This window comes from Macaca thibetana, chromosome 1, assembly GCF_024542745.1.
Source record: "Macaca thibetana thibetana isolate TM-01 chromosome 1, ASM2454274v1, whole genome shotgun sequence".
Taxonomy (NCBI): domain Eukaryota; kingdom Metazoa; phylum Chordata; class Mammalia; order Primates; family Cercopithecidae; genus Macaca; species Macaca thibetana.
In genome coordinates this window covers 19,572,354-19,687,578 of record NC_065578.1, presented here as the reverse complement: position 1 = coordinate 19,687,578, position 115,225 = coordinate 19,572,354, and the positions used below count along the sequence as shown (strand labels likewise).

The 115,225-nt window shown below is 52.5% G+C and overlaps 4 protein-coding genes across 9 annotated transcripts; 3 read left to right on the top strand and 1 right to left on the bottom strand.

Moving 5' to 3' along the window:
- Positions 1-2,314: 2,314 nt before the first annotated feature.
- On the top strand, positions 2,315-15,130 carry SH2D5 (SH2 domain containing 5). Of its 4 annotated transcripts, none has more exons than XM_050791770.1 (11): positions 2,315-2,401; positions 3,006-3,136; positions 6,493-6,621; positions 6,975-7,055; positions 7,503-7,577; positions 8,496-8,642; positions 10,224-10,475; positions 10,624-10,789; positions 11,122-11,230; positions 11,949-12,108; positions 12,865-15,130. In XM_050791770.1, exons 3-11 carry the CDS (start codon positions 6,535-6,537, stop codon positions 13,066-13,068), a joined length of 1,281 nt encoding a protein of 426 aa, XP_050647727.1. In that variant the 5' UTR covers positions 2,315-2,401; positions 3,006-3,136; positions 6,493-6,534; the 3' UTR covers positions 13,069-15,130. The 4 variants fall into 4 exon arrangements, with proteins under 4 accessions (XP_050647727.1, XP_050647701.1, XP_050647709.1 ...); XM_050791744.1 differs by having other exon boundaries at positions 10,621-10,789; XM_050791752.1 differs by lacking the exon at positions 2,315-2,401 and adding an exon at positions 2,449-2,583 and having other exon boundaries at positions 10,621-10,789.
- Positions 15,131-16,788: 1,658 nt separating this feature from the next.
- On the top strand, positions 16,789-70,536 carry KIF17 (kinesin family member 17). Of its 3 annotated transcripts, none has more exons than XM_050790380.1 (15): positions 16,789-17,323; positions 19,421-19,567; positions 21,188-21,289; positions 24,393-24,582; positions 29,846-30,298; positions 36,083-36,192; positions 42,847-42,994; positions 45,516-46,072; positions 47,341-47,421; positions 48,444-48,655; positions 51,065-51,296; positions 62,297-62,555; positions 64,017-64,087; positions 68,189-68,306; positions 69,789-70,536. In XM_050790380.1, exons 1-15 carry the CDS (start codon positions 17,093-17,095, stop codon positions 69,965-69,967), a joined length of 3,090 nt encoding a protein of 1,029 aa, XP_050646337.1. In that variant the 5' UTR covers positions 16,789-17,092; the 3' UTR covers positions 69,968-70,536. The 3 variants fall into 3 exon arrangements, with proteins under 3 accessions (XP_050646337.1, XP_050646347.1, XP_050646353.1); XM_050790390.1 differs by having other exon boundaries at positions 16,793-17,323; positions 64,020-64,087; XM_050790396.1 differs by lacking the exons at positions 64,017-64,087; positions 69,789-70,536 and having other exon boundaries at positions 17,029-17,323.
- A 2,776-nt stretch (positions 70,537-73,312) lies between these two features.
- Positions 73,313-82,631, top strand: DDOST (dolichyl-diphosphooligosaccharide--protein glycosyltransferase non-catalytic subunit). Its single transcript, XM_050791720.1, has 11 exons — positions 73,313-73,654; positions 73,860-73,970; positions 78,639-78,725; positions 79,046-79,149; positions 79,291-79,385; positions 80,102-80,195; positions 80,438-80,586; positions 81,049-81,196; positions 81,863-81,983; positions 82,106-82,212; positions 82,300-82,631. The coding sequence occupies exons 1-11, from the start codon at positions 73,501-73,503 to the stop codon at positions 82,447-82,449; spliced, it is 1,320 nt and encodes a 439-aa protein (XP_050647677.1). The 5' UTR covers positions 73,313-73,500; the 3' UTR covers positions 82,450-82,631.
- Positions 82,632-83,151: 520 nt separating this feature from the next.
- On the bottom strand, positions 83,152-100,153 carry PINK1 (PTEN induced kinase 1). The gene is made up of 8 exons (XM_050791316.1): positions 99,678-100,153; positions 95,750-96,037; positions 93,913-94,013; positions 88,867-89,049; positions 87,807-87,970; positions 85,835-85,962; positions 85,234-85,470; positions 83,152-84,038 (listed from the first exon to the last, which is right to left on the bottom strand). The coding sequence occupies exons 1-8, from the start codon at positions 100,062-100,064 to the stop codon at positions 83,781-83,783; spliced, it is 1,746 nt and encodes a 581-aa protein (XP_050647273.1). The 5' UTR covers positions 100,065-100,153; the 3' UTR covers positions 83,152-83,780.
- Between the last annotated feature and the right edge of the window lie 15,072 nt (positions 100,154-115,225).

Here is a 115,225-nt window from a genome sequence, read left to right as displayed (position 1 = left end):
CCTTCTTGTTAGTAGAAGTCAGTAGTCAATGTCGCAGACTTTGAACATACTTATCTTTCTAGATTTTCTTTTTCTTTTCTTTTTTTTTTTTTTTTTCCTGAGACGGAGTCTTGCTCTTGTTGCCCAGGCTGGAGTGCAGTGACATGATCCCAGCTCACTGCAACCTCCACCTCCTGGGTTTAAGCAATTCTCCTGCCTCAGCCTCTCAAGTAGCTGGGATTACAGGCGCACACCACCATGCCCAGCTAATTTTTGTATTTTTAGTAGAGATGGGGTTTCACCTTGTTGGCCAGGCTAGTCTCCAACTCCTGACCTCAGGTGATCTACGTGCCTTGGCCTCCCAAATGCTGAGATTACAGGTGTGAGCCACCGCACCCGGCCTCTAGATCTGGTTTTTGTAGCACTTTGTATGTTTTATTGTAAATCTCTGTGTTCCTGGGATCTAGCACAGTGCCTGCCACTCAAATATTGACCCTCTGTTTCCTTCTGAGAAAGATTTAGAAAGCGGGATTCTCCCTCTGGTTTTGACTATTTCATCATCTGAATTTAAACTTTTGTCATTTTGACCTGAAACAAATTCCTGCCACTATTTTTTAAATTGCATGTATCAGAATGAATTGTATGCATCAGAAAACTTGTTAGAGTTAGTATTTAACGGAGCTGTGCCTCCTGTTGCTCTCTCTGAATATTCTCAAAACGGGGACTGGGGAGCTAGTAATTGTCCAGTCCTCTATTTAAAATTTATGCGTTTTTCTCCCTCCTGCCCCACTCAAGAAAGCTAGGAATTAACCCTTTATTCTTTGTGAACTCCGAGTTTAATAAGCTGGATTTGCAGAGAATAGGAGCGACTTGTAAACCATCTTGGTCCCTCTTGTCACTGGACTCAAGGCTGGCAGATGGCTGTGGTGAAGTGTTGCCCAGAGCACTTGACATTTAGAAGTCAGAGAACCCTTGCTTCAGCCCTGGGCAATATAGTGAGACCTCGTCTCTACTAAAAAACAAACAAAAACATTAGCTGGGCGTGGTGGCATGCACCCGTAGTCCCAGCTGCTCGCTGCTCGGTGGCTGAGGCAGGAGGATCGCTTGAACCTGAGAGATGGAGGAGTGAGCAGTGATCGTGATCGCGCCACTGCACTTCAGCCTGCGCGAGAGTCAGACCCTGCCTTAAACTTCACCTTGCTGTACTGTCACATACAAAAGAAAATCAAGAATAAAAGTAAAGTCTAATGTCAGCTAATATTTACTGGGTGCCTCACTTCCTGTGGATCAGGCACTGTGCTACGCACTTTGCTCGTTTGAATGCTCACGTGGCTGTGAGTCAGGCGTTAGTAACGCTCCTTTCCATCCGAGGCGCTCACAGATGAAAGTGATAAAGGCGTTTGCCCAAGGCCTCACGTTCGTAAGAGGAAGCGCCCAGATTTGGGGCCACGCCTCATTGCTGCCTCTGGGTTCCCAGATCCCCTGAGGAGGAATGGCCAGCATGGCCTCTTGGCGCAAACCCGCCTCCTCTGGAACTCCAGGGACCCTCAGGCCCTCTGCGCTGTTCCCGCCTGTCAGGGTGCCCCGCTCCCGGGCTGCAGTCTTTGCGCCCCCACTGGCCCTGAGCCCCTGTGTCCTGATTTCTCTGTGGTGTGGTGCATGGGCAGGTTCCGGGGGGGTTTCTGCAGATGTCACGTTTGATACACAGCAGCCTTGGCTCGTCGCCCGGTCTCCTGGGACGTTAGCGCTCCCGGTCCCAGTGCCGTGGCTGCAGCTGCTCGCCCCATTCCCCACCTGAAGGGCCCGAAGGACGGGGCCATGGCCCGTGTGCGGTGAGCAACGTTCCTTCCCAGACTTCTCGGTGCTGGGCCCCGGGCTAGGCAGGATCGGTCAGTTCCCTGCTGAGAACGTCCGGGCGGGAAGAAAGTGAGGAGGAGGAGGATGCGCAACGACCCTCCACTCACAAAGGCCGGGCCCGAACCACCCCTCCCTGAACGCCTCCACCGAGCCGGGCTCGGTCCTACACAATGGGGACGGAGACACTCCGGTCCAGTGTCACTTGTCCTCGAGTAAGAGGAGAGGGATGACAGGCGAGCAAGGGAGTCACAAGGGCTCTGCAGAGAGTGAAGCGTGAGTGGTGGTCATGGAAGGCTTCCCGGAGGAGGCGGTGCGGTAGCCGCAGCTCGGAAGACGCGGAGGAGCCAGCCAGGAGGGGAGGGGCAAAGGCTCTCCAGGAGGAGGGACCCGTGAGTGAAGCGTGGGGGATTCAGCGCCCCCAGCCCGGGAGGAGGTGCCTTCGGAGCTCGGGGCCAGCCTCTACCGCCCTTTCAGGCGCAGCGCCGGGCGTGGGCGGTGCCAGGGCCCCTCGCGGCCGCTGATTGGGCGGCGCGGCGGAGAGGAGCGGCTCCGCGGGCGCCGATTGGTGAGTGAGGCGGCTCGCCGCCGCCAGGTGATCTGGGGGTCGGTTCCCGCGGCCACGTGTGGGGGCGCGGGGACGGGGACGGGGGCGGGGGCGGCGGAGGGCGGGCACCCGAGCGCCGGGCGGCGGCGGCGGAAGACGCGGGGGTCGCGGGCCGGAGCGGCGGGGACCTGACTCGAGAGGTGGTGAGTGAGTGCCGGGAGCCGGGCCGGGGCGGGGGGCTTGGGACGCGGACGCGGGCGCGGGAGGGTCTCGGGAGTGAGGGGCGCCCGTCACTCGCTCGGTCGTCTTCTGCCCTCCCTGCCACCGTAAGCCTCCTCCGTGCCCTGGAGCAGAGCCCAGCCCGCTCCTGGGTCCGGGGACTCTGCCGGGGCCCCTGGCCGTCCCCCGCAGCGCCCCGAGCGAGGTAGCGCAGCGGGACCGGCGGCCCACTTTGGAGCGCTTCGCACCCCCGCGCCCGCCCCCCAGGGGCCTCGGCGCACCCACCCCTGGCACAGCACTTCCCGCTCCCGTGTCGCCTGTTTCGAGAGGCCGCGAAGCAGCACCCCCAGCACACGCACGCACCTCGCCTTCTCCTCACCCCGCTGTTCTCTTCTCATTACTTTAGCCCCATGCCGCCTCCACCACCCCCTGCTGGGTGCCCCTAGAGGGCGGGGACCTTCGTCCACTGGCGGCGGGGCCTGACACACAGCCTCGGAAACATTCCAAGAAGGACCAGAGCTACGAGCACCCCAACAGGTAGTGCTGGGGGATTCCCACCCTACAGCTGAGGACCTGGAGGCTGAGAGCTTAAGTGACTTGCCCAAGGTCACGCCAGCCAACCACGTTAGACCCCACAATCCAGGTTCTTGACCCCTGGCTGGGTGGCCTTGGGTTTCCCGACCCTGTGGCCCAGGACAGGTGGACGCTTGTTGGGGCAGTGGGAGTAGACCCTCCGGCCAGAAGGCAGCACCTAGTTCCCTAGCCGGCGGCTTCCTTGCCTCGCCTCCTCCTGGACTGGCGGGGACCCCCACCAAACTCCAGCAGTGGACACCCTGCTTATCTGTGGGAGGGGAGTCCGAGCAGAAAGGCACCGCCATGGCCTCAGGAAACAGCACGAGACATGGATTTGCTTCCCTGCTCTCCCACTTAAGCTGTGTGACCATGGCCAAGTGACTTCACTCCTCTGAGCCACCCTTTGCTGACCCAGGGTCTGCAGGCTGGTGGTCTCCCCAACTCAGCTATGGTGCAGTGCCCCAGAGGGCTTCTGCGCCTGGCCCACGAGGCAGGTCAGCCCATCCAGTCTCCTGCCTCTGAGCAGGGCCACCTGGAAAACCTGAGGACAGCCCCAGCCTCATTCCAAGTGTGTCCCCTTCGGAAGGTGCCGGCCCAGCCAGACTGCAGTGGAAAGCCTGGGAAAAGCAGATCTGCCCCCAGAGAGACAAGTGGGTGTTTTGTGCCTGGAATGGGTAAGGTCTGTTTCCAGGCTTAGAGTGAGTCCCGTGCCCTCCCTGGTCCCCCGGGAGCCCCCCGCCCCAACTCCACGCCTGGGCTGAACGCACTGTGCTCCTCAGGCTTAGGAAGGAGGGAGGAACTTCCAGTTTCCACGGAGGCTAAGGACCAGGGAGATGGGGAAAGGATCAGGTGATGGTGGGTGGGGTGGGGCCCCTAAGAGGGCCAGTGGTTGGCCTCCGCATCCCCACAGCCGGGACACTGGGGACGCCGAAAGCTGCAGCTTTGGGTGTGGAGGGAGGGGCTACAGCAGCCCTGGACACAGCTGTGTGCGCGTGTGAGTGTGAGATGCCCACGCGGCTCCTCCCCATCTCACGCTTGGTGCCTGAGGGGCTGGGTCCGCCAGGACAGGATGGGAAACGTACCCTTCCCTCTCCTCCCCACAGCTCTCCTTTCTCTCCTTTGCTTTGTCTTTCTCGCCCTTCTCTGTTCCTGCCTGTCCCCGGCCACCCCCTAATCCTCTGTACCTTCCCTCTCCTTTTCTGCGCGTTTTGCGTTTCGTTGTCTTTGCCTCCTCCCTCCCCACTGCCTGCCATCCTGGCCTATCCTGGCCCCAGGATGTGACTATGAAGTTGAAAGGTGGCTTCACTGGAAGCCCCCCCGCCCTGCCACCTCCTTACCTGGAAATGATGTCACATGGCTTTAGTGCGGGTTGCACATCTAACTTTGCTTTATTTAAACATGAAAGGTATGACATGAAAATGATCAGGGTACAATAGCCCAGAAAAGCAGGAGGGCAGCCAGGATAGGAGGGGGCGCCAGGAAGACTCAAGGGGACGGTACAGGTGCAGCGTTTTTTTTCTGGCTCCTGGCTGCTCACTGAAAGTGGATCGTGCAGGCACCTCCACCCTGGCCTGAGCCTGGGGTTAAAGGTCATGAGCGGGCAGAAACAGGGTCCCTTCCTGGGCTCTTGGTGCTAACAGAGTCAGTTCCAAAGCACCCCAGCCCTCCTCCTTGAGCTAGAGCACACCCCAGACCGGTCCTTGCTGCCCAGGGCTCTGTTGGATACCTGCTCTCTGTGGCGGGAATCCGAGCCCCCAGGCAGGACTCCCCAGCCTGGCCCTCCCACCCTGGGTGGGCGCCTGTCGGGGTGGCCAAGGACAAGGAGGGAAGCGGAAGTGGTCAGACCCCGCTGTCCTCCCAAGCTCCCTCCTGAGCAGCAGGCTTTGTTGAGCTTTGGATCCAAGCCTGGCTGATGTCGGGCTGGGCGCCTGCTCCTCCATTCTTGTCCCCATCTACTTCTCACATGATCCCAGGTTTGCAAATGAGGAAGGGGATGCTCAGAGGGTTGAGGCAGCTGGCCCAAAGTCACACAGGATTTGGACCCAGGACTCTGATCCCAAGTCAGTGATGACAAGCAGGCTGGTGAGAGAAGCCAGCCAGGATGGGACACAGAGGTGGCTTTCCCATTGGTCCCAGCAGAGACTGAGGGAGCTGAGTCCTGGGGGACCTCGCCAGAGGCATTCAGCCGTGCTTTCTTGGAACCATGGGGCTATGATGTGTTAATTCCACATTAATTGAGCACCAGCTGTGTCCTGGGCTCCCATGGGAAATAGTGTGCTCCCTGCCCTTGAGGACAATCGCCTAAGGGGCGTCCACTCCTCTTCCACGACTGGATGTGGGAGAGGGGTCCCAGGAAAGACCAGAGCCTGGCTGGGCTGAGCAGTTGGAGGGGGTGGTCCTCAGCCCCCAGGGCAGTTGTCCTCCTTCCCCACATCCCGTCTGCGTCAGTGCACTGTCTGGCTGAGTTCTGGTTTTCGTGATCTGCAAGGGACTGGGGGGTTCAGGAAGGGGCTGGGGTCCGTTTGGGTGCAGCAGGTCCCTGGCCTCATCAGCTCTGGCCATCCAGCTTATAGCCAGCCACCTTCATGAACTACAGAGCTCCTGCCCTAGAACCTGCTATAGCTCCCACTGCCCACAGGGTGGGGTCTGAATTCCTGAGCCTGGCATCTAAGGCTGATCCCAAACTGGATCCAACCTGCTGTTCTGGTCTTGCTGAGGTCGGCCTGCGGGCCCCCGCTGCCTGCCTGCCTTTGTGTCTTTGCAGTCTCTGTTTCTGCTGCTGTCACTGCCTTTCTCTTTGATGGCCCCCTCTCAGGTGGCCCTCCCTTCCCTCGGGCACTTTGTGAAAGCTGGTTACAGGTCTATCCCTTGACTTCCACCCCCTGGGGGAGGCCCCAGCCCAGAGCACCACAATCCTCAGAGCTTGCTGAGTGAATGAGTGAGTGACCCTGGGCATGTACCGCCACACCCTTCAGATCTTGACCCAAACCTCCCCTCCTCAGTGAGGGCTTCCCAGCAACAATCAGCCTAGCCTCTAAGCTGACGTTTCCCATTCTCCTCCTCGCTCCATCCGCATCTCACGTGTGATCTACCTTACTATTTAGTTCAATGTCTTTCCCCCCAGCAACAATGTAAGCTCCTTGAGGGCAGTCAGAGATGTCATCATTTTCTTCGGGGCTGGCTCCCCAGTGCCCAGGGCATTGCCCAGCATTGCTGCACACATAGCAGCTGCTTAGGAAGCCAGTGAATGAATGGCCTGTGGGGGGCACTCTGTGGCTTGCCTGCCTCGAAAGCAGCCCTTCCCCCTCTGCCCTTTGCAGCCTCCCCTCCTGTGGAGCTGGAAGCCAGGCACCCCGGGGGCCATGCAGAAGGCGGGGGCTGGGGGCCGCAGGGCCTCTGACTGTGGGCTGGCCCCTCACCGGCCCAGGTGCATCACCAAGTTTGCCCAGGTGGGTGGGGACGCCCTGTCCAGGTGTGCTCTGGTGGGTGGCCCTCAGGTAGCAGGTGCTGGTGGTTGGGAAGTGCTATGGGTCTAGGACCTACTTCTACCTCTCTCTTCCCTGACTTGGGCTGGGGAGTGTGTGTGTGTCCTGATGAGGGACTGGGACTTCGGAGAGCTTCAGTGACCTGACCGAGGTCACCTGCCAGGAAAGCAGCAGAGCCTGGGCTCCGAGAATCGAGCTCTGTCTGTCCACAGCCTGCCTGGCAGAGCAGATGTGTGTTTGGGGGGAATTTGGAGGATGGGGTTAGGAGCCACGGACCTGACTCCCTGACTTACTCCCTTCGCCCCACCACCGAGCAGTACGTGGGCTCCTTCCCTGTGGACGACCTGGACACCCAGGAGAGCGTGTGGCTGGTGCAGCAGCAGCTGTGGGCGCTGAAGGTGGGTGGCCTGGGAGGGCACTTCCCTAGTGAAAGTCACAGCCTTGAAGACCAGATAACCCCCGAGACCAGATCCACCCTCCCCACAGTTAGAGAGGGGCGGGACACAGGCAGTGTTTGTGGTGGGCTGGTCAGGACACACACCCAGGCCCCAGAGGCCCCATCCCTTATGCCCTGGGCTACTGCGACCTGGGCCCCACAGCTGGAAGCCACAGATGGAGATGTGGGTGACAGTCATAGCCTGGCCAGCGGTGGCCGTAGCTAGGGGTCGTCTGCCAGGAGCCATCCACACTTCCCCAGCGCCAGGGGGTTCCACCAGCCAGGGCCCCACCCCGTGCCAGGGGTGGTGGAGTGGGCTAACCAGCCTTTGGTGGATGGTACTGAGGCTGGGCAGGCCAAGGCAGGGTCTGGGAGGTGATGCCTGGCCCCACTACTATTTTCCACCCAGGACTGTCCCCGACGCCGAGCTGTCATCCTGAAATTCAACCTTCAGGGTCTCAAGATCTACAGCGGGGAGGGTGAGGTAGGAACCCCTGTGGGTGCAGGTGAGGACTGGATGGGTACAGGTGTCTCCAGCCTCAGGATGCGCTCTCCACCTAGGTCCTGGCCTCAGCTCGGCCCCCTTGCTTCCCCTGGGGTCCCCCTGGCGCACCAGCCTACCTGCTCTGGGCCTGTGGACTTGCACCAAGGGCCGCCTCCTCCCAGGGCTGGCTTGGGCAACAGCTTCCCACCCCTAGGCCTCCAGAATCCCTCTGGGGCCCCCTCCCCGCCTGAGCATCAGGAACATCCAGCCCACTGAGGCTTTCGCAGCTTCCCTGTCCCGCCCTGGCTGGTGGGCCATGGGCAGCTTCACCCAGGTGCGGTAGGGCTGCTCCTGGCCACTGCTCCTCCCTGCCCTGCTGCCGGCTCGTCCTCCTGCTGAGCCAGCGTGGGGCGGGCACTAACTGCGCGCCAGACTGCACCTCACAGCTGCGGGCATCAGTCACCTACCACTGAGGCACACCTGGTGTCTCCAGAGCTGGGCCCTGGGGTCAGGTCCTGTGCCACTCACATGAGGTCCCACTGACCCCCAGCAACAGCCCCGTTGAGAGGTGCTGGTATCTCCCTACCTGACGCGTCACCACAGGCGCTCAGAGGACTGCCCTCGCCTGCCCAAGTCACACAAATGAGTGGCAGAGCCAGGATTCCCACCCCAGTCACCTGCCTCCAGGGGCCAGGCGTGTCACCCCAGTGCCTGCCGTCACTCCCGTTCTCTGGGCCCCCGGCAGGCCGAGCATCACATGGGGGTGGCGATCTTGAGCCCCAGGGCCCATGTGAAGGATGAGGGCTTGAGACTGGGCGGGATGGAAGGAAAGAGGGTTTCTTCACCCCTGCAGGCTGGCGAGCAGGGGTGGGGCTGCCTGGTGGGTCTGATGGGGGCCTCATGCTGCTGCCTCGCCAGGTGCTTCTGATGGCGCATGCCCTGAGGCGCATCCTCTACTCCACCTGGTGCCCTGCCGACTGCCAGTTTGCCTTCGTGGCTCGGAACCCACGGAGCCCAGCCAGCAAACTCTTCTGCCACCTCTTTGTGGGCAGCCAGCCAGGAGAGGTATCTGGGGCTCGAGGCAGGGGACCACCATGGAGGCCGGAGGGACTGTGTGCCCGGCATCAGGGCGGGTTCCTTGAGGGCTTTGTCAGGGCAGCCTGATCCCCCTCCAGGCATGCACACCTCGCCTCTTTCCGTGGCTCTTCCCACTGAGGACACCACAGAGCAAGTCAGTGGCCTCAGCATTCCCTAGGGCCCAGGGGCGGGAACCTGGCCACGCGCTTGGAGAATGGAGAGTCACACCACTAGGGCTTCGCCCATGCCATTCTGTCTGGCACCCCCCTCCCCTTCTCATCCTGGCACATTCCACTCACTCTTCAGGGCTCAGCCCACATGTCTGAACCCCGCCTTGACTCCTCTGGAGGGCCCCTCTCTCTGGGGTCCTGCGACATGAACTGCACGCTACCATCGTCTGCCCTAATTACAGGCACTTGAGTTCTTTGAGAGCAGAGTCTGGGTCCAGGTCTTGAGCCAGTGCTTGGCCCAGAGTAGTCGGGGTGGGCAGGTGGATCAGAAAGTCAAAGCCAGCCTGACTGTCGTGAACAACAGAGCCTCAGCAGCGAGGCGTTTGGCAGACAGGCTCTGAGTTTGGTTCTGGCCAGCAACCATTTGCTGTCATCTTGTCTATCCAGGCCCTGTGCTGGATACTAGGGTGACAGGTGGCTGGGTCATGGTCCTTGATCTGATGCTCACGGGTCTGACACGTTGAGTCTGGATGGTGTGTGTGGCGGGTGGGATGCGCTGCTCCCAACAAGCACTGGGCCTGTGCTGGGAATTTCCTGTGCTCCATTTCACTGACTCAAAGGGGCACAGGGAGGTGGGGATGAGGAAACCGAGGCACAGAGAGGTGCCATGCTCTACCCAGGGTCCCACAGCCGCTCCTACGTGACAGAGCCAGGATTGGAACTCAAGTTCTGACTTCAGGGCCTGGGCTTTTGGCCCTTCCTGGAAGGGGGTGCTGATGTGGCGTGCAGGGTTGGGGTGGTAAGCCTGGGGGCAGGAGTGCGTGAGCTCATGCTTCCATTCTCTGCTCCATGCGTGATACCTGGACCACAGAAGGTCCTCACTGTTTGTTAAATAAATAAAGGAAGCTGAGGCCGGGTGCGGTGGCTCAAGCCTGTAATCCCAGCACTTTGGGAGGCCGAGACGGGCGGATCACGAGGTCAGGAGATCGAGACCATCCTGGTTAACATGGTGAAACCCCGTCTCTACTAAAAAATACAAAAAACTAGCCGGGCGAGGTGGCAGATGCCTGTAGTCCCAGCTACTCGGGAGGCTGAGGCAGGAGAATGGCGTGAACCCGGGAGGCGGAGCTTGCAGTGAGCTGAGATCCGGCCACTGCACTCCAGCCTGGGCTACAGAGCGAGACTCCGTCTCAAAAAAAAATAAAAAATAAAAAATAAAGGAAGCTGGTAGGGGAGCCTGCATGGTGGTGAGGTTTTGAAGGGTAAGTAGGAGCTTTCCCAGGAAGAATGGGAAGCGCCTCCGAAGCCAAGGGGCTGCATGCACCCATGGTGAGTGGGCTGAGGCCCAGGGAGACGGAGATCTCCTCCAACTGAGCCCACCTCTCTCCCTCCCTCCCAGGTCCAGATCCTGCACCTGCTCCTATGCCGCTCTTTCCAGCTGGCTTACCTCTTGCAGCACCCTGAGGAGCGGGCACTGCCAGAGCCCTGCCCAGGACCCACAGGGGTGGTGCCCCTAAAGTCACTGTCCAGCTCTGGGGGCCCCCCTGGGGGCCTGGTGCGGGAGCCCTTCGGCCGTGATCAACTCTCTCAGAACGTCCATGCATTGGTCTCCTTCCGGCGGCTGCCAGCAGAGGGGCTGGTGGGCAGTGGGGTACGCAGCACCCCAGCCAAGGAGTGGGCAGTGGACAAGGGAACTGGGTATGGGTTTGGGGGGCATGTCGGGGGCAGGGGCTTCACTTGGCCTGACATGGCTGGACCTGAATCTGCCTGCCTGTGGGCCCCTCTTGGTGCCCTAGAAGGAGCTGCCAGAGTCGGAAGGCCGCGCCCGCCATGCCCGCCTGGGGAATCCCTACTGCTCGCCCACGCTGGTGCGCAAGAAGGCCATTCGCAGCAAGGTGATCCGCTCGGGGGCCTACCGCGGCTGCACCTATGAGACCCAGCTGCAGCTGTCGGCTCGGGAGGCCTGTGAGTAGTGGGAACATGCCTGCCCTGTGTGTACCTGGGACACGTGCCTGTGCGCTCCTGGACCAGCCAGAGGTGGGCGTGAGTGCCCATTCCTGCAAGGCTGTGGCCACACCTCCAAGTGATGCCTGTGCATTGTGTGTGTTTGCCTGCATCCGGGTCTATGCACAGGGGACTGCGTACAGCTGCATATGGACCAAAACTGGCGGGTGGAAGACCTGTGTGCGGATGTGTCTGCTGAGCAGGGCAGAGAGGTGATGGGTGATGAGGCCTGCAGCCGTAGGGAATGGGAGGGCCTGGCCACTCTCCTTCTGACTCCTGGATGGTCTCCACAGTTCCTACCGCATGGGAGGCATGGCCCCGGGGTCCTGGTGGCCACTCGTGCCTGGTGGAGAGCGAGGGCAGCCTGACGGAGAACATCTGGGCCTTTGCTGGCATCTCCAGGTAGGAAAGGCCTGGCCTGGCCCGATGCCCAGTCCCTTGGAGTGGGCAGAGAAATACGGGCTTCCCAGGCCCCTGAGGCACACACTCCTGTGCACGGGCAGAGCGCTGCCAACCTCGGTGACCTCAGGCCTGGGACTTCACCACCCTGGGCCTCCATTTTCTCTAATGTAAAATGGGGTTAATGAAAGGAGCTTCATCTTAAGGCTGTGGAGAGGGTCAAATGAGGTAATTTGGGTAGAGCCCTCAGCACTTGGCCTGCACAGGGCGAGGCCCCTAAGCGTCAGCTCTTTAAGCCTCTTTCCTGAGAAAGTCTTGACGTTGCCAACAATTACAGACCTTGGAGAAACCTTCTAAGCTTCTAAAAACTTCTTTCTGTTGAGCCTGACTCTGAGTCAGGCCCCATGTTGGGTTTTTGCTGTTTTTTGTTTTGTTTTGTTTTTAAATTTCACTTTAGAGACAGGGTCTCATTCCGTCACCCAGGCTGAAGTGCAGTAGCGTGGTCATGGCTCACTGCAGCCTTGAACTCCTGGGCTCACGGGATCCTCCTGCCTGGGCCTCCCAAAGTGCTGGGATTACAGGCATAAGCCACCAAGCCCAGGCAATGCACTGGGTGTTTAAGGGCATTTAATCCACAGGCTGCCTTGATGCTGCTGGGGTTGTCATGACCATTGCCCAGGAGAGCAATCCAGCCTTTACCCTCTCCCCTCTGTGCCCCTAGGCCCTGTGCCCTGGCCCTGTTGCGGAGAGACGTGCTTGGGGCTTTCCTGCTGTGGCCTGAGCCGGGTGCCAGCGGCCAGTGGTGTCTGTCCGTGCACACGCAGTGCGGCGTGGTGCCCCACCAGGTCTTCCGGAATCACCTGGGCCGCTACTGCCTGGAGGTAAGAGTGCAGCTGCTAGAGGGGCCTGGGCCCCGCCGCATCATTGGCTCCATCCCTGGTCCTTGGTGCCCTCCCGTTTCTAACTGCTGAGGTCCTGAATGCGCCTCACCGCCATCCCTGTCTCCCATTGGCTCTCCCTGGTGTCGCTCCTCGTCCAATTCCATCCTGCCTCTATTGTCCTGCTCTTTCCTCATTGGCCCTGCTGGCCTCGCCCCACAGCTGGCCCACTTGGCCCCACCTCTGCTGGCTCCACTCTGTTCTGACCTGAAGGCTCTTGGAGGGGAAGGGAGGTGCCTGGTCACTGAGGGCCCTTCTGTCCGGAGGGGGCTTCGAAGGGTACCTCTAATAAGAGTCTTGAGCTGGAGTCACGTGTAACATTTCTACAGGAATCCTGGCTTTCCCACACCCTAGCCCAAATTAGCAGAGGAGGAAACTGACTCAGAGAGAGCAGGGGCTTGCCTGAGCTCAACAACCTCTGAGTCTCCAGTGTGATGTCTTGTCCTGCCCCCCAGTTTCTAGGGATGGGAGGGGTTTTTCACATGTGTGCCCTTACTTCCAAGCTAAACATCTCAGTCCTACCCAGGCTGGGAAGAGAGAGAGGGAATGGTGCTTGGCTTTGCCACGATAGCACATGTGAAGTCTCTGGGCTTCGTCCCCTGCTCTCTAAAATGGGCAGGTTCCTGTGGGAGGAGGTGGCTGGTGCCTGGCGTGAGCCCTGGGGAAGGGGACTGGAGCTGAAGGCCCTTCCTCCCCTAGCACCTGCCGGCAGAGTTCCCCAGCCTGGAGGCTCTGGTGGAGAACCACGCGGTTACTGAACGCAGCCTCTTCTGTCCCCTCGACATGGGCCGCCTGAACCCCACCTACGAGGAGCAGGACTGTGGGCCCCCGGGCAGGCCGCCCCGGACTCTCCGGCCCCTCAGCCATGCCAAGTCCGAGGCAGAGCTGCAGGGCCTGGGCTAAGAGGTAGGGCCCGGGTCCCACAGGCCCCGCCTCATCCCGGCTCCTGGGCCCCGGCAGTGTCTCTGCCCTTCCTGCACGCCTCTGGTCGCCAGTTCCATCCAGTCACCCTGCCCTTGGAGCAGTCTTCCATCACCTCACTGTCCGTGGGAGGGGAGCCCTGAGGTTGGGTATCGCCAGTGGCTTCTCGCAGAACATGTGGGCTGCTGAGATTCCAGGAGGGCAGGTGGAGTTGCAGGTTTTGGGTAACCCATTGGGTGGCTTTGGATGACCCGCTGGGTGGCTTCGGATGCTTTGGGACTTCTGGGCTTCCGCTTTCCTCCTGGGACAGGAGCTTCTTCACCGCGGAGTCGCGGCCCTCTCCTAAGGAGGCCAGGACTTGGGGCCCTGACTGGGAGTCTCCAGAAAGCTCATGAGAGGGGTTTGGGGAGGCAGGAGTGAGTTTTCACTCTGGGCAAAGACCTGGAGTGAGCCACTGTGTCTGTGGGAGCAGAGATGACTCTGTGGAGCTGGTGGGCAGGAGGCTGGGGATGAACCCATCTGGGCTGACAGAGCAGGGCTGTTTCTCACATGTATCTGAGAGCGAAGGAGGGGTGGGAAGGTGCAGAGAGGGCAGGAGGGACAGAGAGCTGTGCCCAGCGCTCACGCACGGGTGGACTCCTGTTGCAGAAAGGGATGCACACCAGCAGATAGGGCCAAGAATCTCCATGCTGTCTCCACTCAAAACCTCAGGGCTGTGACTCCCACTTTCTCCGAAGGGATGCACAGCTCACCCCTTCTCCCTAGGAATCACCAGGGCACCCCCACCCTCAGCCCATCTCCTTTAGCCATTTGATAGGGAGGGGCCAGCAGTGAGCTGCAGGCTTAGAGGGGTGACCAGGGCCCTCCCCAACTCGACCGCATGTGGTTTGGTGGCTGCCTTGGGAGGGAGGCCGTCCGATGCTGACATTCCCCTTAGCATGGCGCTGACCGTGGCTGTCAGGGGCCACCTTGCCTCACCAGGCCAGCCCCACTGGGAATGGGGTCAGTCACAGCAGAACCGTCGAAAGGTGGACCTGATGTGGGCCCTGCCAGGGGCGCTTGGCCTCAGCGGGCCGTGGGAGACCCAGGGAAGCGACTCTAGTGTGAGGCAGTGGTCCTGCCAGGGACCGACAAACCCAGCTAGCCCTCTTTGTAAGCAAACTTGACAAACATGAATCTACCGAACTCAGTTACAGAACAAGTTCATTTTGCATGAACTTCTCTTATTGAAGCAGAAGCCGCGTCATGAGCCTGGGGGCTGCCCTCTCTCCATCTGGGAGTGGGACAGAACTGTTCAGTGCCTTGAAAGTCACAGATTTCTGACTCCTGGAAGGAAGTGGACAGCCCCGCCAGAGCAGAAAGAAGGGAGGCAAACTTGGGGAGTGAGAAGCCAGCCTCCCAGAGGCCCAGGCCTCGTGTTCCCCACCTCCAACCCTCCAGCGAGGACAGGGGCTTGGCTTGGGACCTTGTAACTTCCTTGCAAGTTAAGTGAGCTATCCCGTCACAAAAGATAGAAGGAACTGCCCTTTGGGACTTCTTTATGTTGAGTGTGAGTGGGAAGCTGGGACTCTGCTTTACAGCCATCTGTGCCGGAGCCATCCCCTTCCGGGACCAACCGCTGGTCTCTATGGGAGGCCCCAGCCTCACATTTCCCTGGCAAGGAGAGAGAGGTTTAGCGATGTCCTGGGCCCAGGATTATAGCCCAGAGATGGGCAGTTAAGGAGACCTGGTCATTGGTCCAGACTTGGGCCAAGGCTCTCCTCTGTGAGGGATGGGTTTTACTGGTGAATTACCTGTGTGGAGAAGCTATCAGGGCCATGTTTAGCACACTGAAGGGACCAGTCTCCACCAAGCACTTTAACATCCCTCCAGCCAGCATTGATTGATCTCATGTTACAAAGAGGGCAAGGTTTTTGGCCCCTGTTTGCAGACTCCATGTCTTAATCAGAGACCACAGTTTTCTCTTTGTTCCAATCAGCGCCACCTCGGTAGCCCCGCTTTCCTTGCTGTATGGATTTGAAACAAAATAAAATGTGTTGCTTCAGATGATCTGCTACAGATTTTTCTTTCCTTCGAAAGGTGAGGTTTTTGTCCAGTTTCCCTATTTCGTTTTTGCCAAACATACCTTCAGCTGGTGCTGAATGGTGAACCAGAGGTCCTGTCCTCAAGGGCTCAGAAGGAATTGCTCAGGGAGACTCAATCAAATTACGTTCCTCTTCTGCTGTAACTTTCAGTGGATATGTCTATAGGAAAAAGACTCAAGTCCTTCTGCACTGGCAACCCGGGCTTGCTTTCTGCTTCTGCAATGTGCCACAGGACCTCCACACAGCCCAGACCGGCATCCTCCACCTCCTCCCTTCCCTTCACCTTGTTAACCACGCAGCCATCATATTTCAGCTCCAGTCAACCTCAAGATGCCTGCCCTATGCCCTGGGCTGAGTGAGGTTCCTTTTTTATATGTTCCATGGGCTGGGTGCAGTGGTTCGTGCCTGTAATCCCAGCACTTTGGGAGGCCGAGGTGAGAGGATTGTTTGAGCCCAGAAATTGGAGACCAACCTGGGTAACAAAACTTAGCCACTCGGGAGGCTGAGGTAGGAGGATCGCTTGGGACCGTGAGGTTGAGGCAGCAGCGAGCTATGATTGCACTCCAGCCTGGGTGATAGGGCAAGACCCTGTCTCAAAAAAAATACGTTGCATGGAACTGATTATTCAGTTTTTAATTACATTTTCATTTAAGGGATTTTGTTTGTGGGATTTTGTTGCCTGTGTCTGTCTCTCCAGCTAGATCATGGGCCAGGAGGGTTGTCTCCCCAGTATCTGTCACGGTGCCTGACACGGAGCTGACACTCAGTGTTGCAGTGCAAGGAAGAGCCCAGAGGTGTGACAGAGGTGCTCTTCTGGCTGGGGAACTTGCGCTGAGCCAGGAGGGATAGGCCAGGCAGCCTTCCATCCAAAAGATTTGGTTTTGTTTTTGTTTTGTTTTGTTTTTGAGATGGAACTTTGCTCTTTTTGCCCAGGCTGGAGTGCAATGGTGCAATCTCAACTCACTGCAACTGCAACCTCTGCCCCCCGTGTTCAAGTGATTCTCCCGCCTTAGCTTCCTGAGTAGCTGGGATTACAGGTGCCCACCACCAGAGATGGGGGTTTCACCATGTTAGCCAGGCTGGTCTCGAACTCCTGATGTCAGCGCTGGGATTACAGACGTGAGCCACCGCGCCCGGCCCAAAAGACTTGGCTTCTAAAGTGTTTGTTTTACAATCTCGGGTCTTAGAAATAACAAGGGTGGCATGAGAGGAAGCTGTCCAGGGGCTGTGGGTTGTGGGCAGCCTTCCCCTGAGCCAGTACGGGGACGTGGATAAGGGGCAACAGGTCCTTGCCGCTGTTCTCAGTTAGGTCCCTGGCCCGTGCCTAAGGCCTGGGATCTATCTAGGCCGGGAGTCCTAGTCTTAACCGCAGCCTCGGCAAGCTGCGCAACGTCTCTGAACTGGGGCTGTGCGGATTCGAGAAGACAGCAGATGCGAAAGGAGCCCAGCCAGGACTGGTGCTTCCCGCAAGTGGCCGCGCGTGGCTGCCCGGGGATTACTCGGGCGAAGCTGGCGGGCCAGGCCAGGCGTTCCCGGGGCCCCTCCTGTGACGCCACGGGCGTTGCCCAGCAACCGCGAACGCCGAGGCGGTGAGCGTGCCGGCGGGCGGCTGGGGAGGCTCCGGGCTGAGGTCCTGCGGCGGCGCCTGCAGCGCGGATCCCCCACGTCCCCGCTCGGGCCGGGCCTCAGAAACGGGCGAGCCCGGGCGCGGGAGGAGGCGGCGGCCCCGGCTCGGGTCTTGCGACTCCCCGCTCCCCTCGGGGCGCCCCCCAAGGGGTCCCCGCCCCCCGCCGCGGCCCCGCCCCTGCCGCAAGGCCCCGCCCCCCGTGGCTGGCGCTGGCCCCGCCCCTTGGCCCGGGCTGCTGGGGGTCCCCGGCGGGGCGGGGGTCGGCTCCGGTCCCGGTGGTCCCGGGCGCGGCGCTATGGCTTCCGAAGCGGTGAAGGTTGTCGTGCGCTGCCGCCCCATGAACCAGCGGGAGCGGGAGCTGCGCTGCCAGCCGGTGGTGACTGTGGACTGCGCGCGCGGCCAGTGCTGCATCCAGAACCCGGGCGCCGCGGACGAGCCGCCCAAGCAGTTCACCTTCGACGGCGCCTACCACGTGGACCACGTCACCGAGCAGATCTACAACGAGATCGCCTACCCGCTGGTGGAGGTGAGGGCGCGGGACAGGCCGCCCTCCAGGCCGCAGGGCATGGGGCCGCCCCGAGGGTACCCAGGGGGCGGCACTGCCCCCCAGCCAGGCGGAAAGGCCCTCGAGGGGCGCAGGCAGACGGGAACAGGTAGGTCCGGAGGCTTTTGTCCAGGCGGGACACAACCAGAGCCTGCCTCTAGTGTCGCCTCCAGGTCTGCACTGTCCCCAGCGCCTCCGCCTCCCGGGTTCAAGAGATTCTCATGCCTCAGCCTCCCAAGTAGCTGGGATTACAGGTGCTTGCCACCACGCCCGTCTAATTTTTGTGTTTTTAGTAGAGATGAGGTTTCACCATGTTGGCCAGGCTGTTCTCGAACTCCTGACCTCAAGTGATCCTCCCGCCAAGTGCTGGGATCACAGGCATGAGTCACTGGATCTGGCAAAATGGTTACTTTTCATCTTCCCTCACTGGCAAGTCGGGGCACACCCAGCCCTGTTTTGGTTACAGCATGGGTCTTTGCAGTGGAACCGGGCATAGATGCCATGTGGGCCCTTGGGGCCTCAGAGCAGTTCTCTGAGATGATCTGCCCACACAGGATCCACCCCAAGCCCACACTAAGGTCTAGAATTTGCAAACTCATGAGCTCTGCAAGGACAGGAACTGTGTCTACCTGGTTCACCACTTTGTCCCTAGGCTAAGCATAGTCCCTGTCGAATGAATAGAAACAGCGATGAAGGAAGAATGACTTTGGGAAGGGCACCGGGTTTGCCTCCTCTCTTCCTTCTAGGCCTCATCTTCCACCCTTCCCCCAGTACCTCCTGCTCTTCACACCTCACCTGTGTGGCTTTACTCAAGCTGTCCCCTCAGCCTGGAATGCCTTCCTCTTCCTGTCACCTGCCCAATTCTCCCTGTCTTTGCCGCCTGGAAAGCTGTGCTTTGTTCTTCCTGCACTATCCTGTTTTCACTTCTTTGTACTCCCCATCCCTGCTGGCTGCCTGGACTCTTGTCGCTGTGCTCCCGCCCCATAGCCCGCCACGAGAATCACCTGTACGTGTCCAGCTCCCTCCATTGCAAGCGGACATTGGGCAATCACTTGTGTATGGCGGTGCTTCCTGTGCCAATGCATGAAAGAATCCCCATATGCACGCTGCAGGAGCCTCGCAGGTGCTATTCTTACTCTTTAAGATGTTGATCCTTTTTTTTGTTTTTTTTGTTTTTTTTTTGTTTTTGAGATGGATTCTCACTCTGTCACCCAGGCTGGAGTGCAGTGGCGCGATCTCGGCTCACTGCAAGCTCCGCCTCCCGGGTTTACGCCATTCTCCTGCCTCAGCCTCCCGAGTAGCTGGGACTACAGGCACCCGCCACCACGCCCGGCTAATTTTTTGTATTTTTTTAGTAGAGATGGGGTTTCACCGTGTTAGCTAGGATGGTCTCTTTCTCCTGACCTGGTGATCCGTCCGCCTCGGCCTCCCAAAGTGTTGGAATTACAGGCGTGAGCCACCGCGCCCGGCCGATCTTTTTTTGTTTGTTTGTTTGGATGGAGTGTCACTCTGTCCCCCGGGCTGGAGTGCAGTGGCACGATCTCAGCTCACTGCAATCTCCCTGGTTCAATAAATTATCCTGCCTCAGCCTCCTGAGTAGCTGGGACTGCAGGAGCTCACCACCACACCCAGCTAATTTTTCATATTTTTAGTAGAGACAGGGTTTCACCGTGTTGCCCAGGCTGGTCTCGAACTCCTGACCTCAGGTAATCTGCCAGCCTCAGCCTTCCAAAGTGCTAGGATTACAAGCGTGAGCCACCCCACCTGGCCTAAGGTGTTATTCTTATCATCTTATCAATGTGCCTCAGTAAGGCCAGCCCAAGGGCACACAGTAAAGGTGGAGATGGATGTGAGCCCGCAGCGCAGGCTCTTCCCCACCAACACACTGGGACAGCTTCCACCCCACCAGACAGTCAGCTCCTTGAGGACAGAGCCGGGCCTTGTTTATCTCCACACTCCAGTGCCATTGTTGGGTGGGGGGACCAGGAAGGGCCCTGAGTCTGTGAGTTAGGGAGCCCTGTCCCGAGCCCTGCTGTGCCTGGTCCGCTGATCACGGGGTCCTGGCTTCCTCCCACTCAGGGCGTCACTGAGGGCTACAATGGCACCATCTTTGCCTACGGCCAGACAGGCAGCGGGAAGTCCTTCACCATGCAGGGCCTGCCGGATCCACCCTCCCAGAGAGGCATCATCCCCAGGGCCTTCGAGCACGTGTTCGAGAGCGTCCAGGTACGGGCTTCGTGGAGGGAAGGGGCAGCGCCAGAGCTGCAGCTGGGCCCCAGAGCACTTCTGACAGGTGGCAGGGACACGGGAAGTGTTCGGAGTCCGGCCTGACCCCGTGCAGGTGAGCAGGGAAGGCTCCAGGTTCTGAAAAGGTGGTGGGAAAAAAACGTAAAACAGAGAAAATTCTGTCCGTGCTTTTCTCGCGTCATTTTTGGCTTCTAACCCTTAGTGGAGCGTTTCCTGTGGATCTGCTGACCCTGTGCACTGGGCCAGGAAGTGGTTGTAACAATCACAGCTTCCCTCTTATTGAGCAATTGTTATGGACCAAGTCGTATGTGAAGCCCTTGGCATCCTTATCTCACTGAATCTCCAGCCTGACCCAGGAGGTAGCTGATAGCCCCATTTTTGAGATAGGGAGGTTGAGACTCTGAGCCTTTATGGGCCAGGTTGAGACTGGACTCTGAATTCATCCCAGCATCCAGGCTGCAGGTGAGAATTACCTGGCGACCATTTGTGGCAGTGCATGGGGAATGGCGGATGGGGACGACCCTGGTCAGCTGCAGAACCCACTGTGCCGATCCCAGGACTCATCATGGTAGCCAGAGCAATATGTAGGGCCTCGGAGAGCTGCCAGGGACCAGCCCAGAGCCAGTGCTTGGCCCAGGCCTTCCCTGTGGCCTCATATTTTTGTTGGATTGTTGTTGTTTTTTGAGACAGAGTCTTGCTCTGTCACTCAGGCTGGAGTATAATGGCATGATCTTGGCTCACTGTAACCTCTGCCTCCCAGATTCAAGCAATTCTCCTGCCTTAGCCTCCCGAGTAGCTGAGATTACAGGCGCCCATCACCACATCCAGCTTATTTTTGTACTTTTAGTAGAGATGGGGTTTCGCCATGTTGGCCAGGTTGGGTCTTGAACTCCGGACCTCAAGTGATTCGCCAGCCTTGGCCTCCCAAAGTGTTGGGATTACAGGCGTGAGCCACCACGCCCAGCCAGGGTTTTTGTTTTTGTTTTTGAGATGGAGTCTTGCTCTTTTGCTCAGGCTGGAGTGCAATGGAACAATCTTGGCTCACTGCAGCCTCTGCCTCCCTGGTTCAAGCAATTCTCCTGCCTCAGCCTCCTAAGTAGCTGGGATTACAGGCGTCTGCTACCACACCTGGCTAATTTTTGTATTTTTAATAGAGATGAGGTTTCGTCATGTTGGTCAGGCTGGTCTTGAACTCCTGACCTCAGGTGATCCACCCACGTAGGCCTCCGAAAGCACTGGGATTACAGGCGTGAGCAGCGCCCGGCCCTGTTTTTTTGTTTGTTTGTTTGTGGTTTTTTTTACCCTGAATAACGGGGAGGCCTCTGTTTCCTTTCCCATGAGGACTGTAGACAGAGCATTAGACAGCAATATGAAGATGATACAACTCAAAGAGGCCTGGGCACCCACCAAGCTGGAGACGAGGAGAGAGCTTGCCAGGAGGGCTGACAGGGCGGGTTGGGTTGGAGACTCCTCTTGCCCCCACGTTCCTTCTCCTCCCATGATGTCCTGGTGGCAGAGGGCCCAGGGCCCAGGGCCAAGCCTGGCAGCAGGTGGACTTGGAGCTCTGATGTCTGGGTTCTTTCTGTGTACTCCCTGCAGTGTGCAGAGAACACCAAGTTCCTGGTCCGGGCCTCCTACCTGGAGATCTACAATGAAGATGTGCGGGACCTCCTGGGGACTGACACCAAGCAGAAGCTGGAGGTGGGCACAGACCCAGTGTGGGCAGGTGGGGCTGGTAGGGGGGAGGTTGGCATTGGTGCTGCTCCCTCAGAAATATGGGAAAGTGTCCTGAGGGTGCCGGCACTGGGACACTGAAGTCGGGACTTTTTTTTTTTTTTAAATAAAAAAATTTTTTTAGGCAGGGCGTGGTATCTCTTGCCCATAATCCTAACACTTTGGGAGGCCGAGGTGGGCGGATCATTTGAGGTCAGGAGTTCGAGACCAGCCTGGACAACATGGTGAAAACCCATCTCTACTAAAAATACAAAAACTAGCCGGGCGTGGTGGTGCATGTCCGTAGTTCCAGCTACTGGGGAGGCTGAGGCAGGAGAATCACTTGAACCCAGGAGGTAGGGGTTGCAGTGAGCTGAGATTGTGCCACTGCACTCCAGCCTGGGCAACGCAGCGAGACCATTTTGAGACAGAGTCTCGCTGCGTTGCCCAGGCTGGCCTCGAACTCCTGGCCTTGAGCCTTCTACCTCAGCGCCCCCAGTAGCTGGGACTGCAGGCATGTATCACCACATGCACCCAGCCACTTGGTGTTTTTTATGCGGGAGCCTCCAGCCTCCCACCTAGAGTTTTTCTACCGCGTTCTCTCTCCTAGTGCAGCTTAATCAGAGCTCAGCCCCCAGACAGGGAATCAAAGACAGGAGGCAACACAGGGTGTTGTTTCCACTTGTCAGTCCCAGAAGGCCAGCCTGTGGGGTTAGGGCACTCTGGCCCCCTGCAAACCTTCTGCTAACCTGCACTGGAGCAGCAGGGAACCCTCCTCCCCCTCCTCACTACCCTGGACCCTAGAAAGGCCTCAGTTAGCCGGGCTTAGAGGGGCCAAAGGCTGGCAGCTACGCACACTTGTTGCAGCTGAGCCATGGGCCTCAGGCCTATTGAACCAGCTGCCTTGGGGGCTGCAGTGACAGATGCGCTCTCTGAAACACACTCCGGGGGCCACCAGGCTTTAGACACACTCCCTCGAGGAGGATGTGCAGATGGCTCTCATGTAAACCTCCTGGCAGTCCAGGAGGAGGCACCGTTCTAATCCCTTATAACAACAGATGAAGAAACTGAGGCTCCATGTGCCTAAGTAAGACCAGCCCAAGGACGCACCGTCGATAAAGAGTGGCGATGGGATTTGAATCCAGGAACTCCACAGCACACACTGTTAACCCGTGTTTAACAGAGGCCCAATCGTGGTTATAATCAGAGGTTATTACATCACTTAAGGCCAGCAAGAGGTTTGGGGAAGCAGAGTTCTGTGCCCTCCCCCTAGCCACTGTAAACTACCATCCCAGAACCCAGCCCTGTACTGCCTGATCTGGTGAGGTCTGAGGGGGCCTCTCCAGCGGGTTCTCCCTACCCATGTCCCGGCAAAGTATCAAGGGCTCCCCTCCCCGTGGCAACGATGGACACGTTCCTGCCATGCTCCCCTCTCTCATCCTTGCCGCATCCCAGCTGGTTGCCATGGTGACCCGGCTCTGGCCTCCGCAGCAGAGATGAGCAGTTACCAAGGAGCCTGGTGCGCAGCTGGGGGCTGTCACTCAGCGCCTCCCCAGGCGTCGGGGGTGGAGTGAGGTTGGGAGTGCGGTGGGGGGAGGACCCCTGAGGCCATCATAAGTTTGGGAGCAGGGAGCCTTCCTGGGCTGGAAAATCTCATGGCAGGAGACCTCTTGGGTGAGGGGTTGTCTCCTCGGGTTGCTCAGGCCCGAGATGGCGACTCATCCTTTTTGTAACTGACCCCTGCTGAGTACCCACAGAACTTTTTTTTAGATCTGTTCTCTTCCTAATCCTCATAATAATCTTGTAGAAATAGGAGTTATCATCCCCATTTTACGGAAGAGAAAATTGAGACCTAGAGAGGCAAATTAACCTCCCCAACCAGCAAGTCACAGAACGGGGTGCCCTCTGGCCACACGCAGCTCCATCCTCTGAGCTCCCTCCTCACAGCTGCCACCTGGGCCAAGACCTGCCTTCTGTCATCTCAAGCTTCAGCCACTGCAGGATGCTCTGGCCTGTGTCTGTGCCCTATCCCTGGAGCCTTCCATCGGCTGTGACCCCACTAACAGCTGTGACCTTCACCTTCTCCTTTCTGGGTGTCAGTTACTCATCTATTCCATGAAGCCCAGTCCCTTGGTGGGGCTTGGCTGTTTTTTCACGCTTCAGCAGATAGGACCACCCCTGACCCCCACCCACGCCCCTCCCACAGCTGGGGCCTGAGCCCACCTGGGACCCCCCTAAAGCTGCTGGGAGCAAAGCCGCTGAGCCTCCTGTGGCTCTGACCCGCAGGACCACTTGCCAGACTAATGCCTTTTGTCCTCATTCATTCTGCTCTTGTGCCGGAGTGGTTTTTTTTCCTCTCACACTTGGAAAACACTGCATTTCACAGCTCTGGGTCTGCAACAAAATGACTTTGCTGCCTGGAAAACCAGCAGGGAGCCAGCAGATAAATTAACTTACTGCTGCCATCGCCCTGAGGGCTGGGGGCCTCCGGGCTGTGAGCCTGTGGGGTTCTGGGCAGCCAGTGGCCTCACCTGTGATCTGAGGGTTTGGGGATATTCCTGCTGTTCTAGAGCCACGGCGGAGGGGATATGGAGCCCTAGCAACAGGGCGAAAGGAGACAGCACTCGGGGCTCATGGGTGGCGACAGACACAGCCCCTGGGATCTGAAGCTCCCTGACGGAAAACCGCTTTTGCAATCGTAGCACTAACAACAACAGCACAGACAGTGGCTGGCATCTATGGGGCACTTAGGTGCTGGCACCATGCTAAGCACTGTATGTGCCTTATTTTACGGATTCCTCCCCATATCCCTGTGAGATAGCTGTCTCATGCCCATTTCACAGATGTGGAAACTGAGGCTTAGGTTATCACTGGCTGAAGGTCCCCCAGCAAGTAGGAGGCAGGGGTAGGTCTGAGGCTGGCTGAGCCTGGAACGCACCCCTCCCTGTGACAGGCGTGTGAGGTGCCAGCCTGCACTGCAGGAGGGCGAGGGCGGTCCGCATGGGGCCCTTCTCTCTGGTTCCTTGACCATCCCTGGTCCTAACCTTTGGAGGCTGGAGGTTCCACCCCTGACCCGTTTCTCCTCCCTCAGCTGAAGGAGCACCCAGAGAAGGGCGTGTACGTGAAGGGGCTGTCCATGCACACGGTGCACAGCGTGGCCCAGTGTGAGCACATCATGGAGACCGGCTGGAAGAACCGCTCAGTCGGCTACACGCTGATGAACAAGGATTCCTCACGCTCCCACTCCATCTTCACTATCAGCATCGAGATGTCTGCTGTGGGTATGCGAGCTGCTGCGGGCGGGGGTGGCGGGGGGACAGATGACCCAGCCACACTTCCACTCCCACTAGCCAAGGCGTGCCACCTCTCGGGGTCGCAAGAGCCCCTGGAAAGTGGGAAGAGATGCTCTAACAGCCTGGAGGGAAACCCAAGAAGATCCTTGGGATGCTGGGACCGTGTTCCCAGGATAAACAGCAGCAACGACAGTAACGCTGGGAGCCAACATTGAGCACTTACTGTGTGCCAGACAATTTTTATTTATTTTCTTGTTTTTTGAGACAAGGTCTTACTCTGTCACCCAGGCTGGAGTGCAGTGGTGATCTCGGCTCACTGCAACCTCTGCCTCCCAGGCTCGGGTGATCCTCCCACCTCAGCCTCCTGAGCAGCTGGAACTACAGGTAAACCACCACGCCTGGCTAATTTTTTGTAGAGATAGGGTCTTGCTATGTTGCCCAGGTTGGTCTTGAACTCCTGAGCTCAAGCAATCCTCCCGCCTTGGCCTCCCAACGTGCTAGGATTACAGGTGTGAGCCACTGCGCCCAGCCAATATGCCAGGTAATGTGTGTGTATTGTGTCACTTACTCCTACAGCACTCCCATGAGGTGGATACTGAATCATCCCCATTTTACAGATGAAGAAATCGAGGTCACACAACTAGGAACTAGCGTCAGAGCCCAGCTTCTATCCCGGGGTCTTCCTCTGGAGTGTGTGTCACTCCAACCCTGTGGATTCTCCTCTCTCTAACATTCTCTACTCCTCAGTCATCTCATTATTGTTTTTTTCTGGAAGAGCTGCTGAGAAAGCGAAGAGGAAGGAAAGAAACCCATGTTTATTTGGGGGCCCCATTGGTCATCTACAGTGCCAAACTCTTTATACCTTTCATTCCATTTAGAGACAGGCACTAGAATCCTCATTTTATAGATGAGGAAACAGAGGCTCTGAGAAGGAAAGTGATTTGCTTGTTCAAGGTCTTACTGCCGCTAACTGGTGGAGCTGGGATTTGAACCCGGGTCTCCCTGATGTCTGGGTTTTCCCGTGAATACTGCAGCTGCCTCCAAGTTGTGGTCCATCATGACTAGAACTCCAAAGAGCAATGGGGCAGGAGGTGGCCTCAGCCCAACTGGGAACATAATTCTGGAGAGATCCCTGACCCAGGGATCAGGGTCAGGAATTAGCTGGGTGTGATGGTGCATGCCTATAGTCCCAGCTACTTGGGAGGCTGAGGTGAGAGGACTGGTTGAGCCTGGGAGACCGAGGTTGCAGTGATCTGAGATCACACCACTGCACTACCCAGGGTCAAGGCCTGGGTAGATGGAGCCTCCCAGACATATTGCCCAGCCGGTGTGGTGACCTGGCCTTGGGCCAAGCCCCAGTGCTTGCTTGGGTATGAGGCCATGAGTCCCAGTGTCCTGGGGGTGCTGATATGGGGAAGGCTGGGACCAGCGTGGTCACAGCCTCGATGCTGCAGCTTGGGGAGGCACAGAGACCAGGGCAACTGAGAACAGATCAGGAGGGAGGAGGGGGGAGCGGGTTTGGGGGGCACCTTTTGGTCTTTGCAGGAAGGTTTGAAGGATGAGGCAGGCTGGTTGCACATTCACCTTATAAAATAATGTGAGCTCAGTGATGATGGTAAGAAAGTAGGGAATGGTAGGGAACAGTTACTCATAGTTCTGACACCTAAACACCACTAACATTTAAGCATTATATTAATATATAATAATTATTTATATTTATAATATAATTCTTTATATTGTTTATATATAAATATACAATATATATACACACACATATATACACATTGGTTTTTTTTTTTTTTTTTTTTTTTTTTGAGACAGCTCTGTTGCCCAGGCTGGAGTGCAGTGGTGTAATCTCAGATCACTGCAACTTTGGTCTCCCAGGCTCAACAAATCCTCCCACCTTAGCCTCCCAAGTAGCTTGGAACTACAGGCATGCACCAGCACACCCAGCTAATTTTTATGTTTTGTAGCAACAGGATCTCGCCATGTTGCCCAGGCTGGTCTCGAGCTCCTGGACTCAAGCAATCCACCTCAGCCTCCCAAACTGCTGGGATTACAGGCATGAGCCACTGCGCCCAGCCCGTATTTTCTTTTGATCCTTTTTTTCCTATGAATGTTTTAAACACAACTGAAATCTTATGCCATGGTTTCCCCTGGTTTCATCTCCCTTGCCATCACTAAGCATTTCTGCATGTTACTGTCACCGTGTCTTCATGACCATGTGTGGTGGCCTGGCTCATGCCCTTTTCCAACTGGTCCTTGATCAGTGGTTTCCAGTTTCCCAGTGCTGGAAGTCATGCCATGATGGACATCTGTGTGCACAAAGCTTTTTCTCCTCTGAGAGTCATTTCCTCAGACTCGGTTCCCTGGAAGGGAGTTCCTGGAGCAAAGATAACACACGTGGTTAAGGCTCCTGTTCCGTTCTGCAAAGAGCTTCCCAAAGGGGCAGCACCAGGTTCCTTCCTGTCCTTTTTTTAGAGACAGGGTCTCACTCTGCCACGCAGGCTGGAGTGCAGTGGTGCAATCATAGCTCACTGTAGCCTTGAACTTCTGGGCTCAAGCATTTCTCCCATCTCAGCCTCCTGAGTAGCTGGGACTACAGGCACACAACACTACATACCCAGCTGTTTTTGGTGTGGTTTTTTTTGTTTTCTTTTCTTTTCTTTTCTTTTTTTCTGAGACAGGGTTTTATTTTGTTGCCCAGGCTAGAATGCAGTGGCATGATCACAGCTCACTGCAACCTTAACCTCCTAGGCTCACGTGATCATCCTACCTCAGCCTCTGAAATAGCTGAGACCACAGGCATGTACCACCACACGTGGCTAATTTTTTTTTTTTTTTTTTTTTTGAGACAGAGTCTCACTCTGTTGCCCAGGCTGGAGTGCAATGGTGCAATCTTGGCTCACTGCAAACTCCGCCTCCCAGGTTCACGCCATTCTCCTGCATCAGCCTCCCGAGTAGCGGGGACTACAGGCGCCCGCCACCATGCCTGGCTAATTTTTTGTATTTTTAGTGAAGACGGGTTTCACTGTGTTAGCCAGGATGGTCTCGATCTTCTGACCTCATGATCCACCCGCCTCGGCCTCCCAAAGTGCTGGGATTACAGGCGTGAGCCACCACGCCCCGCCCCAGCTAATTTTTTTTTTTTTTTTGGTAAAGAAGGGGTTTCACCATGTTGCCCAGGCTGGTCTCGAACTCCTGGGATCAAGCAATCCACCCATCTCCCAAAATTCTGGGATTACAGGTGTGAGCTGCTGCCCCTGGCCTGTTGTTGTTGTTTTTGAGACAGAGTCTTGCTCTGTCGCCCAGGCTGAAGTGCAGTGTCACAATCTCAGCTCACTGCAACCTTCACCTCCCAGGTTCAAGCAATTCTTGTGCCTCAGCCTCCCGAGTAGCTGGGATTACAGGCATGTGCCACCATGCCTGGCTAATTTTTGTATTTTTAGTAGATACAAGGTTTCACCATGTTGGCCAGGTTGGTCTTGAACTCCTGACCTCAGGTGATCCACCTGCCTTGGCCTCCCAAAGTGCTGAGATTACAGGCGTGAGCCACTACACCCAGCCTGTTGTTGTTTTTTAATAGCCTAAAGAACTGGCTGGCTACGAATGCGCTGTTTACTTCTCCAGACCACCAACCTGTCAACTAAAGAAAAATCAACAAGGCTGGGCACAGTGGCTCATGCCTGTAATCCCAGCACTTTGGGAGGCCAAGGCAGGAGGATCACTTGAGGCCAGGAGTTTGAGACCAGCCTGGGCAACATAGGGACACCCAATCGCTAGAAAGAAAGAAATTAGCCAGGTGATGTACGCCTTCAGTCCCAGGTACTCGGGAGACTGAAGCAGGAGGATTGCTTGAGCCTGGGAGTTCGAGGCTGTATTGAGCTAGGATTGCACCACTGCACTCCAGTCTGGGCAACAGAGTGAGATCCTGTCCCAAAGGCAAAAAAAAAAAAAAAAAAAAAAAAAGGCCGGGCGCAGTGGCTCAAGCCTGTAATCCCAGCGCTTTGGGAGGCCGAGACGGGCGGATCACGAGGTCAGGAGATCGAGACCATCCTGGCGAACACAGTGAAACCCCGTCTCTACTAAAAACTACAAAAAAAACTAGCCAGGCGAGGTGGCAGGCGCCTGTAGTCCCAGCTACTCGGGAGGCTGAGGCAGGAGAATGGGGTAAACCCGGGAGGCGGAGCTTGCAGTGAGCTGAGATCCGGCCACTGCACTCCAGCCTGGGCGACAGAGCAAGACTCCGTCTCAAAAAAAAAAAAAAAAAGAGACATCCTACTGAGGATAATAGACTGGGGCCTACAGCCCAGAGCGGCTCTGTCAGTATTTCAGGTCACAGTTTATATACAGGTGGTGAAGGCAGCACCTGCAGAATCGCATCTGACTTGCTCAGAATCACATCAAGGTTTGGGTGCAAGAGCACATCCGGTGATAGATTCCAGAGGCTTCCTCACAAACCCCGGCAGATATTATCTCATGTGTAGGAAGAGGCATGGCCTAGGGTCTGTCTTTAAGTGAGGTGGTGATTCAGCCAGAGACATGGGGAACTATAGACTCCATTCTGTTTTGTCTTCAAAGCACATCTGCGGAGCTCTGCACAGCTCTGCACGTTGGCACAGAGGCAGCGGCTTTGCGAGCTGATTATGCTGGCAAGTGGAAAAGAGCAAACGTGGCTTCTAACATCTGCCACTTTGTCTCACAAACCCTAATGGGGTCTCATTTTGTTGATGTGGGGAATTGAGAATCTGGGAGATAGGTGGCTCTGCTACTGCCACACAGCAAGGAGACGACAGGACTGGGTTGGGAACCGGGTCCGGGAGTCTCCAAAGCAGATGTTTTCTGTGTTGAATGACATAACTCCCTGGCGATCCAGCCACACCCCTGCCCTTCTCCACCTTTGACCTTGCAGGAAGCCTTCGGGAGCTGCTGTGGCAGCCAGAGGCCCTGTTGCACTCAGAATGGTCTCTAACTCCAGCCCCTGCTCCTGGAGACAGCCTGCCCTGGGTTCTGATGGTGGCTATAGTGTTTAGCAGCTGTGTGACCTTGGGCAAGTTCCATGCCCTCTCTGAGCCTCAGTCTACCCATCTGTAAGATGAGCCTAATCATAGCACCTGCTTCCTGGGGCTCCTGTGTAGCTGAGGGGAAACCCTCGGTGGGCAGGCATTGAGCACCCAGTGCCTGGCACTGATTGCCCTCGATACATAGGGCTCACCCGAGGCCCTCGCCCCTCTGCCTGGTCTGTCTGCAGATGAGCGGGGCAAGGACCACCTCCGGGCGGGCAAGCTGAACCTGGTGGACCTGGCGGGCAGCGAGCGGCAGTCCAAGACCGGGGCCACGGGCGAGCGGCTCAAGGAGGCCACCAAGATCAACCTGTCGCTGTCGGCGCTGGGCAACGTCATCTCGGCACTGGTGGACGGGCGCTGTAAGCACATCCCCTACCGTGACTCGAAGCTGACGCGGCTGCTGCAGGACTCACTGGGCGGCAACACCAAGACGCTGATGGTGGCCTGCCTGTCGCCTGCGGACAACAACTACGATGAGACACTCAGCACACTGCGCTACGCCAACCGGGCCAAGAACATCAGGAACAAGCCGCGCATCAATGAGGACCCCAAGGATGCGCTGCTTCGCGAGTACCAGGAGGAGATCAAGAAGCTCAAGGCCATCCTGACACAGCAGATGAGCCCCAGCAGCCTGTCAGGTGGGACCACGTTGGGGTAGTGGCGGGAGGGCCAGGTCCCCAGGAGAAAACTTCCTCCCCTCTGTTTTCTCGCCTCCAACTTCCCATCTAAAAGACAGTGGGAGCGGCATCCTCCCGCCTCTCAGCCCCATGTGAGCGCTGGGCCCTGGTTGGAGACGGCCCAGATGGTATCTGCTTGTCAGTGCCCTGGGAGGAGGGCAGTCTCTCTGGCCTGTCCCATCTGATGCAGGCTGTCGCCCACTCCCCACCTCTGATCTGCTCATCCATTATCCCCACCCCACCCCCACCCCCCCGTCTGCTGCTGTCCGTGGCATTGTCGCAATACGTGTTCGCTGCTCAACGGCTGGCAACTCGCTCCCCACAGCCGCATCTGCTCTTCACGGGCACCTCGTCATAGCAGCTTGTGCGCCACGGCATTTGCCTGTCACCTGGCAGGTGGAAATCCACACCTGGAGCATTGGCCTGAAGGGGCTTTGGAACTGAAGGAGTCTTAAGATTTTTTTTATCTCAGAAGCTCTTAGGGAAGAGAACACAAAAAAGCTTGTGTCTATCTGTCCATTCATCCCCCTCCCACCCACCTTCCTCTCCATCTGTTCATTCTACACACACCCATTCACCTACCCACTCATCCACCCATCTGCCCATCCTCCCATTTACCCATTCATCCACCCACCTTTTTGTCCACCTACCCACCTTCCTACTCACCCCATTATTTATCCATCTGCACAGTCACCCATCCACCCATCCACTCACCCACCTATACATCTATCCATCCATCCATCCATCCATTGATCCTTCCATCCTTCCATCTACCCATCCCTCCCTCCATTCCATCAATCCATTTCTTCCTTCCATCCATCCATCTACACAGCCACCCACCCACCCTTCCATTCATCCATCAATGCATTCACTGACCCTTCCTTCCTTTCTTCCATCCATTCATCTGTCATCCATCCATGCATCCATTCATCCATTGATCCTTCCTTCCATCCATTTGTCCATGCATCCATCCATTCATCAATCTTCCTTTCATCCACTCATCTATTCATCCAGAGATCCTTTCTTCCTTCCATCCTTCCATCTCCCATCCATCTATCCATCCATCCATCCATCTATCCATCTCCAGCCTTCCTTCTGTGTACCCACCTATCCATCTTCCATTCATTTTATCTACCCATCCATTCACCCATTCTAATCACCCACCCCATCCACCCTATCATCCATATATCCACCCATTCATTCACTCCATCCTATCATCCATTCTTTTATCTATTTTTCCACTCACCTGCCCATCCATCCATTCAAGATTCCCTGAGCTGCTCCTCTGTGTGTGGACCCGTGCTGGGTACTGGATACACAGAGATGAATCAGAGGCAGGCTGTGCCTTGTGGGGCACTTAATCTCCTGAGGAAGAAGGACACTCCAGCAGGCCATCACATGCAATGAGATACACTCTAGGGCAGACAGCTGTACAGGGCAGAAAGGAGTGCGTGGTCAGCCAGGTCTATCTGTGGTGGGATAATGTCGGTGAGGGAAGGCTTCCCGGAGGATGCAGTAATTGAGCAAAGTCTTGGAAGAGGAGAAATTTCCCTGTTAGGATAAGAGTGTCCAGTGTGTGCAGAGATGCGCAAAACTCTAAGGTGCGTTTGGGGAACTACAAAGCCCTCTGCCGGCTGCCTTGGGTGATGGGAGGTGGTCAGGCAGGACTGGGGTGGAGAGGGCCTTGAACACCATTGCAAGGCATTCCACCTCAGCCATCTGCCTTCCTCCTCTTTCCCTACTCCTCACCCCAACCCTACTCACCCGCAAGATTGGTAAGGGGGAAGACAAGAATGGTGAGGGTACCAGGAGGGAGTGGGGGAGGCTGGGCCTGCGGCCCCCGCACCCAGCAGCTGACACCTGTGCAGCCTTCCATTGGTGACAGAGGCAGCCCCCAGGGTAGAGGCTGTTAGCACCCCCTCTCCCTGGATGAGGAGCAAGGAGCCCAGCCAGCAGAGTGACTGGGGTGGTGCTGGGTGGATAGCTGAGAGCTGAGCAGTTATCACCCGCTCACCTCCCAGCTCCGCAGACAAGCAACTCAGCCACTGAGAACCTCAGTCTCTTCATCTGTAAAAGGGACATCATAATGATACCCGCTTTGTGTGTGCTGTGAGGCAACTGGGAAAATTACCTGAGATCATGCATGTGTGGGCTCAGCACGAGGCCTGGCACAGTGGGCTCCAGAGACAATGTGTGCTGCCTTCACTTTGGAGCTGGGCCTTGAGACCAGGGGCGCCTGACCCAAAGCTCCCTGTGTTTTCCCCGCCCAGGACTCACTTTAGACATTTCCCCCTTAGCCCTGGTTCTCCCTCTAGCATATCCCTCATTTTCCCTTACAACAAAACTTGAAACATCCATCTACTTTTACCGGTTCCAGTTTCTCTCCCTCCGCTCTCTCTTGCCCCTACCCAGACAGGCCCTGTCCTGGCCCACTGATGCTGTCCTTGTCATCTATGGCCTCCTGTTGTGGAGCGCAGTGACTGTCCTGGGGCAGGCCTCACCTTGCCACCTCAGCACCAGTTGGCTCAGCAGACCCCCTCCCTTCATGAGACCTTTGCTTCCTACATGCCTCTGCCCTCGGTCCCCTCCTGCCTCCCCACCCACCTCTCCTCAGTTCCCAGGGGCGAGTCCTTCCTGCTCCCTGGCCTCCTAACCCTGGGCTGTCCTGGGCTGGACCTCTGCTGTCCTCTCTCTGCACTCGCTGCTAAGGTGGCTTCGCCTGGGTCCCTGGTGTTATCACCACCTCTGCGCTCCCGACTTCCCCACATGCAACCCACAGCCTGGCCATGCAATTTGTGGTCGTGTCTCTCTTTTTTTTTTTTTTGAGACGGAGTCTTGCTCTGTTGCCCAGGCTGTAGTGCAGTGGCGCGATCTCGGCTCACTGCAACCTCTGCCTCCTTGGTTCAGGTGATTCTCCTGCCTCAGCCTCCCAAGTAGCTGGTACTACAGGCACACGCCACCATGCCCAGCTAATTTTTTGTATTTTTAATAGAGATGGGGTTTCACTGTGTTAGCCAGGATGGTCTTGATCAGGACCTCGTGATTCGCCCACCTCGGCCTCCCAAAGTGCTGAGATTACAGGCGCGAGCCACCTTGCCTGGCCTCGTGTCTTAATTTATAAACGTGACTGGGTGACAGCACAGAGAGGTCAGTGCCACTGAAAGGGAAGTTCACTGTGACTCACAGTGCTCCTGGAAACCTGGGGTCGGGCACACCCACAGGCCACGGGGAAGCACCAGCATTGGTCTGGAGGGAGAAGGGAGTGGGGCCCGGGCCACAGCCTTTACTGGGCTTCCTGTGGGAAAAGCATGGCAGGGCCTGGAAGGCAGGTTGGGACCAGCTGATATGAATAATTCTGGTAGGTTTTTGGGTCGAGGGGCTGTTCCTTATTGTCTATGCCTGGCCCTGGGTCTGTTCAGGGCAGGGGGAATCTTGGCCTGGTGTGAGAGTTATATACAGCAGGTGGCTTGGGGTGTGGACTCGGGCTCGGCTGGTTTATATACCAAAGATGGACTCACTGACTCGTGGTTTACGGTTTCTAGGAATTATCTAGCCCTGAAGGGCAGTCTAATCCTGCCCAGCAAGTCCTTCAAGATAACAGAACATCATGCAATGTAGAAAACAAGTAAAACATACTATCCATGTCCTCTGAATTCCGGACTTGAATCTGCAGCTGTGTAATAAGCATTTCAAACCCAACATGTCCCACTGTCAACTCGATGGGCCCCCAAATCTGCTAGGCGTGCTTCCCCCCCCACAGCTGATGGCGGCAACTCAGGTGTTCAAACCAGGCATCTTGGGGTCACCCCTGGCTTCTCACTTTCTCTCAAATCCACATCCAGTTGGTCAGCAGCTCCTGCCACCTCCACCTTCAAAACTGGCCACAGCCTGGCCGGGTGCAGTGGCTCATGCCTATAATCCTAGTACTTTGGGAGGCTGAGGTGGGCAGATCACTGGAGGTCAGGAGTTTGAGACCAGCCTGGCCAACATGGTGAAGCCTCGTCTCTACTAAAACAGAAAATATTAGCCGGACGTGGTGGCGTGCACCTGTAGTCCCAGCTACTCAGGAGTCTGAGGCAGGAGTATCACTTGAACCTGGGAGAGGGAGGTTGCAGTGAGCCAAAATTATACCACTGCATCTAGCCTAGGCGACAGAGCAAAGACCCCGTCTCAAAAAAAAGAAAAAGAAAAAGAAAAAGAAAACACTGGCTACAGCCTGTTCACTGCTGCCCTCCAGCCTGAGTTTCTGCACCGCCCCCCACGGGTCTCCTAGCGCCTGCTCTGGTTCCCCTCAGTGCACTGTCCGCGCAGCAGCCAGGGAGAGCCTGTTCAAATGCAAGGCCTGTGACTGCCCTGTGCACACCTGCCCCGTTCAGTCCAGAGTCACAGCCAAAGCCCTCACCCGGCCCTCCACAGCTCTCACAATCTGGCATTATCCCTCTTGGACTTCTCTGCCTGTCCTGCCCATCACTCCCTCCCCTCCAGCCACACTGGCCTCCTGGCTGGGCCAGGAACAGTGCAGGCTCACAACTGCCTCAGGACCCTCGCACTCACCACTCCCGCCCTCTAGCAAGCTCCTCCTGTGCCTGCCTCTCCTCGCTGCTTCCTTCATGCCTTGACTAAAAGACCTTCAATAAATAAGCTGTTTATTTATTTATTTATTTATTTATTTTTGTAGACAGAGTCTCGCTCTTTCGCACAGGCTGGAGTGCAATAGCGCCATCTCAGCTCACTGCAACCTCCGCCCTCCCGGTTCAAGCAATTCTCCTGTCTCAGCCTCCTGAGTAGCTGGGATTACAGGCTCCCGCCACCGCGCCCGGCTAATTTTTTGTATTTTTGGTAGAGACGGGGTTTTACTATGTTGGCTGGGCTTGTCTTGAACTCCTGACCTCAAGTGATCCGCCGCCTCAGCCTCCCAAAGTGCTGGGGTTACAGACGTGAGACACTGTGCCCGGCCTAACACACTATTTAAATGGCAACTTGGGCCAGGCAAGGCAGCTCACACTTTAATCCCAGAAATTTGGGAGGCCGAGACGAGAAGATTGCTTGATCCCAGGAGTTTGAGACCAGTCTGGACAGCATGGTGAGACCCCATCTTTACAAAAAAATAAAATAAGATTAGCTGGGCATGGTGGTGTGTGCCTGTAGTCCCATCTACTCGGGAGGCTTAGGTGGGAGGATCATTTGAGCCCAGGAATTTGAGGCTTCAGTGAGTTATAATCCCACCACTGCACTCTGGCTTGGGTGGCAGAGCAAGACCCTGTCTCAATAAATATATAAGTAAATAAATTGCAACCCTTCTAACTGCTTCTAACTCCCAAGCACCCTCCCTACTTGCTTTTTCTTCTCAGTACACATCACCTTGTAACGTGTTACCCATTTTGCTTATTAATTTTGATGGGAGGTAGTCAGGCAGGGCTCGAGTGGAGAGGGCCTTGAACACCACCACGAGGCATTTCACCTTGTCCATCTGCCTTTTGCCTCTTTTTCCCAGTGGAAAACTCAGCGTGGGTGTGGAGTTTTGTCTTTGTTCAGTGCCGCATCCTCAGCGTCTAGAACATCGAGGTGCTCCATAAATATTTGTTGGGTGACTAACAGCCTTTTACATGGAGATGTGTTTGAAATAAGCTCAATACTTTAAAGTCTTTTTGAATGACCATGAGGTCGTCTTTTTACAGATTTCCGTGTAATTCCTGCACACCATCTGCCCCTTGTCCTGGCTGCTAATTTCTGTTTCTCCTCCAGCCTTGCTGTCCAGGCAGGTGCCCCCAGACCCTGTGCAGCTGGAGGAGAAGCTGTTGCCCCCACCTGTGATCCAGCATGACATGGAGGCCGAGAAGCAGCTGATCCGGGAGGTGAGATCCAAGTGGGTGGGAACATGGAGAAGGGGCAGGCAGGTGTGGCCCAGCAAGAAGGGCAGAGCTGCCGCTGGGTCCAATGCGGTATCACCGTACCTTCACCTTGGGGTTGGTCCTGAGAAAGTTGAGGCTCAAAGAGATGCCAGGACTTGCCCAACGTCACACAGCAAAGAGTCTGAGCCAGGATTTGAACTTGAGTTCTTGACTCCAGACTGCAGTCAGTACTGCCTCAGGGCCTGCATGGTGAGAATAGAGGGGTGCAGGGGCGTCTCCAGGGGCGTGTTCTCCCCCTCAGTTTTGAAGGAAGGGGTAGCTGTGCATTGATGGAAGCAGAAAAGGCATGCCTGGCTGTGGAAATGGCCTGTGCAGAGGCGAGGCAGTCAGGGTGCGGAGGAGTCTGTCCCGCAGCAGCCGTGAACAAGCCAGGGTCTTAGAGCCAGGCAGCCCGTCTGACCAGCAGGTATGTGGTGTTAGCCTCCTGGAAAAAGCTGTCACCTGGGGCGCCTGGGTCCTCTCATGTGAGTGCCTCCCAACATCCCTGGGAAGCAGCGGGTGAGATGATGCCCCTGATTTCCGAAGGCAGAGCTGATCCCCAGAGCAGGACTTCCACAGCCAGGCGTGGTGGGGCCTCCCCACTCCTGCCTTTGGCTCCATCCCTGACTCCAGGCTCTGTTGGTTTCCAGAGAATCCCGCCTAAATGCTGCATCCTGAGACCTGAGTGTGCGGTGGAGTTTGACATGTGGCAGTCCCTTTATTCATTTATTTATTTACTTATTTATTTTTGAGACAGCATCTTGTTGTCACCCAGGCTGGAGTGCAGTGGTGCGATCTCAACTCACGCAGCTGCAAACTCCCTGGCTCAGGTGCTCCTCCCACCTCAGCTTCCCAAGTAGCCTGGACCACAGGTGCATGTCATTACGCTTGGCTAATTTTTAAATTTTTTTTGTAGAGATGGGGTCTCTATGTTTCCTAGGCTGGTCTTGAACTCCTGGGCTCAAGCGATCTTCCCACCTCAGCCTCCCGAAGTGTTGGGTGTACAGGCATGAGCCACTGCGCCGGGCCTGATGGTCCCTTTAGATCCCTGGCTTTTCCTGATTTGGAACCCGATGCCACGCAGGACGAGCTATCCAGGGGCTGGGCCTGGATGTGTCCGCTGCTGGACCCCTGCCACTCAACTACGACCTCCCATTCGGGTCCGCCCTCAGGCCTCGGAAGCCCCTGTTGGGCTGTGGGGACCTGGGGCCCAGCCTCTGGGGCAGATAGGAGGACTTTGGGGGTCTCAGTCCTGTGGGCCAGAGGCCTGGGAGAAATCCAGGCCTTGGGTGCTGTACGTGACGGGCGGGGCCTGTGCTGTTTGGGGAGAGGCTCGATGGTGCCCCCAGCGGACGCCGTCCTCCCCTGCTGGCTCTGGGAGCTCTGCGGCGGGCACTGCCTTTCTCCCTCCACTGCCGTTTCCAGCCCGGGTGTCAGGTCCCTTCCTGTAGCCGTGGGGAGGCTCCCAGGGAGGCTTTAGCAAGGAGGGGCCCTGGGGGATGGCTGAGCTCAGATAAGCCCACAGAAACCAGAGAAGCCAGCCTGCTGGAGTTCGGAGTGGGCATGGAGTCGCACAGGGGGGCTCGGAGGCTGGGAGTCACACATGGAGTCGCAGCCCGGGGGGCTTTGGTCACAGATGGAGGGGGTGGGGCGGGCTGTGCAGGACGGGGACGGAGGCTTCCTTCCCGGGAAGCCCGATGGGGCCGGCGGCCCCGCTCTCCGGTAAGTAGGGCACTGCCTCCCCCTGGTGGTCACCAGGGAGAAGCGACGCCGTTCCTGGCAGGCCCCCGGAGAGCCACGGATGGGGGTGCCTTCTGCCCTGGGGATGGGGTCGCCTGTCTCCTCCTCGTGGGGCGTCCCAGTGGACACTGCGTCAGAGTGCTGCTGCCTGACGCCACCGCCACCAGGATTCCAAGAAACCGTGAGGTTTCTTCTGTGAGCCATGCTTGGAGGAAGCGTTGAAGATGTGTGTGCCCCCCGCACCTCTGCTATCCCTGCTTCCTTCCTCCCTCCCATTTGTTCTTTTCCTCAACTCTCATATTTATTGAGCTCCTGCTATGCTCCTGGGACCATGTTTCGCTTTCTATTCCAGAACCATTCAGGAAAAGGGAGGAGGCCCCTCTGTGTAGGGAAGGGCACGGGCCGGGAGCCGGGTTTCGGTCCCCAGTCTGAACCAGGGGTTTGGACCGGAAGATTCCTGGGGTCCGTCCAGCTTTCACTTTCTGCAGGTCCATCCTTATAGGCTCTGTGACCTTGGGCAGGTTGTTGGAGCTCTCTGAGCCTCTGTCTCATCTGCAGAACAGGCATCATAGCGCCTTTCCTGCTGCTGCTTAGGGATGTAAGAGGATGAAATGAAGGGCCGTCTTCTCCTTGGCGGGCTGTGTATCATGTACCAAGCAAGAGTTGGGGGTCAGCTCCGCCATTCAGACCTTAACAGGCATATTGTGAGCGCTTGCTGAGTGCTGGACACTCTAGCCAGAGGGAGATGTGGGGCCAAGGAAGGGTTTTTCATGCTTTAAATGTGGGAAGTAAGAGAGCATGTCTTGTAGACTGTCGGGAATTATCCAGCACAGAGGGAGAAGTCGAGGTACAGGAAGGAGGGGGCGGATCGCAAGCACAAGGTCCTGGAGCTGTGCGGCGTGGGATGAGAGGAGGTGGAGCTTCCGGGTACACCTGCAGGTGGACGGGAAGGTGAGGGAGTCCTGTGCCTCCCTGTTCTCTGTGACTCACCAGGCAACGAATGTGGGAGGAGAGGAGGGTTGGGAAGACAGAGCGAAAGGGTGGGACTGGGGCTGTGGGCTCAGCCATGTAGAAGCCCACCTGCCTGAGATTCAGGTCCCATGTTTAAAAGTGAGAATGGGGTTGGGCGCAGTGGCTCATGCCTGTAATCCCAGCATTTTGGTATGCCGAAGGGGGCTGATTGCTTGAGGTCAGGAGTTCAAGACCAGCCGGGCCAACATGGCGAAACCCCGTCTCTACTAAAAATACAAAAATTAGCTGGGCGTGATGGCATGTGCCTGTGATCCCAGTTACTTGGGTGGCTGAGGCAGGAGAACTGGTTGAACCCGGGAGGCGGAGGTTGCAGTGAGCCGAGATGGCGCCACTGCACTCCAGCCTGGGCGACAGAGTGAGACTCTGACTCAAAAAAAAATTAAAAATTAAAAAAAAAAGGAGACTGGTGGTGCTGTGCACATGCATATGTTGTGTCCGTGTGTGCGTGTGTGCATGTATGCGTGCATGCGTGTGCATGTATGTGTGCATGTGTGCCTGCATGTGTATGTGTGTGAATGTGTGTGTGTGCATGTGTGCCTATGGGGTGCATGTGTGCGTGCGCATGTGTGCCTGCGGGTACATGTGTGCCTGCATGTGCATGTGTGTGCCTGCATGTGTGTGCGTGAGTATGTGTATGTTTCCATCCGTGTATTGCTAAGGTGAGGCCTGGGTTTAACCAGGGTCAAGGCTGTGCTGGGAGAAAACAATAGAGGGGCTGGGTGAGGGAGTCAGGGATGTTTACTGACTCGAGCCATGGGTCCTGGGATGACTCGAGCCATGGGTCCTGGTGAGGAGGGCAGCGAGAGCAGGGGGCAGTGGAGGAGAGGGCTGCAGGGCTCTGAAGAGCTGCCTGGTCATGGAACCTCCCTGGGCCTCAGTAACACTGTGGGTATTGCTTTGAGGTTCAAGTGTATCTAAAAATGTACTGAAGAATGCACGATTATATCTGAATTATTCTCTGTCCCCTTCTCTCCCTCCCTAAGAGCCTAAATCAGTGCTATCCATGCCAGTTTGTATTTGCCAAAGGGATCTGGAGATGTGGGAGTATGACGTGGTGCTTGCCCACCCCATCCCTGTCCTTGTCCCCTCTCTCTGGCTTACTACAGTGGCAGGCGCGTCTGTCAGCAGTGGCTCCAGAAGACAAAGGGTCCCAGACTATCTTTAATTCATAAATGCCCTGCCCTTCTCTTGGGACGTGTGTGTCAGAGGCCTGAATATGTTGCATGCCCATAACCTGCAGTTCTGCCATTTACTGGCTCCACAGGTGTTTCTGGAATCCCTCTTCTGGCAGGCTCCGAGGTTACAAGACAGGATGGTCCTTCCAGCCTGGCCAAGATGGTGAAACCCCGTCTCTACCAAAAATATAACAAATTAGCTGGGTGTGGTGGTGCACACCTGTAGTCCCAGCTACTCAGGAGGCTGAGGCAGGAGAATTGCTTGAACCTGGGAGGTGGAGGTTACAGTGAGCTGAGATCACACCACTGCACTCCAGCCTGGGCAACAGAGCGAGACTCCGTCTCACAACAACAACAAAAAAGGACAGGATGGTCCTTGCTCTCTGGAGGGTGCCTTCTGGTAGGGGAGACCAACAATAAACTGTAATCAAATACGTAGAGATGATCATGAAGGAAGCAATGAGTCAGGCAGAAGTAGCAGCTCCTGTGATTACTAGGAAGCTGGAGAGACGGAAGAGACACAAGGAAGGAAAAGAAGCAACTGGCGGCCCTTGCCCTGGTGTCAGAAGACAGCAGCTGTGGAGGGCTGTGAGGAAGGGGGCGCTGCTGAGACAGCTCACACACTGTTCACACCCATTCACACACCACACACCCATTCACACCCATCCACCCACCATTCACCCAGTCACACCCGTTCACACCTGTTCACACCCATTCACACCCTTCCCCGGGCAAGTGTGTCCTGCCCTTGGCTATCTCCCAGGAGTCCTCATCCTGGGGTAGTGAAATGACTGAAAACCCCATCTCTACCAAAAATACAAAAATGAGCCAGGCATGGTGGGGTGAGCATGTAATAGGCTACTTGGGAGGCAGAGGCAGGAGAAGCACTTGAACCTGGGAGGCAGAGGTTGCAGTGAGCTGAAATTGAGCCACTGCACTCCAGCCCAGGTGACAGAGTGAGACTCTGTCTCAGGAAAAAAAAAAAAAAAAAAAAAAAAAGCAATAGAGGACGGGACAGAGAGCAGTGCAGGAGGGCTTCTGAGAGTATGGTCAGGGAAGGCCTCTCTGAGGGGTGTTACTAAGCTGAGGCCTGGGAAGGTGCTTGCCAGGGAGCAGGGCACAGGCCTTGGGGCAGGGAGGAAGTGGGTTTGTCTAGGAGGCCCCAAATGTGCATCATAGCCGTTGAGGGGTAGGCAGGGCCAAATCACTTGGGACTCAGATCAAAGTTGGGGAGCTTAGATTTCATCCATGAACATGGGATTCCATTAGCAGATCCTAAGCAGGGGAGACACCTGCATGGACACCATGGCTGTGTCAGAGGTTGGGGCCAGAGTGAGAACAGAGGTGAGGACCAGGTGGCTGTTTGGATGAGAGCTGGCAGTGATAGCAAAGATGGAGAGAAGTGGGTGAATAAAAATATATTTTGTCACTGATGGATTGAGGACCATTGGGCAGAAAGGTATTTGCCAACATGGAAAGGTGTTCTTGATATATTGCTGTGTGGATAAAATAGATTGCAAACAAACGCACATATTATTAATCTGTTAAAAATGCACTGAGCAGCCTGGGTATAGTGGCTCACGCCTGTATTCCCAGCACATTGGGAGGCTGAGGCTGGCGGATCACCTGAGGTCAGGAGTTCAAGACCAACCTGGCCAACATGGTGAAACCCCGTCTCTACTAAAAAAACAAAAAAAAATTAACCGGACTTGGTGGTGGACACCTGTAATCCCAGCTACTTGGGAGGCTGCGGCAGGAGAATCGCCTGAACCTGGGGGGTGGAGGTTGCAGTGAGCTGAGATTGTGCCATTGCACTCCAACCTGGGCAACAAGAGTGAAACTCCGTCTCAAAAAACAAACAAACAAACAAAAAGAAGCACTGAGAGGCTGGGTGTGGTGGCTCATGCCTGTAATCCCAACACTTTGGGAGGCCAGGGTGGGAGGATAACTTGAGTCCAGGAGTTTGAGAACAAGCTGGGCAACATAGTGAGACCCCTACTCTAGAAATTTTTTATTTATTTTTATTTTTGAGACAGAGTCTCACTCTGTCACCCAGGCTGGAGAGCAGTGGCATGATCTTGGCTCACTGCGACCCCCACTTCCCAGGTTCAAGCAGTCTCATGCCTCTGCTTCCCCAGTAACTGAGATTACAGGCACGCCACCATGCTTGGCTAATTTTTGTACTTTTAGTAGAGACGGGGTTTCGCCGTGTTGGCCAGGCTGGTCTTGAACCCTGGCCTCAAGCGATCTGCCTCGGTTTCCCAAAGTGTTGGAGTTACAGGCGTGAGCCACTGCGCCTGCCCCACAAAAATTTTTTTTTTAATTAGCTGATGGTGGCATGCCTATAGTCCCGGCTATTCAGGAGGCTGAGGCAGGAGGATCACTTGAGCCTGGGAGTTTGAGGCTGGAATGAGCCATGATTATGCCATTGCACTCCAGCCTGGGGGACAGAGTGAGACCCTGTCTCAAAAACAAAAGAAAACAAAAAAGCATTGAGAACAGTTTAGAAAGGTCTTCACTAGCAAGTAATTATCACAGTGTTGTACAATTGGATTCTCTTGGCTTACTTATATGTTCTGTATTGTTTGAATAGCAACAAAGGAATACCTAAAGCTGGGTTTCAAAACGATGATAAAATGCTGCCTGCCCTCTGGTCCCCCCTCCCCACCAGGAGTATGAAGAGCGCCTGGCCCGGCTGAAAGCCGACTATAAGGCTGAGCAGGAGTCTCGGGCCAGGCTGGAGGAAGATATCACTGCCATGCGCAACTCATATGATGTCAGGCTGTCCACACTGGAGGAGAACCTGCGGAAGGAGACAGGTGGGCACCCCTTGCCTCTCCAGGCTGTCTCAAGGGAAGGTGGCCTCCTTTCTGCCTCACTGCAGTAACTGCATCACAGAGCATTTTCTACACCCCAGGCTCAGGTCTGTTTTATCCTCACAATGGTCCGGTAAGGTAGGTACGACAGTTATGCTCACTATATAGATGAGGAAACTGAGGCACAGAGAGGGTAAGTAAGTTGCCCATCCATGGTCACACAGCTGGTAAAGGAGAGCCAGGATTTGAACCCAGGCAGTCTGGCCCCAGAGCCAGTGTTCTCACCCACAGCACTGCACTGGGATGGCTTAGCCACTGGCTGGGCTCCAGCTCGAGGCTGACTGTGAGCTGTGAAGTACACCCTTTCTGTAAAGGCAAGCCCCTGCCCCGAATTTCTGTGTTTTCCATTTTCTCCTCTTACTTTTGAGGCTCTCTGTTACCAAAGCAAACACATCCCATAATAAGGATTTAATCCGTAGCCACAAGTTTTTACCTATCTGGAAGTTTTTGTCTTTTTTTTAAAAAAAAAAAATTTGTTTTGAGATGGAGTCTTGCTCTGTCGCCCAGGCTGGAGTGCAGTGGCATGATCTTGGCTCACTGCAACCTCTACATCCCGAGTTTAAGCAATTGTCATGCCTCAGTCTCCTGAGTAGCTGGAATTACAGGTGCACACTACCACACCCGGCTAATTTTTGTGTTTTCAGTAGAGATGGGGTTTCGTCATGTTGGCCAGGCTGGTCTCGAACTCCAGGGCTCAAGCGGTCCACCTGCCTTGGCCTCCCAAAGTGGGATTACAGGCGTGAGCCACTGCACTTGGCCTTTAGTTTTTGTCTTCTTTTTGCCGCCCTAGGATGTTCTGCTGTACCAGTGTCAGTCAAACACGCATACTGCCTGGAGGTTCAGACTTCCTAGCACTCATGAATAGAGTAGAATCCAGGCCTGGAATGATGATGATACTGATCGCACTGTCGGTACCATTTGTTGCACATTACCACGTGTCGGGTAATTTACCTGCTTTACCTGTACCTTCTCACTGAGCCTCTCTTTCCCCAGTCCAGCGAGGTAGGACTCCCTGAATCTTCCCCTAACCACGTGGAAACCAAGTCTGAGAGAGATCCAGGCCATTTAGCTGGGGAGTGGATCCCATATTTCAGCAAAGGGAAATATCAAGACCCGCTTATAGGGGTCTGGGACACAGCGATGAAGAAATGGGTGGGAGGTATGAGAGGCGCCGGGAGCCCCCTGAGCCGGAGCACTAAGGGGTCCATGTGAATGCAGCCCTGTCTCCACTGCAAGGGAGACGCGCTCCTGGAGGAGACCCAGGGGAAGAGGAGGGAGCCGACTCTAGCATGTTCTGCCCTTTGGAGTGTTCCCTGCAGTCCAGATTGAATATGAGGCCTCCAGCTGCTCTTTGTCTGGCTCTGACATTCATCCACAGCATTCATTTAGCTCTCGCGGATCTAGCATATCCAGTGGACAAGAGCCCTGGGCCGGGCACTCCAGTGGGGGCTCCTAGGGCACCTGGGCATGAAATCTGCTGAACTCCCAGCCTTGGAAGGCAACAAGGCCCCAGGAAGCCTGCCAGTGTGTGAAGAGTGGTCCCGAGGCAGGGCGTGCCGTAAGAGCCCAGCACTTAGTGGCTGTGGAGGTCAGAAAATGGAGAAATCACAGTGTTGGTCAGGGAAGGCTTCCTGGAAGAGGTGGAAGGCAGTAGGTTTGGGTTCTGATAAGAGCAGAGATGGGAAGGCAGGCAGGCTGTAGCCAGCCTCTGGAGGGCCTAGGAGGCTCTGACTCTCAAGCTGGTCTTTTAGAAACAGTGGGCTTGGGCCGGGTGTGGTGGCTCACACCTGTAATCCCAGCACTTTGGGAGGCTGAGGCGGGAGGATCACAAGGTCAGGAGATTGGACCATCCTGGCTTACACGGTGAAACCCCATCTCTACTAAAACTACAAAAAAATTAGCCAGGTGTGGTGGCGGGTGCCCGTAGTCCCAGCTACTGGGGAGGCTGAGGCAGGAGAATGGCGTGAACCTGGAAGGCAGAGCTTGCAGTGAGCTGAGATTGCCCCACTGCACTCCAGCCTGGGCGACAGAGCGAGACTCCGTCTCCAAAAAAAAAAAGGAAAAGAAACACTGGGCTTGGGGCCACCTTCTGCAGAAGGATCTCTCATTCTGACCCTTTAAAAACCTGAAGGACGGCCGGGCGCGGTGGCTCAAGCCTGTAATCCCAGCACTTTGGGAGGCCGAGACGGGCGGATCACGATGTCAGGAGATCGAGACCATCCTGGCTAACACGGTGAAACCCCGTCTCTACTAAAAAATACAAAAAAAAAACATAGCCAGGCGAGGTGGCGGGCACCTGTAGTCCCAGCTACTCGGGAGGCTGAGGCAGGAGAATGGCGTAAACCCGGGAGGCGGAGCTTGCAGCGAGCTGAGATCCGGCCACTGCACTCCAGCCTGGGCGACAGACCGAGACTCCCTCTCAAAAAAAAAAAAAAAAACCTGAAGGAATTTCTCCATTTTGCAGAGGCTGTCTTGCAGGCGGAAGTCCTCTACAAGGCTGAGGTCATGTCCAGGGCCGAGTTTGCCACCAGCTCTGAGTACCCGCCTGCTTTCCAGTATGAGACAGTGGTGAAACCCGAGGTCTTCTCCACGACTGACACTCTGCCCAGTGATGATGTCTCCAAGACTGAGGTTTCCTCCAGGTTTGCGGAGCTGCCCAATGTGGAACCCTCCAAGTCTGGGATTTCTGTGGGCTCCAGTGAGTCATCCTCACTCGAAGAAACCTCTGTGTCTGAGGCTTTCCCTGGGCCCGAGGAGCCCTCCAACGTGGAGGTCTCCATGCCCACTGTGGAGTCCAGGAGCAGATACTTCCTGGATGAGTGTGTCGGGCAGGAGGCCACTGGGCACCAGCTGGGGGAACAGAACTACCTCCCGGAAGAGGAGCCGCAGGAGGTGCCCCTGCAGGGGTTACTAGGCCTGCGGGACCCGTTTGCCGAGGTGGAAGCCAAGCTGGCCAGACTCTCCTCCACCGTGGCCAGGACAGACGCACCCCAGGCAGACATCCCCAAGGTCCCCGTGCAGGTAGCTGATGTCATGCCTGGTGCCATGCAAACGCTGAGCAGGCAGAGCTTGCCCAGGGTCTGGAGCTCACTGTCCACACACTGTTCACACACACGGCCTCTGCTGCTCAGGCCGTGGCTCCACTGTGTCCGCTGTGGCTCTGGCACTGGTGGCTGGTTCAGGGGCACTGGTGTCCAGGGGTTGGGAAAGGAGAAGATCTGTCTCATGCTCTGTAATTCAATAAGAAAGTTGGGGTCGAGGTGCAAGGTTATGCCAGGTGGGCACCTGTTCTGCAGATGGAGTGACAGCTGTATGGGGCGTTTGCCCAGTTGCCATGGTTACAGTGAGTGTCCAGGCCTGACGGAGCCTTGGGCAACCCTCACCAGCTTGTGAGCTCCGTAGTGAGCTGGGTGGGGGGTCTGTGGGAATCCAGCCACCTTTCAGTGACCGTGAGGCTTCTGGGACACTGCTCTTCCTCCGTCTGGCCCCCTGACCAACATCTTCTCGCTTTTCAACAACCCTCTCGTTTTAAAAAAATGTTCCTCTTGGCCAGGCACATTGGCTCACTCCTGTAATCCCAGAACTTTGGGAGACCGAGGTGGGTGGATCGCCTGAGGCCAGGAGTTCAAGACCAGCCTGGCCAACATGGTGAAACCCCATTTCTACTAAAACTATAAAAATTAGCCAGGTGTGGTGGCGTGCACCTGTAATCCCAGCTACTCAGGAAGCTGAGGTAGGAGGATCACTTGAACCTGGGAGATGGAGATTGCAGTGAGTCAAGATCGCACCACTGTGCTCCAGCCTGGGTGACAGAGTGAGACTCCATCTCAAAGAAAAAAAGAGTCCTATTTTCTTCTCTTTTTGTTCTCTGCTTTCCTTTCCTTTCCTGTGTGTGTCTGTGTTTGTGTGTGTGTGTCTGTGTGTGTGTGTATTTAGAGAGACAGATCTCAGGTCTACCACTTCCTTGGTGTGTGACCTTTCTGAGCTCGGTTTCCTCATCTGTAAAACGAGGATGCTTCAGAGGAGTGGATACAGGCAACACTCCTGGTACACAGCAGGAGCCCACCACACGCCCTGACCCGCAGCCCTTGTCCCATTTCCTCTCTTCTCTGTTCTCTCCCTCATCTCTTCCCCCACTTTGTGCTCCTTCTCTCAGGAGTGACAGGCAGGGGAGGGTAGCGGGTGGTAGGAGGCCTTGGGGAGTGGAAGTGAAGCCAGGGGTAAGGGAGCAGAGGATGGTTCTGGCCCAAATCAGCCTTCTTCCTCCCCCATCCCCTCTCTCCTCCCAGGCCCCCATGCTGACAGACCTGCTGGAGCCCAGGGATGCCAGACCCGAAGCCGAGGCGGCTGATGACTTCCCGCCCAGGCCTGTGAGTACCTCCCTGGGTCTCCGTGTTGGGGACGGGGTTCTCTTCAACTTCCTGGGAAACTCCAGCTTGTCTTCTCCCTCCCTGCGCCTCAGTTTCCTCATGCATGAGCTGAGAACAACAACCCCCGCCTTCCCCGGGCTTGTGGCCCATGGCCCGTGACCAGGCAGTATGCAGTGGGAGGAACCATCATCTTCTTATGGAGTGAAAGAGGCCTGTTGTTCTAGATGGTGGCTTTCAAACCTTCCTCAGCCTTGGTGCCCTTTGTGTAAAGCAGTTGAGGCCCAGTGTATGTAAAGGACAAGGGCTGCAGGTCGGGGCTGGTAGCCCCTAAGACACCATCAGGGAACCCAGTTTGAACACCCCAGGAGAGCGAGAGGAGGCTTTAAATCTCCCCACATTTATAGAGAAGACAATCTAGACTCAAGGGTGGGCTGGGCACAGGGCCTGCAGCAGACTCTCAGCGGGGCGTAGATGGAGCGGCCGGGGCAGCCCTGGCTAGGAAGTGACTCTGAGATGGGACCCAGGCGTGAAGGAGGGACGGGGGGAAGCAGCAAGCAGAGGGGACAGCAAGTGCCAAGGTCCTATGGCTGGAAAGACCTTGACTTTCTGAGCGATGGAAAAGGAGGCCAGGGTGGTGGGGGAGGCCGTGGAGGTAGGGAGCCGGCGGAGAGGAAAGTGGACTTTGCTGCTAACGCGACGGGAAGTCACGTGGGGCTCATTGGAACGGGATGTGATCAGTTTCTATTTTAAGATGGCCCTGGCTGCCTGTGGAGACTGGATTGTGGGAGGTGAGAGAGGAAGCTGGGAGCTTTCCTCCCAGCGTGGGGGTGTCAGTGGGAATAGCGGCAGTAAGAACTCAACAGGGCGTGTTTTTGTGTCACTGGGGTCCCTGAGCTGGAGGTGATCTGTCGGGGCTGCAGCAGGCGGAATGGCCCGGTCTGGGACTGAGCCTCCTGGGAGACATCGGGCGTGGGGGAGGGGGTGGCCTTCCCACCTCCACCTGGGTTTCTCTTCACACTCAGGAGGTAGATCTGGCCTCCGAAGTGGCCTTGGAGGTGGTGCCGACGGCAGAGCCTGGCGTGTGGTTGGAGACTGAGGCCCCAGTGTCCGTGGTGGCTCAGCCTCAGTCCCTGCCGGCCACAGCCAGTGTGAGGAGGGACAGTGTGGGCATGGAGGTGGCAGTGCTGACCGATGACCCGCTGCCCGTCGTGGACCAGCAGCAGGTGCTGGCCCGGTAAGCAGCAGAGCATGGGGCCGGTGGGACCCCACGGTGGGGTAGGAAGGGGCTGCGTTCCAGGATGGAGGCGGGGGTGCCATAGCTTCCTCCCAGCTCTCCCTTCTAACGTGGCAGGGTGGCCCTGATTCGTCTCCAGGCACAGTGGGGACTGGGCGGGCAGGGCTCTGCTCTGGAAGCTACACAGGCTGCCACCAGCATCCCTTGTCAGGCCTGCTGGCCTTTAGGTTTCAGGAATCCCAGGGCAGAGTATCACAGGCTTTTCTCCCATCCCAGCCAAGCCCCCAGCCCCCTGTCCTCCAGTGCCCTCCCTGATGTGATACCCACTCACCCACAGGACAAGTCATCCCCAGGCACTCTCTGAGACCGCCTGGGGAGCTGGCCTTTCCTCACTTGCCGTGTGGCTTTGTTAGGTTGCTTAACTTTTCTGAGCCTCAGTTCTCACTTCTGTTAATGATGTCAGCCCGACCTCCATGCCACAGTCATCCAGGGGTTCAATGGGGGAGACCCAGTCCCAGAGGCCACAGTTCAAACACTAACTGAATGACTCTTGAGTGCTGGGCACAGGACGCAAGAATGAGCAAGCTGCTGCCCCAGTCCCAAGGGCCCACAGGCCAGGGCGGGGGACAGGCAGAGCCAAGAGGGTCCTGTTCTCTAGCAGTTCCCAGCCTGCCTCCTCCACTAGCTCTGCCACCTCGGGCCAACTTGAAACCTCTCTGTGCCTTCGCTGCCCGTCTTCAGAATGGGCGATATCAATAGTCTCAGTGTGAGAAGCTTGTGGTGAGGGTCAAAACGAGGCATTGCCTGCAACGTGGCAGCCCCACGCTGGGCACGCAGTAAACACTTGGCACGTGTCCTGGCTATTTTCGCAGTGTGCTATGGAGGGAAGGCTGAGGGGGGGTGCGCTTCACAGAAGGGGAGACACCTGAATAAGGTTTGCTGCAGGGGTGGCATCCTAGAGAAAGGGCACAGCACTTGCAAAGGTGGGACCCGGCCTGGGCGTTTGGAGACGTGCAAGCAATGAGTGAAAGCTGGAGTGAACAGGGGAGGGGTGCAGGGGGGCTGGAGGGAGGACCCTGTGTACCCTCCTTGGGTGCTTGGCTCGACCCACAGCAGGATTTGTTTTTTCTTTTTCTTTTTCTTTCTTTTTTTTTTTTTTTTTTGAGACGGAGCCTTGCTCTGTCGCCCAGGCTGACTGGAGTGCAGTGGCGTGATCTCAGCTCACTGCAACCTCTGCCTCCTGGGTTCAAGCCATTCTCATGCCTCAGTCTCCCAAGTAGCTGGGATTACAGGTGTGCACCACCACGCCTGGCTAATTTTTATATCGTTAGTAGAAATGGGGTTTAACCATGTTGGCTAGGCTGGTCTCAAACTCCTGACCTCAAGTGATTCACCTGCCCAGGCCTCCCAAAGTGCTGGGATTACAGGCGTGAGCCACTGCACCCAGCCCCACAGCAGGATTTTAAACAGAGCAGTGACATGGACATGGTTCCCTTTTGCACCGGCTGCCATGGAGCCTGAAGTAGTTAGAGCCTGGCTGCTCGGGTTGCAAAGTTCCATTTTTTTCCTGAGCATGATCCTCTCCTCCTTTTGTGAATCCTTATCAAGCCTCTGGGCTACTCACTCCCTTTGGAAAGAGGCAGGGTTTGAAAAATTTTTGTGTTGCTTCATTAGACAGTGGGAGGTGGCAATTCCCGTAAGCTTTTCTCTATAGTTATTTAAAATTTGTATCTTTTTTTTTTTTTGGCATTGGTGCATTTTTATTGATTTTTTAAAATTTATTTTATTTTATTTTATTTTTTGGTAGAGATGGAGTCTCTCCATGTTGCCCAGGCTGGTCTCAAGCTCCCGGGCTCAAGCAGCCTACCTGCCTCAGCCTCCCCAAGTGTTGGGATTATAGGCGTGAGCCACTGCACCCGGCCTAAAGTTTGTACGTTTAAAGGACAAAACTCTAACCATTTTTGAGCATGTTGGATATAATAGTCTTAACAATGTATTGTACGTGTCCCTCCCTGATTAAATATTGTGCATTGAGTGCATTGAACATTTTTCACAACCCAGGGTTCTTCTCATCATGCCAGTGGCCTCAGACACAGAACGCACCTGCTCAGCTGCAGGGAGCACCAGCGTGGGAAGTCCGCGGCTCAGGGGTGGGTTAGCTGAGCCCACAGGAAGATTCCCGCCCTGACCCACCACTGTGGTCGAGTGCACAGGCAGAGAGTTGGGCAGGAGTCCTGGTTGTGACCCTGAGCAAGCAGCGTCCTGTCGCTGAGCCTCGGTTTCCCTCCCTGTGAAGTGGGGTCGTTGGAAGGATTTGGTGGGCTCACGCGTAGCCTGGAGCCTGCCGGATGGCACGTGCTCGGTGATGAGCAGATATTTTCTTGTTTGCTTTTTCCTCTGCGCCGGCAGTCTGCAGCTGTTGGAGCAGCAGGTGGTGGGTGGCGAGCAGGCCAAGAACAAGGACCTGAAGGAGAAGCACAAGCGGCGTAAGCGCTACGCAGACGAGCGCAGGAAGCAGCTGGTGGCTGCCCTGCAGAACTCGGATGAGGACAGCGGGGACTGGGTGCTGCTCAATGTCTATGACTCCATCCAGGAGGAAGTCCGGGCCAAGAGCAAGCTGCTGGAGAAGATGCAGAGGAAGGTGAGGCCCAGGTGCAGCCCCCCATGCCCAGCTGTCCAGAGATGGGTGAGACCCCCATCCAGGCATCCCTACACCTTGTGGGAAGCCAGGCAGCCCTCTACTCTTTACACAGCAGGCATGCATGCATTTATTATTTATTTTCAGAGACAGGGTCTCTCTGTGTCGCCCAGGCTGGAGTGCAGTGGTACAGTCAGCTCACTGCAGCCTCCACCTCCCAGAATCGAGCCATCTTCCCTGTCTCAGTCCCCCGAGTAGCTGAGACTACAGGTGTGCACCACCACACCTGGCTACTTTATGAAATTTTTTGGACAGGCAGGGTCTCACCGTATTGCCCAGGCTGGAAAGCACTTATTAAGTGCCTGCAGTGTGGCACACCCTGTTCTGATGCTGGCAGGCAGAGCAGTCACAGGGACAGATGTGTCCCTGTCACTGTGGAGCTTGTCTCCCAGTGTGTGTGTTGTGTGTGTGTGCATGCATGCGGATATGTTGTGTGTGTGTACATGCATGTGTGTATGTGTTGTGTGTGTGCATGTGTGGGTGTGTGTGTGTAAGAAATAACACAGCAGAGAAATAAGAGAATATCGAGGAGTGGTCAGTACTGTGAAGAGAATACCAGAGCGAGACAACTCCGTCTTTATGTTTTCATTTTTGTAGATGATTAAGTGCACACGTTACAAATGCACAACTTGATTCATTTCTATAAAGTGCCTTCCACAAAGCATGCCCATGAAACAAGCACCCAGACTGGGAACCTCAGAAGGACCTGGGCTACCACAGGTGGGGGACAGGGACGTTCTCCTGGAGGTAGAGACTTCTGGGAGAACTGAGAGAGAGAGAACCAGCCCTGGGTGGCGTGAGGAGGAGCATTGGGATGGAGCCTGAAGCAGGAGAGAGGTCAGCATGTTCTAGGAGCAGAGAGTGGGCAGATGCAGCTGGAGAAAGGGAGTAAGGCCCGAGTCAGGGAGAGTGCGATTCTGCCCGTGGTGAGGGTTACATGCGCTGCCTTTGGAGCTTTCTCTGTGCTGTCTGGGTTTCCTGATCCTCATGATGGCTCCTTGGCCATCTTCAGGGTCCTCCCCACCCCTCCCCACCCCCACCACCGTCCTGGCAGCCAAAGGATCTTGCCAAGCATAAAAATTTTTGCCTCTTTGGGCTGGGCGCGGTAGCTCTCACCTGTAATCCCAGCACTTTGGGAGGCTGAGACGGGCGGATCACCAGAGGTCAGGAGTTCAAGACCAACCTGGCCAACATGGTGAAACGCCATCTCTACTAAAGAAAAATATAAAAATTAGTCCGGCCTGGTGGCGCACACTGTAATCCCAGCTACTCAGGAGGCTGAGGCAGGAGAATCACTTGACTCTGGGAGGTAGAGATTGCAGTGAGCTGACATCACGCCACAGCACTCCAGCCTGGGTGACAGAGCGACACTCCATCTCAAAAACAAAACAACAAAACAAAACCTTTTTGCCTTTTTAACCTCCTTAGTTTTTTATTTTCTTGGCTTTTTTTTTTTTTTTTTTTTTTTTTTTTGAGACAGTCTCACTCTGTCGCCCAGGCTGGAGTGCAGTGGCGTGATCTCGGCTCACTGCAAGCTCCGCCTCCTGAGTTCACGCTATTCTCCTGCCTCAGCCTCCTGAGTAGCTGGCACTACAGGCACCCGCCACCACGCCTAGCTAATTTTTTGTATTTTTAGTAGAGACGGGGTTTCACCATGTTAGCCAGGATGGTTTCCATCTCCTGACCTCGTGATCTGTCCGCCTCGGCCTCCCAAAGTGCTGGGATTACAGGTGTGAGCCACCATGCCTGGCCCTTCTTGGCTATTTTTATGTCTTTTCTTAATGCTCCTTGTTATATTTCCAGTTGAATTCATTCTCACGTAGATATCTTGAATTAGGTCTACATTTCTAATATTTTTTCCTTTCTTTTCATTAATGTCCTATTTCGTATCTTCTTGATTTTTTTTATCCCTTTCTAAGTTTTTCGATTTTGGATTAGAAATGTTCATACCTGTGACTGCCTGTTTAAGAACATTTTATTCAAATGTATTCTAATTGGGGTTATTTTTTAGTTTTTAGTTTTAAGAGTCTCACTCTGTCACCCAGGCTGAAGTGCAGTGGCACGAGCATAGCTCACTATAACCTTGAACCCTTGGGCTCAAACAATCCTCCCGCCTCAGCCTCCCAAACTGCTGGGGTAGGTGTGAGCCACTGCATCCGGCCTTGTGTTACATTTTTAATCTGCTGTCTAGGTTCTGTGAGCTTGTGCTTTCGGGGAGAATTTTCTTCACTGAAATGTTTTGATTTTTATTTTCTGTTTCTTCTAGTAGCTTTGGTTAGACACATCTGCTTTTTCCTTCTTTTCTGTTTATTCTGTGATGTCTTGTTTTTTCTGGACTGTCAATAACAGCTGAAGGCAGAGATGAAGGTTGGGGTGGTATCTTAGGTTTCTTCATTCAATAGCACACTCTTCTCTTTGTATAGTGAAGTGGAGTTTTAAATAGAACTCTAGGCCGAGCACGGTGGCTCATGCCTGTAATCCTAGCACTTTGGGAGGCTGAGGTGGGCGAATTGCTTGAGCCTGGGAGGTGGAGCTTGCAGTGAGTGGAGATCGTGACATTGCACTCCAGCCTGGACAGCAGCATGAAACCCTGTCTCAAATTAATCAATCAATCAATCTCTGATTTGTTTCCTATTACTGTGTTAACAAATTACTATACATTTATTTACTTAATATACACAAACATACCATCTCACAGTTCTGTAGGTCAAAGTCTGGGTACAGTGGGGCTGGCTTCTCTGCTTAGAATTCCACAAGGCTGAAATCAAGGTGTTAGTGGGGCTGGACTTCCTTCAGGAGGTTCTAAGGGAAGAATCCTTGTCCACACTCATTTCAGGTGTTGGCAGAATTTAGTTCGATGAGGTGGTTTGCAGCACTGAAGTTCTCATCTTTTTGCTGACTGTCGGCCACTCTTGGCTTCTAGACACTGCCTGCACTCCTGGGCTCCTGGACCCCTGCAAAGACAGCCAGGGTGGGGAGCAGTCCCTCTCACGTGTGGAATCTCTCTGACTCCACTCCTGCCTCATCTTTCAGAAACATCTTTTCTACCACATCGCTCCTGCCTGCCTCTCTGCCTTCCTCTGTTGCTTTTATTTTTATTTTTATTTTGAGATAGGGTCTCACTCTGTTGCCCAGGCTGGAGTGCAGTGGCACAATCATGGCTCACTGCAGCCTTGACCTCCTGGGCTCAAGAAATCCTCCTGCCTCAGCCTCCTGAGTAGCTGGGACTACAGGTACGCACCACCACGCCTGGTTAATTTTTTTTTTAAATTATTTTTTGTAGAGAAGGGGTCTTGCTATGTTACCTAGGCTGGTCTCAAACTCCTGGGGGTCTTGCTATGTTACCTTGGCTGTCCCAGGCTCAAACAATTCTCTTGCCTCAGCCTCCCAAGTAGCTGGGACCGCAGGCGCATGCCACTGCACCCAGCTAATTGTTCTGTAGAGAAGGGGTTTTGCCACGTTGCCCAGGCTGGTCTCGAACTCCTAAGCTCAAATGATCTGCCCGCCTCAGCCTCCCAAAGTGCCAGGATTACAGGCATCAGCCACCGAACCCGGCTGCAAAGCCTTTTTTTTTTTTTTTTTTTTTTTTTGTCAAGGAAGATACCATATTCACAGGCACAAAAATAGGGGGCAGAAATCTTGGGGGTGAAAGGAAAGCTTGTTTTTTTTGGTGGTTTTTGTCTTTTGTGGTTTTCTCTTGTTTCTGCAGGACTTTCAGTTTCCACATCAAGGGTGCTTCCCACTTCTTTTTTTTTTTTTGAGATGGAGTCTCGCTCTGTCGCCCAGGCTGGAGTGCAGTGGCCGGATCTTGGCTCACTGCAAGCTCCGCCTCCCGGGTTTACGCCATTCTCCTGCCTCAGCCTCCCAAGTAGCTGGGACTACAGGCACCCACCACCTCGCCCGGCTAGTTTTTTATATTTTTTAGCAGAGACGGGGTTTCACCGTGTTAGCCAGGATGGTCTCGATCTCCTGACCTCGTGATCTGCCCGTCTCGGCCTCCCAAAGTGCAGGGATTACAGGCTTGAGCTACCGCGCCCAGCCGGTGCTTCCCACTTCTAAATGCAGCACCTTCTGGAGACTAACTCCTCTGGTCCTGCACATATACTGGTCTCTTCCATCAGTTTCTCATTTTCAGGTTTCAGATCTGTTTTTAGGATTTTCTTGCTCCTTGTGTAGGGACTGCATCCTGCCTTCCATCACCTCGTTCCTCCTCGCCCCATGCTGTCCTGGGTGCTCTCTGCTTACCTCCCCATGGGGTGGCTCAGGGGCTGTCTGCTGGACTTGAGGGGTTATCTCCGTACTTCCATGTAATTCAAAGCTTCCAGTGTTCTCTGTCTTCAGGTCATGCTGTAAACTGGTTAAGGGTGGTTTTATTTTTCTCTCCTGGTTCTTCTCTATGTTTTTTTGGAGATCTTATGGGAGAGATTCAGACTTAGATGGATCTTTTCATCCTAAGGCACCTAGAGAGCTGGGATTTTTTTTTGTTTTTTTTTGTTTGTTTGTTTGTTTGTATAAGGAAATACGTATGTATGTTTGTGTACACACTGACATGGTCTGGCTGTGTCCCCACCCAAACCTCATCTTGATTTATAGCTCCCATAATTCTCATGTGTTGCGGGAGGGACCCGGTGGGAGATAATTGAATCATGGGGTCCGTTTCCCCCATATTGTTTTTGTGGTAGTGAATGAGTCTCATGAGATCTGATGGTTTTAAAAGGGGAAACCCCTTTCACTTGGTTCTGATTTTCCTTTTGCCTGCCACCATGTAAGACGTGCCTTTCACCTTCCACTGTGATGGTGAGGCTGTCCCAGGCATGTGGAACTGTGAGTGCATTAAACTTCTTTTTGTTTATAAATTACCCAGTGTTGGGTATGTCTTTATGAGCTTTGTGAAAACAGACCAATACACACACACAAGCACTCAGGCTTCTAGACACTGCCTGCACTCCTGGGCTCCTGGACCCCTGCAAAGACAGCCAGGGTGGGGAGCAGTCCCTCTCACGCGTGGAATCTCTCTGACTCCACTCCTGCCTCATCTTTCAGAAACATCTTTTCTACCACATCGCTCCTGCCTGCCTCTCTGCCTTCCTCTGTTGCTTTTATTTTTATTTTTCATTTTATTTTGAGATAGGGTCTCGCTGTGTTGCCCAGAATGGAGTGCAGTGGCACAATCATAGCTCACTGCAGCTCTTTCTTAGATAAAAGTAGCTCTAGTGCACGCTTTCTGCTACCTAGCTTTCCTCACGTAACAGCATATAATATCCTGAAGGCCACAGCAGTATGGAAAGATACTCCTCATTCTTTTTTGTTTTTGAGATGGAATCTCGCTCTGTTGCCCAAGCTGGAGTGCAGTGGCCCAATCTCAACTCACTGCAATCTCTGCCTCCTGGGTTCAAGAGATTCTCCCACCTCAGCCTCCCGAGTAGCTGGGACTACAGGTGTGCACCACCCATGCCCGGCTAATTTTTCTATATTTTAGTAGAGATGAGGTTTCACCATGTTGGCCAGACTGGTCTTGAACTCCTGATCTCAGGTGATCCACCCACCTCAGCCTCCCAAAGTGCTGGGATTACAGATGTGAGCCACTATGCCTGGCCTCCTCATTCTCTGACAGCTACATAGCTCTCCATTGTGAGTCTGGATCATTGCTTATTGAGTCAGTCCTCTCTTGATAAACACTTGGGGTGTTTCCAATATCTTGTAATAATAAAGGCTGCTGTAGTAAACAGCCTGTGCATATGACTTCTGTATTCTTGGTAGGTTTCTCTAGAATCTATTCCTCGAACTGGGGATGCTGGAACAAAGGGTAATGCAAGTGTGATTTTGCTCGATGTCACTAGATAGGCCAACTTCTCCTCCATAAGGATTGTATTGTTTGGTATTTCCACTAGCATGTATCCATGTGTTTCTCACCAACAGAGTATATTTACAAAAGCCTGGATTTTCTTTTTCTTTTCCTTTTTTTTTTTTTTTTTGAGACGGAGTCTCGCTCTATCGCCCAGGCTGGAGTGCAGTGGTGCGATCTCGGCTCACTGCAAGCTCCGCCTCCCAGGTTCACGCCATTCTCCTGCCTCAGCCTCCCGAGTAGCTGGGACTACAGGCACCCGCCACCACTCCCGGCTAATTTTTTGTATTTTTAGTAGAGACGGGGTTTCACCATGTTAGCCAGGATGGTCTCGATCTCCTGACCTCGTGGTCCGCCCATCTCAGCCTCCCAAAGTGCTGGGATTACAGGCGTGAGCCACCACACCCAGCTCTTTTTCTTTTTTGAGACGAGGTCTCACCCTGTTGCTCGTGCTGGAGTGCAGTGGCACGATCGCAGCTCACTGCAACTTCAGCCTCCTGGGCTCAGGTGATCCTCCTACCTCAGCCTCCCAAATAGCTGGGACTACAGGCGTGCATCACCATGTCTGGATGATTTTTGTGTTTTTTGTAGAGACAGGGTTTCACCATGTTGCCTGGGCTGGTCTCAAACTCCTGGGCTCAAGTGATCCTCCTGCCTTGGCCTCCCAAAGTGCTAGGATTACAGGCGTGGGCCACTGCATCCGGCCCCCAAAACTTGGATTTTTACCACTTTGTTAGGTGAGAAATAATATCTTAGTGTTGATTTTTTGTTGTTTATTTTATTTTATTTTTCTGAGATGGAGTTTCGCTCTTGTTGCCCAGGCTGGAGTGCAATGGTGCAATCTCGGCTCACCGCAACCTTCGCTTCCCAGATTCAAGTGATTCTTCTGCCTCAGCCTCCCAAGTAGCTGGGATTACAGGCATGTGCCACCATGCCTGGCTAATTTTTTTAATTTAATAGAGATAGGGTTTCACCATGTTGGCCAGGCTGGTCTCAAACTCCTGACCTCAGGTGATCTGCCCACCTCGGCCTCCCAAAGTGCTGGGATTACAGGCGTGAGTCACCGTGCCCAGCATCAGTGTAGTTTTAATTTGCATTTTTCTTATTGTGAGCAGTGTTGAATACTTTTGCGTATGTTTTGTGGCCATTTGTAGTTTTTCTCCAAACTATTTTTATCTCTTTTGCTCATTTCTCTATTAAGGTGGTTGTTCTTTTTCTTTTCCACATGTAGAAACTCTTTATACACTAGGAATATTAACTCTTGGTCTGTGATATAAATTGTAAATTTTTTTCCAGTTTGTCTTTTGTCTTTTACTGTGCTTTATGATATTTTTGCCATATGAAAATTTTCAATTTTTAGATTTTGTCAAATTGACCAACTATTAAAAAATTATTGCATATTCATTTTCAATCATAGTTGGGAAAATTCCCTCATGTTTTTTCTAGAACTTCTATGGTTTCATCTTTTTTACATTTAAATCTCTGATCCTTAATCTGTCACAGGGGTGGAGGAAAAAAGTAAATCTCTGATCTAGTTGGAGTTTATCCTGGCACATGTGTGAGGAGCTGATTTGATATTATCTTTTCTTTTTTTCTTTTTCATTTTTTTGAGACAGAGTCTCAGGCTGGAGTGCAGTGGCATGATTTCTGCTCACTGCAACCTCCACCTCCTAGGTTCAAGTGATTCTCATGGCTCAGCCTCCTGAGTAGCTGGGATTACAGATGTGCACCACCACGCCCAGCTATTTAAAAAAAAAAAAGTATAAAACTTATATTCCAAAAACAGTGAAAAAAATGTGAAAGCAATTAAGAAAACCAAAATAAATGGAAAGCTATCTCATGTTCATATGAATTGGCAGAGTTGTATTGGTGAGAGGTCAGTACTCCTCAAATTGATCTATAGATTCAAGGCAATCCCTATCAGAGTTCAGAGTTCCCGCTGGTTTCTTTGCAGAAATTGATAAGCTAATCCTAAAGTTCACAATGAAATTCAAGGGACTCAAAATAGCCAAAACAATCTTGAAAAGAACAAAGTCAGGGGAATCACACTTCCTGGTTGCAAAGCTTTGCTACAAAGCTACAGTAATCAAAACAGTGTGGTACTGGCATGAGAACAGACACACAGATCAATGGAATACAATTGAGCATCCAGAAATAAACCCTCATATTTACAGTTATCAATTAATTTTTTTTTTTTTTGAGATGGAGTGCAGTGGTGCAATCTTGGCTCACTGCAACCTCTGCCTCTCGGGTTCAAGCAATTCTCCTGTCTCAGCTTCCCAAGTAGCTGGGACTACAGGCACATGCCACCACACCTGGCTAATTTTTGTATTTTTTAGTAGAATATTGGTCAGGCTGGTCTCGAACTCCTGACCTCAGGTGATCCACCTGCCTTGGCCTCTCAAAGTGCTGGGATTACAGGACTGAGCCACCACATGCAGCCTGTCAACTGATTTTTGATAAGGATGCCAAGATAATTCAGTGGCAGAAGGACAGTCTTGTCAATAAATGGTGCAGGGACAACTGGATATTCACATGCCAAAGAATAATGTTGGACCCTTACCTCACACCGCATACAAAAATTAACTCAAAATGGATCAAAACCTAAATGTAAGAGCCAAAACTGTAAAACTCTTGGAAGAAAACGTAGGTGTAAATCTTTGTTACCTTGGATTAGGCAGTGGTTTCTCAGGTATGACACCAAAAGCACAAGTCACTTAAAAAAAAAAGAGGGATAAATTGGATGGTGCAGTGGCTCATGCCTATCATCCCCGCACTTTGGGAGGCCAAAGTGGGAGGATCGGTTGAACCCAGGAGTTCAAGACTAGCCTCGATAACATGGGGGAAACCCTGCCTCTACAAAAAATTTAAAAAATATTAGCCAGAATATTTTGCACCTGTAGTCCCAACTACTCGGGAGACTGAGGACTGGGAGAGAGGGAGGACTGGAAGGTCGAGGCTACAGTGAACCAAGATCACACCACTGCACTCCAGCTTGGTGACAGTGAGAATTGTATGGCATATGAATTATATGAATTACATCTCAAGAAAACTGTTATAAAAATTATCGTGCTGGGTGCGGTTGCTCATGCCTGTAATCCCAGGACTTTGAAAGGCTGAGGCAGAAAGACCACTTGAGGCCAGGAACTCCAGACAAGCCTGGGCAACACAGGGAGATCCTGTCGCTGCAATAAATTAAAAAATTAGCAGGGTGTGGTGGCTCACACCTGTAGTCCCAGCTACTTGGGAGGCCGAAGTGGGAGGATTGCTTGAGCCCAGAAGGTCGAGGCCGCAGTGAGCTGAGAAGGTGCCCCTGCACTCCAGCCTGGGCAACAGAGTGAGACCCTGTCTCTAAAAAAAAAAACAACAAACAAAAATTATTGTGCGTGATTCCAGATGTCCAAATATATATAATGATTATTATACCCACTAATACCATGTGCTTACTACCCAGTCTAAGAAATGGAGCAGGGCCGGGCTTGGTGGATCACACCTGTAATCCCAATACTTTGGGAAGCCAAGGCGGGCAGATCACCTGCGGTCAGGAATTTGAGATCAGCCTGGCCAACATGGTGAAGCCCTGTCTCTACTAAAAATACAAAAAAGTGAGCTGAGTGTGGTGACTCAAGCCTGTAGTCCCAGCTACTCGGGTGCTGGGGCATAACAGTCGCTCAAACCCTGGAGGCAGAGGTTGTAGTGAGCTGAGATCTCGCCACTGCACTCCAGCCTGGGTGACAGAGTGAATCTGTCTCAAAAAAAAAAAAAAAAAAAAAAAAAAAAAAAAAAAAAAAAAAGGAGCAGGCTGGGCCACTGTGGCTCATGCATGTAATCCCAGCACTTTAGAAAGCTGAGATGGGAGGACTGCTTGAGTCCAGGAGTTTGAGACCAGCCTGGTCAACAAAGTGAAACCTTGTCTCTATTTAAAGCAAACAAACAAACAAAACAAAAGAAATGGAACATTGTTAATCCAGTTGAAACCCCTGTGCACCAGCCTCTCTGTGGCTGTCCTGCCCACCCGTGTCCTGCCAGCTGTTCTCAAATGGGTATCAGTGCATGAATTCAAACATCCTTCTTATTTATTTATTTATTGTGAGACAGAGTCTCACTCTGTTGCCCAGGCTGGAGTGCACTGGTGTGATCACTGCAACCTTCACCTCCCGGGTTCAAGCAATTCTCCTACCTCAGCCTCCCAAACAGCTGGGATTACAGGTGCCCACCACCACACCTGGCTAATTTTTTTGTATTTTTAGTGGAGATGGGATTTCACCATGCTGGCTAGGCTGGTTTCAAACTCCTGACCTCAAATGATCCACCCGCCTCAGCCTTCCAAAGTTCTGGGATTACAGGTGTGAGCCACCGTGCCCAACCTCAAACATCCCTCTTTACTAATCAAACTGTACCTGCTCTTTGAGGAAACAGACTGTGTACCAGGGAGTCCTGGAGCTCAGGGAGAGGGTGGTTATGGCTGGGGCTGGCAGTCACCTGTGCTCAGGAGGGACCAGGGGGACCAGTCTGGCAGACTTGAGGAGGAGACCAAAAGAATCTGGAACCCTTGATCAAATCAAGGTGGGTCTTACTCTTAGGTCCAGTGTTTGTCACACTGTAACAGGGCTGTAGCAGTGGGAGAGTGAGGATTGTCAATTGGAGAGTTTGTGCCTGTTGTCCTCCTTAGAGATGTCACTTGTGCCGTTCTCTGAGATCCTTTAGAACTGTGGTGATGGATGTGGGGCCTTCTAAAAGGTCCCTGAATGAAACGTACACTGGGGGATAGTGACTGAGGGCTGGCTGTTGGAGTTGCTGATCAACTTTTCCCCTGCATTTTGCAGGGCTGGGGGGACACATTAGGAGCTCATTTAAATGCCAGGTGGAGAGGCAGCAGGGTGGTTGGATAGACGGAAGGATTGGTGGGTGTGAGAGAAGGTGGATGGATGGATAGAGGGAAGGATGGCTGGATGGATGGTGAGGATGAGAATGGATGGCTGATCAGGCCAGTGAACAGACGATGTGTGGCTGCTGGCCGGACAGTGAGTGGACAGGGCGGTTAGATGGAACGGGAGGTATCTTTCCCTGCTCACTGCCTGTCATCCTTTGCTTTCAGCTTCGGGCAGCAGAGGTGGAGATCAAAGATCTGCAGTCCGAGTTTCAGCTGGAGAAGATCGATTACTTGGCCACCATCCGCCGGCAGGAGCGTGACTCCATGCTCTTGCAGCAACTCCTGGAGCAGGTGCAGCCCCTGATTCGCAGGGACTGTAACTACAGCAACCTGGAGAAGATTCGGCGTGAGTCCTGCTGGGACGAAGATAATGGCTTCTGGAAGATCCCACAGCCCGTCATCACAAAAACCAGCCTCCCAGTAGGTCAGGAGCTTGGCTGGCCCTTGCCCTCCCCTCCCTCCTTCACGGTTCACCATCCTGCAGACTGGCAGGGAGCGTGGGCCTGTCTTTGCAGGCTGTGGGTGTAGCAGACACGTGGGCCTGGGTATCTAATGCGTCAGGACTCTGAGAAAGTGGTGTGTTTTCACACTGTCTGGAGGCAGACAGATGTGGGTTGGAATTCTGGCAGCACCATTGCCTGTGTGCCCTTTTTGGGACTCGGTGTCCTCATCTGTGAAATGGGGATGAATAACAGCACCTTTCTTAAAGTTGCTGTAAGGCTTGAACTGTGTTAACAGGCCAGGTATGGTGGCTCATGCCTGTAATCCCAGCACTTTGGGAGGCTGAGGCTGGCAGATCGCTTGAGTCCAGGAGTTCGAGATCAGCCTGGCCCACGTGATGAAACCCTGTCTCTAAAAAAAAATACAAAAATTAGCCAGGCGTGGCAGTGTGTACCTGTAGTCCCACCTACTTGGGGGGCTGAGGCGAGAGGATTGCTTGAGCCTGGGAAGTCAAGGCTGCAGTGAGCCAAGATTGTGCCACTGCATTCCAGCCTGGGTGACAAAGTGAGATCCTGTCTCAAAACAAACAAACCCCCGAAAAACAAAAACCAGAAATGTGTTAATACACATGAAACGCTTAGAGCAGTGCCTGGCACATAGTGAGTGCTTGCTACATGTTATCCTAATCAGCATTGCCACTGGTTCATCCTTACAACAGCCCTAAGAAGGACAGGTCTTCTACCCCTTTCACATAGGAGCACACAATCTCAGACGGTCTAAAGTCACAGTCACAGCAGTGAGTGGGAGGACCATGGATCGAAACCCACAGTGCAGAGTTTCAGGCCTGGTTCAGCTTCCGCTCTTGCTGCTGACCTCACGTGTGACGTTCCGAAGATCACTGTCCCTCTCTGGGCTTCTTTACAAAGAAGGGGTTGGAGGAGATGACCTTGAAGGCCTCCTCACCTCTGATGAGTCTCAGAGTAAAGCCAGACATGCTGTGGCTCTTTCTCCAGCCATGGACCTGACTCTGCGCATTTGGGGAGCCCACAGTGCCCCCCAGGAGTCCTCCCTCTTGCTCAGAGTGTTCATCCAGGTCCGACATCTCTGATATTTATAGATGGCATTGACACTATCCCTGCTGAGACCCCAGCCCGCTCCATTTCCCACATGCTCTCGGATGCAGCAGCCTTCCTGTCTGTCCCCACCCTCGCCTGCTGTCTTTCCCGGAAGCCCCTTGGCTGCTATCTTGCCTGGAAGCAGATGAGGGTCTTCTCTGGTGTCTGAGCCCCTCCTGCTGTCTGTTTCTTAAAATTATCCCTTGGCTTGGGCTGGGAAGTGTCCTCCCCTGTTTAAGCCTGAGCCAGGCCTGACCCCCACCTCCACCTGTGCCCTCCTCTGGGCCTTGCACCAGGCAGCAGTGACTTCAGCTTTTGTTTTCTCATAGCAGTTTCAACTGGGCCACAGAACAAACCAGCCCGCAAAACCTCTGCAGCAGACAACGGCGAGCCGAACATGGTGAGGACTCCCTCCCGGTGGGGAGAAGGAGTGGGGTGTCGGGGCTGGGAGGGCTCTGCCCCCAGTGCTGTGGGACAGCGTTACCGCAGAGAGCTGGTCTTCTACTTTCCTCCTGCCTAAGGATTAAAGAAGGGGCCAAGGCTGGATCCTTTTCATGTCCCTCCATTGGCACCTAGACCCTCAACCCCCTCTGGCCCTCATTCAAAGGCACTCGCGGTCATAAATACCAAGGGAAAGTAGTGGTTCCCGGTGGCCCATCTTGCCGGTGAAGGACAGAGGCTTCAGCCTCAAACTCAGAGGACAAGCAGCACATTCTGGTTTCCTGCCGGTAATCCTCAGACCACAAGGGTCCTCAGAGGGTTCATGAAGCAGTAATTGGGATTCCTAAGTCACTTTATTTTCACCTCTCTCATATTGTCTTTTTTTTTTCTTTTTCTAAGCTCAGTGGCAAGACCTATCTCCTATATTTTGCAGTGCAACAGAAATGCATGTTCTTTTTTTTTTTTTTTTTGAGACGGAGTCTCGCTGTGTCGCCCAGGCTGGAGTGCAGTGGCCGGATCTCAGCTCACTGCAAGCTCTGCCTCCCGGGTTTTTACGCCATTCTCCTGCCTCAGCCTCCCAAGTAGCCGGGACTACAGGCGCCCGCCACCTCGCCCGGCTAGTTTTTTGTATTTTTTAGTAGAGACGGGGTTTCACCGTGTTAGCCAGGATGGTCTCGAACTCCTGACCTCGTGATCCGCCCATCTCGGCCTCCCAAAGTGCTGGGATTACAGGCTTGAGCCACCGCGCCCGGCAGAAATGCATGTTCTTAAAGCATGGGTGGTTTTTTTTTTTTTTTTTTTTTTTTGAGATGGAGTCTCACTCTGTCACCAGGCTGGAGTGCAGTGGTGCGATCTCGGCTCACTGCAACCTCTGCCTCCCAAGTTCAAGCGTTTCTCCTGCCTCAGCCTCAGCTGGGATGACAGGCACGTGCCACCATGCCCAGCTAATTTTTGTATTTTTAGTAGAGACAGGGTTTCACCATGTTGGCCAGGAGAGTCTTGATCTCTTGACCTCGTGATCCACCCGCCCTCATGATCCACCCGCCTCGGCCTCCCAGAGTTCTGGGATTACAGGTGTGAGCCACCATGCCTGGCCTCCTTTTTATTATTACTATTATCATTATTATTATGATTATTATTATTTTGAGACAGAGTCTCGCTCTGTCGCCCAGGCTGGAGTGCAGTGAGCTGAGTGCAGTGGCGCGATCTCGGCTCACTGTAAGCTCTGCCTCCCGGGTTCACACCATTCTTCTGCCTCAGCCTCCCAAGTAGCTGGGACTACAGGTGCCTGCCACCACGCCCGGCTAATTTTTTGTATTTTTAGTAGAGATGGGGTTTCACTGTGATAGCCAGGATGGTCTCAATCTCCTGACCTCGTGATCTACCCGCCTCGGCCTCCCAAAGTGCTGGGATTATAGGCGTGAGCCACTGTGCCTGGCCAAGCAGGGTGTTTTCAATGAAACTCTTCAAGTTTGTTAACTTAGCTGGGAGCTACTGTCCCCAGCAGCCACCAGAGACCCAGACAGAAGGGCACCAGCGGGGAGTCCACCGGTCCCTGGGGGTGGCCTGGTCAGCAGGCACAGCTTCCACGACACAACTCCATGAACAATGATATGAAAGTTGTTATTATTTATAGATCCTCAGGCTAGGCAGGGCCACCAGAGAGGGACCCAGGCAGCTGGACCCCCTGTTGGTGTCCTTGTGTCTGGGCCTCTGGCGGCTGCTGGGGACAGTAACTACCAGCTAAGTTAATAGAAAAACTCAAAGAGTTGTCAACAAACTTTTTGACAGGGGTTTGACAGGGGTCAAAAAGTTTGTTGATAAGTGGTCAACAAACTTTTTCTGTAAAGGACCCGATCATAAATATCTTGGGCTTTGTGAACCATGTGGTCTCTGTCACAGCCACTCAACTCTGCCACTGTAGCACAAAAACAGCCACAGGTAATACACAAATGAATGGTGTTCCAATAAAACTTTATTTACAAAAATAGTCTGCAGGCCAGATTCTGCCTTAAGCCATTACAAATATTTCAGAAAACCCACATAGAATATACCTTTACAGTTATGATAAGATCGCTAATGAATTCCAACCAAACATCTCTGGCTGAGCAACTCAGGCTGCAAGGGGCCACTCATGGTGGTCTAGAGCTTGATTGGCAGTTTCATCAAAAGGAAATTTGCTGCCAGGAAAAAAGACATTCTTAATCTGGGACCACAAAGAGGTTATGTCAGAATGCGTTCAGCTCCAAGTGATAGATACCAAAGCAAACAACCATAAGAAAAATAGGGAATTTTTTAGTTCATGTAAGTGGACCAGTTTCAGGCATGGCTGGATCTAGGGGCTGAAACAGTCAGGGTCTGTGTCTGTCTTCACCTTTTTTTTCTTTTTTTCTTTTGAGACAGAGTTTCGCTCTCGTTGCCCAGGCTGGAGTGCAGTGGTGTGATCTCAGCTCACCGCAACCTCTGCCTCCAGGTTCAAGCAATTCTCTTGCCTCAGCCTCCAGAGTAGTTGGGATTACAGGCGTGCACCACAACGTCCAGCTAATTTTTTTGTATTTTTAGTAGAGACAGGGTTTCTCCATGTTGGTCAGGCTGGTCTTGAACTCCCGACCTCAGGTGATCTGCCCGCCTTGGCCTCCCAAAGTGTTGGGATCACAGCGTAAGCCACCGCTCCTGGCCTATGTCTTCACCTCTTGTTCCTGCTTCCGTTGGTATGCTAGCTGCAGGCTTTCTCCACATGGTTGGAAGGATAGCTGCTGGCCATTGGTGATCCAAAAGGGAGAGAGGCCTGGTCTGTTAAAGCAACTGTCCCCAGTCTTTTTGGCACCAGAGACCAGTTTCGTAGAAGACAATTTTTCCACAGATCAGGACAGGGTGGGGGTTGGATAGTTTCGGGATGATTCAAGTGCATTACATTTAATGTGGACTTCATTTCTATTGGTATTAGATTGTAATATAAAATGAAATAATTATATAACTCACCATAATGTAGAATCAGTGGGAGCCGTGAGCATGTTTTCCTGCAACTAGACGGTCCCATCTAGGGGTGATGGGAGACAGTGATGGGTCATCAGGCATTAGATTCTCATAAGGAGCGAGCAACCTAGATCCCTCACATGCGCAGTTCACAACAGGGTTTGCACTCCTATGAGAATCTAATGCCACCGCTGATCTGACAGGAGGTGGAGCTCAGGCAATAATTCAAGCGATGGGGAGCAGCTGTAAATATAGATGAAGCTTCACTTGCTCACCTGCCGCTCACTTCCTGCTGTGCAGCCCACGGACTGGTACCAGTCCATGGCCTGGGGGTTGGAGGCCCTTGTCTTAAAGCATCCTTAAACTACAGCTCAGGGAGAGATTCTGATTGGCTCTGCCTGGGTCATGGGCCTACTCTTGGACCAATTACTGTGTTTAGGAAGATGTGGTTCTGTGATTGGTGCAGTCTGGGTCACATGTCCAGCTGTGTAGCAAAGGGGTGGGAGTCAGATGTAGTATAGGGCTCTATGAATGCTCACCCCACTGGGACCATCAAGTGGAAGGAGGACAATTCCCTGAAAAGGGAGGTTTAGACTGAAGAAAACAAGTCCATAATAGTGGTGAAAAATAATAGCTCTTGGTGATAAAAACGCTAGGATTCCAGTTCTAATGGTCACAAATGTACCCGTGAGCTGAGGATAGCATCGCATTGCCTATTCTATGAACATGTCGTGATAGATTTGGGGTTTGTGTATCACCCTGGCCCCTGCTGGAGCCGGCAGGACACCCTGTTTTGAGCTTTGTAAGAGAGAATAAGGCACTTCCCATCTCAAGGAAGGGGAGGCCGGGTGCAGGCTTGGCTGGAGACTCTGACTTCCTGGCCCCGAGCTACCTGGGATCCCACCCACGAGTCCAGGGCCTACGGTGTAGGGTACACCAGAGTGGGCAGTGCCTGCTCCAGCCCTGTGATAACTTGGGGGAGGCTGGGGTGGCCCCCCACTGCCGCAGGATGCCAGAGGCTGCGGAGCCCTGTGCCAGGGGCACAAACAAGGGGGCGTGACCACGGGCATCTGCATCTTGGCAGGAGGAGGACCGCTATAGGCTCATGCTCAGCCGAAGCAACAGTGAAAACATCGCCAGCAACTACTTCCGGTCTAAGCGGGCCAGCCAGATCCTCAGCACCGACGCCAGGAAGAGCCTCAGTGAGTGTCCCTCCCCTGTTCCCACTGTCTCCACACAACTGGGAGAGGCATGAAGGGGATAGTTTTGAAGTCAGACAGACCTGGGTTCAAAAACTGCTTTCCCTCTCGGAGCCTCAGTTTCCTTAGCTACAAAATGTGGGGGGTAACACCAACTTCTCAGGATTAGGTGAGAGGAGGTGAGGAAACGGCCCAGCCCGGGGGCTGGTGCTCAATACAGAGTCTCCTCTTTGCTCCATCCTTGTCTCCCCGGCCCCCGTAGGCACTCAGCACATGGCTCAGGGTCCCGGCTGGGGATGCACGGGTTCAGGTCTCACTAGTTACACACCAGCTTCCTGGTGAGTTACACGCCAGCATTGTGACTTCCTCCAAATGCAGATTGACTTCACTTGTCAAGGGCCACAAATGCAAAATACGCTTTTAAGAATTAAGCATCACTTCATTTATCTGCTTTTAAAACTGAAAGCAAAGCCCGCAGAGCTTCCAATAAAATAGCAATAAAAAGCAAATCTTGGCCAGGTGTGGTGGCTCACGCCTGTAATCCCAGCACGTTGGCAGGCTGAGGTGGGTAGATCACTTGAGGCCAGGAGTTCGAGACAAGCCTGGCCAACATGGTGAAACCCCCTCTCTACTAAAAATACAAAAATTAGCCAGGCGGTAGTGGCGCGTGCCTGTAATCCCAGCTACTTGGGAGGCTGAGGCAGGAGAATCATTTGAGCTTGGGAGGTGGGGGTTGCAGTGATTCGAGATTGTACCACTGCATTCCAGTCTGGATGACAGAGTGAGACCCTGTCTCAAAAAAAAAAAAAAAAAAAAAAAAATTAGCTAGGTGTGGTGATGTATGCCTGTAATTCCTACTACTCGGGAGGCTGAGGCATGAGAATTGCTTGAACCTGAGAGGTGGAGGTTGCAGTGAGCTGAGACCGTGTGAGCTGAGACTGTGCCAATGCACTCCAGCCTGCGTGACAGAGTGAGACTTTGTCTTTAAAAAAAAAAAAAAAAAAAGCAAATTTTAGTTCTATATATTGAGGTTATTTAAGAGACAGAACGGGTAGAGTTGAGGAATAAGGTGGTGGGGGGTGGGTGGGGAAATAGGATTGAGTGCCTGGCATTGTGCCTATGTTGCAGATGAGGAAACTAAGGCTCAGAGATGAAGCAGCTTCTCTAAGGTTATAGGAAGCAGTGGAGCTGGGCTTTGAACCCAGGCTTGACTGGCTTGAGATCCCAGGCTGCCTCAGTCTGAGGCTTTAAAACCCCAACTCCCCAGCCCAGCCTCTTTAGATGCAGACATAGTTGCTGGGTCTGAGACCTCAGCCAGAGCAGCCTTGCAGAGCCTGGGATCCCAGCTGCAGGGCCAGGGCCTCTGGCTGGGCAGGGGGTGGCGGGAGCAGGGTGGGCCAGGCTCTCCATCCTACCCACTTAGGGCATTTTCTCTCCATCCCTGCTCTCTTGGCTTACCAGCACCTCTGCCCCTCTTCCCCACAGCACATCACAACTCGCCACCAGGCCTCAGCTGCTCACTCAGCAACAACCCTGCCATCCCACCCACCCAGGCCCCTGAAATGCCCCAGCCCCGGCCCTTCCGCCTCGAGTCCCTTGACATCCCTTTCACCAAGGCCAAGCGTAAGAAAAGTAAAAGCAACTTTGGCAGTGAGCCTCTGTGAGCACAGCTGCCTGCCGCTGTCTGCCTTATAGGCATCTAATGACTGCCAGGCCCTCCCAGGGCAGTCCCAGCCAGGCCTCCTCCCACCTGCCACACAGCGCTCCAGGGCCTGAGGGCTCCCTCAGCCCTGGGAAGACACATTCCCTTCCCTGTTCCCCAGAGAGTCCACCTCTGCCCTGGGCAGGAGCCCCTTGGAGGCTGAACAGTCCTCCTTAGAGAGGCCTGCTCCAGCTGTTCGCACCACATCAGTGTTTCCGTCTGCTCACCTGCCACGGAGCGCACACCCATGCCCACCAGTGTTGGTCTTTGCTTCAAAGCCTCAGACCTGCTTCATGGCCTTCACCAGCCCTGATGGAGTGGGCAGCAGCTGCCACGTGGAGGAAGCTCAGTATCAGCCGGGAAGGAACTGTGCCTCTGCCTGACTGGCCCCACTTCCTGAGAACTGCCCTGCCCCGTGGGTGGTACAGGGGTCCCACAGCAAGTCTTCCTGCACTGCCCACCCCTGGCTGGTCTGTGGCCCAGGGAAGGCCACTCCACATTAAGCTGCCCAATAAACTGCTTTTAAGATAAGCTCCCCTTCTCTGGCCCTCTGACTGTGTCACTTGGGGCCCCTCCCTGCCATTGTGGCCTGGCTGTCCCAGGGAAGCTCTTTCTGGAAGAAGGGCTCTTTTGCCTGGGACCTCCTGGGTTTCTGCAGCTCCCTACAATCGTGAGTACATTCTTCTGGGAAGAGCGTCTGAATTTTCATTAGATTCTCAAAGGACCTGTGACCCAAGAAAGCAGACCCCTTGTTGTGGAAAATAGGGCCATGTCTCACTGAGGCCAGAAAAGGGCCCAGCTTTTGACAGTCCTGGGGGCTGTGCTGGGACTGGGTTCCCTGATACAGCCAGAAATGAATCCAGGCCAACCTATTTGTGTCCACATAGGGGGGTACCTCCCCTTGCCCATTCTATCCCAGGCCTCTCCTGTGGGGGGCCCCAAATCTAAGGGAAAAGGCTTGGCCTTTGGCACAGTCCTGGAACCCATTTCACTCTGAGCCTTATCTGTGAAATGGGGATAACGCCCACCTCACAGGGTTCATGTGAAGATTAAATGAGATAGTATGTAAAGCTCCTGGGGCATAGCAGGTGCTCTGTGTTAGTCCTCCGCCTCCCTATTTTGTATCAATTTCCATGGCAGGCCCCACAACACCCAGGCCTGGGCTCACACTCTTGAGAAGCTCACACTCTTGAGAAGCTCGGGTGGGGGTGCTTAGACAGCTACAGAGATGTCCAGCCAGTGGCAGGCGGCAGTGCGTCTTGAGTCAGAACAGGTGACATCAGGTCTTTTTAAAATTATTTTTAGGCCGGGCGTGGTGGCTCACGCCTGTAATCCCAGCACTTTTGGAGGCCAAGGCCGGCGGATCACAAGGTCAAGAGATCGAGACCATCCTGGGCAACATGGTGAAACCCCGTCTCTACTAAAAATACAAAAAATTAGCCGGGTGTGGTGGCGGCACCTGTAGTCCCAGCTACTCGGGAGGCTGAGGCAGGAGAATGGCGGGAAACCGGGAGGAGCTTGCAGTGAGCCAAGATTGCGCCACCACACTCCAGCCTGGGCAACAGAGCTAGACTGTCTCAAAAAAAAAAAAAAAAAAATTATTTTCTTTTTTTGAGATGGAGTTTCGCTCTGTCACCCAGGCTGGAGTGCAGTGGCGCCATCTCAGCTCAGTGAAACCTCCGCCTTCCGGGTTCAAGCGATTCTCCTGCCTCAGCCTCATGAGTAGCTGGAATTATAGGCGCCCGTCACCACACCCGACTAATTTTTTTTGTATTTTTAGTAGAGACGGGGTTTCACCATGTTGGCCAGGCTGGTCACGAACTCCTGACCTCAAGTGATCTGCCCGCCTCGGCCTGCCAAAGTGCTGGGATTACAGGTGTGAGCCACTGCACCTGGTCGAGATGAGGTCTTTATGGGGAACAAAGAGTGCCTTTCTGAAGGAAGCAGTGCTGGGTGGGGCTCCCAGAAAGGATGGAGAAGATCCCGGGAGGTTTAAGATGGGGGTGTAAGGAGGGGGCTCCTGGCGGAGGGCGCTGCAAAGCAAAAGGCAGGAGGTGTGGAACTCAGGGGGTTAAAGGCTGGGCCATTCCTGTTGCATGGACGCCCTGAGCAAGGACTGAGGGGGGATGAGGCTGCTGAGATGAGTGTAGGTGGAGACCTGAGAGCAAAGAGCCTTGGGGTGTCCCTGTGCTGTGGCCGACTCCTAAACAACAGTTTAACACCGTTGGCTCTGAATTAGAGGTGCGCGGACGTGGTATTGTGTGTCGAGGGTGAAGGGCAGGAGTTAGGGTGAAGGAGCCAGGAGCTCTGCAGAGGCTTACCTTGGGGCGGAGCCAGTGGGAATGGAGAGCAAGCAGAGTCCGTTAAGAAGATGCATGGAGGGAGGTTTTGATTTTTGCCCAATTTTTGGGTTGGTGGACAAGTGTCAGAAAGGAACTGCTACCTTCTGTCTCTACAAGTGCCGTCACCACTGGCCTCAGGATTGTGGTTGGGATGCAGAGGACAGTGGAAGTCTTGCTGCTTGTGGTAGTTTTTACTTAGACCCCTGGTGGGCAAAGGCAGGTCTGACGTGAACCGGGTGGCCTCTGTATTAACCTAGAAGAGGTGGGAGCCACATTATTGAATGGATGTTCAGTCTAGCCTGGCGCTAAGTGCTTCAAAACCTGCCATGTTCCTCCCAAGAGCCCAGAGATGAGTTAATTAAATGGCTGTTCCTAAGGCACACAGATAAGCAGCGAAGCTGGACCTCGTCCTTAGCCCTATTTACAGCCAGGGAAACTGTCCTGGAGAGAAGTGCAATGCCCGGGTAACGGCTAGTGAGAGATGCAGCTTGGAAACAGAACCATCGCTAGGCCAGTCCACTGCCCATCCACAGTCTCCAGAGTGGGCCACCGAGCTGGGCAGGACAGGCCCGTCCATGCCATGGCCCCTGGAGCCGTGAGCCCCAGGAAGCTGGCTCCAAGTGCCCTGGCCCTGATCTTACTCTTCCAACCCCTCTTCCCTAGAGATGGTGGAGTTGGGGCTTAGTACCTGATCCCGAGCCTTCCCAGGCCCAGTGAAGACCCCGCCAGCGAGAAGGTGGCTCCACAACCTGTCCGGGGCGCGACGGTCAAACCCAGGCAGAATCCCTCAAGCTCCAGCGGGCAGCGGGCTCCAGACTAGGGGGCGGGAGGCCGGCCTGGGCGGAGCAAAGGGCGCTCGGCCTCGTTGATTGGCCGCGGCTGCAGAGCTGTCTCTCTAGGATTGAACCTTTTCTTTAGGGAGGCGGGGCCTTGATACACTCTCACCAATAGGGTTCAAGGAATCCGCCTCCCACCAGGACACTTCCGGTTGTGCTCTGCGCTCCTTACCGCCAAAGCTCCGGCTCTGGCGCCTAGCCCCGGCGTATGCCGATCACTTCCGGGTGATGCTCCACGGCCACGAGCCGCGATTGGGCTACCGTAGACGGGGTACTTCCGGTGTCCAAGTGCTGGGTTCTTTGGTAGGAGGAGGAAGATGGAGCCCAGCACCGCGGCCCGGGCTTGGGCCCTCTTTTGGTTGCTGCTGCCCTTGCTTGGCGCGGTTTGCGCCAGCGGACCCCGCACCTTAGTGCTGCTGGACAACCTCAACGTGCGGGAGACTCATTCGCTTTTCTTCCGGAGCCTGAAGGGTGAGAGCGGGGTCTGAGGGAGGAGCGTGTGGGGGCCTGGGGTTGTTACGGCATCGAGGGCATTGAGCACTCTCCTCCCCACTCCCTTTCCTGGAGCAGGCCGCCCGGGTCTGGCCTGCCGCTTGGGGTGCGGGTCCGCGATGTCTGCAGCAGGGGTTTCCCTTCGCGTCCCGTCTTTCTCAACTACCTGTTTTTTCTTGTCCAGACCGGGGCTTTGAGCTCACATTCAAGACCGCTGATGACCCCAGCTTGTCTCTCATAAAGTATGGGGAATTCCTCTATGACAATCTCATCATTTTCTCCCCCTCGGTAGAAGGTAAGGGTTCCGCGTCGCCCCTAGCGCTGGGATTCGAGACCCGGGACTGATGGATTGCTTTCTTCTGGTTCTTGGGCATGTCCTGGGTGATAGGATGGGCGCAGCTACCACGGAGATGAGAAAAAGGCTCATTTCTGACCTGACCCTAGGAGGGGAGATCTTTATAAAAGACACAGCTAAGGATTGTGGAGTCAAGTGTTGCTGCAGACTATGGAACCCAGGACCCTGCTGCTCTACTGAGAAGGGAGTTTACTCTGTAAAGGGCCTGATAGAAAGATGGAAATCTCCTGGGTTGGGTTTGCCTGGGTGGAAAGAGGAAATGGCCTGTTATTAATATGGATTGCTATAAAGAGGCATTGTGCATTGTGGCAGTTGATCTTAAGAATTCAGATAGATTCATAGTCTCGGGCTGGAAAAAGAGCCTTAGCAATTATCCAGTCTACCCCTCCTCCCATTTGAGGCTGGATAGATAGGTCCAGCAGCCTCGCAGAGAGCTAGTCGTTTAACAGAATGAATATCTTGGCCAGATTATCCAATTTATACTTGAGTATTCCTGTTTTACGAGGCAATCTACTCCACCACTGAACAATTCTGTTAAGAAGTTCTTATATTAAGCAAATATTGTCTCCTGCTTTATTTTGTTCTTAAGCTCCCCAGCACCTTAGAGAATAGATCTAATGCTTATCTTGCTTGGAGGCATAGCCTCCACATAGTCATAGCTTATTCAGTTGTTTCTCCTCCAGGCTGAACATCCCCAGCTCCTTGGCTGTTTCTCTTTTGCCATACTTTTTTGGTGAGCATGTTAGTCATTCTCTTATTTGCTTCAGTTTATCTTTTTCTCAAAAGACTCAAGTTACCCCTGTCTAAGACAGGACTGCCTTCCTCCCTTCAGTTGATAAAGCTTAGGAAGTTCTTCATTGGCGCCTTTTTTTTTTTTTTTTTTTGAGACAGGGTCTTGCTCTGTCCCCTAGGCTGAGTGCAGTGGTGCGATCATGGCTCACTGCAGCCTCTACCTCCCAGGCTCAAGGGATCCTCCCTCAGACTCTCGAATAACTGGGACATGGCTTGTTTATTCTCTGTAGTTCACGTGAGGTTCGGTTCCACCAAATCCCTCAAGTATTTTTCCTAGGCTTCTGTTACTTACTGTGTCACTCCCAACTCCCTTGCAACATGTGCTTTTGGAATTGGCTTTTTGGAGGCAAGATTAGTTAGGCGGATATCACCCCCAATTGGTATAAGTTGAAATATTCAGATGACTGGGCAGGTGAATGGAGGCTTCAGTGTAGTAATGGGTGGTTTGCCAAGTTTTTACTGTGTTTGAAACTTTGAAATAGGTACCATACAGTGGACTGGGGGAGATCTTAAGGATAGGGAGTCTGCCCTAGAGGAGTTCTTTCAGTCTGTTTTTGAGGAAATAAAAGTAAAGACCTGAAATGAGTTACCAAACCCTGTGTCAGGATGTAAGATGAAGTGGAAGCACTGTCAGCTTGTATAGGTCCGAAGGAAAGAAGCAGTGAATGAGACTGGTCGGGAGTGGGCTGAGAGAGGATACTGTTGGTGGGAGAAACAGCAGAGAGTGAAAAACAGTGTTTCCCCAACTTTAGTTATTTACACACATCCTTCATGGTTTTTACCATATTACATATCTCCTGTGCTAATAACTACCTAGTATTTTTCTTCAAATTGACCTGCTAAAAAGAAAAAAAAAAGGCTAGGTACGATAGATTATCTCTGTAATCCCATCACTTTGGGAGGCCAAGGCAGAAGGATCGCTTGAGTCGCGGAGTTTGAGACCAGCCTGGGCAACATAGTGACACCTCATCTCTACAAAAAATGAACAAAATTAGCTGGGCGTGGGGCACATGCCTGTAGTCCCAGCTACTGGGGAAGCTGAGGTGGGAGGATTGCTGACCCTCGGTGGTCAAGGCTGCAGTGAGCTGAGATCATGCCAGCTGCACTCCAGCATAAGTGACAGAGCAAGACCCTGTCTCAAAAAAGAAGAAAAAAACAAAACTAAACTAAAATAACATTTTAAAAGGGAACCAATAGTGAGCCCAGAATCACCACTGAAAATGGAAATCCAGTGTCGTCACTTGACGTACATAGAAGGTAACTATAAATAGAATAAAAACAACATCCGTAAGTTCTAGCCAGATACTGCTGCCTGCTGAAGGCTTTGAACCTGAGGTTCCCTCTTGAAAAGAGATTAGCAAGCATTAGAAGTTCTAACAACTAGTATCAAACTAAGACATTCTCTTTGATGGAGAAAGCTTGAAAAGTAAGGAAGGGGAGTAATTTCTGTCCCTGAGATTCAAGGTTATTTAAAACCCGGTTCCCGCATTCCTGTTGCTGCCTTTTCTGCCTCTGGTGGAGTGGGTCCCACACTTTGGAAGGTGCTGCTGCAGGAAATCCTCAGGCGTTCCTTGGGAGAAGGCTGCAGGGTAGGGTTCAGGGTGTAGGGGTTTGGTGTCTGCTCCCAGGGCCCTGCCCTGGTCCCATGACCACTGTCACTGTCATTCTCTCAGGTGTGTGAGTGCTGGTCTGGCTTCCCTCTCCATGTTCCAGTGGCTTCTTTGCCCTCTCTGGCATCAGAAGGCTCCCAGGTCACTGGCAGTCATGGCTACAAGGGAAGAAATTTTCAGCGCATCCTCTATACCCAGGAAAAACTGGATCCCTGTTATATATGGGGAAATGGGTTCAAAAGGATGAAGAGATTTGCCTAGTTTTAACCCCAGGTGGTCTCAATTTCAAAGCCCGTGTTCTCTCTACCTTACAAGAGTTCCTCAACAGGTGCACTCTTGACATTTCAGACTGGATAATTTTTTACAGTGAGGCTGTCCTGTGTATTGTAGGGTGTTTAACAGCACCCTGGGCCTCTGCCTATTAATGCCAGTAGCCACTTTTTCCTGTTATGTGACAGCGAAGAAATGTCTCCAGACGTTGCTCTGAGGGGCAAAATCGCCCAAGATTGCAAACCACTGCACTGCCAATAGGCTGCTTTTGGAATGTCTAAGACTGCCTGGCCTCTCTGAAGGAGAGTGGATAGATGGCTTTTTGATCTGCAGGAGAGTGGATAGATGGCTTTTTGAATGTAGCATGAGAGGCAGAGGTAGAGAGTACAGGAGCTTCTGTGTATGCCTGAAGGTCAGGTAAGGCACTTTTATTTTCTGCTGAAGATTACCCCTCAAGAAACAAGGCTCTTCTATTCAGATCTTTACAAAGTTATTTCCACCTGCTACTAGGGGTCTAATGGATACACTTCTCTGTCCAGTCTCAGAAATTGGCACGTCCGTCCTTCCGGTTGCTCAGCCAGACTCCTTGGAGCTTTTCTGAGGCCTCTGTCAAAGCATCAGCAGGCCCTGCCCTCAGAAGGCGTGGAAGCCTGCCGCGCCTCCCTCTGTTGCTGCTGCACGGTCAGCTCAGCACTCTTCACTGCCTAGCTTTTCACAGTGGCCTTCTAACCCATCACCACGGCCACGCTCACCCTCGTACCCTAGTCTCTACCCCGCCGCCAGGATCATCCTTCAAAAATAGGGAGATCCTGCCAGGCTCCTGCTCAGAATCCTCCAGCAGCTCCCCACGACAGTGCCCTTGTGTGGGGTGCAGAGCCCTGCGCAGCCCGGGCCCTCACTTCACCCGGCCTTACCTCCTGCTGCTCACTCCTTTCTTTCCAGCTAAGCCACACTGGGCCCCTTGCTGGTGACCGTGCCCACCCGCCTTGGGGACTTTGCACCTGGTGTTCACTATGCTGGGAATCCTCTGACCCCACAGACTGCCTGGCTCACACTTACATCTTCTCAGATGCCACTTGCAGGTCTTCCCTAAACAGCCTTGGCACAAGAGCTCCCCTCCCACACTGTCCGCTTTGTTTTTCTTCTCGGCTCACAGAATTACTCATTTAATGAATAAATGGATTACTGAGCACTTCCTTCATTACCTTAGGTTGAACATCAGAGTACACTTTGGGGAGACTCTGGAGCCTCAAATAGCCCCACCCAGTGCTAGTTTTAGATGCTTATAGCAGTAGTCACATGACCCAATGAATTGACCAAAAAAGGATAGGATCTCACAGTTACAAATGTTGGAAATTAATGAGCCCTCTTGGTGATCACTTTTTAAAAAGCAGTGTACTGGGTGGCTCTGTTGTGGATGTCATGGATAGAATCTGTAGGATTAATAAGGAAAAATGGATTAATGCCAGACCAGGGAGTACTGGTGTCAAGTGGCGGCATCAACGGCGATGCAGAAGTGCTCTTCCTCAAACCATTTAGACGGAGTGGAATTGACAGGCTCTGGAAACTGACTCCAGTGATCAGCGTCACTAGTGTGAAAGGTGCAGGTGATGAGATGAAATATGGGCAGTACAGCATTTCCAAATGCATACATACAGCTTACTTGACCAGTGCAATTAGTGGATGTTTGACTGTTTCCTCCAAACCTCCAGAAGTTTCTAAGTCCGAGCCATAATTTTGAGTCTTCACGCTGGAAGGATGGGGCCTTTCCGTTCTGGGATGTGGTGCTCGTAACCTCTCCCTCATTGTGGCCCCTAGAGGGTGCTGCTCTGTGAGTGATCGTGGCTGCTCTGCCTTTCATGTCCCCTCCCTGCCACTGTCAAGAGGAGCAGGGAGAGGAGATCTCTGGGTCACTGTGTCTGGTGCCTGCTTTCAGATTTTGGAGGCAACATCAATGTGGAGACCATCAGTGCCTTTATTGACGGTGGAGGCAGTGTGCTGGTAGCTGCCAGCTCAGACATTGGTGAGTCCAACCTGGGAGGTTCTGGTGCTTTCCACTTCTCCAGGGCGTTGGAGAGCATTACAAACAGAAGCTGCCAAATTAGCATTCACTGGGTGGGCCTTAGCTGGGGAGTCAGTGAGGGAACTGTTTTATCAGTTCAGATTGTGACTCCTGGGGCAGAATACCACGCTGCTGTCCAGCGGTCCATTTGGGGCTGACAGCCGGACGAAGCTGCAGGGCACTGGGGCTGACTGGCAGAGAGGGAGTCACAATGAAGCCAGGACACTTGGCCCAAGGTCCCCCTGTAAGGGCTCAGCCAGGTGTCTCTTGGGTCTCTGCAGGTGACCCTCTTCGAGAGCTGGGCAGTGAGTGTGGGATCGAGTTTGATGAGGAGAAAACGGCTGTCATTGACCATCACAACTATGACATCTCAGACCTTGGCCAGGTAATCAGGCCTGTCACCCTCCAGGTTTCAGGGACATAAGGCAAAGCTCTGCCTAGCCAAAAACCAAGAGGGCGTGAGGAGGTTCTCCCTGGCTTCAGGAACCTTTTCCTGACCACCCACCTTTCCATCTGCTCTTTGCAGCATACGCTAATCGTGGCTGACACTGAGAACCTGCTGAAGGCCCCAACCATCGTTGGGAAATCATCTCTAAATCCCATCCTCTTTCGAGGTGTTGGGTGAGTGCGCAGGAAGAGACCAGCAGAAACCTAGGGGAATAAGGGGTCACTTAATTTTTTGGGGAAATCAAGCCAAAATTGTGATTCTTTGGGGCTATATAAATGGGATTAATGTATTATATTAAGTCAAGGCCAAGTAGAGTGGCTCACACCTGTAATCCCAGCACTTTGGGAAGGCCTAGGCAGGAGGATCACTTGAGGCCAGGAGTTTGAGACCAGCCTGGGCAACATAGTGAGAGCTCCTCTCTTAACACACACAAAAAAATAGTTGGCTTGGCGCGGTGGCTCATGCCTGTAATCCCAGCACTTTGGGAGGCTGAGGCTCAGATCCCCTGAGTTCAGGAGTTCAAGACTAGCCTGGCTAACATGGTAAAACCCTGTCTCTACTAAAAATACAAAAATTAGCTGGGCATGGTGGTGTGCGCCTGTAATCCCAGCTACTTGGGAGGCTGATGCAAGGGAATGTCTTGGACCCGGGAGGCGGAGGTTGCAGTGAGCCAAGATTGTGCCACTCCACTCCAGCCTGAGTGACAGAGTGAGATCTGTCTTCAAAACAAAACAAAAAGTCAAACTCCATTGTTATAGCAAGACAAGAGCTAAGTGGTTGGCAATTAAGACAAAAGGATTCATTCCTGGGAAGAACTGGCTCTTGGGGATCCCATGTCCTTGGACTCAGTTCCTGGGGCCAGTGCTGGGCTGCTCTCGTCCTGCTACAGGATGGTGGCTGATCCTGATAACCCTTTGGTGTTGGACATCCTGACGGGCTCTTCCACATCTTACTCCTTCTTCCCAGATAAGCCTATCACTCAGGTAAGGGCTTCACAACCTTGAGCCTTCGAAATAAGAATGAAGCAGAACAGCACATTTGGCTGAGGTGGAGGAAGTGACAAGTTGGTGGGGTGGGGCATGAGCAGAAGCAGTGTGGCCTCAGCCTTCCCCTTCAGGTAGGGCCAGGGTCGTTTTGGTCTGGCCTGCTGTCCTCTTGCTCGGGAGGCGCGGCAGCTTTTCCCTTACTTGGAACTGCTTGGGTCACAGCCTCGTTTTGTTCCCAGTATCCACATGCGGTGGGGAAGAACACCCTCCTCATTGCTGGGCTCCAGGCCAGGAACAATGCCCGTGTCATCTTCAGCGGCTCCCTCGACTTCTTCAGCGACTCCTTCTTCAACTCAGCAGTGCAGAAGGCAGCACCTGGCTCCCAGAGGTAGCTGCCAGGAGGCTTAGGGGCCGGGGATCCAGGTGGTGCAGTCTGTGTATATGGGGAGGACTCAGAAGGGGAAGGAGGAGGCTTTTAGCTCAAAGTGTCAGAGGCTGAGTGTTTCAGATGCTGTCAGATTATTTCAGGGCTTTATTGCTATATTGCTGGTATTGGCACTTCCAATTCTTTAAGGTAGTCGTGACATCTAGAGATCCCTAACCTCCCCGTTCCTTTTAGAAAATTGTGTATTTGTTGTGCAAATGACACCCAGAGCAATAACACCCAACCACCCGTATCTTTTCGTTTTTTCCTGTGTTCCCTTTAACCATGGGTCCCTAGGTGCCCAAGGCCTACAAGCAGAACTTTGCTAGGGCATTGTCATGGTGGACATGAGCGGTCCTGCCCATCAGGCACCACTGGAAAAAAGGTGGCTCTGGTGCCCAAGCTTCTTCTGTTTCCCTCCTGCAGGTATTCCCAGACAGGCAACTATGAGCTAGCTGTGGCCCTCTCCCGCTGGGTGTTCAAGGAGGAGGGTGTTCTCCGTGTGGGGCCTGTGTCCCATCACCGGGTGGGCGAGACAGCCCCACCCAATGCTTACACTGTCACTGACCTAGTGGTAAGAGATGCTTGGGGTGGGAGGGCCCCAAGGGTTTGCCAAGCTGACTGGGCTCAGCTCAGAAGCACTTATTGAACACTTCTGTGCTGGCCTAAAGGGCATACATAAAGATGAAGAAGTTAATCCTTACACCCGAGCATGCCAGGTTCAATGCAGAGCTTGGCATGAAAACTGATGTCCTAATAGGAGCACTTCTTTTGAAGAGGTATGTGTATTTGCTAAGAGTGGCAGCAGTGGGAGGGGCTTCACTGATTAACTCTGCCCAGAAAGTTGGACTTAATAAGAGAAACGACATTTCGGTTAGGTCATTAGGATGAATTTGTTAGGTGAGAGAAAGCGAATATGGAAGCATGAATGCTTGAAAGTGCCTGGCACATTCCGGGTCAGCAGGGTGGTCTGAGTCCAGACTTTGATGTGCCATGAATACCGTGTGAAGGCATTTGAGCCTTCAGAGAAGAGGCAGAGATGCTGTGTTGGGGGATTAACCTTGCTGAGGAGAGAGATTGGTTACTGATCAGGGCCAGGTGGCGGGGCATCTGCAGGTCTTCTGAACTCCTGGGCGTTCCTGCCACGTTCGTCGGGTGGGAATTAAGTGCAGCTCTGCCTGCGGGTGGTGGCACGCCTCCAGTCACGGCCAGCCGTGGCTAACCTGGCCTTTTATCTCAGGAGTACAGCATCGTGATCCAGCAGCTCTCAAATGGGAAATGGGTCCCCTTTGATGGCGATGACATTCAGCTGGAGTTTGTCCGCATCGATCCTTTTGTGAGGACCTTCCTGAAGAAGAAAGGTGAGTGTAGTTCCTGCACAAGGATACTGCCAGAAACGGCCCAGGCCTCACTTGCTCCCGAGGCCCAACCAGGAAATGCTCTGGGAAACCCCTCCCGGTTATTCGTGTTGGTTCTTCTGCAGGTGGCAAATACAGCGTTCAGTTCAAGTTGCCTGATGTGTATGGTGTATTCCAGTTTAAAGTGGATTACAACCGGCTAGGCTACACACACCTGTACTCTTCCACTCAGGTAAGCATAGGTGACAGCCCGTTTTCAGCTAGCATGTGCCCTGCCCGGGCTCTGCAGTGGCCAGGTGTTGCTACGTCTGTCCTGCAGGTATCCGTGCGGCCACTCCAGCACACACAGTATGAGCGCTTCATCCCCTCGGCCTACCCCTACTACACCAGCGCCTTCTCCATGATGCTGGGGCTCTTCATCTTCAGCATCGTCTTCTTGCACATGAAGGAGAAGGAGAAGTCTGACTGAGGGGCCAGAGCCCCGGGACTCTGCACAGTGTGGAGACGGGGCGGGGGTTATTAGGATTGGTGGTTTTATTTTGCTTTGTTTAAAGCCATGGGAGAATGGCACAACTTTACCTCTGCGGGAGATGTAACACTGAGAGCCAACGGGTGGGAGTCGGGATAATTTTTATGTAAGTTTTTCCACTTCGAATTGCTAATTGGCATTTTTCATATGTGCAGTCACTCTCATTTCTAAAATAAAGAGCGACGTCGCCCTCAAATTTCACCTTGCCTCCGTCCTGCTTTGCTAACGGCTGTGGGTGGGGATTGCTGTTTGGTGATGACTAGATACAAAGTCCTAAGTGGCTTCATGAAATTTTGCCTAGGACTGGACTGTCTTTAACTGTGAAATGATGAGTCTTCCTAACATCTCCTCAAAGGATACAAGAAAGTTGCTAGTAGACTGAGGGGTGGGAATCACTGAAATGGAAAATCTAGAATGACAGTGCTGGGGAAGAGAAAACTAGAACAGCTTAGTTGAAGAGAACCTTAACTGCATGTTGACGTTGCTTTATTTAGGCAATAGCTGTGTTCCTAAAAATCATGTATAAAGTTAGACGTGAGATCTCTTCCCCAATGTTGATACCTGCCCACAAAATGTTCTCACCTTCAGAGTGTAAGAATCATTCTTAAAGCCAAATATTCAGTTCAAGGCACATACGTCATCTGCAGTTGTAAATTTGCATTTAATATTTCACAGTTCCTGTAAGAGAGGCTGGTCAGGAGGGAAGCCCTCAAGTGTAAATCCCCACACTTACTGCTCATCAGTCACTTTCGCTATGTGAGATTAATTCAGTAGCTGGTCCAGAACACACAGCTTGGGAATACAGAGGCCCAGGCCTCACGCAGACGTTTCCCACTCCCGTAACTGAATGTGCTGTCTCGTGCTGACCCATGCTGATAGCTGCCTTCATCCAGGTGGCAAATGCAGACATGCTACGCTGCCTCCTTCAAACGAGTTCCTCATGTTAGGGGCAAAGGTCACAGCCAAACTCTGCCACTGACAGCCAGTGCCTTGGCCTGGAGCCTCTATGTGGATGCAGGCCTCTCCCTCCTCAGTTCGGCTTCATCTACTAGACCAGCTTGGCCATTCACTTTTCAGATGTCTGTGAGCACAGGACTGCAGACTGAACTCTGACTCAAGTTCTTCCATTTGCCAAGCCTGAAGCTTTTTCTGGCTAACCAGCCCTCTCTGCGCCATCTTGTCTCCTGACTCCCACCCTCACCATTCACAGACCATCACGACACAGCGGATGCCAAGTTCTTTTAGTAATTCACCAGCTCCATGCAGGGACATCACAGGGCTGCCCTCCATGAGCAGAGAAGGAGGGCTGCCTGGCAGAGCGTTTCACACTCCAGGTTAGCCAGAAAGAGCATCTTCATTTTTGTTTCCACACAACACTTCTCTGTGAGCCTGTTGGCCAACAAAGTGGCAGCTGATTGTTGGAGGAGCCAGCCAACCATCTTATCTAATTTCAGATTCTTCAGGGCTAGAATCTGTTCACCCCAGAGGCTTAGATGAAGCACATTTGCAGCTACTCGGGCGGATGGTCTCTGCAACAGGAAGGGAAGCTAAAGTTAGAACATCTGTTAATGCTGTCTCAACCCAAAGCCTGCTTTGTTAGTGAGGGTCTTCCTTTCTCTGGTCCCAACCCAGTTCTTCCTCTACCCCATCTCCTACTGATGCCCTTCACTCAGGTGACAAATACTGCCTGCCCCTCCCCGTGCTCCAAGCTTTTCCACGTGTACACCTCTGCATGGGGTAGCATGCATTGTTTAAACAGCCTTTCCCCCCAGTGGAAAGCCCAGTGCCTCTTGTGCACAGCTATCTGATCCCTTGTACCAGGTAAGTTGCCTCCTATCATTTCATAACTGATTGCAGCTGTTATTCTAACCATCACTGTGCACCAAGATAGCAGGCTACGTACAGAGCGGTTAACAGAGTGGCAGAACAGTGCTGGGACGCAGTTATGGCTCAGCTCTTTGCACTAAGCCTGCCCCTGAGCCAGCTGCCACTCCAATTACGGCTTCAGACGGGTCTGCCTATGCATTCCTTTATATTAATTTCACAACGTCCAGATCTGCTCTCAGGAGATGTTTTCCATCTCTCTCTCTCTGATCAGTTCTCAGCTGTTTCCATGAGCTACATCTCCATTAAACGTTTCTCAAAAATACATCCTTTTCTCTCTGAATAGCTTTTTTTTTTTTTTTTTTTTTTTTTGAGACAGAGTCTTGCACTGTCACCTAGGCCGGAGTGCAGTGGTGTGATCTTGGCTCACTGCAACCTCTGTCTCCCAGGTTCAAGTGATTCTCCTGCTTCAGCCTCCCAAGTAGCTGGAATTACAGGCATGCGCCACGACACCTGGCTAATTTTTGTATTTTTATTACAGATGGGGTTTTACCACATTGACCAGGCTGCTCTGGAACTCCTGGTCCCAAGTGATCCGCCCACCTTGGCCTCCCAAAGTGCTGGGATTATAGGCGTGAGCCACCGTGTCTGGCCTCTGAACAACTTTTTAAGCAACTAAAAAGCCACAGGAGTTGAACTGCTGGGATTCTGACTATGATGTGGCTAGCGCTCCTACTCCTATCTACATTAAAATCTGTTTTTTGTTCTCCTGTAACTAGCCTTTACCTTCCTAACACAGAGGATCTGTCACTGTGGCTCTGGCCCAAACCTGACTTTCACTCTGGAACGAGAACAGAGGTTTCCACCCATACCATCCCCTCGAAGCCGGGACAGCCTCACCTTGCTGGCCTCTCGCTGGAGCAGTGCCCTCACCAGCTGTCTCACGTCTGGAGGCACCGACTCAGGCAGTGCAGGTAGCTGAGCCTCCTGGTAGCTGCGGCTCTCAAGGTGGGCCTTGCCCTGGCTGTAGAAGGGATTGACAAGCCCGAAGATTTCATAGGCGATGGCTCCCACTGCCCAGGCATCAGCCTTGCTGTAGTCAATCACTGCCCTGGGGCCAGGACGGGCCGTGGACACCTGTTCAGAAGCAGTGGGTGAGATACCATGCTGCCCGCCTATCTAACCTTTTCATGTCCTGCACGTCACCTGATTGACGGGCTAATCTGAACTCTGTCCCAAGGAGCCCGAAGCTTGAGTGAGCTGTGGCTCAGACTCAGAAGGGGTCTGCTTAGACCGCCTGGTTTATGTGACAGGACTCGCACTGCCCTGGAACACGAGGGAAAGTCGGAGGAAAGCGAAGTGGCAGGGAAAGAACTTGTGCCAAATTATGGGTCAGAAAAGATGGAGGTGTTGGGTGATCACAGGCATCAAGTCTCCTTCTGCACTCTGTGGACGCGTCGGGGAAGGGCTGCCGATGGCGCATAACACGCTCGGGACTCACCTCTGGGGCCATCAGGCAGCCGTTTCCGCCCCGATCCACATACCAGCTGCTGAAGGGCAACTGCAGGCCGATGCTCTCATCAGCCAGGCAGCAGCCAAAATCTGCGATCACCAGCCAGGGGCAGCCGTCTGGGAAGGAGCAAGCAAAGTGACCGATTCTCCTCCCCTCCTTCCCTCTGAGAGGCCCTCCTATGTCCCTACTAAAGCCACCAGCAAGACATGGCTGACAGGGGCTAATGGCTCGGTGTTGGCCCAGGAGGCCAGCAAGGCCTGAGAGCTGATCAGAAGGGCCTGCTGTGTGAACATGGAAATGCCTCCAGGAAGTATGGGCTGCAAAATCCCCAGGCAAAGGACTGTGTAAGAGCGTGGCTCAATTTAAATCACGTTCTTGTAACTGGAGCTGTCCCCAAGACCAAAGGAGCTAGAGCTTGGTTCAAATGATCTACAAGGGCCCTTTATGCCCCAAGAGTCTTTGATTTCAATTTGAAACCCCAAATCCAAACCTAAGAACCAGGTGCATTAAGAATCAATTATTGCTGGGCATGGTGGCCTGTAATCCCAGCACTTTGGGGGGCCAAGGCGGATAAATTACCTGAGGTCAGGAGTTCAAGGCCAGCCTGGCCAACATGGTGAAACCCCCGTCTCTACTAAAAATACAAAGAAAACTAGCCAGGCATGGTGGTGTATGCCTGTAATTCCAGCTACTCGGGGGGCTGAGACAGGAGAATCACTTGAACCTGGGAGGTGGAAGCTGCAGTGAGCTGAGATGGCGCCACTGCACTCCATCCAGCCTGGGCAACAAAGCAAGACTCTGTCTCAATCAATTAATCAATCAATAAGCCAGTTCCTCTAGTCAATTATTTTAAATCTAGATCAAAAAATGTATCAGATGTATGACTCTCCTTTACAATTTTCCCAGGCAAGTGGCCATTCAGCTTCTACTTGAATGCTTCCAGTGGTGGGCAACTCATTTCCAAAGGCAATTGGGCTTACATTTGGACAGCTTTCATTGTTTGAAAGTTTTATTTACTTATTTTGAGATGGAGTCTCCCTCTGTCACCAGGCTGGAGTGCAGTGGCATAATCTCGGCTCACTACAACCTCCGCCTCCCGCGTTCAAGCTATTCTCCTGCCTCAACCTCCCGAGTAGCTGGGACTACAGGCATGTGCCACCACACCCAGCTAATTTTTGTATTTTTAGTAGAGATGGGGTTTCACCATGTTGGCCAGGATGGTCTCAATCTCTTGACCTGGTGATCCACCTGCCTCGGCCTCTCAAAGTGCTGGGATTACAGGTGTAAGCCACCGCACCCGGCCGAAAATTATTTTTTATAATGAGCTAAAGTCTACTTCTCTTTTACTTTATTAATTTTTTTTGACAGGATCTCACTCTGCTGCCCAGGCTGGAGTACAGTGGCACATTCATACCTCACTGCAGACTCTTAACTCCAAGTGATCCTCTGACCTCAGCCTCCCAAGTAGCTGGGGCTACAGGTGCATGCCACCATGCCTGGCTAACTTTTTTTCTGGCTAATTTAAAACACACACACACACACACACATATATATATATATTTTTTTTTTTTTTGTAGAGAAGGGATCTCACTCTGTTTCCCAGGCTGGTCTCAAACTCCTGGCCTCAAGCAATCCTCCCACCCTAGCCTCCCAAAGTGTTGGGATTACAGGTGTGAGCCACTGTGCCTGGTCTCTTTATTTATCTAGGAAAACTTGCAGCACTGAGGTCCTTGTTCTTTAAGTGGGCAACAGAAAGGAACTTGGGAAGCGCTGTCTCTCTGCAAAGAGAGAACAAAAGCCCCCGTTCTGAGGGAGAGATTGCTCACCTCTCACGTACAGAGCCAAACGAAGACGTGACTTAGAAGACAAAACCAGAGAGGACCTGAAGAGCCGGTCTTAAATGTTCCTGACCCACCCTCTAGTGCCCCTGGAGAGCTCTGATGGTGCAGCAGGTTCCTACCTGGGTCCAGCTCCACAAGGATGTTGTCGGATTTCAGGTCTCTGTGCGCGATGCCCTGTTGAACCAGATGGTCCACGCCTTCCAGCAGCTGCAGCATCATCATGGTGGCGAGGCGGGGGCTGGGTGTGTTTGCGCTAAGGTACTGGCGCAGGGTACAGGGATAGCTGGTGGAGAGGAGACAGGGCCTCTGGCTACCACACATCGACAACTCCCAATACCTTTTTTTTTTTTTTTTGAGATGGAGTCTCACTCTGTTGCCAGGCTGGAGTGCAGTGGCATGATCTCGGCTCACTGCAACCTTTACCTTCTAGGTTCAAGCAATTCTCCTACCTCAGCCTCCCGAGTAGCTGGGATTACAGGTGCCCGCCACCACACCAGGCTAATTTTTTTATTTTTAGTAGAGATGCAGTTTTGCCATGTTGGCCAGGCTGGTCTCAAATTCCTGACCTCAAGTGATCTACCCACCCCAGCCTCCCAAAGTGCTGGGATTACAAGCGTGAGTCAACATGCCCGGCCTCCTAATACCTTAATCACTGTTTGGGTTAGGTTGTTCCTCTTCCCCTTCCAGGAGCATTTGGACTCCCATTTTTCCCCAGCATCCCCCAGCATCCTTTCTGTTCCCTCCCACTCACCATCCTGAAATTAGGAAGTAAGGACTGGGGCTCCCTATGTTCAAAGTAACGGTGCAGGTAATTATTTCCTTAAAATAAAACGCCCACTATAGCAAAGTTAGGGGATACAGAGGGTGAGGAAGGAGGACTGTTTTTATGTTAAAAACAGATAAGGCCAGCCACAGAAAAGGTTAACAGTCAAATAGACCAAAAGGACTAGGTGACAAGTATGTTCTGGATGAAGATGAGAGTTTGTTTCCAGGAAAAATTGTCCCACAGGGAAAATGCTCTCCAGGGCAGATATGCTCCCTCTGCATGGCTTTTGTCTCCCGAAGGGTGATGACCCTGTTCTCCGAAACCCCCTGGTCAAGGTGCATGTGGAGGGCAGGGACCAGCTACCCTTGGGAGATGTAGCAGCTCCAAGGCCCTGCCGCACCACTGCCACTTACTTCTTCATAACGAGGAACAGCGTCCGGCCGTGGCCCAGGCCTTCAGGGTGGAGGCGTGGAGGCAGCACATCAGGGTAGTCAACCAGGGCCCCGGGTAGCAGCGGCACGGAAGAGGTGAAAGCGCGGAGAACCCGGATGATGTTGGGGTGAGGGGCTAGTTGCTTGGGACCTCTCTTGGATTTTCTATTCAGCCAAGTGAGACAAACATATGAGGCCAGCATCAGATACAACACCTGGAAAGACAATCACCTAAGGCCACACCAACACTGGCACTGACATTCATTATTCACTTACTATCAAATGTTTACCACAGATTTACTATGTGCCAGGTACTGTACATGGTGTTGGAGAACACATCTGATGACTCCCCTACCCATCCTTCAATCCATTTGTCCATCCATCCATCCATCTGTCCACCCATCCATCCTATCCATCCCGAGTGGCAGAACATAGGTGGAGACACCCTAGAATCAGACTGCCTGGGTTCCAGGTCTACCACTGTAAGTCCTTGGCTGAGTTACAGTAGCCCCAACATTATCCACAGTTTTGCTTTCTACAACTTCAGTTATCCACAGTCTGAGAATAGGTGAGTACAAGAATATATTTAGAGAGAAGAGAGAGAGGCCACATGCACATAACTTTTTTACAGTATATTGTCATAATTATTCTATTTTATTAGTTATTATCTTTAATTTTTTACTGTGCCTAATTTATAAATTAAACTTTACCATAGGTATGTATGTATAAGAAAAAACACAGGGGCCGGGCGTGGTGGCTCACGCCTGTAATCCCAGCACTTTGGGAGGCTGAGGTGGGCAGATCACGAGGTCAGGAGATCGAGACCATCCTGGCTAACACGGTGAAACCCCGTCTCTACTAAAAATACAAAAAAAAAAAAAAAAACTAGCCAGGCGTGGTGGTGGGCGCCTGTAGTCCCAGCTACTCAGGAGGCTGAGGCAGGAGAATGGCGTGAACCCGGGAGGTGGAGCTTGCAGTGAGCCGAGATGGCGCCACTGCACTCCAGCCTGGGCGACAGAGCAAGACTCCATCTCAAAAACAAACAAAAAAAACAAAACAAAAAAACAACAAAAAAAAGAAAAAACACAGTATATATAGGGTTTGTTACTATCTGTGGCTTCAGGCATCCACTGGGGGTCTGTCTGGGAATGTGTCCCCTCTGTTCTTCTCTGGGCTCAATCTCCAGGGTACAAGGGGAATGTGGTGTTAACACTCTGCATAAGGTTGTCAATGGGTGGAAGGCACTTAGAATCGTGTCTAGCACAGAGGAAGTCTCAGCTGATATTAGCCCTACTATTATCCATTCAACCAATACGCATTGTCTGCATGCTAAGTACCAGACATCATGCTGGAATGCTGTGGAACTACGGCACAGAACAAGACAGAGCCCCTGTCCCCACGGATTTGCAGTCTATCAGGGGAGACAGACGTTCATCAATAAGTAATCATGTGAGCTCCCTAAGAGCAAGGACTGTGCCTGAATTTTCTCCGTTATTCCCAGTCTACTACAATAGCTGGCATGGAATATGGGTGTAATAAACCTTTGCTGAATGAGTGAATAGATCCAGAATAGTAGTGGTGGTGTCATCTGCCTGCCCTGGCTGTTCCTTCTCCTGTGGGGAGTGCCCCCCCCACCCCCAAACCACAGCCCTGCTGAGGCACAGTGGCTAGATTTTGGATGGGGTGGCTCTGCCAGCTGTGTGCCAGCCCTGCCCTTCAGCCAAAGCTGGCTGACCCAAGGGGTCACTTGCCCCAAGGGCAATGAACCTACAGTGACACTCGAGACCCAGATGGTTGGACAATGGGAAGGGAGGGAAGTAGATCCTCTCTTTGGGAGTGTGAGTGAAGGAACCTGCCAGTCAGCAGTGGAGAGGAAGCCACGAGACTTCACTGGGGCCATGAGGAGCCAGAGGTGAGCAGGCCAAAGGGAAGCAGGAACAGGAGATGCGAGGAAGAAACAGCATGCGGACTGTGGAACCATGTCCCCACAAGTTCAAGAAATCAGTAACTGGTGGAGATTCCTGCGGCTCACTCCTGTAATCCCAGCACTTTGGGAGGCTGAGGCAGGTGACTGCTTGAGCCCAGGAGTTCGAGGCCAGCCTGGGCAACATGGAGGAACCCTGTCTCTACAAAAACTACAAAAATTAGCTAAGCATGGTGGCATGTGCCTGTAGACCCAGCTACTTGGGAGGCTGAGGTGGGAGGATCACTTGAACCCAGGGAGGTTGAGGCTGCAGTGAGCCAAGATCACGCCACTGCACTCCAGCCTGGGCAACAGAATGAGACCCTGTCTCTGGAAAAAAAAAGAAAAGAAAATTTGAGTTTGTAGAAACCACTTTCTGAAAGGCTGAAACTCCCTCTGCTTATCAGATAAAAGAATTGGCTGAAATCGGTTGGAACCAATAAGGCCAACTACACCTTGCACAGAACAAGTTTGCTGATGTCACAGCCTGAATTGCCACTGCACGTTTCATACTCACTCCTCCCAAATCTGCACAGGGGACCTGTGAGTTGGCATGAAGAGATAACTGCGCATGTCCAAGGACTGTCCAGACTTCTCCTTTCCTTCCACCAATCACCTGCTAATCTTAGAATCCACCCCTTAAACCTCCTCTAATAAAATTACTGCCTTAAAGCTAGCACAGGGAGACAGGGTTGAATTCGACTCCTGTCTCCATGTGAATTTGACTCCTGTCTCCATGTGAGTAGACTCACAATAGAAAGCTTAGCTTTTCTCAAAAATCCAGTGTCATTGCTTCTAGCACATCAGGCTAGAGCCCCCTTTGCTGCATAACAATGGTGGAGGGAAGTGAATGGGGCAGAGCCTAGACTGAGAGAGCCTAGACTGAGAGAGCAGGGCGCCAGCCTCTCCCAGCGCTGCGTGGTCCCCAGGCTGTGTGGCTGCAGTCCACGTGTGCCCACGCACTGCTCCTGCTCTTGAGTCAATCTGAGTGGCCCCTGTTCTATGCAATCAAAGGAGCCAGAGCATTGTTTCCACCCTCAAGCCCCTGGGCATCATGATCACAGCCCCAGGCTGTCAGGGCCCCAGCAGGTTTCATGGGAGCTCAGGGGCAGAGGGCTATGGCTGTACTGGGGAGATACATGGCAGGGTCGGGGGCGTCTGAACTGAGACCTGAAATGTGGGAGGAGGGCAGCACAGGTGTAGCCAGCTGTACGCTCAGGAGATGGTCACAGAGGAGCCTGGCACGTTCGGGGAAGGAGCTATGAAGCCAGCGTGGTGGAGTGTAGGGTGCTGATGAGAAGGGTGAGAGATAAGGTGGGAGACGCACTGAGAGGAGCAGGTTGCAAAGCGCCTTGAATCTCCCGGCCCCAGGACAGCAGAGGCTAGGAGGAAATGAACCCAGGGTGCTCTTGGAGAAGCTTTTCCCAAGGTGCACCAGCAGTTGAGGTAATGTACCTGCTGCCACAGCCATCCGGTCATTCAACAGGTATTTACTGAGCCCTGGGGGTAAGCAGCAAACAAAGAGCGTGTACAGTACAGCTGGAGCAAAAACAACCAACAGAAAAAGACGTGTGATGTGAGGCTGGACAGTGAGAACTGCTAAAGGAACAAAGTCCCTGGAGAGGGACAGGGACTATGTCAGATGGGAGGTCTCGGCAGCAGACATCACGGTGTTCCCGGCAGCAGGACAGCGCCACGTCGGCTGGCTCCCCCTCACGCCATAAGAGGAGGCACTGAGGATCACGTTAGCCCCAAAGCAGCTGACCTTCAGGTGTCCACTTTCTCCACAAAGGCCTCAGGAGGAGAAGAAGCCACCTGAGCAGCTGACTCCACCAGCCTGCAGGGACTCCAGTCACACTGGACCCCTCCAAACCATGGAAGGGGTTTTCCACGTCCATTCCCTTAATTTCACACTTCTGCCTTCCTGCCTCCGACAGAACGAAGATCTGTAAACCAGCGCTCCAGTAAATCAGCAAAAATGCAGCGACCTACCTCTTCTTGGTGGGCTACAAATACATATACATATATTTTCGAGACAGGGTCTCACTTGCTCGCCCGGGCTGGAGTGCAGTGGCATGATCTGGGTTCACTGGAGCCTCAACCTCCCTGGGCTCAAACGATCCTCCCGCCTCAGCCTCCTGAGTAGCTGGGACCACAGGCATGTGCCACCATGCCTGGCTAAAATTTTTTATATTTTTTGTAGAGGCAGGGTTTCACCATGTTGCCCAGGCTGCTCTTGAACTCCTGGGCTCAAGTGATCTGCCTGCCTTGGCCTCCCAAAGTGCTGGGATTACAGGCGTGCGCCAGGCTGTAAACATTAAGGTGGGCACAGTACCTCCTCCGTCATAGCCTGCGCGTCAGTCCTCACCACCTGTGCACGTGGGCTTTTCTGAGCTGGAAGTGTAGCTGCTGTTCACTTGCTCTTCCCTCTGCGGGGAATGCCTCTTCCCTACTCCTCTGCCCAAGTAATGCCAATTCATCCTTCACAAGGTGGCACAAACTTTCCCTCTGAGAAGTCTTTCTGAGCAGCCCCTCCTCTGCAGCACACGCCTCCGCTGGGCTCCCTCAGCCCGAGCATACTCAATTCTAGCACTTACACCCTGGGCCCTCTGCTGCCACACTGAGAGCTCTGGGCCAACAGACCACTTTTTGGTTTTTTTAAAATCTCTTAACACCATCAGTGCACATAACTATTAGTGAAACGAGTGTTCCCTCCGGTGGGGACAGAGTTCAGTTTATTCCAATAGGTGGCGCTCTACCCGTGCATTTCTTAGGAGGAATCAGAGAACCGCGATCAATCATGCAACACTGTGAATTGGGCCTGTTTGGGTGGCCTTCTCTCCCCTGCTCCAATGTGAATTACGCATGGGCATCATCACTTGGGGTCAGATCACCTGCAATTTTTCCCAAGTGAAATTATCCACTAACTGAAAATCCATCACCAACATTAAGCCTTTATTATCTACTGTCATGTCAGACACTATACCAGGTGCTGACGACACAAGTGATGGATGAAGATGCTCTCAAAGAAGACCCAGTCAGTCCGCCAGGCAGAGGGCACTGACCTGTAAGTGACTGCTCCATACTCCCCGGCCAAGGCCACTCGGCTCGCTGGGACCAGCTCCTGGCTCATTGTGTTCAAGATAGCTTCGCTGGAGGAACCTGCCTGGAACACCCACAAGGAACCCAGGGTTACACAGGCCGGAGCAGAACAGTAAGTTCCTTGTAAGCCCTGCCTGTAACCTGCAGCAGGACAGCTGCTCTGACCTTCGAGATAAGATGACCTCTCTTAAGTGGTAGGCTGAGACAAGCTACTCCTGGGAGACAGACAGAGGTACCATCCACGCCAACTCAGAGGATGCTTCACGCTCCTCAAACTCTTGCAGCCTAGGTGCCAGGGCTGGAGGAGATGCCAAGGTGATCAGGGTATGGGGTGCTGCTTCCTGCCATCAGTGCCTCTGGTCCCCACCAGTTTGAAATTGACCACTGGATCAGTAACTCATTCTGCAGGCTCCCTTCACCAGCCAGGCCAGAGCCCGACATGCTCCACCCTGGGTGAAGCTGTACTGAATCATGGAACAGCCTTCCTCCATCTTCCACAACGAACAGACAAAACCCAAAGAGTGGGGAAAGCACCTTATTGTCCTCATTGTATTAGGAAGGGCTCTCAGGACATATGAAACCTGTATCAAGAAGATCCTGTAAGAATGAACAATCTTGTAGCTTCTGTGAATGCAACAGCTGTCATGCCCCAACCAGTGCATGTTTTGATGCTAAGACTGGATGTTTCACAGGCAAAGGATTTGGCTGCTTGTTAGCTATTAACCCAACTTGGAGTGCAACAGTCTAATAACCTTCATTCCCCAAATCAGAACAAGAAACTGCATCCTCTAGGGCCCACCATGAACAGCTGTGGCCACTTCCCACCTCGGCCTTGAATGGATGGGCCCAAGGATGGGCAGGAGACAGAGCATCGGGTCTTGATACATTTTTAAAGCCCACCTAGCAATGGCAAGGTAAATAAATTAAGTGGACAGAAATTGTTTTCGTGAGGGAAAAATACTCTTCAATTTCCCAAAGCCTTGAGTCCTTCCAAGAGTTGAGAGCAGGGAGTTGACAGGCAAGCCTCTGAGCTGGAGGTGGGCTTGCAGAGTGAGCTTAGAGGAAAGAGATCCAGTTCCCCCTCTCCAGTGAGGCAGGTTACAGGAAGGAGGGGATGGTGAACTGACCAATCAGGGTAGAAACCAGTGGTTTAGGCCCTTGTTACTCGAAGTGTGGTTGACAGAGCAGTGACATTGGTATCACGTGGGAGCTTACTGGGAAGGCAGAATCTCAGGCCCCACCTCTGACCTGCTGAATCAGAATCTACCTTTGGGTTTTTTTTTTTTTTTTTTGAGACAGGGTCTCACTCTGTTACCCAGGCTAGAGTGCAGTACCACAATCTTGGATCACTGCAGCCTCTGCCTCTTGGACTCAAGTGATCCTCCCACTTCAGCTACCAGCCACCCAAATAGCTAAGACTATAGGTGCAAGCTGTCACACCTGGCTAATTTTTGTATTTTTCATAGAGATGGGGTTTCATCATGTTGCCCAGGCTGGTCTCGAACTCCTGAGCTCAACTGATTGGCCTCCCAAAGTGCTGGGATTACAGGCGTGGTCCACCATACCTGGCCAGAATCTACCTTTGAACCTAATCCCTGGGTGATCTGTGGGCAGAATACAATTTGAAACATTCTGGTCTACTTCTGTGTAACAGGCAGGCAGCCTGACTATATAATAGGCACCTTTCCTGTGAATAATCTGTCTTTTCCTACCTACTTCCTGGAAAAAAATCCTCACCAGGCTCACTAAGATGGGCATTTTGAGAACATCTCCTTTAAAGATGAAAGGCCTGGTGCTTACCGAGATGTTCCACATCATCTTGATGGCCAAGGGGAAGGCAGGGGCCCCCAGAGCTTGCTCCTGCTCTTCTCCTGGTGCACTGGTACCTGGGCCTCTCCCTGGAAGCGACCCGGTGCTCTTTGTCACCTCCAGGTTCTGGGGCAATGCAGGCATGGTGGCTTCATACACAGCGGCACTGCAGCCCTTGCCAATGGACTGCCCTATCAGATACTCCTCCAGCCGAAAGCCCTGCCAGCGTCTTGTGTCCAACGGGTCAGGCCCTGGCTTGCTTTTCTGGGTAAAAATTGCCTGTGAGGAAAAAAGAATGCACCATGAGCCAGGGAGCCTAGGACGGTCCAAGAAAAGGGAAACGGGAGGCAGAGAGAGGTGCAGCGAGGCATGGTCCGCAAACCGCACGACCAGATCAATAAACCAGAAAAACCCAACCCAACCAGGTTCTACTGCTCAGCCTGGGTCCAGGCCATCTTCTTTCTCATTATTCAGAATGATTTTTCTCAAACTCTGTTGCTTCACTGTGATCACAATACGCAATGATCTGAGAGGTCAGAAACCCTGTGTCCTATAGCCAGTGCGCCTCTCCCTGCTGCCTTCACTCCGCAGCAGAGCTCTGGAGGTGTCTGATTATGGAGACAGCTCGCTCTCCAAAGACCTTGGCAGACGGCTCCTGGGCAACTAGCAGGAGTGTGTGATCCACAGTGATCTCAGAGGGTCTGGCAGGCAAGTGGGTGAGATCAGGCGCATCCCCAGAGCAGAGGGATTCAGTCCCGTCTTTCTGTCTCTGCCTCTTAAGGCTCCGATGGGGCTACTCTGTCCAGAAAGGTAATAAGAGTACAAGAGTTCAGACAGAAATGGATGGAGGTGCAGGTGCTGGGGGCAGTGCTGCACTGGGAAAGAGGCCATGTGACAAAAATCTGGTCTTCCCCTGCTTCAGGCAGCGGTGACGTCACTCTTCCAGTCCCCCAGGCTCCACTTTCCCTCTCAAATGGTCTGATCTGCTGAGCTCTTCCTTTCCAAGGTTAGTCACCCCTGAGTGCCAGGCACAGCTCTGCATATGCCCCTTGGTCGTAGCCTACCAGGCACCATCTCTAGACTACCCCACTCTCAGTGCTGTGCCTTCCGTGCTCTGAGCCACATCAAAATACATTGCTTTCATGTGTCACTCGGCTGTTTACCAGACTGTCCAGGATCTTATCTGTGTTCTGGCTGCTGCCAGGCTGGTCTGCACACTGCCTGCACTCATCCTTTGGGTGCCTCTCTCTGAAAGCTGCTCACAGCATCCTTCCAGCCCGTTTCTATAGTATCGCTCTGTCTGGCTCATCCCTGCTCAGCCATCAAGCCCAACTCAAGCTCCTCTTTCCTCTGTGACCAGCCCTGATGACCCAGCTCATAGCAACTTTCCTTCTAGAGGGTTCCTAAAGCACCTGGTATCTGTAAGCAACTTAACCTTGCACTATAACTTTGAACTTTTTAAAAAAATGAAAGTCCAGGCCGGGCGCTGTGGCTCACGCCTGTAATCCCAGCACTTTGGGAGGCCGAGGCAGGCAGATCATGAAGTCAGGAGTTCAAGACCAGTCTGGCCAACATAGTGAAACCCTGTCTCTACTAAAAATACAAAAAATTAGCCGGATGTGATGGTGTGCACCTGTAATCCCAGCTATTCGGGAGGCTGAGGCAGGAGAATTGAGTGAACCCGGGAGGCGGAGGGTGCAGTGAGCCGAGATAGTGCCATTGCACTCCAGCCTGGGTGACAGTGTGAGACTCCGTATCAAAAAAAAAAAAAAAAAAGAAAATCCATCTTCCCTTATAAACTCCATGGAGCAGAATCAACGTGTGTTTGTGTGTGTGTGTGTATATATATAAAATATATATACACATTATATATAACATATACTATATACTATTATATGTAACATATAGTATACATAACATATATACACATATTATATGTTATATATACACATACTTTTATAATATAAGTTTTTAGAGCTTGCTACTAGCACACTCCTGCTAGTTGCCCAGGCTGGGGTGCAGTGGTGCAGCTATAGCTCACTGCAGCCTCAAACTCTTGGGCTCAAACAATCCTCCCACCTCAGCCTCCCAAGTAGCTGGGACTATCGGCACATGCCACCATGCCTGGCTAATTTTTTAATATTTTGTGGGAACAAGGTCTCACTATGTTGTCCCAGCTGGGCTTCAACTCCTGAGCTCAAGAGATTCTCTCACCTTGGCCTCCCAAAGTGCTAGGATTACAGGCATGAGTCACCATGCCTGGCTTCAGAATTTTTTAAATGTGAAATTAACTCCAGCAAAAGTAGCCAGTGAAAACAAACTTTCCCCCCGGAGACGGAGTCTTGCTCTGTCACCCAGGCTGGAGTGCAGTGGTGCAATCTCAGCTCACTGCACCCTCCGCCTCCCAGGTTCAAGGAATTCTCCTGCCTCAGCCTCCCGAGTAGTTGGGATTACAGGCGCCCACCACTGCACCTGGGTAATTTTTGTATTTTTAGTAGAGACAGGGTTCCACCATGTTGGCCAGGCTGGTCTGGAACTCCTGACCTCGTGATCCGCCCACCTCCGCCTCCCAAAGTGCTGGGATTACAGGCATGAGCCACCGTGCCTGGCCCCCCAAAATTTTTTTTAATGTGAAATTGATAACTAATAATATTTTCAAGCATAGGAGGGTGAGGTGTGCGAAGAGGGTGTGTGAATGGTAAGTTTAGGAGGATCTCCTCAGTTAAAAAAACCTCTTTAGTTTTAAGCAGGATTAGTCAAATTTCCCATCCTTAGCTTCTGCCAGTTAAGCTGTGGCAAAAGACAAGGTCAGGGGCTGGGGACTAGGCCAGATGTCACCTGTCACCCCAAACTGGCCAGAGCTCAAACATGAGACAGTGGTGATGAGCAATAAAAACCGGGCTGGAAACCAGGAAACCCAGGAGCCACTGCTTGACCCTAACAGCTGTGTCCTTGGGCAAGTCACTCCCTCTTCCACCACCTCAGCCCTAACCTAAAAAATGCAGGGGTTGTGCTAATTTAGTGAGTGGCTCCACACCCCAGGAAGAAGAGTGACCTCCCTGGAAGAAGGTGGAATTCTGCCAGCGGCCAGGCTTCAGACCTGAACTGCACCTCTGGCTCCTCCCTGGCTCTCAGCCTGCCCGCCTACTCTGCGGCTTTTAGACTTAGCCAATCTCCATAGGGAGCCAGGTCCTCAAAATAAATCTGCCTCTAAATAGACACCTCCTATTGGTTCCGTTTGGAGAATCCTCACTAACAAAGACTTTGGTTGGGCAAAAATAGAAGTCTTGTGCTATTTTAAGCATTTAAAAAGCCCAAGAACCCTTGTGTATCCAGTCAGCAGGGATAACTACACAGGTAACTAAAATGTCAGGTCTGTTTTTCTTGCCGTTCATAGTTTTTACTGCGGTTTCAGCTCTGTCACTACTAATCCTTTGGTTAAACCGTGGAGGCAGCCTAGCTCAGTGGTTAAGGGCACTGCCTTTTATTAGCTGTGTGACTTTGAGCAAGTCCCTTCACCTGAGGACTTTCCTTCTCCATAAATTAGGGACGACAACTACCTCAAAGGGATAGGAATGTTATGATTTACTTGTCAGTGCATTTTAGAAAATTAACACAAAGCGTTTTGCTGTGCTGCGACTGGAGCTGCAATCGGCAGCACGTCTTCATTTGAGGAAGAGAAAACAAACGGGAGGTGCTGGCTTTATTTATAGCAGCCGATCAGTAATGGTGAAACAGATGAGCTTTAACGCCCCTCTCCCCGCCCTACTCAGGCCGAAGCCTCGGCCCTCGACCGGCCCAGGGCCCCGCCTCCACACCTAGCCCTGCCCCTGGCCGCATGCCCCGCCCCCACCCGGCTCAGGACCCGACCCCGCGCTTAGCTCCGTCCTCCGCCCGGCTTAGGACCCGGCCGGCTCACCTGGATCTCCTGACAGGCCGAGACCGCCCGTCGGCTCTCCGCCTGCTTCTCCTCGATGAGGCCCAGCCCTAGCCCGAAGGCCAGAAAGACTGCCCGGCCGCAAGGGCCCGCGCAGCCCCAGGCCCGCACCAGGAACTGCCGCTGCAACCGCGCCGCCAGCCCGGCCACCGACTGGCGAAAGAAGCGGAGGCGGTTGGGGAGCCCGAGACCGATCCTGCGAGGCTCCGCTCCCGGTCCTGCGGCCCAGCCCGGACGCTCCCCGCGCACACAGCCCGCCGCCGGGCCCGGCCGCCCCAAGCCGTAGGCCCGGCCCGGCTTGCCGGTGAAGCGCAGCAGCAGCTCTCGACCCAGCTGCAGGCCGCGGCCTAGCGCCTGTCGCACCGCCATGGTGGCGCCGCGGCCCGGTGTCCCCGCCGCCGCTACCACCACCACCAGCGTCCCCCGCCGGTCACAACAAACTTCGGGGCGGCGCCTCTGCGCAGGCGCAGGCGCTGGTGGGCGGGGCCGGACCCCGCGGCAGTTCCCCGACTCGGCGCGCGGGGGCGCTGTGCTCGCACTGGCGCCTCTAGCAGTGACTTTCCCTTTGCACTTTGGACCCACTTGGAGGGCTTGCCGGTTCAGGCAGGTCCTGAATGTGAACAGCACTGGTCCTGGCCAAAATCGAGAAGTCGAGAAGGGAAACTGATATTTATTGCCAACTACCGTGCCAGACCCTTTACGTCTTTTAATTTATTTAACAGCTCCACCAAAAAGATAAAAATGCCGTTTTTATAGATGAGAAAACTGAAGCATAGTAAGGGCAGCATTCGAGGTCTTGGGCAGGTACCTAGCAGTGCTGACGCTAGAGTTCGCGTTGTCCTAACTTGAATGCTTGCCCTCCTCGATGCCGTTAGGCTGCAGTATGTGTCCTCAGTCTCGGGGGTTTTGAAGACCCCAAGAGAAGTCTCACCCAAAGGACACAATTTATGAATGAGTGTGCTGAGGTCCCAAGATAGCAGCTTGCCCAAAGCCACACCGTTTGTTTAATGGCATACGCCTGCTCACCACAGAACACACACACACACACACACACACACACACGCAGGCACATTACTGAAACAGTTTGCTGAAAGAGTTGTTCACCTGTCCCCTGGCCAAGGATCCACCCCATAGCCAAGTACGCCCAGAGGACAGAACTCTTCAAAGAATCCCCCCTTCAGCAACAGCTCCTATCTACATGACTTTTGACTTCATATTTAAGGAGAAAGGAATTTATGAACAGAAGCCATAGTCTCTGGCTTCAGTGGCAGGGAGACAAGATGGTGGATCCGCATGCCATTACCCCCAAGACCCAGGGCCTATATGCTATAGGAAAGGAATGTGAAGGACATTTGAAGTCAGTCCCCCAGGGAAAGGCAAGAATGCTGTGTGAATCTGCCTAAGGGCAGGATTTATGGTAAGTACATGCTTTTACACAAGGAACAATAGATAAACTGGAAATCTTAGAGGCCTTCCTGAATGCTAGTTATTCAGAAGTCAACTTGGTTGGAGGGGTGTGGTGGCTCATGGCCTGTAATCCCAGCATTCTGGGAGACTGAGGCAGGTGGATCTCTTGAGACCAGGAGTTCGTGACCAGCCTGGCCAATGTGGCAAAACACCATCTCTACTAAAAATACAAAAACTAGCTGGGCGAGGTGGCACATGCCTTTAATCCCAGCTACTGAGGTGGCTAATGCAGGAGATTCGCCTGAACCCAGGAGGTGAAAGTTGTAGTGAGCAAAGATCACACCACTGCACTCTATCCTGGGCGACAGAGTGAGACTCTGTCTCAAAAGAAAACCCAAAAACCAATAAAACACATCAACTGGGTGGATTAGCATCCAAGATGGGGTTGCTTTAGCTTGCACAGAGAGTGTGTGTGTGTGTGTGTGTGTGTGTGTGTGTGTGTATGTTCTGGTCTCTCTCATAATCTTCCTTAAGGGAGGAATTTTATGATTCTTGTGATATTCAATCACATTTATTTGGGAGACAGGCATAGATGAATTTCCCATTTGTATAGAGGCACGTGAATATCAAATATTGTCTTTAATTTTTTGGATCAACCTCAGGGAATTTTTAATTATAATTTTAAATGCTCCACTGAAGTTGTCATTTGAAGAATGATAAGGGAAAGAAAGTTGGAGAAATCTCACACTCCAGTAACCACAGGCTCACTCATGGAAACTTAGTTGGGGCACAGATGAGTGGAATTTAAAGTTTAAATCCACTCGTCTGAAGCCAGGTTTGCAGTGATTCACTCCAGCACTTGGGGAGGCTGAGGCGAGAGGATTGTTGAGGCCAGGAGTTCAAGACCAGCCTGGGAAACATAGGGAGACCCCGTCATTACAGATAGTAATAATTTAAAAGACCCCACGAGGCATGGTGGCATGTGCCTGAGGTCCCAGCTACTTGGGAGTCTGAGGCAGGAGGATTGCTTGAGTCCAGGAGGTTGAGGATGCAGTGGGCTGTGATTGCACCACTCCACTCTCCGCTCCCGTCTGGGTGACAGAGTGAGACTCTGTCTTAAAAATAAAATAAAATAAATCTCATCTGCTGTGTCTCATTACTGTAAACCAAAAATAAGGTCCTAAGCTCCCCAACTGACTAAATGGACCCCCTCTGGGCCAGAGAAAACCTAAAACTAAATTTCAGGCCATGACAGGAAGGGAGATTGGACACGCCTCCTTATACCTCCTCCCTTTTGGAGTTTAGCCACAACTGACCAGCATTAATATTCAATAGTGCACATAACACTGACAAAACAGACTCTCTAGCAATAAGATACCAAATTCCAACCTGATGCTGGTATTGTAACTGTCCATTGGGTTCTCCTTGTTCATTGCCTGGACAGAGCTGATTTATCAAGACAGGGGAATTGCAATAGAGAATGGGTTTAATTCTTGCAGAGCCAGCTGTATGGGAAACCAGAGTTTTATTATTACTCAAATCAGTTTCACTGAAAACTCAAGGATGGTGGTTTTTATGGATAATTTGGTGAGTAGGGGGTCAGAAAGTGGAGAGCGCTGATTGGTTGGGTCAGAGATGAAATCATAGGGAGTTGAAGCCGTCCTCTTGTGCTGAGTCAGCACAAAAACCTTGGCTTCTGCAACCCACCTTATCTTAACTCAAACATTTCTTTCTACTGAGTTCAATTCTTCAGATAAAGTTTAACTCTTTCAACCAACTGCCAGTCAGAAAATCTTTGACTCTACCTAGAACCTATGAGCATTCACTGCTTTGAGATGTTCCACCTTTCCAGGCTGAACCAATGTATACCTTCCATGTATTGATTTATATTTTTGCCTGTCACTTCTGTCTCTCTAAAATGTATAAAACCAAGCTGTAACCCGGCCACCTTGGGCATCCTTTCTCAGGACCTCTTGAGACTGTACTCTGAGCCATGATTGCTCATACTGGCTCAGAATAAACCTCTTTAAATATTTTACACAATTTGGCTTTTTTTTTTTTTTGGTCAATGTTACCATTATCGCTCCTCTCTTTAATGTTTATAGAGAAGAAACAAGAGGTTCTCTGAGATATTTAATGTTTCAACTACAAGGATTTTCTTTAATCTCCCAGGAACATAACCTTTTAGTATAAGGCTTATGATGACCACACAGCTTATAAGACATTGTATTGGTTGTCTTGAGTTAAAGTCTGCATTTGTCTTAAGCCTTTGCATTTGTTTCCCTGAGCTGCAAATGAGCTCACTGGACCTGCGATACGTAATCCATCAGGTGGAAATGAAATCTCCAGACTAATGTTGATTAACCTTCCATTGTAGGCTGGACTTACTCACTTCTGCATCTGCAGAAAAATCTAAGTTGCTTCTGACAGGTCTGAATCAAGCACAGCATGAAGCTTGATTCTTTGGCAGACATCTGTATGGAATGGACAAGTAAGTGGATTTTGGAAGAGAGAGACTTCCAGCAGGGATTGCAGGGGTTCCACATTCTCACCTCTCGGGTCAGAGATATAGACTTACTGTGGCAGGGGCACAGGCATGTGTTTCCCAGGGACAATGGTCCTGACTCCATTCATCCCTGTCTATCCTTCTAAGACGGAAAAATTCTTTTTATGGTGGTGCCATGGATATCAGGCCTCAAGGAATCATCTTGAGATTCTCCCATAACATCTCCCATTTATTTATTTATTTGTTTATTTATTTATTTATTTATGAGACAGGGTCTTGCTCTGTCACCTAGGCTAGAGTGCAGTGGTACGATCATGAATCATTGCAGTCTTGAATTCATGGGCTCAAGCAACCTTCCTGCCTCAGCTTCCCGAATAGCTGGGACTACAGCTCACACCACTATGTCCAGCTAATTTAAAAAATGTATGGCTGGGCATGGTGGCTCACGCCTGTAATCCCAGCACTTTGGGAGGCCGAGGCGGTTGGATCACCTGAGGTCGGGAGTTCAAGACCAGCCTGATCAACATGGAGAAACCCTGTATCTACTAAAAGTACAAAAATTAGCCGGGCATGGTGGCACATGCCTGTAATCCCAGCTACTTGAGAGGCTGAGGCAGGAGAATCGCTTGAACCCAGGAGGCGGAGGTTGCGGTGAGCCGAGATCGCGCCATAGCACTCCAGCCTGGGCAAAAAGAATGAAAGTCTATCTCAAAAAAAAAAAAAAATGTTTTGTAGAGATGGGGTCTTGCTATGTTGCCCAGGCTGGTCTCGAACTCCTGACCTCAAGTGATACTCCCACCACAGCTCTGGGGTTACAGGAATGAGCCACTGCACCTGGCTTCTCATCTCTTTAATGGTATCCCAAAAAGGTGAAATTAGATATATGATTGATATGTTTTGGCTCTGTGTCCCCACCCAAATCTCATCTTAAATTGTACTCCCATAATTCCCACATGTTGTGGGAGGGACCCAGTGGGAGATCATTTGAATCATGGGGGCGGTTTCCCCCATGCTATTCTTGTGGTAGTAAATAAGTCTCATGAGATCTGATGGTTTTATCAGGGGTTTCCGCTTTTGCATCTTCCTCATTTTCTCTTGCCGCCACCATGTAAGAAGTGCCTTTTCCCACCCGCCATGATTCTGAGGCCTCCCCAGCCATGTGGAACTGTAAGTCCAATTAAACCTCTTTTTCTTACCAGTCTCAGGCATGTCTTTATCAGCAGCATGAAAACGGACTAATACAATGATAAATCGTTTTTGTTTGGTTGGTTTTTTGCTTTTGTTTTTTTTTGAGATGGAGTTTCACTCTTGCCCAGGCTGGAGTGCAATGGCATGATCTTGGCTCACTGCAACCTCCGCCTCCCGGGTTCAAGTGATTCTCCTGCCTCAATCTCCCGAGTAGCTGGGATTACAGGCATGTGCCACCACACCTGGCTAATTTTTTGTATTTTTAGTTGAGATGGGGTTTCTCCATGTTGGTCAGGCTGGTCTTGAACTCCCAACCTCAGGTGATCTGCCTACCTCACCCTCCCAAAGTGCTGGGATTACAGGCATGAGCCACTGCACCTGGCCATGTTTGGTTGGTTTTTAAAAAAATTTTTATGAGTACATAGTATTTGTATATATTTATGGGGTATATGATGGAATATGGTTTTCTGCTGAATATCTGTTTATATTGCAGATTTAATATTCTATATGAAAGTATCATTCATTCACAGAACATCAACTCTTTACCAGGTAGGCTTTGATATGCTCAGCCACAGAATTAGAGGAGAATGGAGTGGCGGACTTGTTGGAGCACCCACATTTTTTTTTTTTTGGTCTACATTCTGTTCCATAGGCATCCTTGTATCTTCTGTCAATGAAAAGAGTCAAACTCTGTAAAATATTTGAAGAGGTTTATTCTGAGCCAAATATGAGTGACTCAATGGCCTGTGACATGGCCCTCAGGAGATTCTGAGAATAGGTGCCCAACGTGGTCAGACTACAACTTGGTTTTATACATTTTAGGGAGACAGAAGACATCAATCAATACATGTAAGATGTACATTGGTTTGGTCCAGAAAGGTGGGACAACTGGAATTGAGGGCTTCCAGGTCACAGGTGGATTCAGAGAGTTTCTGATTGGTAATTTGTTGAAAGAGTTATTGTCTAAAGACATGGCATCAGCAGAAAGAATGTCTGGTTAGATAAGGGGCTGTGGAGACCATGGTTTTATCACGCAGATGAAGCCTCCAGGTATCAGGCTTCAGAGATAATAGGTTGTAAATGTTTCTCATCAGACTTACAGCCTGTCAGTCTTAAGGTCTGTGTTGATGTTAATGCTGGTCAGCTGGGCCCGAATTTCAAAAGGAAGGAGGGAATAATGAGGCGTATCTGAATCCCCCTTCCTAGCATGGCCTGAACTAGTTTTTCAGGTTAAGTTTGGAATGCTCTTGGCTGAGAGGGGGAGTCCATTCAGATGGTTGCGGGGTTTAGAATTTTATTTTTGGTTTATATTTCACTGTACCCTTTCCCTCCTGGTGGGCAAGGACTGTGGAGTTTTAGGAAAGTACATGATATTCTTAAGAAACATTATTTAACCTTCCCCCCAGCCAAAGGACATGGGGTTGGGGAAGCTGATATGAATGTAAAAATGGAAGAAGGCAAGACTTCAACAAAGAGAATGTCGAGGGCTGTTTGACCTTCCCTTTCTGGACAGCATCTTTTGGCACGGTTTCAGTGCTCTTTGTCTCCTGCTGGCAGGAGGCAGACACATTTTCCCAGAGCAGCAACATCCTTTATCCACAGACCATTTCAGAAGTGCTATCTCTAAATTGCATGCAGGGGTGGAAGGAGGTTTTGCTAAAACTGTTGACAGAGCAAAGCTGCAGCCAGATCAAAATCCTGCTACTTGAAACTCCTGGGCTGTAGTTTTTGGAGGTGAGAAGAAGACCACAGTAGGCAGAAAGTGAGATTTCACTGGAAGGAAGCATCCGTATGTTGTCTGGGCAAGACGGATGAAAACATAGTAACGGTGGATCAGGGAGAGATTGCTCTGTTAAGAAACCCAGGCAATCTGTGGTTCCTTCATCCAATATATTTGCTGTCCTGCAGTGACTGTTCAAATTACAAATATGGCCATGTCACCTACTGTGGATAAAACCTTCATAAGCTCTGGACCCTTGCCCACTGCCCTTGGGATAAAGCCCAGACTCCTTAACCTGGCACACAACATTCCTCACTATTTAGTCCCAGCATCCTTCTTACTGTCCCCCACCCTGCCTTTTATGGTCCAGCATCACTCAATTACTTCCAGTTGTCTCAACCACCATGGTGACTCCTCTGGGTTGATTTACTGCTCTGAAAGAATCTCCATTCATACTTGAGGTCACCTCCTCCAGGAAGCCTTCTTTGACCTTCTCTGGACTGCACTAGATGTCCTTTCTTTGTCTCTCCCACTAAAATGTGAGTTCTGTAAGGACAGGGATTGTGATGTTTAAATCTCATATCCCTCAGCACCTAGCATGGGGCCTGCTGGGTCCCCAGCCCTTGTTTGAGAGACAACTGGGAATTCAGTCCCTCAGTGGGCAGCCTCATGCCCAAAGGGAAGGTGAGAGGAAGGGAATGGGCGACACTTTGAAACTCCCCAATCATGAGTCACTCTTCCTTCCAAGCAGGAGTGAGGAGAGGGGTGGAGAAAGGCTGGAAGGAAACAGGAGTATTAAGCACTCACACCCTCACCCCAACAGAATCAACTACTGCATTTATGCTTTAGAATGTACACCACATCATTGCCAAATGAATTTCCTTTCCATGGTTTCCTTTTTATCCACTTTCTGTCTTTTTGTTTGTTCATTTGTTTTGTTTTTAAGAGCTGGGGTCTCACTATGTTGCTCAGGCTGATCTTGAACTCGTGGGCTCAAGCAATCTGCCTGCCTTGGCCTTCCAAAGTGCTGGGATTACAGGTGTGAGCTCTGCTGTTGTTGCTGTTTTTTAAATTAAGAATGATTTTAAATAAAAGCAATATAAATACATGGTTTAAAAAATCTAAGAGTTTATGTAGATCGGCTTATAATGAAAAGCAACAATCTTCTGTCCCAACTCTTTGTAAACCTAATGCCCCAGCCTAAAGACAATGATTTTTTACCTTTTTAGCTATTTTTTTCTGATAGTTTTCTTCATACCTCTACTTTTGCTTCCTCCATCCCTCCCTCCCTCTCTCCCTCCTTCCCTCCCTCCCTCTCTTCCTCCCTTTCTCCCTTCCTCCCTTTCTCACTTTCTTTCTTCCTTCCTTCCTCCCTTCCTCCCTTCCTTTCTTCCTTTCTTCCTCCCTTCCTTTCTTCCTTCCTTCCTCCCTTCCTTTCTTCCTTCCTTTCTTCCTTCCTTCCTTCTTTTCTTCCTTTCTTTCTTCCTTCCTTCCTGCCTTCCCCCCTTCCTCCCTTCCTTTCTTCCTTCCTTCCTGCCTTCCTTTTCTTCCAAGACAAAGTCTTGCTTTGTTGCCCAGGCTGGAGTGCAATGGCGAGATCATAGCTCACAGCCTCCAACTCCTGAGTTCAAGTGCTCGTCCTGCCTCAGCCTCCCAGGTAGCTAGGACTATAGGTGTGAACCACTGAAACCACCTTTGCAAAAATTATAGCAGTGAGAAAATTATGGCAGTGGGAGAGATCTGATATAGCCAACCTCCCCACTCTTGCCTTTAGCTTTCAAGTTGCCTTAATTATTCCTGGGCTTAGGCTGAGCTAACTCTGAAAGACATTTAGTTTATAGTTTAAATGATAATAGCCCTTCCCCAAACTCAACTGCCTTTGCAAGGCTAATGAAAGGCCCCCCAGGCTGAGGGAAGAGGAGCGTGAACTCTGCTAAGGTATAGACATAAAATTGTCAGCCATTTTTCTGGAGGTTTCAAGATATGCAACTTCCCCAGTTCTTCGTGTGAATAACATCACTATTGTAGACTGGCCTTTTGAGATACCTTTTCAAATTTTTTGCATGTCGGACACCCATGGCTCCACCTGGAGCCCCCAGTCAATAGCTCCACTGCTCCTGTGACCCCACACAGGAGCAACCCAGTGCAAGAAGAGGCTTCAACTCCCTGTGATTTCATCTCTGACCCAACCAATCAGCAGCAAGCACCCATTACCTAGTCAGCCTCAGCCCTTTCCCCAAACTGCCTTTGAAAAACTCCTAACCCAGGAGCTTTTGATGAGATTGACTTGAGTAATGACTTTGCCTCCCAAGTGGCATGGCTGGCCTCATGTCTATTAAACTCTTTCTTCACTGCAATGCCAGGATTTTTGTTTGTGCAGTGGGCAGGAAGAACCCATTGGTGGTTACACCACCACATCCAGCCAATTTTTAAATTTTTTGTAGAGACAGGGTCTCGCCACATTGCCCAGGATGATCTCAAACTCCTGGCCTCAAGCGATCCTCCTGCCTCAGCCTCCCAAAATGCTGGGGTTACAGGTATGAGCCATTGTGCCCAGCCTCTACTATTTCTTGATTTAGCAAACTGAGATATTTAAGGTACACAGCTGACCACGTGACCCCCACCTGAAACTGACGGCTGCCCTTTGGAATAAAGTCAGACTCCTTAACAGGGCTAACCAGGCCCGCATCTTATGACCCTTCCACCATACTTATCTACTTTTTAATTTTATTTTGTTTTCCTTGTTCATGTACGTTGTGAATTTTTACATCTTTAGAACACCCACCTCCTGGCATGTGTGCCATATATATTATCCCCTCCTCTGGATTGCGGCTGGATGTGAATGACTTGCTTCTATGGACTAGATTTGTCAAAAGGGATGGAATGTCACTTTCATGACATTCCAAAGACTCTGGTTTCTGTCTTGCTTGCTTGTTCTAAGAGAAGTGAGCTGCCAGGTTGTAAATTGCCCTGTGGAGAGGCCCACATAGCAAGGAATTGAATAGTAACAGCAACAGCCCATAGTGAACTGAATCCTGCCAGAAACTGTGAGTGAGCTTTGAAGTAGATCCACCCCCAGTCAAATCTTTGGATAAGACTGCAGCCCTCCCTGACACGTTCATTGCCACTTTGTAAGAGACCTTGAGCCACAGCACCTGGCTCAGCCCAGATTCCTGCCCCACAGAGACTGTGAGATGATAAATATTTGTTGTCCTCAGCCACTAAATGGAGTAATTTGCTATACAGCAATAGATAACTAATGTCACTATTATGCCATATAGTTTTCTATTCAGTCATAGAGTATTCCTTTTTTTTTTTTTTTTTTTTTTGAGATGGAGTCTCACTCTGTCACCCAGACTGGAGTGCAGTGGTGCGATCTCGGTTCACTGCAACTTCCGCCTCCCAGGTTCAAGTGATTCTCCAGTCTCAGCCTCCTGAGTAGCTGGGATTACAGGCGTGTGCCACCACACCCGGCTAATTTTTGTACTTTTTTTTTTTTTTTTTTTTTTTTTTTTTGAGACGGAGTTTCGCTCTGTCGCCCAGGCTGGAGTGCAGTGGCCAGATCTCAGCTCACTGCAAGCTCCGCCTCCCGGGTTCACGCCATTCTCCTGCCTCAGCCTCCCGAGTAGCTGGGATTATAGGCGCCCGCCACCTCGCCTGGCTAGTTTTTTGTATTTTTAGTAGAGACGGGGTTTCACTGTGTTAGCCGGGATGGTCTCGATCTCCTGACCTCCTGATCTGCCCGTCTCGGCCTCCCAAAGTGCTGGGATTATAGGCGTGAGCCACCGCGCCCGGCCAATTTTTGTACTCTTTAGTAGAGATGGGGTTTTGCCATGTTGGCCAGGCTGGTCTTGGACTCCTGACTTCAGGTGATCCGTCTGCCTCAGCCTCCTGGAGTATTGGTATTACAGGCATGAGCCACCATGCCCAGCCTAAAAATTTAATCTTCTTAATGCCTTTTTCCTGTACCCATAAAAAACTGTGTTTACAGATTGGGCATTCCTTCCACATCTGTTCCTGTGCTCATATCACCATATACAAAATATTAGGCCGGGCGCGGTGGCTCAAGCCTGTAATCCCAGCACTTTGGGAGGCCGAGACGGGTGGATCACGAGGTCAGGAGATCGAGACCATCCTGGCTAACACGGTGAAACCCCATCTCTACTAAAAAAATACAAAAAACTAGCCGGGCGAGGTGGTGGGCGCCTGTAGTCCCAGCTACTCGGGAGGCTGAGGCAGGAGAATGGCCTGAACCCGGGAGGCGGAGCTTGCAGTGAGCTGAGATCCGGCCACTGCACTCCAGCCTGGGGGACAGAGCGAGACTCCGTCTCAAAAAAAAAAAAAAAAAAAAAAAAAATATTAAACACAGGCCAGGCATGGTGGCTCACGCCTGTAATCCCAGGACTTTGGGAGGCCAAGGTGGGCAAATCGCCTGAGGTCAGGAGTTCAAGACCAGCCTGATCAACATGCAGAAACCCCGTCTCTACTAAAAATACAAAAAAATTAGCCAGGTGTGGTGGCAGGCGCCTGTAGTCCCAGCTTCTAGGGAGGCTGAGGCAGGAGAATGGCGTGAACCCGGGAGGCGGCGGAGTTTGCAGTGAGCGGGTATCGTGCCACTGCACTCCAGCCTGGGCGACAGAGAGAGATTCCGTCTCAAAAAATAAATAAATAAAAAATGAAAATAATACTAATTTTGAAAAGAACATATAGGCTGGATGCAGTGGGTCGTGCCTGTAATCCCAGTACTTCGGCAGGCCGAGGCAGGCGGATCACTTGAGGTCAGGAGTTCCAGACCAGCCTGACCAACGTGGTGAAACCTTGTCTCTACTAAAATACAAAAATTAGACAGGCGTGGTGGCAGGTGTTTGTAATCCTAGCTACTCGGGAGGCTGAGGCAGGAGAATCGTTTGAACCCTGGAAGCAGAGGCTGCAGTGAGCCGAGATCACGCCATTGCACTCCCCGCTGGGCAACAGAGGGAGACTCTATCTAAAAAAAAAAAAATGCTGTAAAACACTGCTGCTTGTTTGCAAAAATCAAATCCATCCTTAAAAAAAAATAAAATTTGTCACCCTTGATGAGGGTTAACCGTCAAGATTTACAGAGAATTTACCAAGGGTCAAACACTGGGCCTTTGTTTTATTTTATTTTATTTTTTTGTGATGGAGCTTCACTTTTGTTGCCCAGGCTGGAGTGCAGTGACGTAATCTCAGCTCACTGAAACTTCTGCCTCCTGGGTTCAAGCGATTCTCCTGCCTCACCCTCCCAAGTAGCTGGGATTACAGGCACCCGCCACCATTCCCAGCTAATTTTTTGTATTTTTAGTAGAGACAGGGTTTCGCCATGTTGGTCAGGCTGGTCTTGAACGCTTGACCTCAGGTCATCCACCTGCCTTGGCCTCCCAAAGTGCTGGGATTACAGGCGTGAGCATCCATGTCTAGCCAACACTGGGCCTTTAAAATTGCATTTTTTTTTTTTTTTTTTAGACAGAGTCTGGCTCTGTCGCCCAGGCTGGTGTGCAGTGGCCAGATCTCAGCTCACTGCAAGCTCCACCTCCCGGGTTCAGGCCATTCTCCTGCCTCAGCCTCCCGAGTAGCTGGGACTACAGGTGCCTGTCACCTCGCCCGGCTAGTTTTTTGTATTTTTTAGTAGAGAAGGGGTTTCACTGTGTTAGCCAGGATGGTCTCGATCTCCTGACCTAGTGATCTGCCCCTCTCGGCCTCCCAAAGTGCTGGGATTACAGGCTTGAGCCACCGCGCCAGGCCTAAAATTGCATTATTTCAGTCAATCCTTGCCACAATCCTAGGCGCCGGATACTATCATCCCCATTCTGCAGATGAGGAAATTGAGTCTCAGAATAATGAAATAACTTGCCCAAAGTCACAAAGTTTGGAGGCTATTCAACCCCAAAGTGCAAACCGTTAACCATTATGTTATACCCTTTTTTCTTTCTTTATATATTGTTGTTATTAATTTTTTTAATGTTTTGGAAATTAAAAAACAGATGTATACAAAGAAGAAAATGTCAATCATTCATATTTCCAACAAGCAGATTAATAACTGATGGCCAGATTTTCTTTTTTTTTTTTTTTTGAGACGCAGTCTTGCTCTGTCGCCCAGGCTGGAGTGCAGTGGCCGGATCTCAGCTCACTGCAAGCTCCGCCTCCCGGGTTCACGCCATTCTCCTGCCTCAGCCTCCCGAGTAGCTGGGACTACAGGCGCCCGCCACCTCACCCGGCTAGTTTTTTGTATTTTTTTAGTAGAGATGGGGTTTCACCGTGTTAGCCAGGATGGTCTCGATCTCCTGACCTCGTGATCCACCCGTCTCGGCCTCCCAAAGTGCTGGGATTACAGGCTTGAGCCACCGCGCCCGGCCCTAATGATGGCCAGATTTTCCTCCAGCTTCCTCTGTTTAAAAATTTCTCCACCCGCCTTTGCTGAGAACATTCAGAGGAGTGTGCTGAAGGCCCCCAAAGCCATTTCTTTTTGTTTTATTTATCTATTTGTTTATTCTGAGACGGAGTCTCACTCTGTCACCCAGGCTGGCGTACAGTGGTGCGATCTTGGCTCACTGCAACCTCTGTCTCCGGGTTCAAGTGATTTTCCTGCCTCAGCCTCCTGAGTAGCTGGGATTACAGGCACACACCACCACGCCCAGCTGATTTTTTGTATTTTTAGCAGAGATAGGGTTTTGCTGTGTTAGAGAGGCTGGTCTCGAATTCCTGACCTCAAGTCAGGAGTGATCTACCTGCCTCGGCCCCCCAGAGTGCTAGGATTATAGGTGTGAGCCACTGCGCCTGACCTGTTGTTGTTTTAGAGACAGGATCTCACTCTGTTGCCCAGGCTGGAGTGCAGTGATGCAATCATTGCTCACTGTGGCCTTGAATTCCTGGTCTCAAGAGATCCGTCTGCTTCAGCCTCCTGAGTAGCTGGGACCACAGGCGAGCACCATAAGGCCAAGCTAATTTAATTTATTTAAGTTATTTTATTATTTAATTAATTTTATTTATTTATTTTATTAATTATTCGTTTATTTTAGAGACAGAGTCTCACTATATTTACTTGGCTGGTCTTGAATTCTGACCTCAAGAGGTCCTCCTACCTCAGCCTCCCACAGTGTTGGGATTACAGGTGTGAGCCAACGTTCTCGGCCACCAAAGCCATTTCTAAAGAGTCAGGGCAGGCATGGTGGCTCACGCCTGTAATCCTAGCACTTTGGGAGGCCGAGGCGGGTAGATCACGAGGTCAGGCGTTCAAGACCAGCCTTTTACCAGCCTGGTAAAACCCTGTCTCTACTAAAACTACAAAAATTGCAGGCACCTGTAATCCCAGCTACTTGGGAGGCTCAGGCAGGAGAATCACTTGAACCTGGGCAGCAGAGGTTGCAGTGAGCCGAGATCGCACCACTACACTTCAGCCTGGGTGACAGAGTGAGACTCCGTCTCAAAAAAAAAAAAAAAAACAAAAACAGCAGAATGGAGTTGTGTGTCAAACGGCCATGCTGGAATGGCTGGGATGCTCCCAAGATGCCAGCAGATAAGTCTGAGTATGTTGTGGCAAAGCCATTCTCATCAGGTGGCAACACTGGATCAGGGTGGAAAGGGTTTCCAGGGAACGGGTGATGATACTTGGTTGCCTCTAGGTACTTGCTTGCCCTGGGAACAGGAAACCTAAGCTGTATTCTTACCCCACCCAATGAGCCAGCCCCAAGGCCAACTCCTCCTGGGAGGGCTCCCGGAGCTGTCATCCGCCTCCAGAGGACCCACCCTGGCTCCTTCCTTATTCAGTCCTGACCTTCCTAATGTGCGTGTGTGTATGTTGTGTGTGTGAGAACCAATGAGCCCATGAAAGAAACAGTCCCTTCCTGTCCTCACACTCCAGACAGCAGCGGGCTCCCCGACACACGCACCTGACACTTGGCTCTGCCTGGATCACAGTGTGCACTCCTGTGCGTTAGACCCGTATACACCTCACTCTCTCAATCTGTCAGGCTGGGAGCTCCTCAAGGGCAGAGGCTGTTTTTTTCTGCACTATTTGGCATATTTGACATATAAAAGATAATCAGTAAATTGAGACATCAGCTATGGGGGAATGGAAAAAAAAATGCTTGGAATAAGACAGACGTAGTTTGTTGTTGTTGTTTTGAGACGGAGTCTCACTCTGTCACCCAGGCTGGAGGGCAGTGGCGCGATCTCAGCTCACTGCAACCTCTACCTCCTGGGTTCAAATGATTCTCCTGCCTCAGCCTCCTGAGTAGTGGGGATTACAGGCACCTGCCACCATGCTCGGCTAATTTTTGTATTTTTTAGTAGAGACGGGGTTTCATTATGTTGGCCAGGCTGGTCTCGAACTCCTGATCTGCCCTCCTCGGCCTCCCAAAGTGCTGGGATTACAGGCGTGAGCCACCGCCCCTGGCCCAGACAGACCTAGTTCTGATTCCAGTTCTGCCACATTAGCTGCTGTGTGACTTTGGGTGAGCAACTCAATCACTCTGAGCTTGGAGTTGCTTATTGCTAAATTGAGAACACTATAATCAACCTTTGAGTTTGATAAATGATGACCGAACGGGTCCAGGTATGTCACACACCTCAGCATAGTGCCTGGCAAAAAGCATGCAATGTTTCTGGACCACAGTGGGGGTTAAGGGGCCTGGATTCTGTTCTGAGCTTTGCCTTTGTCCTGGAACAGGGTATTCAACTTCTCCAAAGCCC

Bases quoted from the DNA above. Each gene is read 5' to 3' on its own strand.
- SH2D5 (XM_050791744.1), top strand. From the start codon at position 6,535: ATGCAGAAGGCGGGGGCTGGGGGCCGCAGGGCCTCTGACTGTGGGCTG. The intron at 8,643-10,223 runs GTATCTGGGGCT...CCTCCCTCCCAG, and splicing joins TGGGCAGCCAGCCAGGAGAG to GTCCAGATCCTGCACCTGCT. The intron at 10,790-11,121 runs GTGAGTAGTGGG...TGGTCTCCACAG, and splicing joins GCTGTCGGCTCGGGAGGCCT to TTCCTACCGCATGGGAGGCA.
- PINK1 (XM_050791316.1), bottom strand. From the start codon at position 100,064: ATGGCGGTGCGACAGGCGCTAGGCCGCGGCCTGCAGCTGGGTCGAGAG. The intron at 89,050-93,912 runs GTCAGTGCCCTC...TTGGCTGAATAG, and splicing joins TATGGAGCAGTCACTTACAG to AAAATCCAAGAGAGGTCCCA. The intron at 85,471-85,834 runs GTGAGTCCCGAG...GCTTCTGAACAG, and splicing joins GCTGCCTGATGGCCCCAGAG to GTGTCCACGGCCCGTCCTGG.
- KIF17 (XM_050790380.1), top strand. From the start codon at position 17,093: ATGGCTTCCGAAGCGGTGAAGGTTGTCGTGCGCTGCCGCCCCATGAAC. The intron at 36,193-42,846 runs GTGAGATCCAAG...CCTCCCCACCAG, and splicing joins AGAAGCAGCTGATCCGGGAG to GAGTATGAAGAGCGCCTGGC. The intron at 46,073-47,340 runs GTAGCTGATGTC...CTCTCCTCCCAG, and splicing joins TCCCCAAGGTCCCCGTGCAG to GCCCCCATGCTGACAGACCT.
- DDOST (XM_050791720.1), top strand. From the start codon at position 73,501: ATGGAGCCCAGCACCGCGGCCCGGGCTTGGGCCCTCTTTTGGTTGCTG. The intron at 79,386-80,101 runs GTGAGTGCGCAG...GTCCTGCTACAG, and splicing joins ATCCTCTTTCGAGGTGTTGG to GATGGTGGCTGATCCTGATA. The intron at 80,196-80,437 runs GTAAGGGCTTCA...TTTTGTTCCCAG, and splicing joins CAGATAAGCCTATCACTCAG to TATCCACATGCGGTGGGGAA.